We start from the raw sequence: 140,151 nt of genomic DNA on the forward strand, positions 1-140,151 counted from the left end.
CAGCTCCTCAGAACAGCAATATGGAACAGCAGAAGGCAAATATTTCTGATCTTCTCAAGCTGCTGTAACTGATCTACACGTGCACATGAAGGTGCAATGTCAAGTTGCTTTTCTTTTCCTGTTCCTCGTTTGTGGTTTAGCATCTCTGCTCAGCAAGCTGCAATGATGCAAGTTTCTATGCACACATGCACTGTTCTGCCCCCACTGTTTCTCCCTTCATTTAATTGCTTTGCTATAATGTTCAGAAGTGTTGTGATTCTGCATTTGACCCAGGAGAAAGTTGTGAACAGCTCACTCAGAGGAAAAATCCAGAAAATGGCTCAAGCATGGCTTGTGCTCCTTCCACACAGAAGTGGTTTAGAAACATTCATTTTTCTGACATCCTGATGCCCACAGGACCTCCTTTAGCCTATGTTTAACCTCCCTTCTCCTCCAGTTCTTGGCTAATTCTTCCCTCTGAACAATCTTTATGATGATCAGCCATATCTCTGCTTGTATGAAGCCTTCTGCAGCGCTGGAGTGTTGTGTTAGGGCTCCCCTATTTCTCTTCTCTGTGCTGCTCTGCTGCTTGATCCATCTGATACAGCCCAAGCAAAATAACTTTGCCTGACATGCACAGCATACCCTGGCACTGCTCTGAACACACCCCTTACACATGGTTGGGATTTTGGGGTGCTCAGAAACCCTTGGGAAAAATCCTCAAAGCCCACTGCTCTGCTTCCTGCTTGAAGTCATCTCCTACACATGATTTTTTCCTGATTATTAGGGAAAACAGAGACTGTGGTCCTGCAACGCTCCCCAATCTGCCTCTTTCCTGTGGCACTCACTTGCCACACAATCGCTATTTCTTCTCTGTCAGAGCAGTAATTTAATAACACATACCAGGATCCAGCCAGCATGTCCAATAAAGGAACAGAAGCAATTTAATGTGATTCATGATCAGTACTAATCATGACAGGACTAATTCTTTGGCATTCATTCCTCAGAGTAAAGAGTCAAGGAAAAAAATATATTCTTGATTAGATTCTAAGAAAGTAGAGAAGACTACAACCCCTTCACAGGCAGAAAGCAAGGGCAATGAATCCAGGACATAGTTTTTTTTTGTAAGTGACCCCAGGCACTGCTGGATGAGGAGGGAGAAAGGATTGTGTCAGAGAACTGTGGTGCTGCCACTTGCCTCCTTTAAACCATTCCTGCCACAGTGTAAAAAATTTCAGGAGACAAGGCTGGACATGACAGTAAAAGGTTCTTGAGGTACTGTGGTGTCTTGCTTGCTTCCCCTTGATATATCAACTACTAAGTAGGGTGAGATAGAAATGGGGCTTTGGATTCAGAAAGGTTGCATGGGGGCATCTGCTCTTCATTCTGGTGCAGAATGGTGGTGTCATTTGTGCTTGGCAGGTCCTGAGGATGAATGAGAGAAAACTAATGAGAACATCAGAAAGAAACCATTTAATAATGCTTCCCTTGCTAGGAAAATCCATCGTGTCAGTCTCCCGTTCCTTCTACCTTACTTACAACCCAGTGACACTGGGTGACATTTTTAGCTTAGTCATTTCATCAAGGCTGTGAGATAAATCACTGCCCAGTGCGGGAAATGAGCTCAGCAACATTTATAGCAGTGTGGGGTATCATGAAATCTTAATTTAATGACCTTTGAGTAAGAATAGAGGCAAATATACACCCCTGTCAGGTGACCACATCCTGGACTCAATCAAATCCTGCCATCTACTTCTCTGGCTGTTCTGATCCTGTGCTGCAAACCAGCCCAGGTCTCGGATGATCCTCTCCTCCAGTCTGATGGGAGTGCTCAGAGAGTTCATTTCTGCAGCCAAAGCTGCAGGCCAGAGGGATGAAACCCTTTCCCAGGATGCAGCAATGCTGATGAAAGAGCTGTCAGTCACCAGGACTGCCAGGCAGCTGATGGTTAATGCCATCTAAAGGCAGGCATGGAGGGAGCAGGAGAGGCTGCAGCCTTGCTCTTCTGAAGCCTGTCTGTGGCCATAGGAGCCACAATCAAGACCTGTTACAGCATTATCTTATCACATTCATCTGACAAAGCTGTCATTTTGCACTTTGGGCCTGGGGAAGCCCCATGATGGGCAGGATGGCAGCCAAGCCTCGATCTATGCACGATGTGAGAACCCTGCCACAGTGACTAGGGACCTCCTGTGGCATGTATGACCCTGTGGCTAATGGCATTCACCCGGGCAATAACAGTGAGGGGTCAGGACAATGTCCTGGGAACTGCACCCCAAAAGCTCAGTGATGGCAAGTCCACAGTGCAGCTGCACAGAGCTTTGGACCAGCAGGCAGCAAGACAAAGCACAGAGTGGGCTCCTGAGCAGGTGAGCTCAGACTGCCCAGGCTGTTACACTCCTCTAGCTGTCAGAGGACCAATGTTATGGTCCTTCATAGCACATCCCTTCAGTGCCTCTTTATCTGCCCATTTCTCTTTCTGTGGCCCAGCCTCTGTGCTCTTCTCTTCACATATATCTAAATAAAGGAAGAAATCAGAAGAAACAGTGGAGCAGCAGTGATGCCACTATTCCCATGATCATCATTATTTGTCATATCTACCATCAGTTGTGGTTTGTTTGTGCTGGGTTTTATCCAAAAGCATGGGAATAAGATATTCCTCACCAGAGGGAACACAGAGTGCAGTTTAGGATGTGATGCAACAGGTGGGGGTGTTTCAGGCTGGCAGGGACCATCTCTCCCTGTTTGGCTGTGTGGCAGATCTCTCTGGCCCTGGGCAGGAGGCAACCAGGGAGCCTCTCACCTGCAAGGAAGCAAAGAGAAAGCGTTTGGTGTCACCTTGGCCCGGTGACAGGGACAGGAGCACTCCTCAGAAGTGGAGGAGTGGCTTTGCCAGGAAGCTGAACTCCTGGGTGGTGGGACGTGGCTGTCAGGAAGCCCGGCCAAATGTCTCAGAGAGCTTGTGACGTGGCACTGCTTCTCCACCACACACACACCATCTGCCACCAGCCGTCCCCAAGCACAGCCTCGACGTGTGGCTGCTCTGCAAAGCAAGGCTGGAAATTAGCTCTGGGAGAAGGAGGCTGGTAGCAAATGCCACACCACACGGGGTCTGAAGTGAGGTGGGGACACTGCACGGTGTCCTGGCCACCAGTGTCTCCCATGGCTGAAGCCAAGGGCTGTTCAGTCTGCCCAGTTCACACAACCACCATGTTCATGGGGCAAAACGATTTCCTCGTCAGTGGCTTCCTCACAAAAGGCTGAAGAAACTTCTCTAAAGAGAGAGAGAGGAGACAGCTCACGGTGACAGGCTGACTCGGGGCTGTGTTGGGGTGGTGGAACACGTGCATGTGCAGCCCCTTGCACCTTGGTTTGTTTGAGTAGATTTGGAGCCCAACTCCCCAGCCAGCACAGGGTCCATCAAACTGCTGATTCCTCTGCAAACCTCATTCCTCTTCTGCAGCTCAGACACCCCTGAGATTTCCTCATGAGATGCTGCAGGGCTGAGTCTGCCTTCCATCCACAGCATGGTCATGGAATGCACACTGGTCCCTGCCATGGGTGCACAAAGATAGGCTGGAACTGGTGTTTGCTTTCTAGAGAGTCTGTTTCCCACATGTGATCCTTTGCCTTCTTTACTGGTAGAACTCCCCCTGGACTAGAAGAATTTGCCATTTTAAGTGGAAACAATTATTGATGAGAACTAGAGTGTCACAGATTTTACTGTTCTCTACCCTCTCCCTTTCCTTTCTTAATTTTCTTGCTGTTGGAGACAGCCATCTGCTCTGCCTACCCCAGGGCTCAGCCCTTGGGATTATAATATCTCCAGCAGTCCTCAGTACAGGAAAGCTATGAGCCAGTAGACTTTGTGAGCACCAGAGTGAGGAAACCTCATGGGAACAGAGTGAGAAAATAGCAGGCCCAGCCTAATCATCCCCTTGGAGCACTCCCTTCACTTGGGAAGCTCAGACCGGCGGTGGAGAGAAGCTGCTCCGTGTAATCACTGCTGCACATGGAAAACCTGTGCCAGGCATCTTTCTTGGTTCCCAGGCTGCTTGGCACCTGTCTGCCACCCAGCTCAAATCCAGAAACTTTGCAAAGAAAAAAATGCCAATCTTCTGAACTGCTTAGTAGTGAGTTCCTTCCCAAGAAGGAAAATGTGGCTTTCAATGCAGCTGGTGTTCTCCAGGGGTTTACGGTGATCAGCTGCAGCCTGACAGCACCGTGAGGACTCCCGCAAAGCCCAGATCTGTGCCACAGTCAGCAGAGGCTGGACAGAAAGAGCTGGAAGCTTAGGATTGCCCCTTGCTTGTCCTTCTGCAGACTGGGGCGCCAGTGCAGCTGCATGGGGCTGATAACCTGCTGCACTGCTTCATGGGCACATCACAGAGCTGGAGGGATTGTGTCCCAGGACTCTTCATCAAAAGGATGGAATATCAAGTCCAGCCTGGCCAGGAAAATCAATTCCTTCCTGCCCAAGGGCAGGGTGAGTTCAGCAGGCTGTGCAGTGGACAGCTAGCACTGACAAAGTTGTTTCTTGGAGAGTAGGGTTGAGCTCCACCACCCAGGACATTTTCCCTCCTCCCTCAGGAAACAGAATGTGCTCCACTTTTTCCTCTAAGAACTTTCTTTTCTCCCTGCAGTCTTTAGCTAACGAGACTTCCCCGCTCCAGAAACTCTGAAAAAAAAGTAAATTGTTGCCAACTTTCTTCAAGATTCCGTTACAAGGAGTCCAAAGAAGCACAGGAATAGATCTGATTTGCTAGAAAGTAGGACTTTTTTTTCCCTAGAGCTTGTTCCTATTGCCACAGAGAAAGCTCCAACACGGTGATCCACCTGCACCTGGGAGTGTGGTAGGAACAAGCCTAGAGGCAGGTGTGGATTCCTGGCTCAGCAGAGCTCCTGGGGTGCTGGCAAAGGGCTCCATGCTACTGCTCTGTTCACCTGGTGGGATTTTCAAGTAGGGCAGATGTGCATGAACTCCGTTTCTCTGACCCTCCTGTCAGGTATTAGCTGTATGTGCTGGAGATTGTGTCTGTAAAGGACTGATGTAAACAGAAAGGAAAGTTTATATCAAACAAGAAGAGGTGACAAGGAGTGAGCCACAAACAGCCTTCCAAAGAGGGAGCTGGGTGTCTGGGAGTTTTCAGATCCAGGCTGAGTGTTGTCCTACTGAAGAAATATGGAAAGTGCCACAGCTCCACACCTGTGCAGGTCACTGTGTCCAGCCCAGGAGGACCTAGAGCCTGCCTGGACTCCCTGGGGAGGGCATTTACATAATCCCATGTTTACAAAATGCCCACCTGGTCCTGGAGCCGGACACACTGGGATGAGTGCCTTTGCCAGGGAAATACACTCGCTCAGGGTGACAGGCTGCCTGCAGCCCTGCACAGGCGTGTAGGACAGGAAACCAAGGAGAACAAATATCCTGTTCAAACACTGGAAGAGAGCGTGTAATTACCTGAGCTGGAAGCTGGCCAGGACTCCAGGAGCCATAGTGCTGCAAGAGCAAAAGATGAAAAACGTGAGGGAGTGACGGCTGGGGGAGGTGGGCACCAGAGAACCAGGCACAGATTTTTACTCTCTGTAGGAAGGCAGCATCTCTGCACTGTGCCCATTGCTGGGGCTTTGATCCAGCAAGGATGGGGAGAGAGAGATGTGTGTGCCTGCTGCACCCTTCCCAGCCACTCCATTGCCCTGCAGAGCTGGGGATCTGCCCTGGGGATGCTCTGGCCCAGGCACCCCTTGTACCATCCCTCACTGCTGTGTCCCAGCCATAGCCTCTCACACAGAGCCCTCAGCAGCTCCACGGGACTCTGTGCACGGGGCATGCTATACCTTGTGCCAGGCCCGAGGTGAATCCACTCCTGGATGCTGCTGGAATGGCACATAAGCATTTCAGCCCAAAGCAATCCCAGAATCTGGTGAGGAAGATGCAGATGGGTTGGAGCAATGCGTCACAAAACACTTTAAGACAGAGCAGGGAGTCACAGCCTTCAGCTGAGGGTAGGAAATCCCTGTCACAGGCCTGTGGTGCTTGCAGAGACCAGCCCACAGTTCCCTCTGTGGAAGTGTCAGCCTCCACCATCTCTTCCTTCCCATCCACATCGCCACATATCCCATCACACTTTGCAAGAACCATTTTTCTCCTTAATCACCAGCCCCAAGTTTCAAAGTTAATTGGGGCTGGTGAGGTATAAATAGATGCTGGACCAGATGGAAACTCTGTCGTGATTTATAGCTCACTGAGCCATCACATGTTCCACTTGTACTCTGAGCAAGGGCACCATTAATTATGACACTGCCCAGGCAGATCACAGGGGAGGTTACAACAATGATTTTCAAGCTGAGGACTTAAATATAACCAGGTGGTGACGTTTTGCTGAGTGTGTGAGATGCAGACAGGACCTGCTTGTTGCAGTGGCACCGTTTCCAGAGCATTTCTCCACTGAGCCCCAGGGGAGCTCATGAAGCAGCTATTTTGGTGACTTTTGCATGGACAGAGCCAACATAGCCAGTCCTCTGCAGGGTCCTGCCTTTGTCCAGGCCAACTGCAATAAAGCTGAGGGATATTTTCTAAGCCCTGGGAAGGGAGAACTGTGCATTCCTGGCCTGAGGAAACCAGAAAAAGAAAGGAGATGTGGGCATCCCATGCTACAAGCTCTGTCCTCAGCTCCACTGCTCCAGCTGGATGTGGACCACCATGCATCACCCCCAGGGGCTGCAGCCCAGGCTGATGAGAGCAGTGGAGAGGGACATCTCAGCAGTGTGTCCAGGGGGATGCAAGGATCAAAGGACTTGCTGGAGGTCATCTGGGAGGGTTTGGTGATGCTCCAAGTCTCCTGAGTTTCAGGCCTCTTTTTATCACTGCCTGTTTCTCCTTGTAGCCCACGCTTAAAACTTCTATTCAGTTATCCATTGTGAATTGGGGTTTTGCTAATTACTGGAAGAAAGGGAAGCTCAGGGCAAAGGGGGTGACTAGTCCTGCCTTTCCCCAAACCCATTCTGCCTCAGGAACACGCTCCCCATCACTTGTTCAACAACAGTTTGCAGTTGTCCTGATTTTCCTGGGACCTGCTGCTCAGAGGTAAACTGAGAACACAAGCCACAGCCTCCTCTTGCTTTTCAAAAGTATGGACCTCTTGCATTCCCTCCACAGTGCAGCTTCAAAATACAGACACGTGTCACACCCTACTGCCAGATACAGAGAAATCTTTACAAAATCTTCCTTGGGAACTCTTTGCATGACAAACTGAATAAGATGTGCAATTACAGAGCCATGATTTAAGAACTTAAAACCCAGCTAAGCTCAATAGAAGGTATCAGACTTAAAAACAATACGTAGGGAGAATTTAATCTTGCAGGGACTGCAGTTATTTGAGGGGAGAGATTGTGTTTGGGATTAAGAGTCAAATTACTCCACAAGTTTTTATTAAACCTTTATATTTTCAGCTGTACCTTCTTACAGCTGTTTTGGGACAGGAGCTTGATTTTATGATGGGCATAAATCCCCCTGAAATAGTTTGGATTGTCTGAAACAGGCAAAACATGAACAAAATGGATTTGGACTTTATCTGGGCTGCTGATGACTTAGAGCCCACACACAAGCATTTCATTAAGGCATGCAATTTTCCAGAAAGCAAAAAGAGGTCTTAAAAATATCTAATTTCCCTAGTGTTCCTTAAAACCCCAAAGAAGCCTTGAGCACATACACACCCCTCGCTGGGAGCCCTCCTGTTCTGCATGCACACTCGTGCTGGGAAGTGCATCCCTGCTTTGAATGGATCCCAGCACTGCCACAGCACAGAAACATTCACCTGGGGAAGCAACCTCCTGATTATCCTAGAGCTCCAGGCAACACAGCCCAGCTCATCTGGGGGGATGCTGGGTGGGATTAATGCACTAGCAGGGCTCTGTCAGTGCCTGGATGCCACAGCCCTGGCTGCACACACGATGTGTTTGGGATACAGGGCGACCCCAGCATCTGGGAATGATTGGAGCCTGACTCCATTGCTTCAGAATACTGAACATTTGCTTTATTAAAACTATATTATATTACATTAATACTATATTATAATTATGCTATATTCAAGAGATTCTATACTATACTATACTATACAAAAGATACTAAAGAAAAACCCGTGACTGTCTCCAGACAGTCAGGACACGGCTTGGACCAACTGGCCAAGGAAACAAAACAATCCTCAGCAGAATCACTTCAGGTGAATATTTCACTGACAAATCACTTCAGGTAAACAATCTTCCTAAGGTGCATTCCACAGGTGCAAAAACAACAGGAGCAGAGAATAGAGAGAATTGTTTTCTCTTCTCTGAGGCTTCTCGCTGCCTTTCCCAGAAAATATCCTTGGGAAAAGTTGTTCCAGCTTGCTCTCTGTGAAGAGAGCTGTGGCTACAGATGTGGCTTTATGGTGGTGGGGGGCTGGGGGCTCAGGGGCTGCCAGGGGCACATGCCTGTGACTGTATCCACAAATTTCCATCTTCCACCTGACAAATTAATCCACAAACACAGACATCACGTCCTGGTGTGCAGTGGATGTATCTGTGCAAGACAAATGTTTGGTTTTGAGTGAACATCATTGCTGTAGCAGAGAGGGCAGGAGCTGGGACAAATGCTTTTCCCCATTGATGCCTCTGATTCAAAGCAGTTTCATTCAGATGACAGCCAACTCTGGGACTGGGAGCTGAGCTCAGAGCTGAATGGAGCTGGCTGTCCCCAGCTGCAGGATGGCATCCCTCTCCAGCTGTGTGACAGGAAATGTCATGCCATCAAAACATCCCTGCCTGCAAAAATACCTGGAAAAGAAAAAACGAGTGTCTCTGGCTTGATGCGGGCAGTGCTGGCCTGGAGGCCCCTGTGCAGCAGCTCCCTGCAGCTCATCCTTGGGGCCATCACCCAGCAGCAAGTGCTCTTCTTGCCAGGTGGTGTTGAACGAACCCACCCCTGTCTCTGCATCTCTGCAAGTGGGGTGACAAATGCAAAGTGCTTTAAGGCCCTCTGTGGGAAATAACTCACTGCTGTTGCCAGACCTGAGCATGTGAACATCATTTTATCTCCAGGGAGTGCAGGTGCATGCCAGGTGAACATGGGTATAGATCACATGTCAGTAAATGAACCACAGAGGCCGGGAGCTGGGAGAAGGAAGGAGCAGTCTGAGCCAGGGAGCAAAATACTGAAAACACACACACACACACTCTCTGAGGTGTTTGCAGGTCAGATCCATAGCACCAGAAGCCCTTCTCTGCTGTGTCTCTGCAGCGGATCTGTGCCACCTCCCCACAGGCAGGGCTCCCGTGCAGGCTGCCCAGACCCCGTGGGGCCAGGCCCTGTCACAGCTGACATAGCAGGAGGAGGAGTGCTCTGCTGCCTGTCCCCTCCTGCTCTGTCCCCTCGTGCTGCCATGCTGCTGGCTCACCCACTGCTCCATAATGGCTCCGTTTGCTGCTTTGCTCTTTCCAGCCCAGCTCAGCTGCTTTATTCCTGTGGGGATTCACAGGGTGTCCTAAATTATCTGAGTCTGGGCAATTCCAGCTTGCGCCTGGTCCCAAGGACCTTTTCACCTTTGCACTTTTCATTTGGAGAGGATGAGGCAAAGTGGGGCAGCATTGTGCAGCAGGGTACCTGAGGTGGGTACCAGGGAGCTGTACCTCTGAAAGCATCCTGGACACATGGACATGGCTATTAAATGTTATTTGAGGAGCAGTGTGGCAACACACTGCCATGAAATTGTCCTTGTCACCATGGCTGTGGTCATCTGCCATCACAGACTGATCCAGGCAAAGGCCCCTTTCTGTCCAACAGCTGTGCAAATGCTGGCTGCAATCCCTGGGCCAGCAGGGCTGGCCTGCAGCCTCCTCCCAGGGCAGCACCATCCTCCCTGCCCATGCCTGCTTTTCTGCTGGGCAGCAGAGAGGCAAAGGGCAGGGAAATATTCACCAGGGTCAGGGCTGGCTTCGTACAGCCCCGTTCTCTCAGCAGGATGAGCACTTCTAATTTATGGTGCCAGAGGGAGGTAATTTGATGTTTTCTGGTGGCTGCACTCTTCTATCAGCCTGACCCTAACCCCGTGGTGTGAAGCACTGGCTCTGTGGTGGCAGCTGGCAGGAAAGGAAGACAAGGGCTCTTCCTTCCAGCACCTTTGCCCAAGCAGCACCATCCCTGGTGCAGGGCTGCTTCCTCCTCCCCAAGCCACCAGCTCCTTCCCAGTGACCCTGGCTCACTCCCACTGCGGTTGCTGCCGTTCTGGGTGATTAATTCACTGTGAGTAATTTTGGAGCAGATGATCTCATTCACGTGGTTCCTGCTATTTCTCTGTCAGAGTGAAGGGGGAGAGGAGAGGAGAGGAGAGGAGAGGAGAGGAGAGGAGAGGAGAGGAGAGGAGAGGAGAGGAGAGGAGAGGAGAGGAGAGGAGAGGAGAGGAGAGGGAGAGGGAGAGGGAGAGGGAGAGGGAGAGGGAGAAGGAGAGGGAGAAGGAGAGGGAGAAGGAGAGGGAGAGGAGAAGGAGAGGAACATGATGTCCATGGGAGTTGTCCCTCTGTGCATGCTCAGGAAGCCCAGCACCAGTTTGATGACCACTTAGTGGTACAGTGCTACAGGCAGAGCGGAAGAAAATTTTCTGGCAAATTGGTTTCTCTCAATAGAGAGCAATTTGATCATTTAGCACGATAGGAGCTCAATTACGGCTTTGTAACAAGGCCAGCATTTGGGGCAGCAAGTGGCTCCTGTGGCTGAGGAGCAGCCTGGCTTGCTGGGCTCCTGGGGGGCTGGAGAGGGCCCCCAATGTGGGATGTGGCACTGAAAGTCTGGGCCCTTGGGGACTGCCAAGTTCTGCCCCTGCCAGGGGCTGGGGAAGCTTTGTGAGGAGCTGCAGGGACTCGCTGCAGTCCCCAGTTACCAGTAGGAAAGCCCAGTGGATTTAGAAGCCTCCAACTGCCTACTGACAGAGTGAGAGACATTAAAGAAACCTGTGAGGCCGTGTTTGGAGAGACAGGACCTGCACTGAGGTGGCTGCTCCAGACTGGCAGCATGGGTGATGGGAGAGCGAGGGCAGCAGCACTGCCCTGTCCCGGGATGCACCACGAGCAAACTGGAGTGAACCCTATGAAATGGGATGAGATTAACAAAGCAGCTGAATTATTCTAAGCTAATAAAGTACCAAGTCCAGATGGCTCCCACTATGAATACTATTAAAGAGAAAAACTCAGGGTAAATTAGGAGATTTGAAGTTAAGGCTTTTCTTGTACAGAAGATTCTCTGTGGGGTGGGCAGCAGTCTCCTCTCCCTGGCTACCTCCAGGGACAGAGATTTGGTGCTGTTTTTCAGCCCTGGAAAAAAAAAAGTATGTGCTCCGTTTCACTCAATTTCTGCTGTCTTTCCCTTGGAAACCATACTTGTTGCCTCCTGGCAGTGCCAGGCTTGGAGCCACGGGGGCATCTTCCTGCCACACACATGCCCCAGCTGCCTGGGATCCATGTGCAGAATTATTTCCCATCCCCAGGAGTGGTGTGAGCCCCCAGCCATTTCTGTGTTGGCCTCCTCTCGCTGTCTGATGGGATCCCACTCAAAGACTTTCTGCCAAGGGAGTAGAATACATGAGTTTGCTTCTGAATGTTGGTGCCTGAAATCAACAGCCTGAAATCCCTGTGCTGTGTTTGCCGTGGGAAGGGCTGGGCTCTATCCCTGCATGGAGGGGCTCAGCAGGAGGCTGCATTTAAGGGCCAGATCCAAACCACAGCATGCCAAGGGCTGTGTATCCATCCCTCAGCCTGGGAAGTGGGTCTGGAGGCAATAAGTGGCTGCAGAGCTGGGGCAGCCCCAACCCTGAGCTGCTGCAGGGAGTGAGGCAGTGCTTATCAGAGTTCAGAGCACCTGGCACATCTGTGCCATGCAGGAGGGAGTGACAGCTTGTGACACGGCGTTGGCACCACCAGAGCAGTTCAGGGCAGGGCAGCAGAGCAGGCAGGACCCAGTGGGTGCTTAGAGGCACAATATTTCCTGCCTGCTGTAGTGTCTGGCTGAGGATGGATGCTTTAGCACATCCTAGTTCCAAGAGAGAGGAGAAGAAACCGTGGCAGGGAGGGAAAGAGCTGGTTTTGCTCCATCCGCAGTGCCCGGGGCAATAGATGGCTGATGTGTTTAGATTCTGAATTACCCTGATGAGATGTATAAGCTTGTTATTTGTTTTAATTAATGAGAAGGAAACTGTTAGAATGCCAGAAAGTGTGAAGAGAGGGGGAGCAGAGAGGGGAGATGGGGACATTTGGAATTGAAGCATCCTATTAATATCTCTGCTGTTGAATGAAAGGTCATTAATGATCCAAAGAAAAATGAGCGTGGAGAGAAACAAGAGAACCAAATCCCTCTCTGCCTCCCATCACCCACGTTGTTAACATCTTCCAAGCCTTGCTGCAGTCCTGCTGCCCCTTGTTCTCTGCTTTTTTCTGCTGTCTTTAATCTGCCACCCTCCTGTTAGTGCTGGATGGGGTGGGAGGGTTTCAGGGAAGATGAGAGTTGGTACCTCACAACACTGACACAAAGCTCCTCAAAACTGCACCCTTCTGCTGAGATCCAGAGCAATGTCTCCTGCCTTTGTCCCAGGACCTCACCTGGACACAGCAAGTCTTGGTCTCTGCATTGAAATACCAGCCTTGGAGTGATGTTTGACAGGCAGAGGTGCTGCAACAGGCAGAAAAACCTTACTTGGTTTATTTCCCTGATTTTTTCTGCTCTTTTTGAGGTTTCCATGACCAGTGTGTGTTCCCAGCCCCGTGCTGAAGCTGTGCTTGCCCAGGAATTGGCTTGTCACGCCTGAGGTGGAAGCAAACACAGATTAAATTTAAGCTATTTGTTCAGTATCTCAGTTACGCAATTGGACATCACAGATTAGGGAAGGTGACCTCCTGTAGCACAGGGGGGATTTACTGAGATGTTTGAGCAAATATTACACTTCCTGGGACCCAGCACAGCTCAGGATAAAGGAGGAAAAGGTACTGGCTGGCTGCCTCCCTGCACAAGCGCCTAAACCCCAGTGATCTCTGTCTTCCCTCAGAGCCTCAGGCTGGAGGACCCAGGATCTTCAAAGCAGGGCCAGCCCTGGTTCCTCCTGCAAGGAAGAAAAGGAGAAAAGGAAAGAAAGACAACTGGAAGGAGAAGAGGGAAATGAGCCTTTGCAGGGTCTCAACTACCTGCTAAACATGACCAGCCCAGGAGATGCAGGATTTTGTTCCAGTTACCATCACCCTGACGGCTTCATGGTGTTGGTAAATCCAAGGCTTGAGGCTCTTGCTTGCTGCAGGGAGGCTCCCAGGGTCAGGGCTGGTCTGAGGGCTGTGGCAGTGGGTGGGGAGCAGGCAGAGGAGAGGACACAGCTCTAGGGACCACGGGAAGGTTCATTTGCTCAAGAGGCCAGCAATGGACCAGCAATTTAAAATTATAATCCGTGTGCTTAAAAAAGAACAGAAAGGAAAGGAGCCAGGCAGGATTGGTGGCTGCACTGCAAACTGTCAGTGTCTGTTTGTGAAAAGCCTTTTGACTGACAGCAGAGTTGTCAGAGGCATCTGACGTCAGAGCTGCACAGCGAGGTGTCGAGGTATCGGAGGGCACAACTTGCCAACGGCAACAGCAGCATCAGCTGCCTCTGGGTAGCTCTGAGCTCTCCTCCTCCTCCTCCTCCTTCTCCTCCTGGGCTCGATTCTGGAGCAGACAAGCAGGCTGCCCCAGCGCTGACGTGTCTGCTGTCTGCGGAGCTCCCAGGTGGAGGAGGGAAGGGGAGGTGCTCCCTGGAGGCCGCGTGGCTCCAGAGCCATGGATGCTTGAGATGAAGACATCCTGGCACAGGCAGGGCAGTGCCCAGTGCCACCTCCTTCTCCCTGAGCTCCAAGGGCTGGGACACGCTCAGCTCAGCCTGCACCTGGAAAGGGAGTGGGAAGGGGAGCTGGGATCTCACACAGCACCGTGCCACAACAGGGTCTGGCACACTTCCCACACCCCTCCCACTCTTCCAAACCTCACCCAGGGTTTCACCTATCCACAGTCCCTTCTCTGGCTCCAGAGAATTCCTGAATATGCCAAGTGCCAGAGTGTAACACTAACCCTGGGCCTTCCCACTCTCCTTGCTTGGTTCTGTGCCACCTCCCACACGACCTGGACGAAACCAGGGCTCTACCTGAACAAACCAGGCAAACCAGATGGAGACTAAACCTGTTCCTGCATGCTTTGGCACTGATAAAAATACAGTAGCTCTGGCCATGGCAAGAGCAGGGCAGAGCTGGGACAGAGGGGGAGGCTGGGGCGAAGGCAGCATGGATGGCTCATGTTTGCTCTCTTGATGTGAGGTCTTGAAAATGGAAATGATTCTCCAGGAGCATCTGTTCTTCAGGCAGGGGCTGTACCATTGCAGGCATCCTCCAGAGACATCACTGGCACGTTGTGCAGATAAATAAATCAATAAAAGCTGTGGCTACAGGAAGGGATTTGGCCTTCTTGTCTTGGAAACACCTGAGTTCCCCAGGATAATCACCCCATGGCCTTGGATGGGTGGGTTTTCAGAGCCCTGAGACACCTGCTTCCTGCTGAAGTGGTTTAGCCCATCTGTTTAATGCTGTGCTAGCTGCAAAATTGTTTCTCTGCTTTAGCTTTAAATGATGAATTGTTGCCTGAAAGATTATCCTTTGTTTATCTCTGTTCCAGTGACCCCCTTTGCTGCCTCTGCTCTCCCCTCTGCTGGGGCGTTGCAGCAGCGAGGGCAGAAGGAGCAGGAGATGTGATCATTCCCAGCCCTGAGTACCAGGCTGCTGATCTTTCCTCTAAGCCATCTCCATTTCCAGATAAAATTCTGCCTCTTGTCCAGTTCATGGTTTCTCCAGTTCACACAGCAGGGCCTGGCACTCCTGAGACTGGAAAGGAGTGCCTGAAAAATGGAATAGCTGGGAGGAGAAAGGTGGGGAGGAGAAGGGACCCTGGGCAGGCACTGCCTGTGTCACTCCAGCACCCCAAGTGCCAGCACTAAGGGCACCTCTGTGGCCCAGCTCAGATGATTTCCTGTTTTCCCTGTGTCCAACAGAATGGTCTCTAGAGCAGGAATTTGCCAGATTGATTTGCATTTTATATTAATTCCCTCAGAAAAATCCTTGGGCCGTAACTCTCTTAGAAGGGCCAAATGTTTTCCCTCTGGAATCTGGCATAGCTCGCTGCTCTGTCAATGCAGGTGTGAAACTGTCAAACACCCAAAGCCAGCTGGGTCCCTGACCCTAAACGGAAGGGAGCAGAAACCCCGAGTCCCAAAACCACCTGTGAGAGCTCCCACTTCATTTGTGTGCTCCTGAGAACTGCAGCCTGAATTCCTCTCGATTTCCTGACAACTTGGACCAGCTACTCGGGAACCAGGTTTTCATGCAAATAAATTCAGAGAAGAAACGGAGTCATTACAAGAAGGATTGAATCTCACTGAGGAAGATTCACGCAAGAATAAAGTGATGAAGTGACAGGATGGATTAGTCTTTAATTTGGTTAAAGCTGGAGTGGCAAATCTGCAGAAGGTCACAGTGACACTAAACAAGTGTCTTGTATTAAACCTAGCTCAAATTTTCATGTCTTGGTAAAAGAGCTGGAGCATCTATAACTAGTAACAGGTTATTTTTGGCATCCCAACCTATTTTGTAGCTCCCAGGAGGACAAAACTGCTTCTCTTTGACTTTGCAAAGCCTGGATTTCTTTTTGTGTCGGCAGGATGCTGGGATCTGCATTTAAATTCTTCTGACACTGCCTGTCTTAACAAAAACTCACAGGTCCAGGCAATTACTGCTCTTGCTTGCTTTGCTAGTCCAGTCTAGATGAGGGCTGTGTGTACAATAACAGCACAAAAGCTACGTTGAGTGACCAGCTCTGAGGGGATTTGAAAGACACGTAGCTGTGGTGTGTCTTGGGAGCACGGATTAGTGGTGGTCTGGGCAGTGCTGGGTTAAACTGGGCTCAATGATTTTAGAGGTCTCTTGCCACCTGAGTGAGTGTGTGATTCAATTAGAAGATGCCACAGCTCTAAAAAGCCTCAATCTTTGGTAGACACGGTGGTCCAGGAGGTTGTTGCCTCCTCACAGGTCACAGGGCTGTTCAGGAGCACAACATCACAGAATGATTATATGCAGGTGCTTTGATTGGAGACCTCTGGGTGTCAGGGCTACAGACCCAAATCTGACTCCAACGTGGGTTCAGGCTGAACATGTTTTATATTCTATCATTATATAACTTACATATTAATTATTAAACTTACATTGTTCTATTGTATACATTGATTTTTTTCTTTTGTATATATTGATTTTGTCCAAGGATTTCTTGTGATCCCCCTCAAATCCCTAACGTAGTTTCTCATGATTCTTCTTATGATTAAACAATTATTACATCTAATTATTAAGTAATCATCACATCTAACAACCATATCATTTATCACATGCTGATTACACAGGTGCAGCTTCACACGATGTAGCAAACACAAGGCCTAACATTTCCCAGGGCCTACTAAGACTTTCTTTCTTTCTAACTCCCCGAATTTTCCATGATTTTAAAATCTTTTACTATCAGACATTTGTTCAAGGTCACTTGGGAATCGGCAGCAGAGGCTGCTGCCAGAGCTGGGCCATCAGTGTGTTACTGGCCCCGTTATCAGACAGGTTTCCATGACTGTCCCCCTTCCTGTGCTGTCCCTCCCTGTGGCCCAGCTGCACCCACACCATGCTCCCACTCTTCCTGGGGCTGTTTGCCAGATGGGTGCCAGATCTCCAGCTCTGCAATGCACCGTGTGACATCTGCTCTGCCTTCCCTCCTGCTTCTCCCAAATGGGGGTAGCCAGAAAAACATTGAAGCCAGCATACACAGAACCATCAAAATCAAAGTAATTCACGAAATTTACTGTGTTTCACTGGGATTTTGTTTTGAAACAAAACAAACAAACAAAAAATCTGGCAGAATCAAAACGTCTTGTTTCAGTGTTTTCAGAAGAAAGAAAACCTTCCTGTTCTATTCGGAAAAGGCTTTTCACTGCTGAGAATGTTTCAGAAAATAGCTAAATCAAGCAGAAAGCAAATTAAAAAATCAAAGTCTCTTGGAGATGGATCCAATTTCCAGATTTTTGCCTAACTGGCAGCCAAGAGGAGCAGGGGCCCTTGGGCATCCCACAGGTGCTGGTACAGTACCACTCTCCTCTGGCTCCCTGTGTGTTCATGGAGGGGACAGGGAAGAGCAGGGATGTGACCCAGGGCTAAAACCTGGGAAAACCAGGCAAAATCAGGGAAACCCTACTGCTGGTGAGGAGCTTCCCCTCCTCTCATCAAGGACAAACCTCCAGAATAAAGTTGTGCACTGATGAGAGACAGAGAAGACTCAAGATGTGACAAGAGCAGATGTCCTAGAGGTGTTCAGACAGCTCCTGCCTCTCCTTGAGGAGGAACTGAGTGGATTTTCCATTGCACCAATGCACAAAACACCCACAGAATAGAGGTGGGGACAGGAGTGTTCCCACACTGAGTCCTGTGTCAGCAAGGTGGGGACAACAGAGCTGGTGCTGCAGCCCCCCAGCAGCCAGGGGATGGGAGCAGACCCTTCAGAGCTGGGGTACAGCTCAGGGCTGCTGCTGCAAAATCCATTATGGGAGAATTCGCATGGAATTCAGGGCTCTGGTTTAACCCTGGTTTTCAATTACCCAAACATCTCTTCCTATGCCAGTATTTCACATTTCCTTCAAATATTTGGATGTGTAGGCCCCTCTGACACTCGCTGGCACTTTGGAAAGCAGCCTTGTTAGGAAGCAGAGCCCCTGGCACAGGGAAGCTGGGCAGATGCCTGCAGAGCCATCAGCTGGAGATGGGGAAAGTGTGTATGGGGGGAGCACCTCCTGCTGTCTGTCCAGGCTCCTCACTGCGTGCATTTTGCCTTGAAAAACAAAAATCAGCATCTGCTCCAATAGCTGATTTGCCCAGGGCAGCAATGCATCTGCTGGAGCAAGAGCACATCTGTGCTCAAGGTAAAAGTGGAGCAGTCAGTGGAGCTGGGATGCTGCACAGGAACAGAGCACAGTCCCCGTGGCTCTGGGAAACAGGAGATCTCCTGGGGTTACACACCCAGGGTACAGCTCTGCAAGAACTGACACGTACTGGTTGAATTTGTCCCTTTGTTCAAGGAAAACAAAAGGGGATTCAAGCCCCTGGACCCCCCCAGTGAGGTGGTACAAATGCTGAGGAGTGTGTCATCAGCTCGTTAAGAGCTTGGGCAGGTGCTGCTGGATAAACAAAATCCTCATCTCCTTTGGTGATGTGAATTTTGGAGAGACAGGAGAAAAAGAAACTAACAAGGTGTTTACAAAATTAAAAAAAAACAAACCAAGCAAAACCAAAACTAAACCTGGACCTCCAAAGAAGGGATTGTGCTGTCCCCCAGTCCATCAGGGATCCAGCCAGGAGCTGGAACAATCTGTGCTGTTGCATTATGAGCAGTGAATCCCCCCTGCCCATATTTCTACATTCCCCACAGTTTTACTGATATAAACTAAAAGCAATCTCAGACCTTGTAAGACAAGGTAGTTATCTCTACAGCCAGCCAGCAGCAGATTTACTGACCTCCAGGATGCATTCAAACCATATTTGCTTTCATATGACAAGTGTCCTGTTTTATTGAAGCAGCTTTTCAGCAGTCCTGAATCACTGCTGCAACTCCATTTTGTCAGAGGCAAGCTGAAGATGTTTTCCACTAGAGTCAAGGCAACCCAGCACAATATCTTTGTGAAATGGGGGACATCAAACCACTGATGATAAGAATTGAAGTAAAAAGAAAGGGCAGATTTTCAGGCAATGATGATAAACACTTCAATAGCTGAATTCTAAAGTGAGGGAGTATTTTTGGCAGCAAAAGGAAAATATGGTAAACTGTTTTACAGTACTTTTACTAAGTATTTGAATGAGTAGGACTAATATTTTGAAGATTGGAAGCAATCTGAATGAACTTGAAAAATTTTCCTTGTGAAAAGTGTGAAACGCAGCCTGAATTGCATTAGGAATGCTGGCAACCATGCCCTCAAACAGACTGAAAAAAAGGTGAATGATTTGATGAGACTGCAAATGTAAAAAAGAGTTGAAATTAAATGTGAAGAGGGGAATAAAAACAAGACGGGTGAGATAAGAAATAGAGTGATATATTCCAGTACTTGGGGTGAAATATAGTGTCTGTAAAAACATGAAAACATTATCTGGATTTTCACTGGTACTACCAGTGTATCTTTATAGGCAGATGATAAGAAATATAATAACTCTGAGAGTACTAAAACAATCAATGTAAAAATATATTCCCAAGACATGCTTGTAGTGAATTTCATAGTGTGCTGCTTTAATTTTAAGCTTTCAGAAGATACACATTCTGCCCAGTACAGAATCCCCTACATTTCCTTCTATATTTCCTTCTATAGTTTTCTATACTTAGAGATTTAAGAGAGGAGTTACAACACTTGAAGGAGCAGTCTGTTGATGGCATATATAGATAAGGCATTTTGAAAGGTAGAACAATTTTTTCACTTTTTTTTTTTTTTTTTTGGGACTGTCAGAAGACAGAACGAAGTTGTGAAGCTAAATGTGAGCTTGCTGGTGATAACTACAACAGGTCATTAAGATCTCTGTTTATTTTCAAGCAGATGCACTGTTTTGGGGTATTATGATCAAACATGCGTTATCACTCGGTTGATCAGCACTGGCCTTGCTTTCAGTTTGTAGTTCCACAGTTTGAGTCACAGCTTTGAACTATTTGTCTTGTGTAGTGTTCTATAGACAATCTGTTAGGGGCTTCTTATGTAACATTATTCCTCTCAAGTTCAGCAAGAAATGCTGCATCGTGAAGAATGTGCATAATGTATAACAAATTTAGCCCCTCTGCTAACTGCAGACAAGTGAATCTTCCTTCCTTTGGGGACACAGTTACTGCAGCCTGGAGGAAGGAGGGAGGGAAAAGGCAAGGCAAAACAGGAGAAAGGGTTAAAGCAGCTTCTGTGGCAGAGCCAAAAACACGGAAACACATTTCACCAAACTGTTGTTAGCACTTGAGGCAAAGAAAAGGCATTTTCTCCCTTCTCCATTGGCTCCTAGTGCCTTGCCCAGCACTGTGGGGCACCAAAACCCTTTAGGCTGAGACCACCCCCAGCCCAGGCACAGGCACAAGATGGAAACACATCTGAAGTACCCTCAAGTGCTCGCAGGGATTTGTCCCCACAAGTTCCAGTTGTGCTGCACCTGCATCATCTCATTCCATAAATCTGCCAATGTCCATCCAATCCCAGAGCAAATCCATTTGTTACAACTTTTACAGGTATTAAAACCCAGCTGTAGGAAGCCTCACAGAGGATTATTTCTGTCCTCTTCTTATTAGACTCAGCAGACTTGTTTAAAAGAGATATTTCACAAACTGGTTGCCTCCCAGGCTGAGGGCTGTGTGCAAGGGGGCTGTAGTCCAAAAGCCACTGACTTCAGCAACATGGCCCTGGTGGCCTCTCCTGCAGGGGAGCAGAATTGTTGAGATGAGGCAGGTGGCAGCGAGGAGCATTTTGTCCACATGATGATATGTTCTGGCAACTGAAGGACCCAAATCCTAACATTAAAACAAAATTAAATTACCTTTCATTGGGCTGCTGAGAGGTCTCTGCTCTGGGGGACGTTTATGGCAGGGATTGCAGCAAAGTCAGCAGGTTGGGGGTGGTTCTCTCCCTCTGCTCTGGTGAGACCACACCTGCAGGGCTGCATCCTATTGTGTCAAGGCATCCCCAAACGGGTAATAATTAGCATAGGCTCCATGATTCACAGAAGGCTGACCAATAATAATCTTTATTGAGAAACCCGTTGCTCTTTTATAGACAGTTATGATACAGGTTGACCTAATTGGTCCTAAAATCCAAACACCATCACCATTGGCTAATTAAAAAAGCACCCTTTGGTAAATAAATCTCAGTAACATATTCCACATATTCACAATTCCAGGGGCAGCGAGTTAAGATAAGAATTGTTTCTCACTCTTTTCTCTGATCTTCTCACAGCCTTTCCCAGCACAATGCCTGGGAAAGTTGTGTTTCTCTCTGTGGCCAGAGAGCTGCTGCCACAGCATCCAGCTCTGGGGACCACAACAGGGCATGGAGCTGCTGGAGTGACACCAGAGAAGGTTCCAAAGATGCTCCAAGAGCTGGAGCCCCTTTGCTCTGGAGACAGGCTGGGAGAGTTGGGTCTAGTCAGCCTGGAGGAGAGAAGGCTCTGGGGAGCCCTTAAACCCCTTCCAGTGCCTAAAGGGGCTGCAGAGAGCTGGAGAGGGGCTTTGGAAAAGGATTTGCATGGACAGACAGGCCATGGAGAGATGGCTTCAAACAGCCAGAGGGCAGGATTAGACTAGACTTTAGGAAGAAAGTCTTACCTATGAGAGGGGTGACGCTCTGGCACAGGCTCCCCAAAGAAGCTGTGGCTGCCCCACCCCTGGAAATGTCCAAGGCCTGGTTGGAGGGGGCCCTGAGCAGCCTGGTCAAGTGGAAGTTGTCCCTGCCCACAGCAGGGGCTGGAACAAGATAGCCTTCAGGCTGCCTCCCCACCCAAACTATTCTGTAATTTCATAAAACCCAAACAAAACCAGCTCCAGGAGCACCTTGGGCACAGAGCTCATGTGCCCCCATTTGCTGGGTTTCTCCCAGTGAAGGTCTGAGCTGGTTTAGTGCTGGAGGGACTGTCCAGGGCATGGGCAGATCCCTGCTATGGAATGCTTCCCAGGGTGCCTGGGAGGTGTTCAGCTCTGAGGGCTTCTGAGTGCCAGGTGTGGCAGTAGCTCACGAATGCAGTCTCAGCTAAAAAGCTAAATTCACCAACTCAGAATACCAGAAAGATGAAATGTCTGTGACGTTACAATTCTATTTTCTGTATTCCTTCCAAGAAATGCTGCACAGGTAGTAGAACTTCCCAGTCTTGGCACTGAACATTGTTGCTACAACAGTATTTAAATATTTCCTCTCCTTTCCTCTGTGCCTGTGTGAGTGCACAGGGGAATCAGATAGAGACACAGCCCTTTGAATGTCAGTGAGAGAAGCAAGCCTGAGTCTCTCCAAGCCTGGCCTGGGATGGCTGCCATTCTATTAATATGTAATTTGGCTGGGTAGTTCTGAGCCATCCTAATTTTCCAGCCATGATTACTTTGCTTGGTTATCATTCATACATTTCTATGTGCTAGTTTGCTTGGAGGGAAGAGACTGGACATTTAGAGTGGATGAGTCTATATTTTTGGAATTGGAGCTAAATTACCCACCAGTTGAAGCATCATTGTGTTTTACAATAATTGCTGATTAAAATCCAAATGCACTAAATTCCACCTGTCATTCCCAGCATTGCCTCTGTTGTGACAATGCCAACACCATGAGCTGATATGAATGAAAGGACTGAAGGAAATGGTTTGTCTGCAGAATTCCATCCTTTCATTCTGCCACGATCTGCCAAACTCCTCTCCCAAACCCTTGGGAAATTTGCCACAAAATGTCTGCTCTGTTGGATGCTTCCTAGAATGAAACCCCCGTGGTTCAGGTTTCCAAAGCAGCCTCTGTGTTTTTACAGCCATGCAGGACAGACGCCCACCTGCCTGAGCTGCACCCCTCTCTCATGTGTGGTCAGTCAGCCAGGTGCTCTAAAACACTGATGCTCATGACTCTTGATGGAGTTTCCAGACGGGCTTCTCCCTTTTTGGAGGAGCTAGATGGGCTGTTTGTGTATGAGCTCCTACTTAGTGTCTCCTTTTCTCCCAGCCACAGGATGTGCCCAAGTCCATTTCTTCAGATCTCTTGAACTTGCCTCTGGCTGCGAAATTTTTCTGGACTGGCTAAACTCCCCAGTCCTTTCCTTCTCCTCTTGTGCCTCCCACACTTCTGCATTTTCGGCCTCCTTCTTGCTTTTGATCTTCCATTCTCTTTTTCCCAGATCTCAGGCTTTTCCTCACTGTGCCTAGCCATTTCCCAGCCTGGAGAGCCGGGGAATAGCACAGCCCCCAGGGAGAGGGTTTGTTTATTATAAATCAGGGAAGTGGATAAGCAAGTACTTGCTCTTAACAGCATTTTCTACATGCAGGTGCTTCCTCTTCCCTTTCACATGAGTGAATATTGCGACAGACAATGTGTCTACAAATCACCACTACCCTGCACTTCATCAGTCTGGGTCTGCATTTTAGTCATCAGAAGAGAATCAGCCTGATTTAACATCCTTTTACTCATCCTGGTTGGCTGAACCAAAAAAAGCCAGACCCAAACCCAGCATTGAGAAGGAGACAGTGAAGCAGAAGATGGTCTGCTGAGTTATACCCCATGGGAGTCTCCAGCCCATCCAAACTCCTGCTGTCAGGGTTGGAAGCCACTGAATGGGCTGAACCCATGCTGTTTTAGAAGACACCAACAGTAAAAACAGAGTAGAGCACGTGCTGTGAAGCCTTGAGTTCTCTTGACTCAGGAAAACCCTGGCTAGACAAATGTGAGAAGCAGCAGGGCTAGCAAGGGACCCAGGCTGACGGCTCAGCCTCTCATTACTCATCCTCTGGGCTCTGTCTCACTAGTCATTTAGCACCTTTGTGGGCTTGTTTTTGATAGCTAGAGAGGGCGTGAGAGAGATGTGACTAAAACAACAGGATCTCTGCTTTTAGATGGGGTGTCAGGTTTAAGTAAGTGCAGAGCATTGTGAAAGGCTCCACACAGGTAACAGCCTGGCTGCTCTTTAGGGCATTATGTGGTTCAGCTGTGCACAAACCAGAGCACTCCTGGCTTGCCTGGATCCCAGCCAACAAAGGATGTTGTAAAAACCTGTCTGGCTTATAATTTAATTTTGCTAAGGTTACAACATTGCTTCTATTAGTGAAAAGCAGAAGGTAGTTTTGAGATTATGGCAGGAAATCTACAGTCAGTTCCTAGCTCCAACAGAGACTCTCCTTATACAGTGTTGGGCAAGCCAACCAAAACTCACATGCTTTGTACCCTGAACTTGAATGAAAAAAATTATACTTCCTTCTGTTCTTTGTCTTGGCTTCTTGGACAGTGAGCACTTGGGGAAGAGAAAGGCTTTCACTCTGTATGTATACTGTGCCTGGTTCTTTGAGCCATCAGCCTGCAGTATTCCCTCTGCACACATAGCAAGAAAGAATAAATAATTTAAAATATGTATTGTATGTCAGTGTACAACAAACAAGCCCGGTGCAGCTGTGGTGGTGTTGTGTTGGGTGCCTGAGCCAGCACCTCTGAGCATCACCCTGCACTGATGCCATGCCATGGCACCACAGGCCCTTCTCTGGTGTTTAGTCCCAGGTTCTGGGTATCCATGTTCAGCACATCCCACCTCCTGCCCCCCGGCCTGCCCAGAAGGGCCAAGAGGAGCTTCTAAGTGGAATCAAGTAGAGCCCTGAAGAGCAGGGATGGTCAAGTCTGTATTTGTTTTTGGGTGCTGGAGAACATTGTGTGCTGCCAACCATGAGCTGCCTGGCTCCAGCATCAGCTTTGCTCAGGGCAGGGAAGGGGTAGCACGAGACAGGGAGGAGCCCAACCCTCCTCACCCTTAGGAATGCTGTATTTACTCTGAGCAGATTTATGCACGAGATGTGTTTCCACTAGCAGGGCTTGTTTCTGTGCTGCATTTGAGCTCCCAGCATGCGGACTATTTTTTGAGCAAGCAGTGGGCAGAGAGAGCAGAAAGAGCAAACATACACAAATCAGAGAGTTTGGTTTTATTTCCAAACAGGCATACACAGAACCATAGGGAGTACAAGAGAGAGAGAGAGCAGCATATCCTCTTGCTCCAGTATAAAAATGAACTTCCTAGGCTGACCCAGACACCTAAGAGTAAAGGCAAAAATATAAGCTACGTGACTAGTGGGAAGAGAAAGAGCCAGCAGGAAAAATCTATCAGAGCTTTCCATGGTTCAATCAGTCAGAGCCTGCTTCACTGGGGAAACAATCAATTAACCACTTCCACTAGGGCAGCCACAGACGTGCTCTTCTGGAGGTAGTAAATCTTTGAGTTCATTTGTTCTCGCCTGCACTCTCAGCTTATTTACAACGTAACAGGAATCTTCCTCCCTGTTTATCCTCACTTCTGCAAGTCCCTCCCAAGGATCTTTCTGTCCATGTCGATCAATGAAGAAGAACTCTTAGAGATCAACAATTTCCAGCTTCATTGCAAATCCCTATTTCCCTTCAACAGGCAGCCAAACCAAACAGTTTCCTCCAGGCATCCGGAGGGCATTACGCCTTTAACTGTCCGTCCCATTTCCAGCTGTCAATGCATTTTGGCTCACTTTGAGGCAGATGGTTTTGGTTTAGGATGTTTTGGCCCAGCCAATAATAAAAAAGCCCTGCAGGACACATTTTTGCCCTGGCCCTGAGGAGCAAAAATGCAGCAGTCAAATGAGAAGCAGATGACACCAAAGCTAAGGGATGATGTTTAGAGCACTCAGCCCAAGCCACTCTGTGGCAGATGGGAGCACGGAAGGGCTCAAGCATGGCTGTCCCACAGATATAGTAAAGAGGGAGGTGGAAGACAGCCTGGAAAAAATGCACAAAAGGAGCATTTAGAGAGTGTGACCAAGTGGTGCTGAGTTGTGCAGGTGCAAGGGGTTCAGACTGTGTCTCTGGAGGAAGCTGGCAGATGGATGAGCAAGGAGAAAGGGGCACTGAGGTGGGTGGGGATGATGATGGTCCTCCTCAGCCCTCAAAAGGAGGTCTGAAAGCACTAAAAGCAGAAGGGTCTTCAGTCCTAGTATGCTGGTGAAGAAAACAGAGGGGTGGAGATAGAGATTCACTCTCCAGGCCTGTGTCTGCCAACACTGTGCTTCCAAGATGTAGTGAAACGAGCAATTTAGATGGACACAGCATAAAGCTGAGATTAAACTTCTATTCCCCATTTAAAATTTTTATTACAGTCTTTAAATGAAAAAAAAAAAAACCCAAACCCAGTTGTCAGCACTTTTAGGTAACTTCTGTGCCTGGCAACCTGGAAGCAAATTTTGATTCACAGATGCCTCTTGCTCCTCTGATCAAATGTGCTGGCAGGACTGGTAGACAGGAGCTGTCTTAACAGTTTTAATGCACCTAAATTTGTGCCTGTAGCTGCTGTTAATGCCTTGATTGGTGCTATTGAAATATCTTCTTAAATATATGGTAATACATTCCTCACTGATTCCTTTGCCTTTCAAAACTCAGACCTGGAGATATCATTGTCTGTAATAAGTTCATTCTGTTCCTTCTGCTTTTACTGCCTGCCTAGCCTAGCTTTGATGAAGTAATTCATATAACTCACTAACTCCAGAGCAAGTTTTGATTAGTTTTTGAATTAAATAACATATTTTCTTTTAGGAAGTCCTACAAACTCATCTTAGCATCTGATATTCATATGACCTCTGCCATTCTGGATGCATCACCAGTAATGAAGAAACTGGATATCAGGGCTGAGTGCACTGATACCCAAAAACCTTCATTTTGGCCTCACATTTACCCTCTCTGTCAGGAGCTACATTTAACCTCCAAGCCTGGGGGCTTCTAGCTCTTGCCTGGGCTGTAGGTGAGTGGCTCAGACCTGTTCCTGAACTGATGTTTGGCTTTCCATGGATGACTTTGGAGCTGGTGTGTTGACAGGAGCCACCTCCTGCTCTTCCTCCCATGACAGGGAACTGTGCCTGGCCATAGGCTTGTCCCTGTCCTGTGCAGAGGCTGCTCCTGGCACCCCTTCCCTGGGAGCAGCCCTGCTCCTGCTGCTTTTTGGCACTGGCAGCCACAAATGCAATACAGCTCTGGTAGGACTTGAAGTAGACAGAAAACTTTCAAGGGATTGATGTATTAACTGTTTGAGAATGGGGAATACAGGCTGTTTGGCCACAGTTTTCCTAAGGGAGATATTGGACTCTTAATATGCATTTTTGGATTAGTACAAGCAGACCTGTCATTTCAGTGGGACGACTTTTAGTTATCAGGATGGGGGGACAGACCAAGCACAAGGAACATCTTCCTTTGTTCCCTGAGGGAACAGCAACCTTTCTGCACAGACCACGTCACTAGTGCAAAACACTCTGTCTGATACCATCCCAGGGTTTTGTTGCACTGAATAAATACGGCTATACTGCGTTTCCTTCCCCAAGGCAGGACTGGGAGATGCTGCGATGTCTCTGCCATAGGCAGCACCTGTGGACAGCTGGCAGTCTTAAGCCACTAATTCTCCATAAAGCCTGTCGGAAAAAAATGAGACTTGGGGCAGAATCTAAAATTTGGTCATTGCACAGAGCGCAGCAGCTCCTATCCCACGGTGTGCTGCAGAATGGGCTAAATGCTGAGCCACAACAGGCACCAGCCTTCCTACTTAATGTAACACACCAAGGAAAACCTCCCGGTTTGGGTGCTTTCTGCCTGGGAGCTTGTATACATTCAATAGTGGCTTTTACATTTTGGAAAGGGGGTTTTTGTGTGTCTAAAGAGAGATACGTGGGAGAAGGTTGGGAGCCGGGCTGCTCCTCCATTCACACCGGGGTCACTTATATCCCCTCTCTTTCGGAAGAAACCTTCAAGGTTCTACTCCTGAAAGCTTCAAGGTTGTTCTCTACCGTTGCACTCTGAGATCAAAGCCAGGACCACGCTCTTCCTCCTGCATCTCCTCCTCTGTCTATTTCACTTTCTCAGATCAATTCACAAGCAAACCTACACCTGCCTTATCCCTGTGCTCGGTGTGCCAAGCATCTCTTCCGGCCCGGGGAAGGCGATCACGCAGCGGGGTCTCGGGCGGGCCGGGCTCGGGGCCGGGCGGGGAAGGCGCAGCGCGGAGCCGGGCCCGCCGGGGCCGGGGGGAGCGCGGAGCCGCCGGGGCCGGCCCGTTCCGCCCCCGGGCCGCGATTGGCGGCGCCGCGGCGGCGGGGCGGGCGCAGGCCCGGGCGGCAGCAGGTGGCTGCGCTCCGCTCCGCGCCGCTCCGCGCTGCCGCCTGCCTCGCCCGCTTCGCCTCGCCTCGCCTCGCCTCTCTTCTCCTCTCCCCGCCGCCTCAGCGCGGCCCCGCCGCCGCCAAGACGCCGCGGGCCGTGCTCCGAGTGAAGAATGGGGCGGCCAAGCTCGCCAAGCCGCCCGCGGCCGCGGGCGAGACCCCCGGCGGCGCCCCCGGACCCGGGCTCTTCATGGAGCGGTCGCAGAGCCGCCTCAGCCTGTCCGCCTCCTTCGAGGCCCTGGCCATCTACTTCCCCTGCATGAACAGCTTCGACGAGGAGGACGCGGGTACGGGGGGTCGGGGAGCGCCGGGGGCGGCGGTTCCCGGGGCCGGGTGTCTGTCCGTCCGCCCTGGGCGGTGTGGGCAGGCGAGGGTGGGCGTGCGGCGTGTCAGCGCCATCCCGGCCCCGCCGGGGCTCTGGGGCGGGCGGTTCATCCCGACGGGCTGGGGGCTGGGGGCTGCTGGGTGCGTGTGCCTGTGGAGGTTAAAACTGGGATCGTGCTCCAGCGGTGAAACGCGCTCCGGCTGCCAATCGATAGGAAACACGGGTTATTTGCAAATGGAGCGGCTCACGCTCCATCCTCCTCTGTGAGAATGAAGGGCAGAGCTCAGGGAGCAGGCGTCCATTCTGCCGGATGGAGTGTCCACTCTGATTTATACACCATCAACTCTCGGGCTGATTGCTCCCAGGGGTTGTTAGCGCCGTACACCATGCTGCTTTTGGAGAGGGGAATAATGGGATTCCGTTTAAATGAGGGCAGAGTAAATCCCAAAATAAAAGCCCTTCAGAATGGATGATTTTTTTGCTGGCATCAGAAAGACCTTTCTGGCCTCAGACAGTTGGCGGCAGTCATAAAATGAGACCAAGCTTAAAAAACGAAGGGCACTGGTAGGGAAAAGTAGGAAAGGCATTGTGTTGAAGGGGCGAGGAAGGGTGGTGGGTGCTGGGGAAGGTGCTGGGAGTAGAGGGCAGCACAGCCGCTGCGTGGGTAGGGAGGGATGGAGGGCGGGCGCGGGAGTGGATGGAGAGCGGTCGGAGAGCCCTCTGTCCATTCCCGGTGGTTCCCTGGTAATTGAGGGGTGTTTTTCCCAGTGCACACTGCACCAGAGACTGAACCTGTGAGTCTTGTGAGTGGCAAATAAAAAAAGTTGGTAACTAAGGCGTATTTTAACACTGACTGTCATGGTTGCATCCCTCAAAATGCCGGCATGCTCCTTTGTCTAGTGGCTCATCCCAAGATGTGCAGATGCCAGCAGGAATACATCAGCCCGCCAGCTGCTACACCTGTAACGATGTTGTTTTTAAAGGAGTTGACGTAAGAATCAATTCATCATCTGTGTGATTAACCTAGACTTGTCATCAGCATCATGCAGGGGTGGCAGGCAGAGGATTGTCTCCTCCAACAGATGCAGTTTTTAAAATTTTTATCTAAAAATTTTGCTGATGATTTCTTTGCGCTTCAGATTTGGCTCGAATGCCGAGGAGCGTACAAGACAATAACGGGAGCTTTGGGAAGTCCCAGCGCTGTTGCTTCAGGAATGATTGATAGTGAGACATGCTCAAGTATGAGAACCCAACACAATGCCTGGGACAGCATTTCATTCCCTGGTGTCCATCCCCTCCTGCCCTGAGCAAGGTGATAGTTTAGGTGAATGCTTCCTCTTCCAGCACTTAAAAAAAATGCTTTTGTGATGAATTGTGTTTGTTCACACTTAGTGAATGTTCATGCATGAATGTTAATAAGCTGCTCTTAATACAACACAAGTACTTGTCTCTGAATTAAATAAATCTCCAATTAAGACCTCATCCTCCAGCAGCTTATGAGCAGGTCTTGCCTGTGTGAGTTGTCTCGTTAGTGAAGCTGCTCAGGGTGGATTCAGTGCGATGGGGATGTTGCAGTGTTGCTCCTGTATTTTGTGCCTGTGAGTGTGTGTTCAGACATGTATGAGCAACCAGCCAGGAGGAACGTGTGCTGCTTTTTATTTTTGGTGTTAAAGCTACAAGTGTATAATTTTCTCAAGCGAATAGATTACATGAAAGAGAAATTATAAGAGAAATGCTGAAATTGTGCCACATAAGATTCTATATTATTCATACCCATGAACGCTTCTGAAATAGTGAGAGATTCTGACCAGTTTGGGTTGCAGCATGATTTCTGTCAAAAAAATAGATCTCGATAGCTCATTCAGGGAGATGAATACTGCACTTGGCAAGATGTTCTCTATAGGAGGAGGCAGAAAAAAAATGAAATTGATCCCAGGGGCATTGACAAAGTAAACAATCCTATTTCAAACAGACACATCATCCATTTTGTCTGAAGCTGAGAACCACATCTTTAAGAGAATAGCTGTCCTACAGAAAAGGGAGAAGATCTGATAAATGGCCAAGCTTAAGGGAAATGTGATGTTTTCCTCTGAAAGGGGAAAACAGCCTAATGATTGTTTAAATCTACAAGCAAGAAAAATTTTTGAGGTGTTTCATTTAAGTTGCTATGGGTGGGTTATATCAAAGGAGCTGAAAAGGAAATTTACAGATGTGCTGAGAGCCGTGGCCTCATTTGGGCAGTGGTAACAATACCTCTGGCTTCCAGTGTTTCAGTCTGGAAAAATGACTCTGCTTCTGCAAAATACAGAATATACTTTAACTTATACAATATTTCCTTTTCTGCCATGGCTCTTGTGTTCTTCTTTGCTGTCTACCTTGTGGACATAAGGTGAGAAGATTCTCCTCATCTTGCACAATTCCTTTGCCTGGTAGACCTGCAGTGTGTCTGGATGGAGTTCTGAGCAGTGAACTGGGTGCAGATGATCTCTTCATGTGCAGAAGCAGGCAGCCAGTGGAGGCAGGAAAGCAACAGGGCTTGGAGCAAGAGACAGCATCACATTTGAGTGCTCCCAGAGCACGAGGGTGATGGAGTTTCAGATATTTCATGTCCATGTGTCTCTCCGAAGAGGCAGATGTAGACTTCAGAGTTCCAGTACCCTTTTTCTTCCTCAGCTGCATCTACAAAAGAAGATGCTCTGAGCAAATGCGGAGCTTTTTTGGCCAGGAAGTTGCAATGGGGCTTTGAAATAGCCAAAAAGCACTCAGCAGATCAAGGACTCGGGGTTAATAACTCTTTTGATCTCAGCATGGTAATGTTGCTGGCCTTCCTGCTGGCTGAGTGCCACTGTCTTTGCTCCACTGAGGTCCCCAGCAATGTCAGTGAAGTTTAAGGATTTTTAAACTGCAGTTATTATCAGAATAATTGTTGGTTTAACTTATGCAAATGTCTATCCTACATTTCAGTTATGGAGCAGTAGAGTAAGAAGAGGTAAAAGTCAGTCATGCACTTTTTGTGGGCACATTTCTAGAATGCCTGTTTCTGACACAAATCTTGCGAACACAACTCTGAGCTGTTCTGAGGATCTGCCATACGTTTGGTCTTGGCTGGAACCAGCTGTTTGGAATGCTGATACTCCTGTGGGAACATGTCAGAAGGAGCCAAACTGCTGAGGACTGAACTGCCAAGTGGCAAGTGTAGGTTGATAACAGGATCCATGATGACGGTAGGCACGTGCCTTTTGGGCAGCTTGTGGTGCACCTAGGTGCAGCTCATCGTGAAAGCTGAGGGAATGGGGTGTATGAAATCCCTCTTTGACTGATGGTGGCCTTAGCACAGCCCTCTCTAGTTCAGGGTGAAGGTCATCCTTAAGGCTAATGGTGTGGAGGAGAACCATCTTGCTCCTTGTGTGGGGCATGAAGTTTGGAAATGTGGCTAAAGCAGAGCAGAAAGTAAGGATTTTGTAGAGAGTACCAACAACTGACCTAAAGCTGCACATGCAGAACAAGCAGAACAAAGCTTTGAGCAGGAGAGAGGAGGTGGTTTGAGTAGCTGGGACAGTTGATGTGGCAGTGCTGGGAGTTGGGAAGTCAGAAGCAGTGCTCAGCTCTGGAGGGGTGAGAGCTTCCAGACCAGGACCCCGTGTACTACAGAGGACAACAACTACACCTAAAGAAAGACACGTAGGTAAATGCAAAAAACCACTGGGAGGGATGGGATTTCCTTTCCTGTGCCTAAACTGCAGGACCCAGAGGCATTTGTTGGGTCTGGGTGTGTGCTCCAGCTGTGCTGTGGCCCAAGTGGGTGAGACACTGCAGTGCGCCAGCTCCTTTCACCCTACACCCTGGTTTTCTTGGGAAGGACACCTGCTTGCACTGGCAGAAGACATCTGTAGCATGCCCTGACAGGGATGCAGATTTGGATGTGTGGAATTATAGCCATGGGTCACACTGCACATGCAGCTACCCTGGAATCCAGATCCAGCTTGAGCATTTACACCAGGTTCCTTACATGCACAAGTGTGAAGAGCAGGGCTGCTCTGGTCAGGAAGCAGGGGAAGGTACAGAGCAGCTCTGAGGGACTGGTAAGTGTCCCCTCCCTGGGCAGGACCTCAGCACAGGGACTGTCCAGCTTGGCAGACCCCCGTCCTTGCTGCAAGACAGGAGAATCAAATCATGTCTCAGCCAGCTGGAACCAAGTGTCTGGCAGAGAGAAAATGGTTTCCAAAGTCAAAATGTCTCCTAGATACTGACAGTAAGCCTTCCTTGTGTCAGCTGCTCATTCAGAAAAGAGTTGAATTAGAGATAAAATTCATCCCAGGCTGCTGCTTTCGCACATTATAAAGTACTGGCAGAGGCACTGTGTTACGATCAATTGCTTTGAAGAGAAACTATGTGAAATACTAATTTAATGGATTGATAAAAACCATTTAAACTTTTGGGCTATAAGAAGGGGCTGTGGACATTTAGGTTAGTTTAGGATATTCTTTTGTTTGGGTTTTGTGCATTGAAATTCCTCATAATTTTAAACGTCGACCTTCTCTATAATTTCAAACATTAAGTGTTACAAAGCTATTAAATAGAGAGAGTCCCCATGTGTGTTTTCATGTTGCCATGGATATATCACAGTTGCAGCACTGTATTGGGGTACATATGGTTTAAAAGAAAATTATGATTCAAGACTTAACTAGTCCATTTTTTACTTTTTTTTTTTTTTTAATATAGCCCAAGTGCGTTAAGTCCTTTTTGTGCTTACTTTGGTTTTGCTTCATCTAGAGTTAATTTTTGAAGCTCTGGAAGCCTCTAACCAGTTTTATTAGTTGTTTGTAAGGTAGGTAGCCATGCTCATGTGGCAGACATACAGGGAACAGGAGAAATTATTCATCCATCTGGAATGTTAGCTATTTTCTTAATCAGTCTTCTATAAATTAATGGATAGTTTATCCCTGCAAAGATGGCCCCTAGAGCTCACCTGGTCATACATTGCCCCAGGGGTGCCAGCTCTCTTGGTTGGTGCAGGTGGCAGTAAAATTCAGGGCTTTTCCCTCTTCTTGCACAGTAAGGAGTGTATCTTTGGCCGTAGGTTATCCTAGTGGTTGTAAGAAATGCCTCTCTCCCTTCTGGGCACATTCTAGCTCTAGGTAAACATGTTTGTTTCATAAATGGATTAAGTTGAAATAAAAAAAATGAGAACAGTTCTGAAGGAGCTGCTGTCAAATCAGTCTTCCATCAGAGGCAAGTGTATGAAAGGGACCAGCAGCCTGGAAGAAGAGGCTGTGGATAAGACCTGCAGAGGCTGGTGATCCCAGACCCGGTTGTGAGTTAATCCCGATCCTAAATACAGCGACTGATTCTTACACTGTGGGTGCACCTGGCCAGGCAGAGCTGAGCAATCCTTGCTGTCCCTTACCTGCCCTGTGCACTGGAGCAGCTTTCTGCTCTCGGGCCCTGCTGTGTGATCAGGGGACTGCAGGTACAGACAACAGGTTTTGTCTTTAGTGGCCATGGGAGACTGAGAATGAGTCAGCACGAGGAGCAAGCGATTCGAAACCTTGTCCTTGTTTGCGTTGCTCTTGGTGGTGTGGCTGCACGTGAGAGCCGTGGTCCTGGGCCAAGTTCACGCTGTGCCTGTAGAAAGGCAAAGCAAAATGTCAGCGTCAGTCCCAGGGCGCTCGTGGTCCGTGGCAGAACCCGGCAGATGGGGACGGTGGGACAGATGGGCGAGCACGGGGAAGAGTGACGTGGCATCGGTCACCGCTCAGCGTGCCAGGCCGCCTTCCTGGGCCACCAGCTGCTTCCCACTCCTGTCTGCCATGGGGCATCCTGCAGAGCCCTCCAGCACCCCCCAGCCAGCAGCATCCGCCTGTGCCGTGCTGGGAATTGTTAGAAACGCTGATCTAAGGTGGGAGGAAGGGCGGTAGCTGCTAGCCCAGGGATCTCAAGCACTGTGCCACAAAGTGCTGCATGGAAGTTTCCTTGGTGCTCATCTGGGTGTGGGTTTACAGGGGAGAGGGATGTGGATGGGGTCGTGGGCCATTATGGTGGCTCTGTGCTGTCCCTTGAGCTTTTGCAGCACACGCTTGCAGCCATGGAGAGCACAGTGTTGTGTCTCCTTCCCTGGAAGGTGGCCTGATGTACTTCCAGCTATTCAGAGGATGATGCCGAGTTCCAGCCGTGTGTGCAGGAGTTGTTGAGGGTGGGTTAGGTGTGACCTCTGCCAGCCACAGGGAAAGGATGTATCTTTCTCTTATTCTGCTGTCAGCTGGTTTCCAAGTAGAAGAATCTGTCCCTGGAAAGCTTTCTATCTAGGAGACACTGTTTTTTTTACTGCTTCTATTTCATGTGCAGTTAATTCTAATGCAACATTTATTAATTCAAAAGCACTCTGTTCTCCAGGCAAAAAAAAAAATTATCTTTGCTCTGTCAGATTCTTGCATCAGGACAAGTTGTGAAACGCTGTAACTACTTTGCTTCAACATTCCTGTTTGACAGAACGTCTGGATCTGCTTTGTGTAGGGAAGAATTAAGTTTGATTGGAGTAGTTGTCTTGAGGAATAATTTATCTGTGCAATTGTTTTCTGAAGCACTATTTACTTATATTTGAATGCCTTTGGTTAGATTAGAAATGTGAACAATTTAATTTAGGAAATGGTCTGTAAGTCATTGATGGTTTTGGTGGGGCAGTGAGACCTGACTCACTCAAGACTCTCAGCCCTGCTGTCTCCTCCTCTCTCCCACAGACATCTGTTGACAAGCACCATTAGCATATTTGAATAAGGATTTCTGCTCCTCTGCGGAAGTGTTGAACACATTTTGACTGTCCTATCTATCCAAATGATGTTCCCTTGGGGTTTGGTTTTATTTTCTGGGAGGATGCTAAACTGTATGGCAACACATGTCACGACTGGGGTTCTGCAACACAGTGATCCATCAGTTGTGCCATTGCTTAAGTCGTCTGCTGATGACACACAAATTAGGCACTCTCTGCTGTCTGTCAAACCATGCCTTGAAATCTGCATTTAAGTTTTATCTTTGGCTTTGCTTTTGCAAAACAGCACGCTTGTGAAGGCTGAGTAGCCCTGATACAGCCTCACCACTCAGGGGTGCAGCAAGCTCTGTACCCCTATCCTACTTTTTAGTCAGATCCAGCCACAGTTAAATCACTGAGATGGATAATGTTCTACCTTCGTGCCATCAGGGTGTTCTATCAGCTTTGTCCAAAACACAGAGCACTCATACAGCCTTGCAGAAACCAGTAAAATGTCTGAGTACTCAACAATTTGGAGAGTACACCGTGTACAGAGGTAAATGACACATTTTTCTCAAAGCTGTTTTATGACTAAGTGGAACTTAAGCTATTGTCTGTGTTCTTATTCTTGCAAATGTAGAAGTGGAGGGGTCACTTATATCTGTTCCCCAAGTAGCTAATCTGCTCCTAATCAGAAGGATAGTTTACCCTAAAATTTAGTTTAAATCTGAATAGAAATAACGAATTGCTATTGCATTGCTCCAAGCAACATGGCAAGCAATTGATCACTGCTCTTTAAAGCAACTCTTCACATCACAAAACTGTTCCTTCTTGTGCCAGTAATTCCAGGCCAGGAAATGGCTGTAATGACAGCCAGTGCTGCCTGGCATCCCTCTCCCTCCTTTTGCTGTTTGGACCAAAGAAACCTGATGGATGGTTTTCTTTTTGTCAGGTGTTTTGTTTTTTGTTGATCTTTTTTTGTTATTGTTGGTGGGGTTTTTTTTGTTTGTTTTTTTGGTTTTTTTTTTTTGCATAAAGCAGTTTTCCAAATGTCCTATTTGCCTTCTTGCTGGATTTGGAATTGTGCAAGAAGAGCAGTGAGGACAGTACCCTGGTTGCTGTCTGGCCCCTTGCAGTGAGGAGTATCTGTTTCCCACACTTTGTATGCAGTATTCCTGTAAATACACACTCTTGCTCCTGGCTAACACTCAGGGTATGATCCGTGCTATTTTCCAGATCATTCCCAGCATGAGTGCTGTTGGCTACTCATTCCCTTTCTGGCATTTGTATGTTAATTTTTTCAGTGCTCTGAAATGACTGGTTTTTACATGTGCCTTTAGTGATTTTCTTTGTGTTGATTTGGAGGGTTGAGCTATTTTATCCCATGGGTATTGGTCTGAATTCAGTATCTGTTGTTTAGTGAGACCCGTGCTTATGGGATATTTGTGGGATTGGGAGGTGGGGTTAATGTCTGTAATGAGATGCTTTATCCCTGGGCTCCAGGAATGCAGCAATGTTTGTGGATGAATTTGGGAGCTGGAGGATCCGTGGGTGAAATTCAGCCTCCTTTGCTTTTGGAGTGGCCTGTTTTGTCAGGCACCTTCTCATCACTTCATTCTGTGATGCTCAGGTCAAGGGACTGCCAGGCTGTCATTCACAGTTAGCAGCTGGAATGAGGATAATAGTGGTTCTTACTGTGCCTCACATTGGTGACATCTCATTGGAGAGGTTACAGTGTCTCTGCCCAAGGTGTGCGTGGTTGTGTCCCTCTCTGGAGCTGACCATCCTCTGAGGAGCAGCAGCTCAGCTGTTGGTGGGCTCAGACTTGCAGAATGACCCACCTTAGCAAGGAAGCAGCAGTGTCACCAAGGGACAGGAGTGTGGGGACAGGCTCAGCTCCCTGGGCAATATGGATGAGGCTGACATTTCCCAGTGGTGACAGTTTCCCAGTGGTGTGGGACTTTTGCCAGCTGCCCACCAGCAGTATGCATATTTACAGTTAGCAGGGAATGTATCCTGCCACGTGGATGGAAAACATGTTAATTGTGTTGCAGCCAAGATGTCTAAGAAGATTAAGATTTTTTTTTTCCTGTTGTAAATCCAGCTCCTTGTTTGGCACTTATCAGAATCCTGGGAGGATTGTGTGGGTGGGTTTTTCTTTTTTTCTTTTATTTTTACTATTTACCTTTCTTTTCTTGTATTTTATGCATGTTATCACAGCTCCAGTGAAAAGTTAGGAAGCCTTCACTCAAGATTGTAAGGCTTTATATCCATATTTGTGTTTTAATCAGATTGTCAGAAGAAAAGAGAAGGCTTTTCCTTTCTAATGCCTGTTGGATTTCCAGCTGCTGTAGTTGATTAATTCCTGAAAGTATCATGACTACTCAGACCCGGTAACTTTCCCTGTCCCTTACGTTCAGGTTGTGCTGCTGTCCCTCTGCTGAAGCTCTGCTACCTCCTGCCCTGAGACCTCTCCAGCAGCCTGTGGGATTAGAGCAACTGCTCTGCACCAATTCTGCACAGCCCTTCCACCTTTATAGCAGCTTGAATTAAATTCACAATAAGGGTAGACAGTGCTCCAGACTAACTTCTGAAACTTGTCAATATTCTGCTTTCCCCCAGATCCCTCCAAACCAGAAGGAATTGCAAGAATTGCTGTCACAACCCACTGTTGCATTTCAATAGTGAATTTGACACGTTTGCCAAAACCCCAGGTATTTTTGTGTGGGTTGGTCGCCACACATCTGCCTTTGTGGATCACATAGTCCACGGTACATCCCCTCCAGATAGGGGATTTTTATTGTCATGTAAGTAAAGAGGAAAGGCTTAGATCACATCATCTAATATACCTTGAGATAAAACCAAGCATTCTGCCATGAGCATAGTTTCTACAAGAGTCGGTACTTGTTTTAAATATTAAATATGCGAAGTTGGGTTTTTTCAAAAATTCCTATGAGTTTTGGTCTCTGGTATTTGTTGAAAGTGAACGGGGTTTGGAGCTGTGTCTGCTTTTGGCAGTTCAGATTACCCCACCGCTCTGTAAGTGTTGGGCTGAGGCTGCTGCCCTGGTTGTGCAAAGCCAGCTGGAGCAGAGGAGCGGACCCTCCCTGGGACCCTGCAGTTCAAGGAGTTGAACTTGGATGGAGGAATGTAGCATTCACATTCTCTGAAAAAATCCCTTCGCCCAGGATTTTTCTCCTGGGAAGCTGAGAAGCCTCAGAGAAAAGGAAAACAATTCTTATTTAATTTGCTTCTCCTGTGTTGTGCTCATGTGGAATGTGTTTGGAGGTTGTTTACCCACAGGTGATGGTTTATTGGATTCTGCTGTGAGTTGTTTTGACTCTTTGGCCAATCGGGGCCCGGCTGTGTCGAGACTCTGGAAAGAGTCACAAGTTTTCATTATTAGCTTTCTAGCATTGAGTAAGTATCCTTTCTGTATTCTTTAGCATAGTATAGTATTCTTTAATATAATATAGTATCATAAAGTAATAAATTAGCCTTCAGAGCACATGGAGTCAGATTCATCATTCCTTTTTCCCTTCGTCGGGACATTCCCAGCAGATACAATAGGGGAGCATTGGAAACACTGGGGTGGAAAGCAGGGCAGGCAGCGCCGAAAGTGGGCGTGCAGGCCGGCGCTCAGCCTGGCAGACAGCGCCTGTTAAATCAGGGTGATTTATGGAGCAGTTTCTGTTAAAAGCTTCCTCGTGCACTTTAGGAAGCGGAGCTGCCAGATTGGTCAAACTCCAATGCCCAGACAGTTTGAATTGGCTGCCGGCTGCAGTAACAAGCGTGGCGAAACTCGAACAGCCGTTTCCTCCTGCCTTTGCAGGCTGCCACATCGGTGCTGCTGCTCGCCAAACAGACAGTGTCAAAATGTTACGTGGTATGAGGACATTTCCATGGCAACGTTAGCATCCCATGACACCCCTTCTCCTACTGCGGTGTCAGCGCAGGCTGGCGTCGATGTACTTTCCTCCTCCATCTGGGGCCTTGGGGAGTGCTGGGGTACGGGATCACGTGGATTTCTTCAGTTGTGGGGCTGAGGGTGGAAGAGATGCTCTCAGTGGGCTTTTGGGTGTCTTAAGTAAGGCAATGTGTTGTATTTGTGAGGTGCCCTGTGGCAGGAAGGAAATGATGAATCTGACTCCATGTTCTTAGAAGGCAAATTTATTATTTTAAGATACTGTATTATATTAAAGAATACTAAACTAAACCATACTGACGAATAGAGAAAGGATACTTACAGACGTCTAGAAGATAATAAAGAAAACATGTGACTCCTTCCAGAGTCCTGACACAGCTGGACTGTGATTGGTCATTAAGTCAGAACAATTCACATGAAACCAATGAAACAACCACCTGTTGGTGAAGAATGTCCAAACACATTCCAAAGCAGCAAAACACAGGAGAAGCAAATCAGATAATTATTGTTTTCATTTTTCTCTGAGGTTTCTCAGCTTCCCAGGAGTAAAATTATGGGCAAGGGATTTTTCCAGAAAATATGATGATGACAGCAATGATTCCTTCTTCTAGCATAGCAACGCTCTCATGATCATGGTTGGGCTCAAAAGCACCTGGATTTGCTTTCTGCTGCCCTGAGGAAGCAGCTGTCCCTCCATCAGATGGTCGCTGCAGTAGCTGTGTCCTACCTGGCATCGGAGGCAGCCACACTCCTGTCAGGCAGCTCTGAGCTCACTCAGTTTGGGCAGACACTCTGCTCTTGCTTTGGGACAGTCCTTCCAGCCCAGAGAAAGCCTGTTGCTGATGTCCCGTCTGCAGCCTGCAGCTCCCTCCTGCCCTTCCTTAGCAGGAGCCATCAGCTGCCCCGGGCACAGCTTTCTGTGGGCTGGTTTTGGACAGCTGCCTCACACCTTTGGGTGGAGTTTCCTCCATGGCCACCTGGAGGTTTCATCGTGTCTTGATCAATGTTTTGGACTTGCCTAAACATATTTCAGTTTTTGCTGCTACCTCTGTGTCCCGCCAGGATTTTCAGTATTCCTCAAGGTTTATTTTCCCCTTGTCTTCCTATATTTCTGTATTTCTGCCAGGTAATGTATTCCAAAATTAGCATCATGTTTTTTTTCCACATGTGTTTATTGGCTCTTTTCCCTTGACATAGAAGCTGTTCTCAATATAAGCTAGAGCCTTGCAAGAAATAACAAAGGTGGAGATGTTTCCTGTATGGCATCCTGTAGACCTTCCACCAGTGAAGATTTCTGACTTCTGATTGGTATTTTATTAGAGCAGGAGAGAGATCTGGGGTTAGTTATTGTGCATGTGAAGATTCTGCAAATGGCAAGGACAGAGAGATATTTAACTAAGGATTTGCCTGGCCAGTGTGTACCAGCTGTGGATGTGCAATTCAAGGTATGTAGGTACACAGCAAAGCTGTTTTTCACACAGTGGTGTTACAGCATAACGGGATCATATATGATAAAACCCAGAGCTTGTGATCTTCACATCTGGTCTAAAGGGTCTGAGAGGGTAAATGTGAGGTGTGAGCTATGAGGAAGTACCTGTTGAGGCTAGGGGAAGAAACAGAGCTTGATTTTTCAATAATTTCTGTTTATCTGGACCCAGTTCTGAACTGTTTCACAACAGTAATTCTCAGCTCTCCCTTCTTGCCAGTGCTCTGCTTTGAGTCGTGCCAGAGTCCCAAGTTAATCGTTGTGTAAACTTGTTTTTCATCTGTTTCCACTGAATTCCTGGCATCTGCCTAGTAACAGGAGTAGGTCTGTTCCTGTGACCTGGCTGCTCAGTCTCTGCAGAAACACTTTTACTGCTCCTGCACAGGAGACACTGCTATGTCCTAAACTCAGTTTTTCCCAAGACCCAGTCCAAGCCAAGTGCCTCTAAACCTGGCATCGTGTGGGCCCTATTTCAATATTTTTCTATTTCTGTCTCAGTACTGCCTGGCTTACCTACTAAAACACTCTATGAAATATTGCATGGTCGGTTGAGGCAAAATCTGGCTTGTTGCTCTAGGAATAATACCAGGCAAATTATCCACAGTCCATTTTATTTGGTGAATTTGACTGTTTTCACAGCCTGTTCACTGCAGCTGTCTGCTGCAGAAAGGCAGCAAGCTTGTTGGACAGAGTGACTGTAAAAATCAGGAAGTCTTATTTCAGGCCATAATTTTGTTTAATTTCCTGAAATCTAGAAAGCTGTATATTTTCTAAAAAATCTTTGCTCTGGAGCTCTAAGGCTGGGTTTTCAGAGATTACCCATACAAGGTGCTACCTGCATGAAAAATGTGGGTGAGAGGGTTGAATCCTGAAGCAGGCACAACATGATGGTCTGAAAATGCTTCCCTGAGCAAAATATTAATAACTTCACAGGCTTGTGCCAGTTTTGTTGAGAATGTGCTTTTATATACAAGCTGATCAAGACAGGAGTGTTCTGTGAATGTCAGTTATGCGGATTAAAGCAGCGTTTGGCATCTGATACTCAGTTAATCTCAGTTAATGGTTTGAAAACTGGATTTTGCCTGCTTTAATGCTAAACTACTATGTCAGGAAAGATTATCAGCCTGTTATTTCAGTTTACAAAGAGGGGAAAAAAAAAGCTTAACATCTTGTTATAAGTACATTTTGGAGGGTTTAGAGATCATAAAGGGTTTGGTGACCTGTTCTTTTAACCTCTTATAGTCATCAAATTTGAGAGGAAATTGCAGTCAAAAGTGAACATTTTAAAACCTGCTGTTCTGAGTGGTCTAAGAGTCAACCTGCTTTTTCCTCTTGACATTCCTCTGCTTAGTTCTTCAGACCTGCAGGTGTTCAGTCCACTAAGGCTGCAGTGCAGAAAGGGGGAAAAGAGCTGCGGAACTAGGACAGACTTGGGGTATATTTAACGATGTTCTATTTCGATGTGACAACAGCTATCGAACACCTACAAGATTGCAAACTGTGATTCACTCGGAAGCTGATATAACTGATGTCACGTTGTATTAATAGCTACAGAATTGTAACTGCTTTTAGCAGTGAGATTCATTAACAGCCTCTACAAACGCTCTTGACAATCAGTTGAAAACCTGAAAATATTAGGTGTATGTAAAAATGGATTATGCCATAAAGGAACCTCCCTGTGCTGCCAAATGTGTTTACAGCAAGTTCTTGAGGGTGTTGTGCATAATGATTGCTCTTCATCACTTTCGGTAGGTCTTAGTGATAGCAAAAGGTGTTTGAGGACTGATCCACACTCTAAATTAATTAGGAGCTGCTGATCTAATGGGTTGCATGATGTGAGTGTATTTGGGGATTATGGTGTCCATGGCATTTTTCTTGGCACGTGGAAGCTGCACAACCTTCCTGCATAGTGCTGATGATGTCTTGGAAGGTATTTGTTCCTTCACCTGTTACAGCTGCACACTTGGGCTTCAATGGGTGTGGCAAACCACACCTAGGCAGAACTCTCCAAGGGGTACCAAGTGCAGGGAGTTCTGCTCCCCTCTGAGCCTTGCACGCTTTCCTCACTGTGGGCTGATGGCCATGTCTGAGGAGATGGGTGTGGAAGAGAAGGAAATGTTCAGTCCTTAAGATACTGAATTAGTAGCTAACAATGTTGGCATATAATGGCCCTCTCCAGCCTCTGTTGGCTCTCCTCTGGGCTGAATGAGTTGGCTGCTCTTCCAGGCTCTTTATAGACTCGTCTCTTCATTGCACACATGTGGTTTTAAGCTTTGCATCCGCAGCATGACAGGTCGGGACACGGTTGTAGAAGTGAAATGAAGACTGAGATGCAAGAGAGGAAGTGTTCAGGGTGACATTTGCTCTGTGTCAAGTTGTGTAGTCAAGCTTGTCACTGGAAGTGAATGTGTGGACGTGTAAAGCTGGGCTGACATTTCCAGTGCTCTGGGTGCTTCTGAGAGTTGCTCCATCATGATTGGCCACCTACTTCCCTCAGTTCCTTCTTTCCCATATATCACAGTGCTTCTCTTCCTTTTGGCCATGAATAATTCCCTTTTCTTTAAGCTTTCAGGTGATATCTGCTCTGTCTCATTCATCTGTCATCAGGTTTTGGCATCTCTCATTTGGATGTGATCTTACTTTTGGTGGCCTTGTGACTCCTGGGCTGTGGTGTGCTGACTTCTGGAGATGGAGTCTTCTGAGATTGGTAGGAAAGGTTGGCTCAGGACACAGCAAAATTGCAAATAACAGTGCTTTGAAAACAGTACTGTCTGCCAAGGAAGTAAAGCTCTGTATTTTGAGAAGATGGAAACCCTAAGTCCTTTTTTTTTGCTTTTTCATTGTTCTTTTTTACAAGATTGGATATCTTGGTTTTGAGTACATTGTTAAATGGTCATTTGCCCTTCCTCCCTAGAGTTACAGGCAGTTGTCCAGATAATTAAATACAATTGATCATCTTCCAGTAACACTGTTTATATTTTAAATATCTCAATAGCAAGGAATTCATTGGGCACACAAAACAGCAAGTGATCAAACCACATCTGGCTCAATGTGTCTGTTGAAGCAGCCTATGACAGTTAAGGAGTGTAATTAGCAAGATACATAGAATGGGATTGAAAAAAGATGTGAAAATAAGCAGAAGGATTTGAAAAGGATTAAGAATGTTAATGACAAACCAGTAGCTAAATGGTGCATGATGAATGACTGTAGAAGTAAAAGGTTGACTAAATATTGTGACTGTAATGGCTGCCCCAAAGTAGTAGAAAAATACTCTGCTCAAAAGAATCCAGACCTGGATTTATATTGACACATATGCTGACTCTGGATTTAGACCTGTTTCTTAGACTTAGTTTAGGTGAGCATCCCCCGAGATGCCTTTCATGGTTGGCTTGATGACCTGAGATTCCTCTTCCATCTTTAATGTTGATGATCAGGATCAAGGTATCACCATCCCACTGAAATGCTGAGTCCCCTTCTGAACTGTGGTGCAGGGGGACTGGACTGGCAGTTTGCAGTGTGTCAGTAAAGCTGTTCTGAGGAAAATCACTCTGTGCTCAGTAGCTCCCAGCTTACAGACTTTAGTTTTGTCTCTGAGCACTGTGTTGCTTTGATTTCAATAATTCATATCTCTCCAACTGCTTTATTGTCACTTGATTTATTAATGAGTTGGCTCAGACACTGTCCTAGAGCTTTCTCACAGCTAGGTGAAACCAAGGGTTGTGCTAAACACAGATTGTGTGAAAAACACACCATTTCCCTGGAGCTGGCCCCTGAGGGGCAGCATGGTTAGACTGATGTGCAAGAGCTGGAACTCCCAAACTATAACCTTGTTATCAGTAGCCCTTCCCAGCACTCATTCTCTCTCTCTCTCTTGTTGTAGAAGAACTTCAGATCATGCTTTCTTCTTTCTAGGAGTGGATTGTGATGGTTAATTAGATAATGTTTGTAGAGCAGTGTACAAAACCTGCCAAGGGTCACTGTCCTCACTGGTATTATTAGAGCTGGAGGAAGACTGCCAGAAGGTATTGATTACTTGGTAAAAATAAACCCTTCAAACTTCTTTGGGTTTCATTCATTGCTGCTTTTTATCTCGGCATCCTGCAAACATTTCAGAGGGTGGATTTGTTTGCCAGAAGATCAAAACAAAATGTTGACAACTACTGGTGCCAATTTGTAGCCTCCCGTGTGGGTGGCATCAGAGGAATTTGTGCAGTGCTCTGGAAAGTCTTTTGAGGCTCTGAATCCCCTTGGATCCTGGCACTGTTGTTTGAGCAAAGCTTCCGAGTGTCCAGGTGGGATAGCACATTGAGCACCAAGCACAAGAGGATCTCTTTGGGGCTTGTGAAACTGTATTGTGTAGAGAAGCTTGTATAAACTACCTGAAGTTGACATTTTGATTTCTTTAGTGAAGTCTGTCAATTAATTGAGTAAAGCTGAGTCTTGCAGGGTGCAGTGGATGCTGTTGAGAGCGCTGTGTCTGGCTGGTGGGAAGGGCTCAGTGCCCTCTGTGTTTTCTAGTTCATCTCTCAGCCATGGTTTACACTTCTCACACACCTCGCCGTGGAAAACAAAATGTCACACTTTGAATTCATTAAGCAGCTGTGACTGTTGGAAGGGAAAGCTGTTCCATATGACAGTAAAATACGGGGAGAAGTCACGTATGTGTAGCAGAAAATACATGGGAAAGACAAATATTGTGTAATGTTCAGAAGGGCCAAGTCATGCTTCATAAAGGGAAATTTCTAAGGAGAATGGATGCAACAGGAGGACAATTCAGTCAGGAATATGGCTTATGTGATGGGAAGAGGATGTGTAGTCATTCATGGATCCAGAGGAATAGAATTCAGTAGTGACTTCAAATCAAGTGTGGCCTTGTGGTTTCTCTGATGGATATGTGCAGTTGGAGCAGAAGCAAAATGTTACATCCTTCTCCAAAGCAGGCCAAGGACAAAGCACAGCCCTCCAAACATCTGCACGTGTTCTGACCTAAAAATTGCTTCAGCAGGGAGACTAAACCAGGCTTTGGTGGAGACTGCAAAGTGCTTTCTGTGCATGTGTCAGACTTGCAAATGGGTTCACTTTGATTATTGCCAGTCCCCTTCGTGTTCATTCTGAGCCATTAAGCTTCTTTGAATGAATATTTGGGTGAATGAGAAGTTTTTAAGTGGACTGACTGTCATCCAGCAATCTTAAGAACTGACTTGTCATGGAGCAAAGGGCAGAAATTGTCAAAGCTGACCAGTGGTGCTTGAAGGTCCAGTGCTGGCCTGGCCTGGCCTGGCCTGCCAACCTGCTTCCTCAGGCACAGAGCACCTGCTGGGGCTGCACTGACCAGTGATACTTTGGCAATCTTGAACAGGTACCAGCTGCTTTTCTTTTAAAACTCAGGACAATTCATGAGCAAAGGAAGGGCAAGAACCACCAGCAGATGCTGTCAACTGACTCCCTCAGTGCTAGTTGCTCAGATTTGTTCCAGAAGTAACAGCGATGTGAGCAAGTCTTCCAGGTGCCTGCTGCATAAAGTATGAGGGAAAATAGTTTAAAAAAAAAAAAAGCAGATGACAGAATTAATATCTAGCTGTTTAGGTACATGGCTGGTGAAAGGGAAGAACGGTGCTAGTGCTGAGAAGTGGCAAAGAGGTTTCTGTTATTGAGATTTCTGTTATTTCAGTATGTCACAACCCATCAGTAACTGAAGATGGAGAAAGAGCTGTGGGAAATGGGACAGTAAATACCTGCCAGCACAATTTTAATGCTCTTTCAGTTGAGCTGTTTAAATGTAGTTGCCTGTTTGAGGAAACCACTGAATATAGATTTTAATGCTTTTGCTGCTTGGTAGGTTCTCATGTGGGCATTGCAAAATCCTCCCTGATGGTCCAGACACCTGTGGAGTTAGACATGGGCATGGGAGGGGAGTGGCAGATATCTACAGGTAGGACAGGGCTTGCACAGACCACGCAGGGCACTCAGTTTGCACCAACTGCAGAGGAGAACCTGGAAGCAGCTTAGGAAATGGATGGGGAACTACTGCAGTCTGAGGATTGTCATCTCACGTCTCTGTTGTGGCAAAAGGGAAGGAGTAAGAGATCTTTGTGTCTCTTAAGGTATCTGGAGAAAGTCAGGCAAGGTTTCTTAGGATGCTCCTTTAGGATGCTGGCCCACCTTTCACTGATTCACGGCTTAGGGACTTTTCCTACTCGTGACTTTTTTCTTCATCGATTTAATCCAATTTCTTCTTGACCCCTCATAAATGTCCATGAGCACCCCAAAGTCCTGCAGTGAGGAGATAGCCAGCAGTGCCACTGTCCCTGTTGCCTCATGAGGATGTCTGCTAAAGTTGGCATGATGAGTTCTTGGCTGTGGGTTGCCACAGAGCTGTGGCAGGGCAGACCCTAATTATAGCACATTATGCTGGTTTAATGACAGTAATAGAAAGTCAATTTATAGGCAAGAGCAAATTGCCTTTTTATATGGGGAGGAGGATAATTCCTCCCATGTGTTGCATTATTAAATTTGTAATCTTCATTTCTAATGCTTTTCAAAAGTGAATAATAACAGAATCTAAAATGCAGCTCATAAATTTATAAGCTGCATTTTTCCCCAAACTCTTCAAGCTCAATAATTTGTCTTAAAAGGTGAACTTCAGCAAGGTTAGGTTTTTTTTTCTTTCTTTGCTTAACTTAATAAATGAAAATCCCTTACTTGCTAGCTACCTCTGGACAAGCTTAAAGGCTCCAAAGATACTGCATTTTAAATAGCAGTAATGGATATCTATTTCCATTCTTGCTGAGTGGAAAGTTCTGAATTCAGGCTTATTCCCTGGTGATGAAAGACACTGGAGAGAAAAAAAAATGACACGTTTTCACATGTCATTTGCTAGCAAGGAGGCTGTTATGATGCTCTTTTTTGTTGCCAGGGAAACAGAGCCCTGAACTCCTGTCTCTGCAGGAGGAGGAGGAAAGGATGTTATTTCACTCCTGAGCTCGATTTGTAATTGTGACTTGTGATCGGAGGCTGTGAATGGGTTGGGACTGAGGGTCTCACCTTCAAGCTCATTTTCAAAATTGTGTGTCCTGCCTCCTTCTGTTTGTTTCCCTGTTGAAATGAGTGTGAAGGGTGGAGCCTGCTGGGGTGGTGGCTGGCACAGGTCGCTGGCACAGTTGTTGTACAGCAGAGTGAAACAGAGCTCTGGGAGCCCAGGCAGTGATGGAAGGGGATTGTACTTCTCTGACCTTGCCAGTAACATCTTGAGAAATCCCAAGGCTTCCTTATGTCTGCCCAGTTGTTAAGTCTGAGAACAGAAACATGAAAGTTACCTGCAGGTATCAGAAGGGAGGAAGTGACAGTGATGCAGGTGCTTCGTAAGCACGGTGTCCTCTCCTGACCTTCTTCCATTACTGTTAAGCAGTCGTTGCCTGCACATTTTATAAAGAGATTCCCAGTAAACTTTTTTTTTGTGGTTACATTAAAACTATTTTTTCACTCACACGCTGCCCTTTAAGCGTATTTGATCTCACTGAACTGTCAGTGTTGCCTGCAAGGCTGATGCTGTCTGTGTCACAATTGCTTCTTCATCTGCTCTCTTTTCTGCTCTCGTAGTAGAGAGAGATTAGCAGGGCGCTCTAAAGCATTTTGTTCATCCTTGCTCCTTCTACAACATTTGTTCAGAAATATTTGGCACAGATCATGGGGTTTTGGTGAACTTTCTGCCAGGTACTTGTCATGGGGTAGCCATGCTGCAAACAGGCATTGCTTCTCAGGATGCTGTGCTGGTGTGTGGCTGTTGTTAACTGTGTGTGATTAATGCAAATTCCATTCAATATGATATTGAACACTGGTGTGTGCCTCTTCTTCACAAGGGACTGATTCTTACTGCATCTAGTTGCTGATAATTGAGAAAATGTGATTTTGGTGTTGTTCCTCAAGTGTATTAATCTCCTGTAATAATTAATCTGTATTAATCTGATGATTTTTTGCTTCCATCCTCAGTAGTCTACAGCCAGGCATGATATTTTGGTTGGTTTCCCACATTCTGCAGTATCTTTCAGCAGAGATGACCACATCATGTTTATTTTCCAGCTCTGGCCAAAAGGCTTTTTCTCCTCTATTGAAAGCTCAATATTCTGCATAGACAAATGGTGAATTGAATTTCCCAAAGGACTTCAAATAATCTGGGATGTTTTTCTATCTGAGTGCTGCTTTTTGTGCATGCAGCAGGCAGATGTAGGAGGCAGTTATGTGTCTGCCATGTTCGTCTGTGGGAGAGTGTGTCACTCGGATGAGAGCTTGCATGTGTCTCTTCAGGGTTTGGGCTGTGAAAATTTTGCTTGAATGTTTTTTCCTAAGTGTCTGCTAGTTAAATTCCAGAGCGCCTCTGTTTTTGGTACTGGATGGTGTTTTCCATGTGTAACGGCCTGATTTGTCCCCAGTTGAAGATATCTGTGATGGATGATTGGCAGGGCTGTTTGCAGTGATACAAACTCACTTTGATTTCTTAGTCACCGTGAATGCCTTAGCAGCGTAAGGAACCGTGGCTCCTGTCCTGCTTCTGGGCATTGAAGCCTGGCCTTCCCTTCCAGCTGTCATGAGGTATCTGCAGTGAAATTACTGCAGTCATGAAGGGCTGGGTGCTCTCCTTTCACTCCACCAAGCAGAACCCGGCACTTGATCCAGAACCTTGATCCTGAAAGGGATCTGTGTGAGAGAAACACTGAGCGCGCTGGATCCATGTGAAGGCTTTTGGGAAATGCGCTCACTCTCTGAGCTCTCCCTTCAGCACCACCGGTGTGCTGTAAACAGAGGGTTTTGTACAGTTCCTGGTACCATTTGGGAAGAAAAGGGTTCCCTTTAGTGCACCTGGGGTGGGCTGTGGTACTTGCCTGGCACAACAGACACTCCATAGCCGTGGACTTGTCATGTGAGTCAAAGCAATATGTAGAACTAGAGGGGAGGAACGTGCTGGCTTGCTCCTCTAGCATTTGCTACAGGTATTCCATGAAAGCACCTTTGGTAAAGCCTGACAAAGGTAGTTGTAACATCTGGTGAGATTGTCTGGAGTTAGGAACCTCAATGCCTGAAATTGTTTAACTTCCCTGGAAACCAGACCATCGACTCCCCCCTCTCTGCTTCCATAGTGGATCAAAAATTGCTTCCAAATGGACACAAGTTATTAAGCAGTATGTATAATTAAAGTTTCACTCCTTGTGAATTTGAGCATTCATTTCCTTAAGGAAAATATGATGAAGTAATTATAACCCAAGCTAAACACAAATCAAATGCTGTTCTAAACGCAATTCTGCACAAGGATTCTAGTTTATGAATGACTCCAGGGTTCTGCGTGGCTTTGTGCCTGTTAAGGAAATGGGGCTGTGTTTTTAATTGTATTTATAAAGAGTGAACAAAAGGTTGTATGACTCACGCATTGTGCCAAGACTGTTGCTCTCTGCACTCACACACACGTGGTCTTGACAAAGCTGCTCACTCCTGAAAGAGCATCAGTAGGACAGAAGAAAAGGGAAGAAATCTCATTAATAAATATGGCCTTGTCAACTGCTTCCTCTGAATTTTCTCTGTCAAAACTAAACTTTACCTGCTGTGTAGTAGCTGTGATTTTGAGGGAGGCAAGTAATTCTTCAATGCTTAAGCTGCTGTCTTGACTTTCTTCCCATCATTTCTGAGTAGCAGACACTTTCTAGTTTCAGCTGAATTTGGGGGAGATGTCCAAGATGTGCAGACTCTAAAAATGCTGCAAAAGATGGCTCTGGGTAGAGAGAGAGACATAAGCTAGTGCCCCTGGGAGAAAAGACCTGATACCTAATCTCAGTTTAAAATTCATTTTGTGGATGGAAGCAGACTGCTGGAGCTGAGCATCCAGTGGGACAGAAAGGTGTGTCAGCACCTCTGGGAGGTTTTGGTGGCTTCAGGAGGCTCATGACCCGAGTCCTGTTCTGCAGCAGGAAAGCACAGCTTGCAAACAGGCTGCTGAAGTTACTTTGCCCCTGCTTGCTTCCCAAAAGCGAAGAGCTGGATGCTGGGCTCTGCCAGGAGGGGCAGTTGGTGAGCAGGCAGGTCCAGCAGGCTCGGGAAGGGCACAGCAGCCTCATGCAAAGTTTTCTTGGCTCAGTGAAGTGTGGGCAGGGCAGCTCTTTCATCTCATGCCATCTTTCTCTACAATGGCTCATTCTAGTAGCTTTATTTTTGTGAATTCACCTCATTTTTGTGATCCTTTTCTAAATCAAGAGGTTTTCTGCTGCTCAGGCTCATTCATATTTCAGAACCTGGACTTAAGCAACATCCTCAGTTATTAATAGTGTGAGATGGATGGCAGAATTAGGACATCAGGGTGCTCTGGTTCAACTCTCTTATAATTAAGTAGAGAACCTCACCTGGCCTTCACAACTTAATGTTGGTTAGCTGGAGGACTTCCAGCCACGGGGACAAAAATTGGCTCAACCTCTAATTCTCCTTGAGAATTAACAAGAAAAAAGCCCTAGGATGGTACCAGCACACTAACCAGCCTCTCATCTTTCTACTTGGATGTTTTGCTGATACCCACATCTTGATAGCTGGCAAAGTTCCAAGAGTTTGGAACTGAGAACATGGAGAGCACTGCTGGTTGATGTTTCTATGTATGACACTTCCCTCAGCATTTTAGGGAGTAAATAATATCGTGGTGTAGTTTAAATAAGTCAGTTAAATTAATTGCCTGTGCCAAATGTCTGTGTTCTCTGAGCCCATCAGGTAAATTTTCCTTGACTTGGTACATACTTGGACTGCAGACCCCCTGAGGTTCCTGGATGGGCTGATGTCAGAGGGGAGCTTAACTCTTGGTGAGGCTTAAAATCCAAAATGTAAGAAGTGGAAAGATTGAATCCTTCAATTGCCAGGCAGTGAGAGAGTGCGTGTGTGTATGTGTGTGTATCTGTGGTTTATTGGACTCTAAGTATCATAGTAAGATTACATTTTGAAGTCATCACCCCTTGCCCAAGCACAAAAGCAGCAGATGAAGAAGGGCCTGGGATGTGGGATGTCTGTCCCAGACAAGTCCCAGATAACTGGTGCAGCATCAGCAGTTCTGTGCTTGTCTTTCCCTGGAGACCTGGGCTACAGACGGGGCAATCTTCAGGTTTCATTGCTAGGTTGTTGCAGAAATATTAGAGCAGTGAATTTTCTGGGTGGCTATGGACATTTCATTTAATCAGACTCTACTGCAAAGCCTGGCAGATTGGGAGAAGAGAAGGGGGCAGTGTGTTCCATTCTCTTATAAAAATAAAAATGCAAAAGCATCCATCAGATGAAGCTATTTGGATCCTGCTGCTGCAAACAAAATAGAGACATGGAAAGAATTCTGAAGAGCTGGGTCTAGCTTTAAAGTGGTTCCCATGAAATAATCTGAAAGAGCCAAACGTTTTTGTTAGTGTTATGGTACTGCAGCTTTTTTGTAGTGAAAAGTGAAACAATTTTTATGTTAGTCAAAAACTCCATTTGAAAGTCATTGACAGTGAAACATATGTGTTTACCTTTTTGGCTGTTGGCTTTCTCTCTTTTGACAGGGAAGGAGAAAATCTCCAAAGGATTTTCCTGGCTACATATTTGTTGCAGAACATTTTCTTTAGACAATTTTAAATGAAAATTTTGGCCATTAAATTTTTTTATATAGATGAATTATCAAAAAGGTCAAAATTAAAAATAGTCTCATGGGAACTATTTGGTTTTAAGCTCAAAAGGAGGAGAAAAAAATGTTTAAAATATGAAAATGGAGCTTCCGAAGAAAGGAAGAAAAATTGATGCTCTACCCATGCCCCAGACAAGATGATAACATCTACTGGGGTGGAGACTTGCTTAACTACAGGCACAGTTGGATTTAAACCAAACTGCAGCTTAGACCAGCGTGGAGGAAAAAATGCTGCTTTAAGTGCCTGAGGAGTTGGGGTTTGGACTGGGTTGTGGGGGAACTAGGGAAGGCAGCCTCAGAGGCTGGTCTTGAAAATAACCCTGTGAAGGATTTTCAGTTGTCTTCTCATGGTGATTATGGTCTTTGATCATATTTACACATGGTGTCAGCAAAGCAAGCCTTCCAATGCTGTGTGGACCACCTTTGGGAATGATTTTTGTCATCTTCTAACGGTGAGGGGGAAGAAGAGAAGCCTCTGGGTTCAGGAGGAGTTGGTTTGACATCCCCACACCTGCACATGGGTGGCAGCTCTGCCCGTTGGTGTGGGTGAGGACGGGCCAGGGTGAGCTCTGGGATGAGAGAAGGCTTTTCTGTGCTGAAATATCCTTGTGGATCAGGAGCAGTGGGATGTATTGGGACTGTGCTGCAGTGGGAATTTGGAGGTGTCTCACTGGCATCTCCAGAGGTTTCCCATGCAGGTGGGGTGTCCTGGCTCTGCATTCAGCTGGGATTGGTAGCTGTAACAGCAATGCAAATAGTTCCTAATGTTACTACTTTTCTGGCTCTCACAAGAAGAGTTGATTGAACTTTCCTAACCCTGTGAATGTGCCTAATCTCCACAGATTAGAATTAACATGTTGATTTTTTTTTTTCTATCCCATAAAGATTCTGTGCTTAATTTGGAAAGGAAGGGTGTGATTTTGTTGGTGTCTGAAACTAGGACAAGGGGAACGAAGCATACAGCCTGATTAGTGCCCCTGCTTATCCCCAGCCATTTTCTGTCATTCTGGTGGATTACTCAGGCTGTGATGATAGCCTGGCATGTTCTGGAGCACAGTACAAACTGCCTCTCTTTAGGTGCTCATAATTCACACTCCATTAGGATGTTGATGTAGGGAATGCTTGGCAGGATGTCAGGGCTTGCCAGGCATGATGAGATTGAGTTCATCTCGTTAAACTGCATTCTGAAGTGACAATCCAGTATTTATATTTTTTTCCCCTCAGCAGAAGCAGCCCCTTAGGAGAGCATCAGGGCTTGCTCTGAACAGAGATAGCCCTGTAGAGGGGCCTGTGCTGCCCACCCTGACAGCCAGCAGCTCAGTGTGTGCCAGGCTGTCACAGGTGTTGGGTATTCATGCAAGGTGGTGGGAAGGCTCTCTCCTTTGAAGCTGAACAATGGAATTTTTATTCATCTCAGAACTGATTCATGGCACACAAGTCTTAGTACGTGTCACAGGGAGTCAGCATCTGACTAAACAGAAGAATTTTTTTTTTTCAACAATTCAGGAGCAACAATGCAGTGACAAAGTTTCAAGTGGAGAAGTTAATGTGCTTTCTCAGAGTAGCTGAAAATAGGTAGGAGGTGAAATGGGCAGTGCTTTAGCAGTCTGATGGGGAGTGGACCTGAGACTCCCACTGGTGCATTTTGCCCACAGACATCCCAAAGACCAGTTGTTGGACTTGGGGACCTCCCTCACCTCAGCAGGTGATATTATCCAGATGGGTGCTTGATGTTTTCCCTTCGTTTTCAGCCCCAAACTGCTTCATCTTTTCTCAGGGACAGATCTTCATGGGGAAGAAAGCTAGGAAAAAACTCTTAGGGTCAAAACCAAAGAGGGAAGTGAGTGACTGCATAAAATGAAAGGACTGTGTTTGTGCCAAGGGTAGAGCCGGCAGATTCAGCATGAGCTGAAAGGAGATAGCTCCAGGCAAATCTCCTCTGCAGGCAGTCAGGTCCTGTCCTGGCTCTGCTTTCTACCTGATCTACAGCATGCTTGGAAGGCTTCCTTGACTCTGCCAGATGGGTTTTTCTGTGGTCCCTTGCTGGAGCTGTCAGTTCTTCATGCTTCATAAGCTCAGGTTTGTATTTTGGAGCAAAGCAGGTGATTCATGTGCTGAGGAACCCAGGTGTGAATCCAGGGAGCAGAGTCTGCCCAGGCTGATGCCCGGCAGCATGTTTGGATGGGAATTGTTTCACACTGCTGCACTCGGATAAGAGAAGCAGTGGAGATGCAGTCTCTTCGCTCAAGCTTGGACTGACTTTCTTGGAAAATACAGTGTTATATTTTCCAGAGCTTTGCAATAGGAACAAATTAAAGTAAGCATCCAAGTGATTTCCCTTCCTGATTTCCCCCCTGGCACCTCGAGCTGAAGTGTGGAAAGGATAACAGCTTCTCACGCTGTTTGGCTGGACCCTGGGTGTCTTGGGTGGCCTGTGTTGGTGCTGTGTATCCATGTGCTTTGGGTGCCTCTGTGCTTGGAAGCGGTTGGGTAATTTAGGAGCCAGGCTGATTGAGTTGAAAGTCAGTCAATGCCTAATCTCAGGGCTAAATCAATACCAATTAATTCTAAAGTACAGGAGGGTCTGTAGCACATGCATCATGCTGGGTTCTTTTTGTCTTGGTAGCAAGCCGCGATGGAGGAGAAAATTGAAAACAAAGTGGAAAACAGAAAGATTGTAACAATTACCTGGGTGGAGGAAAAAGGAAGTGACAAGAGATTAGACAGTGTAGGGATAACAGTGAGAGACACTTCTGTCTCTCAGAAGTGCCATCAATAAACATCTATCGTAGAGTAATTCTGTGTAGGAGTAATAATTATATAATCACGACCTTGTGATGAGTTATTGCAGGACTCACATAGATTTTTCAAGACTTGCTGGCCTCTAAGCATGGAGAGCCCTGTCAGTAGCAGAGAGGAAGAGCTTCAAAGAGTTGTGTGTGGGAGTGATGTAGAAGAGGACATGAGAAGTGGAAATTACTCTTGCCTTGGGGGAGAGAAGGGAGCAGCACCACTCTTATTTTTCCCACCCCATAATTTCAGGCAAATTTCAGTTCTTGGTGGCAGCTCTTCCATAGGAGTGGCACCATCCTTGAGAAGAGCTGCCTCTTGGTTGACAGCCGAAGGTTTAGTTAAGGGAGCTCCCCAGAAGGGACTCTGCTCTGCACGGTCACCTTGCTCCTCTCCATTTGTTACTGGGCTGTCTGGAAGGAACTTCTGGTTGGCTGGTCTGACATCACTCAAAGATGAGGGGAAACATGATAATGAGATCTGATTAATAATGAATAAAATGATGGAATATAATTAATATCAATCAAGAAGAATGTAGGGAAAGTGGGTCTTGTGAGAATTTTTTTTTTTGCCAAGTTTTAGAAGACACAGATAATGGGTAAATGTGGTAAGTATGTTAGGGTTTTGTCCTAGAACAACATGGCCCTAAAAATGTGATCATGACAAGTGGATTAAAACCTTGCTTCACATATCAAAAAGGAGTTGTCAAGGAAAAACCTCAAAGGCAGGAGGGCTCTCTTGGAGACCTGGGATGCTCAGTGTTTTCATTTGATTTGGAGCAAGCATGAGTTTAAACCTTACTTAATTCACAGGCAATGTGGACATTAGAAGGAGTGTAAATAATGTTGAGGGTGGGAGAGCTCTATAAAGCTGTCTGGGGTTTTGCTTGCTTTCTCGTAAAAAAAAAAAAAAATTGTTTTCTTACATTTTTTTAATTATAATGTTCTGCAAGGTTGTACCAGCAGGACAGGCAAGGGACTGCACAGCCTCCAGGTGAGGTGTGATGTGACCAGGAGCTTACTATGATCTTGGGAGATGCCAGCAGAAGTAGTGAAGATGAGAGCACAAGCTGATTTTTACCTCTGTATGTGTTTCTGCACTAAAATGCAGACTTCTGTTCTCAAAAGGGCATTTAAAACCTGGGGAGGTTGTTAGAAAGATTCAAGGCCAGGAGAAAAAAAATGCCAGAGCCAGGAGAAAAAAAATGCCAGAGCATGAGAGACATAGAGTTCTCAGTCTGTTTAACTTGTCAAAATAAGATTGAGAGATAACTCATCTGCATCTACAGAAAAGTCTGTATAGTGAGAACACAAAGCAGCTCTTGGGGTGGAGAAGGGCACTAAAAAAAACTGATGTGTGAAAGCTGAAACCAGGCAAACTTAAGCCACATCTCTAAATGTCAGGTAGTAAAATAAACTGTGCAGGCAAATGGCAGATTCTTCATCTCTCGATATCCTTTAAACCCAGAGTGGATAGTGATTTAGAAGATATTCTTTAGCCAAACATAAATTGTTTGGCTGAACAGAGCAAAATCAAAGCACCTGTCAACACTGAGAGCTTGGCAGAGTGACTCCTGGGCCCGTCTGGTTGTTGGCATCAGTGAGTGCTGTGTGTCTTCATCCTGGATATTTGACCAAAAAATTTCTTCTTCCCAAGGTCATCCTGAACTAAAATCCTCTCTTATTGAAGTGTTGCACTGCAGGCTTGACTGACTACTTAACCTCTGTTGTTTGCTGCTTAATTGGAAGAGATGCAGGGAATAAATCTGGTGACACTGCAGAAAATGTCGATGCTGCTCTTACTTGTTTCAGATACCACTGACAAATTAAGACAAATGATTATGCCAGGCAACACCCACATAAATGCATATCACTTACCTTCTGATTGGCAAAGGTGTCAAAGCACAAAGATTTCGGGAAGGGGAGGAGGCACAGCCCCTATGCCATGCTCCACACCGGCCAGAGAAGGTTGATGGTAGGTGACTGTTGCTTGTGAAAAGTTTCTGGCTCACAGAAGTGCAGTGTCATCCATATTTATTTCCTTTCCAGGTGTGCTATCCCTGATCTGTCCTCCTCTCCCAGCTGATGGGGATGGATAGTTTAGGAACCTGTACTTCCTTTTTGATGGCATCTCTGGTGCATATAGTGATCTCTTACCCTGTTTCAGTCATGCTTCTGGCTGCCGTGGTTTGGGAGCTTGCCTTTTTGACAAAACAAATTATTCCCCTTCTGTTCAAAGGAAACTTTCAGCAAAAAGAGGCTGTAGGGGGAAAGGTTTCTCCAGTCTTTCTCCAGAATAATGAGAGATCATTTGTAAGGTGCAGGAGTTGCTGTGCATCTCTGTCTGGAAGAATAAGGAGGAATCAGAGAATTTTTGTCCTTTATTCCCATTTTCTTGTTTTACAGAGATTCTCAATTAAACTTTTGCCTTTTTTTCTTTTTTTTTTTTTTTTTTCAATTTGCAAAAGCAATCAGGACTACTAGAAAATGACCCACCCACCAGTGGAAAGCTGTGCATGTGGTGCTCTACAGCTGAGCTTGCCCTGTGCCAGCTAAATCTCTGGGACAGTGCCCTGGAGTTCCCACAGTGCTGCGTTTCCTTGCCTTTGGGCCCTTCTGCTTTATTTCCCTGGCTTTCAATCAGGGGATAGTTGGTAGAATAGAGCAATCACCTTGTGTTGCTCCAAACCCTCGCTCTGTCCCAAGCCTCTCATTTTTTGCCAGCTGTGGATGAATAGTCTTTTAATTTCGGGTGTCTCCAGGCACATCTCATTAGATTGGGGAAAGAAGAGGGTTTTTTTAAGCAGATGTTGCATGGCTGGGCAATGGGGCATTTTTAATTTGTTTCCTACATTTGTGTCATTTGATGCTTTGACTCTGGCTGTCAGCAGAGCTCTTGTGAGGGGTAACCTCAGAGGGCGGGAGGGTGAGTGCTCTGAGTGCACACGTGGAGGAAGGATGGGCACTGGTGCATGTGGCTGACTCAGAGCTTGCTTGTGGAGGTGAATGCAAGACAAATGAAATGGACCATCAAGTCTGCCCACATGGCTGTGGGATGTGCCCTCAGAGGAACCTACAAACCGCATCAGAGGCTCCAGTGAGCTGCACAAGGCCAAAGAGGGTGGATCAAAGGGAGCTGCTCTGCACTGGTTGGGAGAATAAGCATGGCCATTTCACAGAGCTTCGCTTTTGTTGATGCCCATATTGATATTCTTGCCTGAAGGTTTGGGTTTTGAAAGCACATGAGAAATATGTTTTACATTTGTGTGACTTCCTGATTTATACGATGTGCTTCATGCATTGCTCGAGGCACACAAACAGTACAAACTGTAGTTAATGTTAACCCAGAATGTGCAAATTCGATCCCCTTAGCTCACAGGGACATGTGTACACAGGCTGCACCATATGTGGGGACAGCAGCTGGTACAGAGCCCTGGGGCCAGCACATTTACCCAGCTGGAAACCTCATGATCGTAGAGGAAAAGGTACTTTACAGCTGTATTGATAGGAGAATTTTTGTCTTTGCATTTCCATCTAGATATAATTGGCAAAGTGAGATAGGAAGCATTTCTGATATCTTACGGAATTTTTTTTCCAAAGTCCCTCTTCCCACCAAGATCTAAAGAAAAGTATTTTAGGTCAAGCAGCCTGCTACAAATAACAGTGTATTTTAGGCAGGTTATTACAGATACCCTCATATTTCCAAAGTAGTTCAGAAAGTGATTCACCAGAAGTTCCACCTGAATATGAGGAAGAACTTCTTCGGTGCGTGGGTGCACTAGAGCAGGTTGCCCAGAAAGTTGTAGAGTCTCCCTCACTGGAGATATTCAAGAACTGTCTTGACGCAATCCTGTGCAGTGTGCTTTAGGATGACCCTGTTCCAGCAGGGAGGATGCCTCAGATGACCCACTGTGGTCCCTTCCAACCTTACCCATCCTGTGATTCTTTGAAAGATTTGCTTTCTTTAATATTTGGCAATTCTGAGTTCTCCAGACTCAATAGCTGGGTCATTTCTCCTCTGGAGGTGGTACTCAAAAAAGTTGGAAGGTTTCTGAGAGTACTGTGGGTCAGAGGTTTGTTGCCTGAATCCAGGGTAATGACCGGGCATCTTTAGAGGATTTAGATAATTTTGCTTTGTTCGGAAAACTTGTAGCAGATGTGTTTCAGGATGAGTGCTCTATGTGGGATGAAATCTGGAGCTTCCTAACACCAGCTACAGCAATTAATAGTAATGGTATTCATTACATATTCATTACATAACATGGTTTGTTCTGAGAAACAGACTGCTTGAGATGGAGGATGAAAATAGCAGCTGTTAATTTCAGAGGGCTGAGCCTCTGAAGACTGCACCCAGGAGGAACCAGAACCTACTTAATTCCCTCTATGCTGTGGCTGAGGGCGTCTATCAAGGGGAATAGTCCTCTCCAGGGTTTTCCACTGCTGGTGTCTTTCTGGTGCCACCAGGGAACATTTTGGCTGTGCCCAACTATTCCCCTGTGGCAGGTCTGGGAGGGCTCCTGCTTTGACAGCACCTCTGGTGCTGCCTGGCCTTTTCCTCCCCTCTGCTCACTCAATGCCCACCAGGACCCACCACTCTTCGTGCTATTCCACACAACCTGAGGCAGCAACGTGGGATTTGGGAAAGGCTTGGAGGCATCAGGCTGTAGACCTCAGCTGTGCCTGTGGTTGCTGCTGCTGTGTTCCCTGACTAGGTAGCTCTGGGTGTAGCCAGGTGGTGTGGCTGCCTTCTCAATGGATAATTAATTGGTACAAATGGTTGGAGCAGGTAGGGAGGGTGTGCATGTTGTGAGTGTCTGCTGGGCCTGGCATGGTGGAGCAGTGAGCGTGTTCCAGTGGGGACTCGGGAGCTGCTGATGAAGCAGGGCTGGGTAAGGGAAATGTCATGTGACAGATGCCAGGCTGGTCTTCCAAAAGACCTCCTCTGCTTCTCCTTGGCTCTGTCAGTGCAGAAGGCTCTGGGAATAGAGGCTGACTGCCTTTTCTCCCCTTGTATTCCTAGATGGTGATGGTCGGAGACTGAAGGGAGCCATCCAGAGGAGCACAGAAACCGGCCTGGCTGTGGAAATGCCCAGCAGGACCGTCCGTCAGGCCAGCCACGAGTCCATCGAGGACAGCATGAACAGCTACGGATCAGAGGGAAAGTAAGTCATCAGAAGGGAGCTGGCTAATCACTCGTGGGATGCACTGTCCCTGTACCTATTAATTTTCCTCTGGCATGATGGATGATGTGTGTTTTCTGACTTGCCTGTGCTGCAGGTGTACTGCCCATACAATTAGAGCAGATCTCTCTGCATAGCTGGCACATACTCGACTGTTTATATACTTTTTTTAGTGTCCTCATTACTCTGAGCTGAAGCAGATACCCATTACTTTTAACCACTTTGCCTTTGGATGAGTAATTCAGGGTCAATAGCAGAGGCTCATTACTGCTCGTAAATTATAAGCCAGTAGTTTTTAATGTTGCACAATAGTTGTCCATTTCCTCTGTTTCAAAATAGCCCTTTGGTTTGGGGCAGGCAGAAGTTTCAAGGTGCTGAAAAGGGTGAAAGTAATAAAATACATGATAGCATAGCAAAATTCTGGTATCAAGATACATATTTTGGAGCCTGTGTGCACTTCAGTAAAAAACTTTATTTTGATTCATCTGAGTTACAGTGTCCTAAAAAAATGTGTTTTAGAGAAGATTTTTGACTCCAAGAGAAGTTATAGCACTCTTGCATTTAGACTTTATTACCAGAGTGCAAAGCAGGGGATATTTAGGCCAGAACTTTGGGACCTGACTTGTCTCCAATTCTGGTTTTTGTATTTCCATCACTTGAAGCCATATATAGAAATTTAATTATTTTACTAAGATGACTGTTCATGGGAATCTTTGGAAGCAAAAAACCCAGTGTTTAAAGAAGGCAGTACATACAATCCGATTTTGTGCTTTCTAGGTGTGTGGCCAAAATGTTTCTATACCTAGAAGGTGTTCTGTTTAGCCAAGGACTACACTTGGCATCACTCTATGCTCTCTCGAGTCCTGTGTGGTATTCCAAGTACACTGTACAGCTAAAATGCTGAGATAGTCCAAAGGCACTCTCAATTAATGTGATTCTGGTGTTAAATAAGTAACAAGCTGTAAATTAAGAGGGACTTTCTTTAGCTTTAGAAGTAGGCTAATCCTGGAAAGGCATCATAGATCTGTGCTGAAGGTTCAAAATAGTAATGAGGCACAGACTGCGATAGCAATCTTGTCACTCCAAAGCTGTGATGTACCTTATCTCTTCTGTGAGCTGCTGTCTCCAGGGAAATTTTCCTGCTACACCAGCACAGTCCTGTGGCTTGGAGTTCTGCCTCCGCTACTAGATGCAGAGGATTAGTGATTAAGTTCATTCCCTGGGCAATGAGGAGTAAGAATCTGCTTTCATGCGGGGCAAAATTCTTTCTTTTTTTATATTTACATAGCTTATCCTCCTGGGAAGGGATGTAGTTCCCTAAATGGTCTGTGTCTTCTCACTGCTTCCATCAGCTGCTTCGTTGGGCTTTTGTGAAGAGGGAGTATTTCTGCCAACAAAATACTGCACCCCTACAAGTGCTGTCTCACCCTGAAGGCAGGTGACATGTAGCTATCAGCTGGACAGAAAAAGGAAAAGCCTGTCTTGCAGTGCAGTTGTCTTTATTAGAACAAGCCTAATGTTTGGAGTTCCAGCCTTGAACCCTGCCAGATCATCCTCGCCAGTGCCTTGGCCAGGGATGGGGTGGTTTCTTCTCTTCTCTGAAAAGTGTGATTAAGTGGTTCCTGGATGCTTTGTTCCTGGGTGGGATAATTAATCTCTTCTGGGAACCCGGTGGGAATTGCAGCTATCTGTCTGAGCCACAAGTGATAAGCAAACAGGGCTGAGAGTACAAAGAGCTAAGAGGACTCAATTCTCTTGAAACATGGTGGGAGGGGAGTTTCTCTACTTGCTTTTCCTGCAGCAAAGAATGGAATTGTTTGGGGAATAGCTTTGGGGAACAGAAATGTGTTCTCCTAAATCAGATTTCTCTTGACCTCTCTCGTTTGCTGTAGCTGTCTTCCCAGAGAGGCAGAATGAGGATTCATATGTCTCTGTTAGCTGTGGCGAGTTGATTTTCTTTCTAATAAAAGCTGGGTTTGTGACTGGTGCAGATAGATTCTCCCAGGGCAGAGAGTTTTCAGCAGTGACTGTCAAACCCCTGGTTTTCAGCAAGGCAATGCTGTTCTAGTTCTTTCCACCCATGCATCCCTTTTGTGTATCCACACCTAGAAAAAGATGGATTCACAACCTCTCAATTTCCATGTGTTCTTATAATTTATTTTAATTTCCATGTGTTCTTATCAATTTAAGGACTGAGAGGACAACTTCCAAAGGTGCCACGCTGAAGTGATCAAAGATTTGGTGAAACTTTGCTGCAGCAGGCCTATATACCTGCCCTCAGCCATGCAAACTGCTTTTAGAAAGTGTTGCTCACTGACTGCTTTTTCATGTTTGTTGCAGGGAGCTGCTCTGTGCTAGTGCAAGGTATCACAGTTAAAGAATGTTTTGAAGTGCATGGTTTTGAGCAATGCTGCTTTCATGTGAGCACCGGAGTGCATAAAATCCAGATTTTTTTTCATGGAGAGGCTTATTATGTAGGGGTATACCTCTGAGGTATGCTAGGCCTTCTTTTGAATACTCCCTTTACCTGAAGATGGAGTATACTGGAGACTAGCTGGGCCAAATGATGCATCTCCTGCAATTAAAGCTCATACAGCATGCCAGGAAACGCTGACATTGTGAACATACTGCTTCGTGTACATTTTTGCCAGACAAGAAGTCCTACAACCTTCTTATCCAGATTTTCCATTGCACAGTGGTTGTGCACTAGTGTAGGAAATTAATAAAATAAAACTCAATGTGAGACTTTGTAGAAGGTGAAGTAGATATTTACCGTGAACAAAACTGTTTTCAGTCATTCCCATGTCCAGGTTTCATCCCCTCATGCTCTCACCACCCCATGTGGGTACCCAGCCTCATCAGTCCAGGTGCTGGAGCCAGGCTGGTTGTGTGCTGCAGGGAGGACATGGGACACCATCTGTTAAGCCCTTGCTGTGTCTGCTGAGTTGTTCTTCACAAGAGACTGGCTCTTAGACTGTGTTTTTCTTATACTTTCTAGGACTTACCTGCTATTTTGGAGTGATCTTTCACCTCAGGGTCTTGATCTTTTTCATCTCTGTAGATCTCAAGCAGCACTGCCACCTTTGTGTTCGCTTTTTTGGGGGATCTTTATGGCTAAAGTCTCAAACAGGGTATGGAAGTGATGTGCTCTCTAACCTTGTTGTCTGTTCTTCCCTTGTCATTGGAGAACAGATCTGCTGCAGCCAGGTTGGTTGTGCTTTCACATACGCAGATGTTTCCATTCATAATTCATCCAGAACAATCTTAGCACTGGTTACAAATCCTACAGCAGTGAATATTTTCTTCTATGTCTATTCTGAAAGATTCGCTTGAGAAAACAGTTGCCCACTGTAGTAAGTGCCTGTGGGGTAGTCTCAGGACACCAGGATTGCTGCAAGGATACAATTCCGAATATAGGAATAACTCACAAACAGCCCTGTGAGATTCAGCAGAATCTCAGCTCCATCCTGGCTCTTGCACCATCTACATCTTGTTTTGGCTGGGTTTTGCTGCAGCTGCACGAGACCATGTACAGCATTCAAAAAGCAGTAGATTCTGGACTTGCATGTAACTTGTTCCTGCCAAACACTTTTCTTCCTGAAAATGGAGCGGAAAGATAAAAATGGACCTGGAACAAAAGCCTCCTAGCTGCCATAGTGCCTAGTGAGTGGTACTCATAGGGTTTTTGTTCTTGCTGGCTACTGCTGAGATGATTAAGTTCTGGAGAGATCAGGTGATTTTTACCTTAGAAAAGCACAGCAGGTGGTGACTAACAAAGACTTGGGGGATTGTTCTCGTATTATCTGAGATGAGTGTGCAGGTCCAGCAAGGAAGCATCTTGTTGTTTGCCATCTCACCTCTCTTCTCCTTGGTGAGGGCACTGCTGCCTGAGCTCTGCCCTGTTGTGCCCCGGGCAGGAGCAGGGCACAGCCTGGCACAAGTGCCACTTCAAGGGCATCTCGCACCTCTTGGCTTCCTTCTGTCTTGGTACCAGCTCTCCCACTGGGCTAGTGTGAGCCGACACTGGGACTTAGGCTGGGGGAGCTGCTTGCCCTTGTCTGCTTCACTTTGGAACAAAAATTAACAGGAAGCAGGAGAAAATACTGGCCTGGGTTGTGACCACATGAAAATTCACTTCCCTTCACCAGAGATTATCCATCAACATTCAAGAATGACCGAAATACTTGATTCCTGAATGCACCATTCAGGAGATTCACATTGCAGCTATTCCCTGAATGTTTCTTGTTTGACTTCCAAAGCCAGGAGATTTCTAGACTCTTTTATAACAGATTATCTTTGGGCCTCTTTTTATCCGAGCCCATTAAAAAAATGTAATGAAACATGTTAATATCAGTTCAGGCTGTAAGAAATTGGTGTCTTTCAAGATAGAAATCAGGAAAGGCATGGAGATTATTTCTGTAATATATCAAGAAATTCCTTAGCCTGTTCAGCAACAGCACATCCTTTTGTGCAGGCAAAGCTTGACCAGCAAAGACTGGAAAGGATGTGACCTTGAGAGCTGTAGTTACAGCAGGAAATACAGTGAATCCCACCTTCAGCAACCTCTTGGGAGCAGACAGAATTGCTCACTGAAGACAGGTAGCTATCTTTTATTCAGTGCATCTAGATGACTAGTGATTGCTAAAAATGGAGCTAGCCTGGCAAGGTGGGGAAGGGAGTGGGGGAGGTCTTTGTGCAGAATTCACTGCATAGTTTTTATAGCACTGTTTCAGAGGCAGAATTCATACAGCAGAAGGAGCGGGATACGAGCGGAGTACAATGTGTTACAGCACATAAGACAGCACGTCACAGTGCTAAAAATGCTACAGAAAGTGGAGTGGCCCAGAGAGAAACAGAGCTTGTTGAGAGGCAGAGTTGGAGATCTTGCCTGGCAGAGGAGAGGTGTGCAGTTGGTGGGGTTAGGGTGGGTTTGGGTCCTGCAGGGATGGATTCTCATGGAAAACCTTCCCAGCCAAAGTGGAAGCTCCTGCAGCGTTCGCATCGACTTTGACAGGTTGAGGGGCTGTGTGCCCAGTCCCTGGACGGTGTAGCTGGATGCATATTCCTTGTGCACACCATAAATGTTTGAAAGATGGGGTAATGGCCGTTGGCAAGTTCTGCCTTCCTCCTTAGCTGATAGATTCTGCTTGGCTCCTGCCTGGGAGATGCGATTTAAAAGACGTTAACATGCAATATGGATGAGTGTGATTGTTACACAGAACATTACTGCTCCCTGAAATTGGAGTTCTGATGGGGTTTTTTTAATGCTCAAATAAAATAACTGTCAAATATGTTATCAGTCTCAGAGGAGACTTCCCTCTCCCCATTTCTTCTGGCTGAAGGAATCTGTTGCTGTCCCTGTTTTTTAAAGATAGAGCTGGAGAATTTAGCTCCATGTTAGATGTAGATGTGTGATGTATCTGTTAGCTCAGCTGTGCAAATCAAACCACTGAGATGCATGGCTGTGTTTAGGCAACTTGCTTATTAATTGCAAGTTTGTGCCATGAGAGGATAAAAAAAAAGAGGCTTTTTTAATTTACAAGAACAGAACAATAATTTCTGAACCCTGGGCCCAGACACATCCCATGCACATACCAGACACAGTGGAGCAGCTCTCTAAGAATGTATCACCTCTGCAGACTTGAGATGATGGCAAATAGGTGTTTGTGTGGATAGTGTAAATGAATCCATGAAAAGAACAATGCAAAATGTTATCTTCTGAAAATAGCTGCTGTCTGGGTGTGCCAGGGGGTGGCTGTGTTGAAGCTGTCTGGCCTCACCAGCTCGCTGAACCCACGGCAGTGGAGTTCCGTGGGAGTCAAGGTGTGCAACTTGTGAAACAGAGAGACAGGAATGGGGATTTGGTCCGAGGGGGAGGACACAAAATTCTCTTCTCCTGAGAAAGAATCTTCTCCTGAGAGAGCTCCTGGACAAAAGGGTGTTACACCCAGCCTGTGAAGAGAGATGAATGCCTCGCTCTGTGTTTCTTCTGCACAGGCACAGCAGCAAATGTGTGGCCATTACACGTTAGTACAATCAAGACCAGTCTCAAAGTCTTATAAGACTTATAGAAAGGTATAGTATCAAGAGGAAAAGAAATGGAATATGTGGTCTGTTTTCCAAACCGATAGTTCACAAAGGATGTTCAGGACTGATGTGTAAAGAGGAAAAACTGGGAAAATATTTGGAAGGAAAAAGTAAATTAATGCACAGGAATAAACTCTCTGGGAAGGATTTAATAACAGGTTAGAAAAGCAGTTGTCCTGGATGGTGTAAATAAGGCTGCTCTGGCCTTGGGACCTGGGTGTGGACTGGCTGACCTGTGGAGATGCGTTCTGACCATATTTCCTGTGAGTGTTACAAGATTTTGACAAGCTGATTTTGCAAATGCCCTCAACAGTATAATGGCATACCTGGCATACAGAGTCCCAGAAGCAATTCAAAAATAGATTTAGAAAAGAGGTCGGACACACTCTGCATGGACAGGAAAAGAAATTAATGATATATTTTCTCTAAATGTGTCTGCCTTTGCACACTCTGCATGCTAATCTGTAGCCACCAGCGGGCAGGAGTGCAGAAGGGACTGAGCAGAGCCACATGTGCTGTGTGAGAGGGATCAGCACAGCTGCTCTGCATTTTCTTCATAGCATTTTGCATTGAAATCAGTGTTGTTCATCTAGGCATTCAAATCCTGATCAGTTTACAAGCAAACTCTGAAAAGCTGGTTCTCCATCCAGTCATATGTAAGGAGCAGCTGCTGTGCCATGAAAGGAGTGACTGCAGGATTTGCCCACAGAGGGGAAGGACACAGATCTTTGCAAGGAGTAGGTCAGGAAATGCTGCTACCCTGAAAGAGCAGAGAAGCAAGCAACTGGCAAGGAACCTTTAAGCCACTCCTAAATTATTCTACAGAGGACAGATTTCATACACCCTGACCTACAGCATGCAGCACAAGAACACTGTCTTCAGAGGCTGCACAGATTTCATAAATAAGCAGGATTAGGAATGTTGTGTTTAAAAGAAGAAGGTCTGGGCAGTTTCAGCCCCAGTTAGAGCACACAGCTTCTAAGATCCATAGAATGTAGAATATGCTGAGTTGGAAGGGACCCACGAGGATCCTGAAGTCGAACTCCTGGCCCTGCACAGGACACCCCAGGAATCCCACGCTGTGCCTGAGAGCGGTGTCCAAACGCTTCTAGAACTCAGAAGGGCTTGGGGCTGTGACCACTGCCCTGGGGAGCCCATTCCAGTGCCCGGCCACCCTCTGGGTGAAAATCCTTATCTAATATCCAGCCTAACCCTGCCCTGACACAGCTCTATACCATTTCCTCAGGCCTGTCATGAGAGGGAGGTACATGCTCCTCTCATGAGAGGGAAGAGAGCAGTCATGACAGTGAAGAGATCGGTACCTGCCCCTCTGCTTCCTCTCATGGGGATGTTGAAGACCACAATGAAGTCTCCCCTCAGTCTCCTCCAGAATGAACAAACCACGTTACCTCCAGTGTTTCCCATAAGGTTTCCCCTCCAGTCCCATCACCATCCTCATGGCCTCCTTTGAACTCTCTCTAATAGCTCAATGTCTTTTTTTATATTGCTGTGCTAAAACTGCCCCCAGGACTTGAGGTGAGGCTGCACCAGTGCAGAGCAGGGCAGAACAATCCCCTCCCTTGCTGGCAGTGCCGTGTCTGATGCCCAGGGCAGGGTTGGCCCTCCTGGCTGCCAGGGCACTGCTGATCATCTTCAACTTGCCATCGACCAGCACCCCCGGGTCCCTTCCCAGAGTGCTGGTATCCAGCCTCTTGTTCCCCAGTCTGTACACAACCAGTCTTATTCTGTATATAAACGTGTCACAAGAAGACAGAAAGGGTTTATGGGCCGTGTTTGTGCCGCGGAGCCGGGCTGGTGCTTGGTGCCCGCTCTGCTCGGCGCCGCGGGCGTGCGGGAGCCGCGGGCTCGTGTCTCCCTCTCGCGGCTGTCCCGGGCTGTGTCCCTGCTGGCGCTAGGTGTGTCCCTGCTGGCGCTAGGTGTGTCCCGGGCTGTGTCCCTGCTGGCGCTAGGTGTGTCCCTGCTGGCGCTAGGTGTGTCCCGGGCTGTGTCCCTGCTGGCGCTAGCTGTGTCCCTGCTGGCGCTAGGTGTGTCCCGGGCTGTGTCCCTGCTGGCGCTAGCTGTGTCCCTGCTGGCGCTAGGTGTGTCCCGGGCTGTGTCCCTGCTGGCGCAAGGTGTGTCCCTGCTGCCGCTAGGTGTGTCCCGGGCTGTGTCCCTGCTGGCGCTAGGTGTGTCCCTGCTGCCGCTAGGTGTGTCCCTGCTGCCGCTAGGTGTGTCCCGGGCTGTGTCCCTGCTGGCGCTAGGTGTGTCCCGGGCTGTGTCCCTGCTGGCGCTAGGTGTGTCCCTGGCTGTGTCCCTGCTGGCGCTAGGTGTGTCCCCGCTGTGTCCCTGCTGGCGCTAGGTGTGTCCCCGCTGCCGTGCCTGCTGGCTCTTGGGCCGGGGACCGTTCGGGCTGTTTGGTGCTGAAATGGTGCTTGCAGCCTGTGCTGAGCCTCGGCGGGAGCTGGTGCCTGTGCAGCCAGAGTTAACCTTTATGCGGGTTTCTGCTGTGTTGGTGGGCTCAGAGATCCCAGGATCAATAATATCCAGTGTTATCTTTCTGCTGTCCCTGCTCTGCCTCCTTGCCTACAGCTAAAGACCATGGTCTGAGCATCCTTCAGCAAAATGTCCTTCATTTGTCCTTGACACACTGGAGGCATCGCTGACCTCCCTGTGCTCTCCCTCTGCCTTCTGGCCAATATCAGCATTGCATTCAATTTAGGACCAATTCCAGAGCAAACCCATAATCTTTAACTCCGTTAAAATCATCCCCGCTTGGCTGTGGCAAAGCAGAGCCCTTAAATCATGATTAGTGAAAGCAAAGGGCCAGAGAAGAGATAATTAATTTCGCTTTGCTGTTCAAAGGCTGCGCTGCCCTCGCTCAGTGGAGGATTTGTGCCCTTTAGACAAAAGGCTGACAAGTGTCACCTGTTAATCTTCTCTGTGTGCAGCTCTTTGCAGCGTGAGATGGTCCTGTCACAGGGCCCTGCTGGCTCTGGCAGCTGCTATTTGCAAGTCAGCTGCAAAGCGCTCCCTCTTTATTCCTCCGGCTATTTTTAACATTTCTGTTTAGATGCAATAAAAAAAAAGACATCTTGTATTGGTGATAACCAGGTTGTAGTGATTGTTTCCCTTAAGGGACAGACGTGTTGGGCAATGGGGGGGGAAGGGCTTTCCAGGATCGCTCCAGTGTGTGTGAAACATCTGCTGGCTGTCACCCAAGGTGGAGACACCACTGTCACCTGTGGCAGATCCCTTCAGGAGCCTGTCTCCAGCGCATCCAGTGTGTGGTGGTTCAGCTGGAGAGCTGGTTTCTGGATCAAGGGCAGGTCAGAACAGCTTGATATATGCAAAGGGGAGGCAGTAAAAGTCTGCTGAGCCTGCAGCATGTTCCAGAGTGGCAGGGAAGGGCTCTTGGGAGCATCAGGGCTGCATTTAAAGAGTTAAAAGAAGTCACAGTGCTCCCTGGAGCTCTTTTCCTCCCTGCTTTAACTGCAGGAAAAACAAGTGAGTGAATGGGGAGAGCCTGTCCCAGCAATCTCACCATACATGTCCCCCTCGCCTCACCATCTTCTCTCTGAGCATTTGACAGACAGCTCACTGAGCTGAATTTGAGCATCTGAAATTTAGCCTGTTCTACTAAATGGTTCCTGCTGTTTTTAATCCACATTCATACTAAATTTCTGCCATTTTATTTTTCCCTTCCCTCTCCCCTCAAGGGAGAAGCAGTAGCTTTCTTGGAGATAGCATATGATTTTTCCAGACAGAAATTGTTTCCATTCCAGGGTTATTGGCAATACCCAAATATATGTCCAGGAATTGGTCAAAGCCAAGATTTAGAGTTGCTGCTTCTAGTGTCTAATAAAGCAGGACTGCAAAAGATCAGCCTGTGTGCAACGCAGCAGCCAGTTCTACCAGCTAATGGCATAATCTATTATAGAAGTAATTCCTATGTCTTCCCTTCCCAGTCAAATGTAACAACAGTGGGGAACATTAACTGTCTAATTTAATACTGAGTTTCTTATAGTGCTAGTAAACCCATTAACTGGGGCTGTTATCCAGACTGATGGAGTCTTGACCTTGGCCTGTGTTTTCAAGTGAGCTTTGCCATTTCCCTTGGGATCAGCAGCTCCATTCAAGCAGCAGCTCTACTGCCCTCCTTGCAAGGCTCTGTGCTGGTGGCCCAGCCTGGGTGTCCCTGCAGCAGTGTCCTGCCCTCTTGCTGTAGTATGCACTGCAGAGCATTCGTTGTTTCAAGGTCATCCAGAGCTCTCTGACTTGGGAATTTATGGAGGATAACAGCAGCCTTTGCTTTGCTGTAAGCACTTCCAGTTGCCATTGGTTCACCTTTACCCCGACAGCTCTTGTTCTTGTGCTTTTTAACACTGTCCTTCATACTCTGCTGCTTTTTTCCTCTGTATCATCGGTGCAGGCTGCAGCATCAGCTGCTCTGCTAGCAGGTGCTTTTGCTTTCTCCTGAGCTGCCCCAGCTGCTGGGCAGAGCCTTTGCTAGCAGTATTCATAGTCAGCATCACATACCAGCTTGGAAGGGACCTTAAATAATCTTCTGGTTCCAGCCCTGCTGCCATGGGCAGGGACACCTCCTGCTAGACCAGAGGAGGGGTGGGCTGGTGTGAGAGCACAGGTGCCTTCTCTCCACGCAGGCATAGTGCAGAGCAGTACTTGGCATCAGCCTTTGATGTGATTCTCTCACTGGCAGGTAAGAGGAAACGGTTTATTAAATTGTTTTGAGTATTCAGAGGCCAGAGAGGTTTCTCTCTTTGCTGTCCTGCAGGGTTTCTGTGGGTGGTCTTCTCCCACCTTTGTGTATCCTCTGAAGTAACATGACTGGACTTCCCCCTAGAGAGAAATTGCTCCAAGACCTGGTCCTGGGTGTGCTGTGAACTCTCATAGCCCTCAGCTTCACTCAATCCTGGGCTTCCCCTCCTCTGTCCTGGTCCTTGGCATCTTGCTAATTAGCCCAAGCATCTGTTCTGAGCACAGCAGTGAATATTTCCCTGAACAGCTATGAGTTGTCTTGCCAGATTGTTATTTACGTGCTGGTTCAGGTCACACACTCCCCAGGGCAGGAGTGAGACCCGAGTTTGGCCCATTTGTCTTCCATGAGTTGAAGGGAATAAAGAAAACATTTACCTTCTGGCTGATGGTCCATTCATCTCCTGCTGAATCTTACATCTTTGTCTGTCAGATCTCCTTTTTCCTGCACTATTTTGAGTTCTTCAGGCTCTAGTTTTCATCCTTTTTTGACTCTCTGTGTGCAGCCCAAAATGCCTGAGCCAGCAGGGTCACAGAGTCTCGCTGGTCCTCGTGTGCACCAGGACTCACTTCTTCCCTCCTTGTATGGGCAAATCACGAGCCTGATAAAGCCTGTCTGGCTCTGGGCTCCCTCTTCCTCTGCTTCCCCCATCCCATGTCCCTGCAGATTTTCCAGCCTGGGGCTCTCTCTCTCTCTGTCTCTCTGGGTCTGTGCACAGTTTATCCTGGGGAGCCAGGCCACAAATCCAGCAACTCTGCCCTGGTCCCAGGGATGGCTGCCACGGTGGGACTGACAGATGCCAGGTGGGTGGTGGGGCAGGAATTGTGTGCCCATAAGGAGCAGAGTGGGGCCCTGGACATTGGGGATCCCCCTTGTGCTGCTGAGGAGTTGGTGACACAGGAAACTGGGAAAACTGTTAAGCCTTCTCTGCAACAAATGCTGTTTGTGTTGTATCACAAAATATCACCTGGAGTGTTGGTGCAAACAGTGGATGCAGGGTGAAAAAAACACTGAACTGAGGAAAATACACCCAAACAGAGCCCCTCCCAAGCCTGTCACCCAGGATGCCGAGACTCCCTCATCCCTTGGCACAAAGGTGACACTCGTAAAGAGCTCAAGGGCAGGTTTTTCCATGCTGATGGCTCAGCAGCTCTCCCTGTGTAGCAGCAATAACCAGGTTTCTCAAAGAGCCAGGTCAGTGTGCAGGGGAGGTGCAGTATTCCGTGGAAAAGTTGGGCCATTTAATGCAGTGCCCCTGTCACAGAGAGCTAAGCCACCCCATGAACCCATGCTAGGGCCGTGTCCTCTTCCGTGCCCACGTGTGGTGAGATGCTGAGGTGTGTGTGCTGGCATCCTCCTTCCCTGTCAGAATAAATAAATATTCCCATGGGGCTGAGAGCAGGGCTGAAAATAGGTAATGAGAGCTGAAATCCCAACCTGAAATTAACACGCCACTGGTTGAATGGGGTTGGAAAAGAATTTCTTTTCTTTTTAAATGTGACTGGCTAGCAGGGGGGCATCAGCAAGTCTTTGTGGCTGACTCAGCTGTGTGAGAGCCTGCGGTCCCCAGCCCACCCCGCAGGCAGGGCTCCTCTCTGCCGTCACTTGTACCCAACGTGCAGCCTCCTCACAGCCTCCTTTGTGACAAAGGGCTTTGGGGAACGGGGGCTGCATCGCTCCGTGGGTAATTGCCCCCCTTGAAGGAAGTTTGGAGAAGTGGAGGAGGTTTGTAATTGTGCCTGACTTTGGCACGCAGCAGGCAGAGAGCAGCACCCGGCACGGCAGCGTGGGTATCCCAGCACAGAGCTCCTGACGTGGCTCAGCAGCTGTGTCATGGCTTGGCAGATGCCTGTGGGACAAATGTAGGTGTCAAATGCTGGCCTCAAGCCTCCTCCTTACCATTTGCAGCAAGTTTTTCTACAACCTCCAAAACAGCTGCGTAAATGAGGGTACAACCGGGTAAATCTTCATTTGTATCATTGTACCACAGAATTTGACTCTTTTGTGTTGCTACACGCATGTCCCAGTGCAGTGACCAGCACCAGTAGCTTGCCATGGGCCAGCCTCAGTGCCTGGTGATGAGATTTGGAGGCTCTGTCCTCCCAACAGCTTTTGTTTTGCTGTGGTGACTGTGGCAGAGATGCTGCTGGTGTTTGAGGATGTTGTCCTACTAGCCACCCATATTCAGATCCTCTTTGTGGCTACAGTCATGGAAGCAGATGTGAAAACCACAGAGTGGATGCTTCTGGTGTTGAGCAGGAGGAAATTGGACCCTCTAATCAAAAAGGAGATGTATTGCTGAGTGTGTGTGATAAATGGATAGGAAACTGAGTCCCAAGGGTATTGATGCTTGCCCTGCTCATCTCACTTTTACCTACTGCTCTAGATGGATTATTTCCTCTGCAGAAATGAGGATTGGGAAGGGATGGCTACCAAGAGGCATCCTATAAGCTATGCTAGGAATCTGTTACCTGAAGAGGTGACAGCCACATATGAGCCTGAGATAGCAGAGATTTTTCTTAGAGGCAATTAGTTATAGCTAAACAAATATTGACCAGCTGGTGACTGTAGCCTTTATTAGGGTTTTTTGGATGAGGAAAGAGATTTTAATGGATTCCATGTAACTAGAAACCATTGAGTTTTGCTCAAAAAAAGGCTTCTGTAGATGTCATTCATTTCAAAGACATATTATATCTGGTTCTTTAGTTACTGAGTTGCCTTAAACTGCAGCTTAACCACTTGCCAAAATAATTTTCTTTTGCAGCTTGAATTTCAGTGGAGTCCATCTGGCATCTGCTGGGCAGTTTAGTGACTTCCTGGGGAGCATGGGCCCTGCACAGTTTGTTGGCCGTCAGACCTTGGCCACCACCTCGATGGGTAAGGAGCACAGAGGGGTTGGGTGGCTTTAACTGAGTCTTGAACAGACAGCTCCTACAAGCCACCTAATAATGTGTCCAGCGTCTGCTGACCTAACACTGTCCTGCTCCATTTCTCTGTTAAATCCTGTGAGCTTGGCTGAAAGGTTTTGCTGACTGCAACAAACATGGCATTAGGAGGAGAGCAGCAGCTTTATGCTTTTCTCCCTCAGCTCTGAAAGGCACAGACTGAGTAAAATGCAGCTAAAATCCTGAAAATGCATCCTGTGGGGTTTTTCTTTCTGTAAGACCCATCAGGCTCTGTAAGAATTTCGTTATGGCCCACCATAATTGCATTTTCCAAAGCAGCCTGCAGTCCTTGGTTCTTCCATTTGGGAGAGATGAGAAGCTTGCTGACACACAGAGCAGGAGACTGAGCCACTAAAGCTATTTTAGAGGGCTTCCAGTCAAGTTTGCTTTTGAAAATGTGGCCTGGAATCACTGTGGAGCTGCTCCAGAGTAATACAGGAGGGAATCAGGCACACACAGTTTGTTACAACTTGTGCAGGAGGGACATGAAGATTGTTTTTAAAGATTTTTGTAACCCAAGGATGTATTATTTTGAAAGTCTTCTATATATTTTGACATTTTGGTTTAGGGGACGTGGAAATTGGCTTGCAAGAGCGAAATGGGCAGCTTGAAGTGGATATCATTCAGGCTCGAGGACTGACACCGAAACCCGGCTCCAAAACACTGCCAGGTAGGATGCTTTGATCTCCTAAAGCACTTCCCTGAGCCCAGCTTCCCACAATGCTTGTGAACAGGGAAAACTTGAATTTTTGCTTGGCAGGACTAAGCAGCCTGTGCATGGTACTGAAAACAAGGCTGCTTGGGCAAATCTTTTCCCTTCTTTCTGTAACTGCCTTCTGAGACATGGCCCACTGTCTTTTCTAAAGTGAGCATGAAGATTTTCTTCGTATTTGACCATGTTCTTTGTTCCAGCTGCTTACATCAAAGCTTACCTGCTAGAGAATGGCGTGTGCATTGCCAAAAAGAAGACAAAAGTGGCTCGCAAGTCGTTAGACCCTTTGTACAATCAGGTGTTGCTGTTTGCTGAGAGTCCCCAGGGCAAAGTATTACAGGTAAGATGAGCAAGTCTCAGGTCTGCCCCTCTCTCTCTTCCACGTCTCATGGAAGATACTGAGTCCTGTCATGCTGGTTAATTAACATAGATGAGAAAAAGCCAGTGCTTGCATCGAACCAAATGCACTCGATCTGGACTTAACAAAGGGAAAGGAATCCCTCTTTCTTCATACTCAAGCTGATGGTTATTTGACACCATGCCATGTACCATGAGTGCCTACCAGGACAGGATTGATTTAAAATATTTTTTAGTTCTTTTTTTCCCACCCAGTTAGGAGATGGGTGGTGCCTATAGGTGCTAAAATGATCTTGCAGCATGGGTTGCCTTCCATGCTCATACACATTCAGGGCACTCTGCTTTGCCATCACCCAATTACATATCCTACCTTTTTCTACCTCTTTTCTGTTACTGCCATATGTTTTCTGCCATGCTCATATTTTCAACTCTACCTATGTTTCCAGAGCAAAGAGTGATTTGCATTGTTAAATCATATAAAAATAATTTCCATCCAATAAAGCCTGGCTAAAATCTGTTTGTACTACTAATGTAATTAATCATTGAGTTTCTAATCTTTACCTCCACTGGTGTCTAAATTGCCAGCTAACCTGCTGGACACTTTTCTTCAGTGACTTCTACCTCATTTACCTTGATTAGAAGCATTTTCCCCTGATGAAACAAACCTGCACATTTGTGACTGAAATGGAGTGGGACCTGGCTTGGTCTGCTCTTGCCTTGCGTGGGTTTCCTTACCTGCTGCTTTGCTGCCAGGAAAGGCACTTATTCCAAGAATAAATTGAGGAGCTTGGCTTTTTTGCTAATGGACATGTCACCAAACCCACTTTGTGCAGTGACTTGCTCCATCTCCTCCTGGCCTAGAGTGTGAACTTTTGGTTTTTGATTGACATTCATTGTCTCTCCTGCCTCATTTTACAGAAAACTGTGGTGTCGTGGTTGTTAGGATTAGCCAGAGATCACTAATTGTCATCATAACCCATCCTGCTCATGCTCTCCTCTTCAGAGCACGGACTCACTCTGCAGTCACCTTTGTCTTGAGCCATGCAGGGCCACCTGGCCACGTGCAGACTCCAGCATGCCTAAGCCCATGACCCTCACTGCATTTGTTCTTCCACCCACTGGTCTGCATCGTGTCGTAAGTGTGACTCAGTTTTCCCTGCTGCTCTGCCAGCTCTTTCATTGGCCCTTCCTCTGTGTCTGTGAGCCATTCTCGGCCGTCTGCTGCTTGCCCTGCATGTCACTCACGTGTGCCCCTCACGTCATGTCCCTGGCTCCTGCCCTTCTTCCAGGTGAGTGGCCGTGCCTCATCTCCATCTGCCCCGTGGCATGAGCTCCGTGTGCAGAAGTTGAAACATGCTCTTCTCCTCAAACTGTTGAATTTTGGCCCAAGTTGTTGCCCAGCCTTTTTTTTTTGTTGGTTTATTTTTCCAGATCAGGAACTCCTCCTGCCCTTCCCCCCCCAGGCCACCTTTTGGTGCCCAAGGCCTGTTATATGCCAGGACCAGATTTTACCTGCAGGTGTTGGACTGCAGCCCTAAGGATACTTGGTGGAGATGCTGCCCCTGCCCAGCAGAATGGTGTCTTGTCCACATGCACATTCACCTCTGTTCCATGGGAGAAAAAAAAATTGATAGCATTATGATTTGTAAACATGTGCTTAAAATAAAAAAGTAATATCATCAGGCAGAGCTTCACGTCGCCTCTCGGTAGAGTAAATATTTCTGGTCTTCTCAGGCTGTAGCAAAGCTCCAGAAAGTTGGATGAGTAGAAGGATTGGTCAGACTTGTGCTTCCCAAGGAAGTGTGAAAGTTGGAGGATTAACTGTGCTCCCCCTTCTTGTCCCTAAGGTGATAGTCTGGGGAAACTATGGACGCATGGAGCGCAAGCACTTCATGGGAGTCGCCAGGGTTCTCCTGGAAGAACTGGATTTGTCAACTTTAGCAATCGGCTGGTACAAGCTCTTCCCAACTTCCTCCATGGTAGATCCCACCACAGGCCCGCTCCTGCGTCAGTCCTCACAGCTTTCCCTGGAGAGCACAGTGGGACCCTGCTGTGACAGGTCTTAGTGAGTAAGGAAGGGGGAACTGCTTTTGTTTTTTAAACATGCTGTCAAGGTTTTGTTTGCTGGAACTCTGACCTCAAGCGCAATGCATGTTCAATCAGTTCTTGTGGAGCTGGAAGAGGAGGATAACCCAGTGACCTTAGACAGAAGACGAGGGGGAGGGCACTGTGCCCTCTCCGTCCGAGGAGGAGGTGCCATGGGGCATGAGTCCTAGTTGTCAAATTAGACATACACCTCTTGTTTCACTTCTCTCGCTGTCATTCTTGGACCCTTGTTTCAGATCAATATTAACCCTGGAAAGTTGCAGCATTCGAAAGAATTTGGGGGAGTAAGGAATTAATTTCTCTTAGCTGTGTGTGTAAGAAATTTCTAATATGAATTCTTCTCAAGAAAGTACCTGAAAAATTTAGAGGTCATCGTCTGGCCTAAAAAGAGCAGGGACGGAAAGTTTAAGAGGAAGCATTAGGTCTTTTTATAATGTCTTTCTGAGAGGAAGAAGAAGAAGAAAGAAACCTGCAACTCTTTCTTTAGAATCAGTTCCCTGTCACTGAGTCATGTTAGCTGTAACACTGTCGTTGCTGTGTTTTCAAACTGTGCCAAATTACCAGCAAGTGTCTTTACTGCATTACGTGTCTAACACTGCTGATGAAGCATACTTGGTGGGAGAACAAGTAGCGCCTACTTAGAGCAGACAGTTTAAACAGAGTTCGAGTTTAGCAGGCTAATTAACCACAATTTTGCTCAGAAAAAAACCCCAAAACACTAGAAGTGGGAGCTGAACATCATACTTGCAGCTTGAGGTGTTTTGTATTGTCAGATAATGCATTCTGCAGTTTGCTGACTCCTTACTTGTTGTGCATCCTTCAGTCATGATGTCTTTTATCTCCTGCTTTTTTCCTTCATCTCCTTGGTACTGGTACATATCTGCTGGAGATACTGCCCTTCCTTCCCAGACCTGAAACAGGCCTGTTTTATTCTGCCATGGGAGAGGAAATGGGGAGTTCTGGGGGTGCACAAGAAAGAAATCTCAGTTTGCCATCTGAGAAGAAGGTGATGGAGAGCCCATAACCTTCCCTGTGGAGAGGGGGGAGCTTTAGGCAGCCTTGGTACTACACAGGCATTGTCAAGTGTCCTGTGAGAGGAGATGTGATCCCCAAAGTACAGAGAGAGAGTGAGTGAGGAATGTGGTGACACAGTGGTCACAGCACGTGTGTTCTGCTCATTAAATGAGTAAAGCACATTTGCTGAGCTGTAGCAGCTGCTGCCAGCAGAGCCATGTGCTGGAGGAAGTGCTCTGGATCCTTCAGACAATTAAATTATCCAGAATCACAGAGAATCTCCAAAGATTTTCTGTTGATAGCTCTGTTTTGGCTAGGTTTTGTCTTAGTTCCTAAATGAGGATTTGATGACTACTGTCCCAGAAGAAACTTTTAGAGATGTTTTACTTTGTGGTTTAAAGGTGAAGGTCCCATGTCCCGTGTAGGAATGAGCAGATTCTTGGCCTGTCATAGAGAAATACTGAGCATTTATTTCTGCATGTGGACCTCAGCTTTTTTAGAGTAAAAGCATGAGTGTTGAGTGGATGGTAAAAGCAGTTGCTTTTGGTCCTAGCTTGTCTATGGCATTTTAAATTATTTTGAGATAAATTACAGGATAGATGCAAAAATTATATAGGCCTTACAATAATCTGTAAAAAATTATACAATATAAAGGAGAGGGAAGGAGGACAAGGGACATAGAATGACTAATTTTTTGAGTCTTCAGTGGCAAAAAGCCTCAACATTTCAGATAAATCTCTTAATTTCCTTGATCAAATATGTCTCTGGCCTCTCACTAATTATTTTTTCTAATGTATTAGACAATTTCTATATATTAGCTGAAGAAAGTTTGTTGCATGCTGGTCAAACTATGTTGTGGCGCTCTCTCTTTTATTTTTATTTTTGAAAAAGAAGCACATTTACTGTAAGTCAGCATCTTTTCCTCTTGGTATGTAGTGAGTACTAGGCAATATTGTACAATATGTGTATGAACTAGAATAGATTAGGTAGATTTAGTGGTTTGTAGCACTGGATCTTTTAATAACTATGACTTTAAAGGACTGTGGGGAGCTCCAGGTACATGCCAGACCTGGCAACAGGGCTTCTGTCTTAAGTTATGCCAAAAGCTATGTATTGGTACTTATTTTGGACATTATCTACCAGTAAGAGCTACGTTAATCCTGAGTTTCCTGTGCCCAGTAAGAGGAATGCAGCATTTTTGCAGTTTTTAATGGGGAGTAGGAAACTATATATGCCAAAAATATTTCCCCAGAAAACTTTGTTTAACGACTGTCTGTCGAAAAGCTCAGTTCCTGTGTGCCTGGCAGATGCAACTTGTCTCTGTTTCCTGCCCCTCTGAGAGCTCTGCAGGCTCAGTGATGATCAATTTAGTTACCACAGGACTCCTTAACACCGAGGACTATCTTCCGTCTGGTTTTAATCATGCTGAAGGGTCACTGTCAGGGTGAAATAAAGAAGTTACGGTTCTGGTTGTGTTATTTTTGTTAACATCTCCAATTCTGTCATTTGGAAGCGGTTTCACAGTCTGCTCTGTCCGATTTTCTTCTGCATTTTTTACGTGGTTGATTGTGGTCCAGTGCTTCTCGCTTTTGTTTTACTCACTCCAAGTCCTGTTTCTCCCCAGTACGTGAGCCCTGCAATCCCTGGCTGCCAAGCACAGCACGGTCACATGCTCTGGCCATCACAGGTGGCCTTCCTTCACAAAGCAGACTCACAGGAGCCCTTCTGCAAGTGCCCATGGCACACAGAGCGAGGCTGGGGGAGTTGCATGGTACCCTGCAGTTTAAATTCTTGCTTCACTCATAGGCATGATTCCTGCACTGGCCATGGTGTATTGTAGTCAGAAAAGATCTCTGCTAGTTGCCCATCTATTTAAGACTCCCAGTGTGGCATCCAAGACAAGTCCCAGGCTTGGAATAGCCTATTTTTATAAAGCCTGAGCCACTTTTCCCCAGAAAATTTGGCTGGCCAGTTTCTGTCTAAGGTGATGTGGTGTGAGAGTTGGGATTACCAGTGTGGTCGTGTATAAAGCAGCATTTTGCCACAGTGATGAGCAGCTGAAAACTGAACTTTTGTCCCCTTTGCAATTCTTGGCTGAGTCTTTTCCTGTGCCTGAGTCTTGCTGTTGGTTACAGTCAGGGAGGGAGAGAGGAAGAGCAGGAGACTTAACTAAAAGAACAGAAAGGTGTCACAGTATTTTTGGTTGGTGAATGATTATGAAGGATGAGACTGAGGAGAGATAAATACCTGCCCAACTCAGGATTGATTCTCTGTTCCTTGTGCATGAACTGCTACATTGTAAAGGTAATGGGAGCATTACTGGCCAAAAAACCCATGGAGAGCCAATCCCTAAATGTTACCTGCATTGTGGAAAACAAAGAAATCTTGATGCTGAAAGCAGAATGATTTCTTCCCAGTGGGAATCCCCTGCACACAGGGAGAGCAGCCTCGCATGTGGCTTTGTCCTCTTTGTCCTCTGAGCAAAAAGCAGCCATGACCATGGTCCTGGTTTGTTCAGGAAAAAAATGTGATATTTTCCCAGTCTCCTGGTGTTTCTTTCCCTTTGCCCCAACACAGCTGGGGTGGCCAAGGCCCTCACTCTGCAATTCAATCCATGGGTCCTCATCCTGCAGCTGGAGCATCCCTTTGCACTGCAGGCACTGTGGGCAGGGTAAGGGCCAGCATTTCTTGGCCATGGATTGTTTCAAAGGACATCGCAGAATTATTTGCTTTGAGTGAAAATATATATTTATTGTTCCTAGCTACCAAATCCTTTATCATTGTACTGTTCTAAATTTGCAGGTCTTCTGGAGTATGAATATCACAAGTTCCTGTAAAGGAGCTGTTTTTAAGATGTTGAGGCAGTTAACAGAATCTCAACCTAAGCATGTTTAGTAATGTTTAGACAGCAAGACAACTTTTTTATGAAACTCATTTTAAGTTAGTTTATTACATGCTGTTGGTAATATTTTAAAACAGGAAAAATATTTTTCTTTAAAGACAAAATGATATGTATGTTTTTTAACAGGTAACATAATTTAGTGTTTTCAAAAAGGTTTGATGTTCTTGGTATGAAGTTTACTCATTCTTTTGATTTCTATGTTCCTTGTTATATTTTATCAACTTTTTTCCAAAAGAAAAGAGGCATATGTAAATAAACACCAGAAAAGAGTCCTATAAGAAATTCTGTTCAAACTGGCCATAAAATTATTAGTAAATATTTGTTATTGTTCATTAACTCTCAGCTACTTTGTTGAAAGAATAGATGTTGTATTTTCAAGATGAGAACTACTTAGCTAGTTTTGTCATAATCCTGTACTCTGTATAAAAATCTTTTTATAAACAAAGTCTAATAGGCTACCAAGCAATAATATATTCCATTGGGTGTGCACAGATTGTGACTTGCAGGCTGTAGTACATATTGTTGATACAATTTATAATTGTCTTCAATCTGAACAACATCACTTTTGAAAAAGGTCCATATTAACTTTGTAAAAAACAAAGACTGGGCTGTTGCCTTGTGAGATATATTCATTCTATAGACTTTTCTGTGAGTGTCTGTGCCCATCGACATGAGATCTCTCTTAGGTGAAGAAAGAAACAGCTGTAGGTGACTTCATGCTACAGAAGTAAAAAATAGTTTCAGTATAAACTTCATGACTGTTTCAATCTCCTGTTTTTCTTAGGCTATCTAGTATTTGTAACTCGACGAGAATGGTTCCCACTGCCATTGTAGCCCTGACAAAGCAAAAAAGCCTTTGCACTCTGGGGCCACTTGAGTTCTGCCTGACAGCTGCCTATTGTCCTCAAGACACCTGGGGCAGGCTAAAGGGAGGGGTTTTTTTCAGAGCAGCAGATTGGGCTGCCCTTCTTTAAAGGCTCTGTGGGTTATTTTGTCCATTTCATAGGTGGTATTTGTCCATTTTGTTAGGAAATTCCACCCAAGGCAGAGAGGCTGCACCTTGCAGGGGATCACGAGGGACCAAGGTGTAAAACAGGCACAGGCTGTTCTGTGCCTTGCTTCAGAAATTTGCTAGTCTGGGCTCTCTGATTTTTCCAAAGTGGCAGGATCAGGATTCTGGATTTTAAGTCAGCTCCATCATTAATGCAGTGATAGAATAAAAGAGCTTCAAAACAGCATCCCAGTCCATTGCCTGTGGATTCCTCCCAGCATTTCCCACAGGACAAGTGTCCATGTTCTCAACATTGCCAGGCTGCTGGCTTGCAGGCAGCAGGTCCCAGTGGTGCTGGGAGCCCCAAGGAATGCTGGAAGAATTCCTGGTTTTTGTGAAATGCTTTGAAGAGAGAGAGAGAGAGATGTGTGAATGCAAAGTGCCATCAGTAGAGGAGTCCAGGGTCTATTGTGACCTGGAGGGAGCATCTAAAATGAAATTGCAGCTGCCGGATTTGAGCCAAGCATTTAGAAAAGAGGATGATCAGTGACAAGAGAATGATCAGTGAAAGGCTTTTTGTGTTTACCCCATGCACACCAGCTGAGGTGTGTGTCTGTGAGCACGGTAATTCCACAGGGAGTTTGCAAGTGATTAGGTGTTCTCAAAATGTGGCTTCAGCTCTCACTGCCAGACTCCTCTGCTCAGTGGCCACGTCCCAGTCACCGGGCAGCCTCACGTCCATCCCCAGCTGCTCACCCACGACAGCAGCATCACGCTCACCCCTGGGATACCTCCAGCTCTTCCCACAGTGTAGGCACCCTCTGCCCTCCCTTTCCCTGGTAGCTGTGTTTGTCCTGGTGGAAGAGAGGAGCCGAGGAGAGTTTCTTTGTAGCATTTGGTTCTTTGCACTTTAGTGGCTGAAACAGAAGGACTTTGCACCAGCCCTTTCCAGAGCACCAGCAAACAGAGGCAATGATCCAAGGACTTTCCCTTTGTGGCTTTCCAGTAGCTAAAGTGGCAACCAAAGCAGTCCAGCATGGCCAGGTCCATGGACAGCCTTGGCGTTTACTCTGGGCGTGTGACGTGGGCTGAGCCCCCTGTGTCGGGGCAGGGCAGGGCTGTGTCTGGCAGAGAGGCCGTGTGGGCACACACAGTGTCCAGGCAGCTGTGAGCTCCACTCACTGAGCCATGGTGGGAGCAGAACCAACCAAGAGAATGATTGAGGCACACCTTGCTGAAGCCATCCCACAAGCTTTGCAGGAGCTGGTTTTTGTAGTTGCTTGGGCACCAAATGTTAGGATATCTGCCCACGGGGACTCCAGGTCCCACTAAATGCCAGCCTGGAGCTTCAAATCCTTCAGCAGTTTTTTTCCTTTGGGGCTGTTGCTTCTGACCCAGTGCTGCATGCTGGTCTCTACTTTGGTCTTCTTGACCTGCAGCTGGTTTTGGCTTTGGAGCTGGGGAAAGTGAGGTTTGGAGGGTGAATCTTAAGGCATGTTCCCCGTGCCTCACCACACTGGGATTGCCGTCCTCCCGCTCCCTGCACGCTGCTCCCTGCAAGGTGAAAGGGCATCCTGGGGATGCAGTGCCTCCCCTGAGACCCCCTCACACAGCACTGCCACGGCCTGCCACCACCAGGGATGCCAGTGTCCTGCCATCGTTTTGTAGCAGTTCAAACTGCTTCCTTTCCCATCCTTGGAAGGAGCCAGGGGTCTCCTGCAGGGGCTCGGCAGCCCAGGCAGGCGGGATGTGCCATCACGGACAGCCGGGAGGGGACAGGGAGCTGCCTCGGGGCTGGGAGAAGGGGAGCTCCCAGCGAGCTTTCTTTGCTTTCCCCAGCACCCTCTGCTCCCTCCATGGTCCCCACCTCCCTCTCGACACGAGGCCTTATTCCAGCCCGAGGGGACTGAGGCTGCCCGCGGCATCTCTCTGCACTGACATCCATCCCCGGCTGCCCGCCGGGAGCCCGGGCGGTGCGGCAGAGCTGGCCTCTGCTCGGGGATGGGGCCACCCCTGCCCCACCCCACTCTGCCACCGTGCTGGAGCTCTGCCTTGCTCCCCACTGCCAGGGCCCGGCCACTGTAGGGAAATTGCTTTCACAGGTTAAACTTTGTACTTCATTAATTGCTCCACAAAACCCGGTAACTTTGCAGGCGCACTGCAACACTCCTCTTGCTTTTCCCTAGGAGTGGGGGCAGCTGAGATCTGCTCTTTTTGGCCTCTGTAACCCTCTCCAAAACTTTCTGGAGGTTTTTAACATCATTTGGTAAGATGTAATCTCTGTGGAGCCAGAGGGAACACAGGCAATGGAGCTGGGCAGCCTGCTTGCCCAGGTGGCGAGTGGCTTGCGAGGGGCCTGGGCTGCCTTGGGTGGAAGGTGGGACACTGGCCACTCGTCTGTAGTCAGGAGAGGATTCTGCTATACTTTTTTCCTGTCTGTAGGTTTTATTCAGACAATATGTAATGAATAAGTGATTTACAATTCAGTGTTAAGCTAATGAAAATGTTGATAATGGTGATAATAAAACCTTTTTTTTTTCCTACGGTGTGTTGGAGATTTTCTGTGGAGTGTGTTTGCCCTCTCTGTTGTCACCACTGTTATGTTCAACCTAGGATTTCAGATGGACCCTTCTTTCTCCTTCTGCCTGTAGGGAATGAGAGCAGCTCAGCCTGGTGTGTCCAGTGCTCTGTGGAAGGGCTGTCACTCCAGCTCCCTCAATCAGCCCCAGCTTCAAACCTGCATTTCCCTGAGCCACTTCTGGATGTAATATGGCCATGGGCATCTACAGGCACAGAGCTAAGCTTGCTCCCACTTGTGCTCTGCTCACCACCCCAGTCTAAAGCTCCTGCAGTTTCCTTTCCAAGACCCTTTGTGGTCAGCCCTGGCCATTCAAGGGTGATTTTGAAACCCTGGAGGTGAAGACTCTGCTGGCAAAAAAAAAAACAAACCACCCTGGCCCAGGCTGTTGGGAACATCCAGTGTGTGTGCAGGGGAGCCCCAGGGAAGGAGACCCTCAGATGTTACTGGGTATGCAGCTGCTGCCTGGATGACCTGGAGTTGGGAGCCCTTGGGTGGGAAATGTGTGGGGGATCCTGCTGGAGGGGTCTGTGGGAGGAGGTGGTGGTGCTGAGAATAGGCACCATTCTCTGGGGAGCTACTGCAAGTCCTTTTCCTGTGGGAATGAGGAATCACAAAGTCATAGTTCACTAAGAATTTCCTGAAAGGTGTTTGTCATGCCTCCAAACCCCTCTGCAGGTCATCAGGGTGAGACCAAGGGACAGCTTCCCACCTGCCCCAGCTACAGCCCCTGGGGGAGCAGTGGGGGGGGGGGGGGGGAGGAGGAGGAGGAGCAGGAGCAGGAGCAGGAGCAGGAGGAGCAGGAGGCTCAGGCTGTCACTGAGCAGCCAAGCAATGCTGCCTGGAAGCTCAGGACACGTGGAAGGAGCAGCCACCAGGCAGCTACTGTCACCTCACCACCAGCACTGCCCTCCGGGGTGACTGCCACCCCTGCTGCCTCTGCTGGGCTGTGCCTTTGCGAGGCTGCATCATGGGCTCTGGGACACAACCACGAAGCCACTGAGCTTGGGCAGTGCCCTGCTGAATCCAGAGGGAGAGAGCAAGGCTGGCTCAGCCTCTGGGTTCAGGTTTTCTCCTGCTTCCAGCTCCACCAGAGGTGGATCTCATCAGGGCAATACCACGCAGGTCTGCCTTGAGCAGGAATTAAGGACCTGCTTCTTTCCACAATGGTGGATGAGGGTGAGAGGTGCAACTCCATCTTGGCCGCTGGGAGGATGTCCAAGGCTCAACGTGGAAAGAGGGAGAGATTTCCATCTGCTCAGCTCTGATGGCAAAGGGCAGCACAGCAACAGCCAAACCTTGGGCTGAAATCCAGGGGGAGGGTGGGGGAGATGGGACAGGGCAACAAAAGGGCTGAGCTGGTGGGGTCAGCATGAAGTGACACGCTGAGGAGCTGAGAAGCCAATGAAAGCCTCGTTTTTAAGCCTGTTTTCCACACTCACAGTTTGCTTTGTTCCCCCCTCCTCCCCCTTTCTCCTTAAATCGAGGCTCACCCGGCTGGTGCAGCTCTGGCCCACTGCTGCAAAGCGAGGCAGCTGCTGGAGCTCGGCCCCTGGAATGTCACCCACCCCAAAGGACCTGGGAGCACCCAGGTGAAGGTGTCACAAACCAGCCCCTGGTGGCAGCCCAGCAGCACCTGCATCCTGCTCTCTGCCTGAGTGCCCACAGGGAGCCAGCCTGGTGTCTGGGGCTTGGACACATCCCTCTGCTCATCCTTGTGACAAATAATCAACCACCACCTGATGGATTCACCTTTTATTCAGCTGCCACCCAGAACAAAAGGAGGAGAGAGCAAAGCCTGCCCTGAGACCTTCACAATGCTGGCAACTCTGCATGCCTTCCCCATCAGGAAAAGGGGCTATTTATCCACAAAAACCCCCTCAGAGGGTATTTTAAATAGAACTGAGAGTTTAAATGTCCATTATTGGAGAAAAAAAAATCAATAGAGCTCCTACTACTGTCAGAGCCCTGCTTTCATGCAGATGAGAGAGGATGGACAAAGGCCACGCTGGGGTCACCAGCTGGAAAGAGCTGCCCAGGTGTGGCTGTGCAGGTACCACATCCCACAGGGGGATGAACGTGGAGATGGGACCACCCCCACCTCAGATAACCCCAGCAGCAACAAGCACAAGCCCATGGGCTCACAGGGACTGGAAGGAGGTGAGGAGCCAGCACAGCTGCTGGGCTGCCAGCTGGAGGAAAGGTGGGGAAGGAAGGGGTGATTTTAGCTAAGAAAAAAACAAACAAACTGCTTAGGACCAAGCCGTTTGCAGGTGACTGTAGTTCAGGAGGCTCTCCCTGGGGCTGCCCTTAGTACAGTCTGGGCTCAGCACAGAGGAGAGCTGGGCTGGGCTGGGCTGGACTGGAGGAGTTCAGCTTCCCCTGGGAATGGGGCGCAGTGTCCCTCCAGCCATTTCAGCAAGGAGGACCTACCCTTGGAGGGGAGGTATGAGAGACAAGGTGTGCTGAAGGGCAAGTGGGTGAGTGCATGGGCCTCCAGCTTCCAAAAGCACTGAGCCAGCCACAAGCCTGAGCTCACACCCAGAGGGCTGCTCACAGGAGATGAAGCTGTCCCCATGTGCTGAGCTTCAGGACTGCAGCCCGTTCCCTCCTGCCCACCTCTCCCTGCCCACCCACCAGCTGCAAACCTACTGTGTGGCACTGACTTACCTGCACCTGGTGCCAGGGGACAACTTAGTAGTCCCCAGCCTTGCAAGGCTTGCTCACACCCACTTTGCTTTTGACAATCTCAGCAAATGCAACCCAGCCCATGGGGCAAGAGTCATGAGCTGGCAGCAGCCACAGCCAAGGCTCAGCAGGGTGGGAGGGCAGCAAAGCAGCCTTTGGGGAGCAGGGAGGTGGGAGAGCAAACCTACTGCTCACTGGGCTTCACATCGGGGTGGGAGGGGGGGCTCTTGCCAGTCCCAAACGTTTGAACCTGCTTGGGAGGAAAAAAGCAAAGAAAAACTAACGATGTCATTCAGTGCCTGCAAAAAAGGAATCATTATTCCCCAACAGGATTTAGAGGCTCCTGCTGCGGGGAGGGAGAGGAACAGAAGAAATGAGTAAGAAGAACCTGACATCTCTGTTCTTAATTTATCACCATAGTAAGACTCGAGTGCCGAGTACGGCTCGGCACGCGCTCCTAGATGGATCTCCTCCGCAGCCGGGGGTGCTGCCGGCAGCGAGGGCTGCTGGAAGACAAAGTGCTCCCCGGGGAAGAGCCGGTCTGACCCCGCGTGCTCAGGGACACCTCGTCGATTTTGTAGGAAATGGAGTTGTAATACACGGGGTTGGTGTGGCAGCTCAGGGTCTCGGGGTGGGAGGGCGCCGGGCTGCCACACACCCGGGGTCTGTAGCACAGGCACGTGCAGAAGGACGGCACCTCGGCCGCCGAGATGGCCGACTGGCGCCGCTGCCTCTCCGCGTCCTCCTGCACCAGCGGGATCAGGTTCATCTGGCTCGTCCTGTCCTCCGCAGGGAGAAAAATGGCGTTGCTGCTGCGGCTGTCCTCTTTTGGCTTGAGGTGGATGTTGTTGCGGGCTCTCCTCAGCGAGGCTCGCTCTTCGGCGTCGCGCCGCTCGTCCTCCGAGTTCATGGTGAGGAACCGCAGCACCACCAGGTTGAGGAAGGCGCCGATGACGGTCAGGCCCACCAGGATGTACATGAAGCTGAAAGCCACGTACGGGGGCTTCTTCTGCAAAGCCTCGTTCTTCTGCAGAGCCACAAAGTCTCCAAAGCCAATAGTGGTCAAGGTTATGAAGCAGTAGTAATAGGCATGGAAGAACGTCCAGCCCTCGAAATAAGAGAAGGCTGCGGCGCCGATGCACAGGGTGCCCATGCAGGACAGAAAGCCCACCAGGACCATGTTCTCCATGGAGACATGGGTCGTCCTCATGCCCAGACACTTCTTGATCTTCTTGAGCAGAAGCCGCACGACGGTGTTCATGCGCTCCCCCAGGCTCTGGAACATGACCAGCGTCAGGGGGATGCCCAGGATGGCGTAGAACATGCAGAAGACTTTGCCAGCATCTGTGCCTGGAGCAGCGTGCCCATAACCTGTGAAGGACACAGGGAAGAGGAAAGGCGGTGTCAGGCCCTCACTGAGGTTTCCAGCAAGGCTGCCCTGTGACCAAGAGGAGCAGTAGAAAAATGGGGGGAAGAATGGAACTCCATAACAGATCTGTAGGCTATGCTAATGGGGCCATGGGATGTCCTTTGGCATAATTCGTGTAGGCAGCAGCAGCACCTCATTTGACCCCTAAAGAGAGAAGGTACCCTCCTGATAGCCCCCAATGTCACAGAGGCCAAGAGGAGGGCTAGAGCTGGACTGGGGTCTGCAAGCCTCCTGCAGCTCACGAATAATTCAAGCTCAGAGGCCATGATGCTGTGCCAGGTGTGCAGAGTAACCTGAACCCCACTGCAGGGAGGAACAGAGGCTCTGCAAGATGCTGAGACCAACAGCGTCAGATCACCCTGTGGGGAGGAACACACTCAGCCAGGACCATCCACAGCTGCTCCTGCAGGGGCATTGCCACCTCCCCTGTCACCTGCTCCTCCCTGCAACCCTGTGCTATAGGGACAGTTCCCACAGGAGCAGCTAAATCTGGAAGGACTTCTGCAGACCCACTCCAGATTTACTCCAGTGTCAGGAACACTCAGACCTAAAGCACCACTGGCCTGTTGGGGAGGAAGGGCTGGGCTGGTTTAGATTCAGGGTAGGGAGCATTTATGCCACCACAGCCCTGTCAGCCCTTTTCCTGGGGACAAGGAGCTCCAGGACAACAAGGTTCTCCTTGAACGCCTTCTGAGATTTAATTTCTCCACCTTGGCCCAAGTTTCAGAGCTGTGACTCAAGGACACACACGTTACACTCTGAGGCACAGTGAGGTATTCACTGCAATCCTCCGGGCTCCAGCGATTCCGTGCCCACCTCAATTACAGCGGCTTAGCAGAAATTGGTGGCCCCTGACCCCAGAGGATGAGTAACGAAATCAGTGCCAGGGAGTCACGTGGAGTAACGGCATCCAAAGGCATCCAAAGGTATCCAAAGGCATCTGAGCCTTTCTTTTGAGTTGCTTCTACAAGAAACTACCAAGGCCTGAAACTTCCCTTCTGGAAGTGCCTGCAGAACAGTGCCAGCTCCTTCCTGCGCTGCTGCCAGGCCTTTCACAAACAGCTATTTGTATTTTCACTTTCTGCAGGAATTTGTGTGACTTCTGCATGGACAACATGGGGGAAAACACCCTCTTGTTACCCCACAGTCTTGTTTGAAGTGGTGACTTGGCTTCACCTCAGTCCTTGCTGCCCATGGATTTCCAGGACACTTGGGGAAGGTGCTGCACCCACTGATGGAAGGACCAGAGGAGAATAACCATGTTATCCTGGGCTCCCGAGCACACCTCCTGCTCCAGGAAACTCCTGCGTGGGACGGGGCTGAGGGGCTGAGGACAGCACTGTCCTTCACCATGCTGTGCTCAGAACTGCCAGCAGGCAGCAAGGGACCAGCTTCTAATTGCTCTCTCTGTTCACAAATTCACACAACAAAAAATGATGAATTTAATGCCTGCATGCCACATTTCATGAAATAGAGAGCAGACAGGAGACTGCAGTGGCAAAACCTCCCTGTCAGATCCAAGCTGAATAACTGAGTGCAATCACCAGATCCCAGGCTACAAGATAATACAATGACAGCAATGAGGATATAAAGATAATGATCCACAAGAGCAGAGAGTGGAAAAACAATTTTTATACGCTGAGAGACTGTTGAAGGAGTGCTTGACTGATGGTTTTGAAATGACAAAGGGAATTAGAAAGAGTAAACACAGCTACAATAACATTAAAACTGAGATTTGGAGCACAGCCCAATATAAAGAGATCTAACATGTCAGCGTTTGAGAAATACGGCACCTGGGTTGAAATTATTTATCACACAGGGTGTGTGATAAGCACAGCCATTGTTTGTCACAGCCAACAGGAAAATCATGCAAATGAAGCTATAACCTGTCAGGTGATGATGGGGATTTTTGCTGAAGCCATTCATCTTTCCCTCCTGCTGGGGTCTGACCTGAGCCATGCCCTGAGCCCACCGTGGTTTGCTGACCATGTGTGTTCCCAGCTGCACAAGCCCCACACCACATCCCATGGGAGCACAGGGAGACCCCAGGCAAGGCCTGCAAAATGCCTGTCCCTCTTCCACCTCTCGTCCTCTGGTAACACAGTGCAGCTGATCCCACCAACCCTTGCCTGAGGGATGATGCTTCCAGCTACCAGAGGTATTTCAACCATCCCAAGCCCTTTGGGAAGGCTGAAGTTCTGTCCTGAAAAACAGGGGGAGGCTGCTGCCTGTGCCAGGGCAGGATTTGGCCTCAGGATTCCTGCCTCCAAAACACATCTGCTGACTGAAATCCCAGCACAAGCAGTGACACAAGCACAGGATCCCTGTCTACCCTCATGGGATGCCAAGGGTGCGTGAATTAATCAAAGTGGATTCATTAAACAATGCTCAACTCCCATGTGGCTAATCTCACCTAAATTAAAGCAACCCTCATTCAGTTTTGTTTCATTCTCTTGCAATATTGAAGCGGACAAACCAAGGCACTGGGGTCTAGTGTGGATAAGTGGGTCTACAGGGGAGTTTAATGTGGTTCAATCACTCCCCTCCAAGCTGACACCCATGTCTCTGCAGGTTTCTGTGCAGGCAGAGCAGCAGGCAGTGGCTCGTGGCACTCTTGGCTCCGTGAAGCAGGTCTCGCACAGCCAAACACCCAGAGCTTTGAGCCAGCAAAGAAGCCAACAATTCTTGCCCAGCTGTTCACCCAGCTCACTGGCTAGAGCCAGCACAGGGGACAGAGGACCTCTGCCCTTGCACACCGCTGCCAACTTTGGCAGCTGCCTGCTCCCAAGGTTCCCGCAGGAGCTCCACAAGCCGCTGCCTCCCTGGGACAATGCCGTGTCTTCGGCCCCAGCCACAGCAGCACCCCCAGCACAGGGTGGCCCCAGCCTGCCCGTGGGTCGCCTCGCCCACCACTGGCCACTGGGGTCCCACAGGGTCAGCTCGGGGCTGGCCTGAAGAGATGTCCCAGCCTTGCAAGGGTGACACCTGCCTCTGCCGTGCGGGCACCCCCGGACTGCCCTGGAGCTCCCGGGGGCACTGCAGGTGCGGGGCTGGAGAAGGATGGGGCGCAGGGACATGGAGGGACATGAGATGCAGAGGCGTGGGGATGGAGGGACACAGGAGGCAGCGATGGAGGGACACGGGAGGCAGCGATGGAGGGACACGGCGTGCGGAGGTTCGGGGATGGAGGGGCACGGCGTGCGGAGGTTCGGGGATGGAGGGACGGAGGGATAAAGGGATGGAGGGATGCCGGGCGCGCCGGCCGGGCTGCCCGCACTCACCGATGGTGGTGATGACCGTGATGGCGAAGTAGAAGGAGCCGGCGAACTTCCACTGGCGACCGGCGCGGTGCGGCTCGGCCTGCAGCACCAGCCGCTCCAGCTCCCGGTAATCGTCGGCGGAGAAGCGGTACTTCCTCCGCAGCTCGCCGCGCTTCTGCTCCAGCAGCCGCTTGCGGCCGCTCTCCGCCTCCGACTCCAGCGCATCGAAGACCGCGGCGCCCACCAGCAGGTAGGAGAAGATGCAGAGGATGAGCGCGGCCGTGCGCAGGTTCTGCCGCTTCATGGCGAGGGGCGGCCGCCGCGCTCAGCCCGGGCTCCGCATGGCCCCGCCGCCGCCCCCTGCCCGCCCCCCGCGCACCCCCGCGACCGCGCACCGCCCCCCGCACCTCCCGGCACCGCGCACGGCTCACCCCGCACCGCCCCCCCTCACCGCCCGGCACCGCGCACCGCCCCCCGCACCGCCCGGCACCGCGCAGCGCGCACGGCTCACCCCGCACCGCGCACCGCCCGGCACCGCGCAGCGCCTCCTGCCTGCCCCGGGCACCGGCTCCTGTAGGCTCCGGGCACCGGCTGCTGCTGCCCGGGCACCGGCTCCAGCTCGCATGCACACCTAGGCTGGCTCTGGTGTGCCCCAAGCCCTCCCAGCCCGGCAGCCCCAGGCAGCGCCCGGCTGCAGGTGAGCCCTAGCGAGGTTCATTCTCGTGCCAGTGACAGCAGCAACATCCCTGTTTTCCAAAGCTGCCCCGGGATGCTCCCAGGCTGGAGGAGTTTCCTGTGCCTGCACCCTCTTTGCCTGCCCTCCCGAAAGCAAGGGTCTTTGGGGCTGTGTGGCTGTCCCGAAGTACCCTGTGGTATCATCCCTGTGGTATCATCCCTGCAGCATCACCCCTGCACGAGCAGCCCTGGCTCCTGCTGCTCTGCCCAGCTCTGGGCCACTTCACACCCAGGGCACTGAGGAACACTGAGGCGTTACCTGTGTAATCCATTTGAGTTACCTGTGCAATCTATCTGGGTTATCAATCTGGGCTATCTGTGTTGCCTATCTGTGTTATCTGTGTTGTCTATCTGTGTTATCTATCTGTGTTATCAGTGTTATCTGTGTTATCTGTCTGCTTTATCTGTGTCATCCTTTTCCAGCTGGTTACCAGAGCAGAGTCTGGCCTGTTGTGCCCAGTGCTGTTTTAAGAGGGCAGAAAGGAAGAAAAACAGATTCAATGTTTCTGCCTCTCTCTTTGGCACATCGGTGAGAGGCTGCAGGCACAGGGGATGTGGGGCCTGTCCACCCTGTGCTGGTGTGGGGAGCAGTGAGCTCAGCCTCTCTGCGCTGATGTGCTGTGGACAGCCCAGGTCAGCCCCGAGGAGCAGCGAAATTAGCTGTGGTAGGAGGCAGAGCCCACAGATTGAAGACCCTGTTTCTCATTCCTGGTTACCATAGCTTTTATGTAACTCCTATACTTCACTTTTAAAAATAGAAAGATACTTCTGAGTTGTGTGTTGCAGGCGATAGTATCTCTTTCAGGAGAATAAACTCTTCTTCTCTTGGCTGGGAATAAAACACACAAGTGAAAAAAACAACAAGGCTTACATCCTTCTCCATCCATCTTGCTTCTCTCTCTGGAGAGGAGATGCTTTGGGATCTAGTTCCACCAATGAAGGTTTGAACTGGACACAAGAAAAACTTTTTAACCATGAAGGCAGTGAAACACTGGAACAGACTGCTGGGGGAGATTGTGGCACCCTGTCACTTGCGGAGTTTAAAAATAAGATAAGCAGATGTCTGGGTGTCTGCTGAAAATGCTCTGGGTGCAGTGGGTGCTCTCCTGAAGGAGGGGGTGACTCACTGCTCTCCTAGAGCCCCTTCCATCCCTGTCCCCAGCATTCCCATGGCCAGCACAAGGGACACAGTGGCCTTTCCTACTGTAATTGTGAACTCTTTTTCACCCTGGCCACTTGCCACTTCCCTCCTCCTTGCTGAGCCTCCGTGCCAGCACCATTAGTGAAAGTTGTTATTGGAGAAAAAATAGACTCCAGCATCCATCAGGAGCAGCACAAGCTGTCGGCGTGCTGCTCGACATCGCAGGGCTTGCAGCCTCCTAAATCATGAGGCAGAGCCTCTGCTGGAGGAATGGGTCTGCTTTGTGTCTCTGTGGTGTGTCTGCAGCCCTGCTAACAGGGCCTGGGATGCTGTCATACCTCCAGCCCCAGACACGTGTAGGGGCCTCCTGCTCACGAAGATGCTCTTCACCTGGTGCTGGTCATTTTTTCCACTGGTCAGCAATGACTTCCCACCAGGAGACAGGAGCCAGAGCTGCTAACTGAGCTTCTGCTGCTTCCATTACAGAGGAGGGAGATCTTACGATGATTGCATCTCTGGGTGCCTGTCACACATCTTTTAGGAGGGGTTCTGGGGCCTCCAGTGCCTTGCAGATCAAATTCTGGGGTCCCTGGGTGACATTTGATGCCGCAGCCTGTTATTGCAAGGCAGCTGCTCTGAGCAGATGTTGGGCCAACGTGCCACTGGAGGTTGCAGCATGGAAACCCCTGGGAGATGTTCTCCCCTGGGTGGGTGACAGTAGGCACAAGACGCTTGCCCAGTTTCTTTAGGAGCAGCATCAGTCTCAGCTGATCATGAACTAAATCCTGCACAGCTTGTTTCCAAACCTGTCTTTGTGATGGGAGCCAGCAGTGCTCAGGCAGAGATGGTACAGAGCCAGAGATGGCTTTCCCAAGGTGCTGCCTACACAGAGAGGGGTCTGTGGGTGACATTTCCCCCTCTGTGGGGCTGGGGACACTGGGGACAGGAGGAGCATCTCTGCTGCCATAGCATGGGCAGCTCTCAGTGCTCCCTTCTGCTAGCCCTGTCCTCTTTGTGGCTTGTGGTGGGCTGACCTTGGCTACCTTCAAGGTCTTCTCTGGCCCCAGAAGAAATCTTTACCTTGCAGTGCCTTGGGACATGGGTCTTCCCTCAGCGTGGCCTTTCCCTGCTGCCCTGGGAGTTATAAAGATTGGGATGTCACTGATTTCTCCTTTTGGGGCTTGCTTTGACCTCTTGCAGGTCAGAGGCCCCTGTAGAACAAATGCTGCTCAGCAGGAGAAAGAGTAGCAGGATCCATCTCCTGTTGAGAACCCCCCGGTAAGAAGCCAGGACTGTGTTTGGAGTGGGACTGAAGGCTTCAGAATTCAGGCTGGATTCAGCCTGCTCTGCCTCTCACACACTGGTTTTTCCTGCCTGCAGTGATTGCAGGGATGAGTGACACCAAACTGTGTCAGATGGCTGTTGTGGAGGGCCATCCTGTCCTGTGCTCCTGAGACACAGGAAAGTGTCACACTTTCCTGCTGGGAAACCTTAAGTTCATCCTTTGTGTTTCCCTGGACTTCACTCTGCTTGAGGAAGGTCAAGCTGGAGCCGTGGGTTCAGGGCAGGCAAGATAATGTACTTTATCATTGATTTTCAGTTAGAAGTTGCATTATGAGATTAAATGTCTCATTTTTATTGCATGGGGAGGCAAAGAAAAAAGCAGGATCTCTGAAAATAAAGCTTAAGTCCAAGTGCTGTGTTTGTGTGGGGAGGTGCTTGTGACTGGGAGTGAACGTGCCTTTTTTCCAATCCTTGGGAGGAGAACTTAGAGGAGCTGCTTCCTCTGAGGCTGGTAAACAAAGTCAAACCTCATCTGTGTTTAAACCAGTGCCTAATTAACGTGTCTAATTGGCCCACATCTACTAATTCCAGGCTGGCAGGGAGTTTATTAAAAAGCTTTTCTAGTTCTAATGGATTGAAATAAGCAAAGCTGCTTAGCAGTCTCAGATGAAAAGCACTAAACAGGAACCAGTTGTGTAGGTCTGCTTGAGTCAATCCCAAATCCCACCAGGTGTCAGCCCCTTTCCTGGTTTCACCTGCAAGGTGCTCCAGCTCTCTGAGGGCTTGGGGAGCATCCTGATGTACTCTACTTCTTTTGGTTATTTTTAAACACCAAATTGATGTTTTTGTTTGCTTTAGTAAAAGCATCAGCTATTCTAGCTGTAATGCCATTAATACTGAGATTATAGATAGCCTGGCAAAGCCGCAGGGTATTTCTAAAGCAACGGAGTAGTTAATTTCCAAAAAGTATCAGGTGTCAAAGTATGATTAACAACCAGCTGCAGCTGCCCAGGTGATGTCCTTATGCCACAGCAGACTCCAGGCTCTGCTGGGCTGCCCCCAGCCAGGCAGCACCATGAGCTGGGCACAGGGAGAGGTCCCTCCTCTCTGCATGCAGGGCCATGGCAATGCCTTCCTCTGCAGAAACAGCCCCCCTGATTGGATCCAGGCTGGATGTGGTGTTTGCTTCTGTCCCATGACTGCACAAATCAGCCTGTAAAACATCCTCCTGCGTGCTGGAGCTGCCTCAGAGCTGTCCTTTGGTCATGCTCAGAGTTACTGCAGGCTCAGGCACCTCACAGCTTTCCCTGGGCTCTGAGAATTCCTGCTGCCTCCCTCCTGGGCTCTTTGTTGCTTGGATGGCTGCAGGCACTGTGCTCAGCAAGGGAACTAAGGAAGCACTGGACATACACTGGTGGTAAATGCAGATTGCCTCCACGTGCTCTCCCATGGATGTGACTTCCAGGTTCCAACCCCAGAGCAGCTGGACACAGTTCCACCTGTGACTGTCTTCAACCACCTTACCCACTACCAGCCATGCTAAAGCTCATCATGCCACCTCCCAATAGGCCAGAACTCATCGGGAAGCCTTTCCCAACTACCTTTCCTGCCCAAAATGGGTTCTGTGAGGGGACACACAGCCCCATCCTCCCACCCTGCCTCCCCCAGCAGCCTGATCTGCCAGTGGTTGTACACAAAGCAGACCTGGGCTGGAAATGCTGACAGTATTCTTGAGAGTTTATGGTCACAAACTCTATTTTCAGCCTAATAAGTTTTTTATATGCTTGGAAAGCTGTCAGTTGAACATCAGCCAGGCACAAAGTACCTGCCATAAAGCGCCTGGACCGCAACCAAACGTGAAAGGTGCTGCTCTGCTTTAGCAAGTTCTTGATCTTAGATGCTTTAGTTCTGCTCATTAATTTTGTTGGAGGATCTCGGCTTTAATTATAAAATAATAAGATAAAATCGTAATGTCTCTACTTAAAAATCTGTGGAAATATTTGCTGAGAGCCCGTTAAATCAAAGCTGCCTGCCAGTTGGGATTGGGTTTTGGGGCTGGGAGGTTCTGCGGTGCTGAGAGGACCAGTCACTGCCAGGAGACCCTGGGTCCCTGGCATGAAGGAGAGAGGCTTTGGGAGTGTGTCTGGAGAAAGGTCCTGCTTCTGGGCGAGGTGAGTCTGGACCCGAGCTGCCGTGGCCCCCAGCACAGCCTCACCACAGGAGCACGGCCCCAGGGAGAGCAAGGCCGGAGCCCGGGCGTGCCTCTGCTCCCACCGGGCGGCAGCATCACGGTGCTATAAATGACCGCCCTGCATCACAGCCTGTGGCACTGCCAGGAAGGTCAGGGACAGGGGGGACAAAGGGTCTGGGAAGGAATTACAAATATGTGAGGCTCCTTCAGAGGGTTCCCCTGTGTCGGCTTTGCTCTGTCCTACGAGGCACGGTAGCACGGCTCTGCAGGGATGGGAAGGGTCCTGGAGAGCTGCAGGGATCCTGTGGGACACCCCAGGGGAGGGATGGGCTCTGCCAGGCTGGTGTGAGCGCTGGGTGCCCGCAGTGCAGAGGTGTGTGCCCCATGTGCTGGCTGCACCCCACGGCACCGCCCTTCCCCGGGGGGCAGGTGGGGCAGGAGACAGCGCCGTGCCCCTGCCAGGTGGGGCAGGAGACAGTGCTGTGCCCCTGGCAGGTGGGGCAGGGGGGCAGGAGGCAGTACTGTGCCCCTGGCTGTGTGTGGGCAGGGCCGGAGCAGGGTCGGTGGGTCCGTGGGTCGGTGTGTTGGTGGATCGTTGGATCCGTGGGTCAGTGGGTCCGTGGGTCCGTGGGTCGCTGGGTCCATGGGTCAGTGTGTTGGTGGGTCCGTGGATCGGTGGGTCAGTGTGTTGGTAGGTCGGTGGGTCAGTGGGTCTGTGGGTCCGTGGGTCCGTGGGTCCGTGGGTCCGTGGGTCGGTGGGTCAGTGGATCCGTGGATCCGTGGGTCGCTGGGTCCGTGGGTCACTGGGTCTGTGGGTCCGTGGGTCCGTGGGTCACTGGGTCAGTGGGTCTGTGGGTCAGTGGGTCCGTGGGTCGGTGGGTCTGTGGGTCTGTGGGTCTGTGGGTCCGTGGGTCCCTGGGTCCGTGGGTCGGTGGGTCCGTGGGTCCGTGGGTCGGTGGAGCCAGGCCCTGCACTGCCGCAGTCCCAGCCACGGCCCCCGAGCTCCGCTCCCCGGGCAGACAGTTTACAGCAAATGGCTCCTTTCGGTGCTAAAAATAACCCGCTGGAAAACAAATCTGCCCCACGACTTCAACCGGAGAAAAGTGCATTTATCAGTAAAACTCAAGATGTCCTTTCCTGTTTTTCTCTGAAGAACCGGTGCTGAGAGGCTGATTGAGCTTCCCAGCCAGGCACCGGCTTGTTTCAATGCAGGGTTTGATTCCTCCAAGATTCATTTTTCTTCCCCTGCTAGCGACGCTCCATGGTTGGTCCCACACTCCACTGGCCAGAACAGCTCTGGGTTTGGGGCCACAAGCGATTTCCCAGCCCAGGGAGCTGTAAATGCCCTGTGAAAGTGTTCCTGCTGCCCATGCCTGACAGCACAGCAGGTTCCCAGTGGGGAATGAACAGAACAAAATGAAATATCTGTTTTCTCTTGCAGTGTAAGCACCATTTTAGGGACTTGTTTCTTCCTCCACCTTAAAACTGCAGATTTTACTAAGTCTTGTTTATATACAAAGAGTTTCCAGCTGTTTCTCTCCAGGCTTTTCTCTGGAAGGACTAATTGGGGAGATAAGACAGATCCTCTCAGAATTGCAAATGCAAAAACATCCCTGTGTTTGCTTGGCCCAGCTGCTTGTCCCCTGCTCCAGCCCTGGCCCTTTCTTTCCAGCCATGCTCAGGGGCTGTGTGGTGTCCCTGGGACACAGCAAATGGTGGCACAGGAATCACAGCTGTCCCAGGCACTGGGACACCAGATCTGCCCTGAATCAGTTAGAGGGAATTAAATTAACAATAGGCTTTTTTTGGAGGCAGGCAAACCACCTGAGATAAATGGAGAAATAAACCAGAAGCTTTTCAGTGATCTGAAACCTTTAACTGACTTTTAGGTCCTCTGTGTGAGTGTCTCTTGAGGCGGGAGCTGAGGCGCTGGGCAGTGACAGGAGGTGATGCTCTGGGTATCCCTTGGGCAGCTCCACACAGGCTCAGGGCACGGCCATTTGGGGCTTTCTGGCTTGAGAACCACATGTGAACAGCTCCCTTTACGGAGGCAACGAGAACCTCCCCTGGGCTGGGACTGGCAGGTGTGGCTGCAAGTCCAGCACTCATCCCTGTGCTTTTGGGGGAGGATGTGTCCTGTGCTCCCAGCTGAATCTGCTGCTTTGTCCATGAGCCACTCTGCTTCTTCATGCCCCACTGGAAAGGACAATAAGGTTTCAGCTCGTGAAGCCCCTCTGCCTCACTGTGCCCCTTGTGCTGCTGCTGTCTGTGCCGGGGCACCCTGCCAGAGCTTTTCCCACATCCCAGCTCCATGCAGTGGGATGGTGGCTGCAGGGATGGATCTGTTGTTTCAGCTTTGCACACAGAAAGTTTCCTTCCTCCTGCAGCCTGGAGGAAGCTGCAGCATCTCATGGTGGGTAGTGCAGACCTGCTGGGGCCTTGGATAGCCCCAGGCTCATGGATGAGCTGCATCCCAAAGGAACTGCACCCCAATCTCCTCTGGACTCTCAGCACAGCACTGTGTGCCCAGCACTACACACTTTCAAAGGGGGGTTTGTGCCTCCAAACCAAGTAACACTTCATTCAGTGAGGATGCCTGGCTCTTGGCACCCCCCCCAGTGAACCTGTCCCCGAGCTCTCCTCTGTGCCAGCAGCTCCCCATTGCCATGGGGCTGTCTCTCCACTGCCTGGACTGGAGACACAGAGGCTCTGCAGGGTGGGCTGTGCTGGTAGGAGCAGACTGGGAGCTGTGGTGGGGGGCTCTCCCCCCCCTTGCTGAGCACAGAGGTGCACCTCTGCACCTCCACACGTGAGCAAAGGCAGCCAGGACAGAGTTAATCTGTCTCCTGTCCTTGGATGTCCTGAGCACAGCACGGAAGCAGCCCCTCCAAGGAGGAGCTGTGGTGCCTTTGGAAAGCCTGGGAGCTCTCTGATGCTCCTTAGGGTAAAGTTTTTTGCCCGTAAGCCCAAACAAGCAGAAGAATTTCACGCCGGCTGGACTGTGCGTTGGCACGAAGGGCTCTTCAGGGAGCCAGACTGGATCAGAGTGTCTCCTGTTCATGACAGAACGGAGGTGTTGGGCAAAATTCAAATGATAGCTTCCTCCCAGGACGCTGAGCAGGCAGCACAGGTCGTGGTGCACTGAGCATCTCCCGGGGCTTTCTCACTGCCCCGCTCCTGGGCTGGCGCCTGCCTCGAGCAGCGACCCGGGGCAAGGAGCTCTTGCTGCGGGGGGGGGGTATTTAAAGGAACGGCGTAAAAAATGCCACAACTCTTTTAAACCTGGGCTCGGCGAGTCCTCCAGGACACGCGGGTGGCCGCAGGGTGCAGCCGCAGCCGCTGTGCAGTGCACATACCAATGCGCGCCGGGGCGGGAGCCGCCGTGCGCCGCTCGCTGTGCCGCTGCCCCGCAGCACGGCATCGCCTATTTATAACTGCACGCACTGCAGGAGCAGCACTGGACCGATGGCTTCACACAGGCACGCTAAGTGTTGTTCTATTTCTGTGATTTGCTCTCTTCTGCACAAGCTGTTGGTCCCTCGGATGCCAAAGCGCTCCATGTAGTATAGACAAAGACTCAGCTTTTTCTCTTTTATTAAAATATTCCCCAACAGCACCCCAGTGGCAGGTGCATTTACCATTTTCCCCAGTTCACCCGGATAATTGCATCTACTATTCCTTTGCAGTCTGATCGATACCCTTGGTAAATAAGATAACCTGTCAGGTCTGTTGTCACTGCAGCCAAAGGTACTTTAGCAATGAAATTGTTTTGCTGAAGAAATAAACGGCTCTCACAGAATCTGAGGATGCTGTGACCTTTCATTAGTGACCTGGGTGACTCATCCCTTTTTGTGTGCACACTGCAGCCTCCCACCGTGCTGTAAAAGATGCTCCACCAAAGTCCTGCTGCTGGATGCCTGGAGCAATGGGGAGCCCAGTCCTGCGGGAGTCCTCCTGCTCTGGCTGCTTCTCCTCCAGCTTCACACGTGCTCTGGGCTGAGGGCTCTCACATTATGGCCATGGCCTGTTTGTCCAACAGGGGCCTGTGCACCACCCCAGGGCCACAATGGTGTCCCCAGCACCCCCAGCCCTGTGAGCAGCAGCTCCCCTCCGCCGGGCTGTGGAGGTCTCTGACACAAAGGCATGAGCCCCCATTCTCAGCACGGGGCAGCCAACCCACACTTGTTCAGCAGTCAGGGCTCCAGTGGCCATACCAACACCCCTGAACTGAGCCAGAGCCGGATTTTAGCTAATGTGTGCACAATGAAATAAAGAATTGATCAGAGTCAAGTTCTATGCATTTGGATGTTGCTGATAGCAATATTTTCTTCTTGTAGAGTGCTTTGCATGCCAAAAAAAACCACCCCACAGTTCTGCATTTTGGAGGAAAAGAGTGGTTGTACATCTGTGCATCTGTACGTGTGCCTGTTATTTCTGCCTGACTGGCTTCCCTGGGCTGTCAGCTCAAAAGTTCTCTGTAACATAACAAACCTTGACTGCGTTTGCAACATATCCTCAACCAAGAGCCGTTTATTTAATGAGGCAAGAAATGCTGCCAAATTTCCAGGCTTGATCCTGATCCCATTAGTGTCAGGAGGAGAATTCCCACCATGTTTGATTTATTGGTTGGGTCTAATCTTGATAAAGGAGCTAAAAATCTGCTTTCAGCTTGATTTTGCAGACAAGACCATTGCTCCATGCTGCTGCACCAGAGAGGCTGTGGGAAAGCAGAATGTGCAGGTGAGATTCCTCTCGCTTGCTTTTAGACATCTTCAGAGTCTGGCAACAGATAGCCAAGGGAGGGAAAGGGGAATGTTCAGCTGGTCATAAGGCAGGAGCCCAAAAGGGGGGATGATTCAGGAGGTAACCACGGCACAGCTTCTCCAGTGACTCCAGGCCCTTCCTGCCAGCAGCAAATGCTTGTGCGTGGCCCTGCCAATGGCTGGCAGAGTGCTGGGAGAAGGTGAAGGAGGATTATGATAGCTCCCTGCCTTCCCTGCCCATTTACTCCCTCCCAAAAGTTCTTCCCATGCCACAGGCGGGACGTGGGACAGGCTGGGTGCTGCCCTGGTTGCTCCAGGCACAATCCCACCCTCTGGTTCCAGGGGATAGAGAGCCCTGGGAGGTTTTGAGAGGGGAGCTGTGCCCACACGTTTTGAGCAGGATCCCTGCAGTGATCACACACCTCCACGTCCCACAGAGAGCAGCAGCTGCTCTCTGGGAGGGAAGGAACCTCCCTGGCAGTGAGGGCAGGAAGGGGGATGGAGGAGGGAATGCTGGAGGAAAGAGGATAGTTTTGTTGCCCCATCACCAGCTGTGAAGAGGCTCATGTGCCAGGGGTTGAGCCTTAATTACACACACACCTAATAAAGGGAAAGAGCTCATTGCCCCCAGTTCACTTGGGAAGCAGCGCTGTCTGAGATTCAAGGGGACTGTGAAGTTATAGATTAAAAAAGAATTAAAAATCCCACCCCAAATACCTCAGACATCAGCCCAACACACAGATCCTTACTGGCTTTTGCTGCTTTGACAGATACAGAACACAGAAAAATGTGCAGCTTTATACCTGCAGCTGGCCCTGAGGCTCAGAGATGCTTCTTAGGACACAGATCTTTAAATCATTATTAAAAGTGAAGGGAGGGGACACTGGAGAAGACAAGAAGACACGTCTGGGCACAAGGATGCAGGGGTGAGAGCCGAGGTGCAGGGTTTGCAGTGCTCCCTCCCCAGAGGTGGTGGTGCTTTCCTTTGACCAATGCTGCCCAAAGGGGGGCAGTGACAGGGTGTCACAGCTGCTGTGGGAGCCAAGGCTGGTCCTCTGGGGAGCTGGAGCATCTTAGACAGGATCCATGTGTGAAGATGGAAGAGCTGGACAGCTTTCAGAGGCGTGGGTGTTTTTGAGGGAAGGAGAAGAGTTCAGAGCTCTGGAGAAGCCCAGATCTGGAGCATGTGTGCGAGGAACAGGGATCAGGTCTGATCCTAATGTCTCAATCTTCCTGCTACAGAGAGAGAAGACCTCATTGGTGAATTTATGCTTCATCTCTGGTTTTCCTCTGGATGAGGTGGGAGCTAGACATTTCAGACTCACACCCCTGAGTGGTGCTGAGCAGACTCCTCAGTGTGTGCCTGTCACACATCACTCCCCACTGGCTGCCTGCAGCCTCCCAGCAGTTTTCTGTCTGCGGAGCACTGGGAAGATCATCACCTCTCCCTGAGCAGGCAGGCCCCTGCTCCAACCCGCAGGCCAGCTGGCTCCCAGGTTCCCATAAAGCTTTAAAAGAAGCCAGACGGCTCACAAGTGAAAGCATGAGGTGTTTATTTGCACTGCAGACATATTAACTGCCCTGAAAGCCAGCTGTGCTCCCTCCCCTGCCCAGCTAAGGTGGGTCTGTGTGAGGAACAGCTGACAGAGATAAATGACATGAAAAGAGCACAACATCCGTCCTTGGGCCAGTGCTTTCCCAGAAAGGGCTGATTTTAACTCACAGTCCACTTCCTTCAGCTGGCCTCCAAAAGCTGCTGCTGCTGCAAATCACATTATTGAATTGAAATGCTCGAGATGTTTGTAGTGGGTAACACCAAGATCAAAAACGAAAATACTGCTTGGGAGCCTCTGCTCACCTTAAAAGCAGAGATCTGTCACCCCGGGTGATGACAGACCTCGCCATCACATCCTGCCTTCACAAGCCTTCATGCCAGCGCTGCTTCTCTTTTTATTTGCACATCTAATTTTTACAAGTCATATCTCATGGCCTCTCAAGGCTGGATGCAAGATGCAAGCACCCACCTGAAGATTTGCAAACTCTCCTGGCATTTTCCTGCTGAAAGCAGGAGTTCACCTTCCAAAATAAAACCCCAACCAATAGCCTCCAAAAACTTTAAAATGCCCATGTGTTAGTTCTGCTATGTGCTCTTCCAAAAGAGAGGGAGTAATGCCAAAAATGTCTTTTTCTTCTGCAAAGGACGTGGGCAGTAGAGGATCCCACAGATCCTGAAACAGCTCAATCACCCAGGAACTGGCACAGCTTAGTAATGTACTTAAAACCTGATTTTTAAATTAATATTTCCATTTCCAAAGCTCTTCCTCCGCTGCAAAAATTTGCCCTCTCAGCTGTTCTGCAATGCAGGACCTCTCCATAGGTGAAAGAGGGAATGCTGTCTCAAAGCCATGTACAGTAGAGCAGAGAGGATGCAGTAGAGGGACAAGGTGTCACTCCCTCCCATCCCTCAGTCACAGAGGAGCTGGGAAGCAAGGGGATGTTAACCAGCTCAGCCTGCTGCAGCAGAGGCTGGAGGGAAATTCTTTGGACTGGAGCAAACGTGATCATCTCTTTCCATCTCCAGGCGTGCTGTAGGCAAAATGGTTGCGTTGAGTAGTTTTGCTTTTGAAATCCGGTCCCAGTTTTCTCTCTGATGCTGACAATCCTGCCTGTCCCTTGTGTGCACAGGGCCCGTGATGCTGCTGTCACCATCTCTGCAAAGCAGGTGTCAAGGTGGGGGCTGCCCCCAGGGAGGTGCCAAGCACAAGCTGATGTGGCAGAAGCAGGGGTGTCAGGTACCTCAGAGCTCGTTAGAAGCCTCTCCCTTACAAAGAATGTCGTTCCTCTTCTTCTCAGCTGCCTGGCAAGAGGTTTTGCTCCGGAAGGGTGGCCTCAGACACTGTCTGGCTCTTTGGCGGATGGTCCTCACTCGTGACCTCCAGTCTTTGCTGGTAATCACATAGAGCAGGGGGTTGAGGGCACTGTTGAGGCTGGCCAGGCCCCGAGTCACCTGGTAGGAAACGTAGACGTCCCTTGAAGCCTGTGTGCAGGACCCTTGTGGCCGCCAGCGAAAAAACAAGTTGAGGTTTCTGAAGATGTGGTAGGGGAGGAAGCAGATGGAAAAGAGAACCATGACGAGAATCACCAGTCCGATGCTTCTCCTCCTGAGGCTGGGGTCCACGCTGTCATTCCTGCAGAGCACGAACACTACGTGGCAGTAGCACCCGATGATGATGAGGAACGGGATGACAAACCCAGTCACGGTGACGGCAAAGGTGTAGGGCAAGTAAACGTCCAGGTGCTCCTGTCCCGTCGTGTCGTGGCACTGCGTCCTGTTGCCGTCTGCCTTGCTGAAGGCAAGATCAGGAGCTATCTGCGCGATGACCCACACCCAGACCGCGACGCTGAGCCACACGGAGGAGGCTGCGCCCTGGCACCTGCCCCGCGCCTTCAGCGGGTGCACGATGCCCAGGTAGCGGTGGATGCTGATGCAGGTGAGGAAGCCGATGCTGGCGTAGAGGTTGAGGTGGAAGAGGCTGCGGGTGAGGCGGCACCAGGGCTGCCCGAAGATCCACACTCTGCCTCGCCGGTAGTAGCTGACGAGGAAGGGCAGGGTGCTGACGTAGAGCAGGTCCGCCAGCCCCAGGTTGCCCACCAGCAGGCTGAGGGGCTGGCGGCCGCCGTCGCGGGGCCCCGTGCAGAGGTGCCACAGCCCCAGCCCGTTGCCCAGCAGCCCCAGGGGGATCACGGTCAGGTACACGGCGGGCAGGAAGCGCTGGGCGAAGGCGGAATCCACGGGGCAAGGAGCCCGAGTGCCATTGCCGGGCCACCACGTGGAGAGAGCGTCCGCGGCCATGGGGCGCTGCTGCAGCCCTGCAGGGTGGCAGCTGCTGGCGCAGCTCGGAGGCACCGGCAGCTCCGTGTGCTCTGCACAGGCTGCGGCTCCCCTCCCCTCTCCGCTCCGGCTGAGCCCGGCCTGGGACTCGAAGGAGCCGGACTTTCCCCGGGACGGGGGAGGATGTGCCGACAGCAGCCTCAGCCGAGCGGCTTCCGCCCCTCCCCCGGCGCCTCCCCCCAGCCCCCTCGGAGCCAGGGTCACGCAGCCCCCTGGCTATTTTGGGTGCTGGGAGTGCCTGGAGGGAGCTGGGAGGCGGCAGAGGGATGCCTGAGGAGGAGAGCCAAAGCTTTCAGCTTGTTTCTGTTTTGTCCCACTCGCGGTCAGGAGAAACCCCCCAGTTTTCCACACCGGGGGCTGGAAGCTTGCACCCCATGAGCCGCCCTCGCTGCCACTCCTGACAGCCTTTTCCCGGCTGTGACGCTCAGAAATACCGGGAGCAGAGGCAAGGAGGACACTGGCAGTGTTGCGTGGGGCTCACGCTGCCATCGCCGGTGCCAGTGCCAGCGGGCAGGGATGCGCCAGGCTGTCTGCCCCCAGCACAGGCATAGTGAGCCCTGCGCAAGAGCCGCCTACTTCTATGTCCGTGCCCAAGCACAAAAACCCTTTCCCCGTTCCTCCTTGGAGCGGTCCAGAGCCGCGCAGGGAGGACGTGAGATGGGGCTGTGCCCTTCCTCTCCTGTCACAGCGACCGAGAGGCAGGAGACACCCAGATACTGCGAAACTGGGGCAAGAGCCAAAAGCAGCGACCCCAAAGCAGACCCCGAGGAAGGGCAGCCCCGACCGCACTGCTGAGCAGCTGCTGAGCATAAACGGGGCCAGAAGTCGCTTGGCTCTGCGGGCGCGGAAGTTAACGGGGGAATCAGCAGGGAGAATCAGCAATCAGCAGGGAGAGAGGTTTACCCTGATAAGCCATTTCGACCTTGGGGAAACGACTTGAGGTGAAAGGCTAGGCTCTGGAAAGACCACGTCCGCTTGCTTTCCGGGAATTGAATCCGGGCAGGGGCGGGAGGAGGCTGGTATCTCATCAGCCAGTGGGGAGGAGGAGGAGGAGGGAGGGTGAGGGTGAGGGTGAGTCCTAGTCCTGCCCAGCCGTCCCGACTGCGCGTCCATCCCTCCCCGGGAGCGGCTGAGCATCTCCGCTGGACCACGCTCGGGGACGCGGTGGGCAAGCCCAAGCCGCAGGTGGGGTGGGGGTTAGCTGCCAGTTGAGGGTAGCTGTGTGTTTGTTATTTTTGTTATCTTCAGAAAGCGCTTGCCGGAGCAGATAAGCGATGGGAGACTTTGTGTGTTATTTCCTGCCCGTGTAATAAAATCTCGCCGCTGTGGGTGTGCCGCTGAAAAGGTGAAGTGTGGAAGCTGTTTCCCCGTGGCGAAGCTACGGCTTTTCTGCGGCTTGCAGAGGCTCTGGTGGGTCTGTGCGCCCGGAGTTACAGCAGCGGGGGGGAAGGGGAGGTCCATGGGGGTGCATCCCTCAGGGAAGTGACCCCATCCTGCCCGGCTCCTGCCCCCTTTGTCTGTGTGCACTTCAGCTGCTCCTGCAGCCCGGGCTTGGGGTGGCACTTGCAGAGCAGCTTCATGGAGGTGTGGAAAGGCAGCAAGAGGAGAGGAACAGTCTGGGAGCAGGTCCCTTTGTCCCAGAGCGTCAGCCAGTGGGGAAACTGAGGCAGAGACAGCAGCTGGCTGGGAGGGCTTCTGTGATCATGGGAAGGCTCATGAGCTCTCTCAGCAATGAAGGCAAAGCATTCCCTGCCCCCAGAATGAAAGCTTGGAGCTGGTGCCTCCCGCCATGGGAAGAGAGGGGCAAGGCAGGGCATGGGGAGCACTGCCCATGAACGGCTGGAGCCCCATGCCCTCCACATCTCCTGGACCCTTTGGAGGCACAGTCACAGAGCTTTTCTCTTGTGCCTGCCTCCTGTGCGTTTTAGGTGTTCACTTGACCCATGGTTTCACCCACAATACAGGTGCTGCTGCCAGCTCTGCCCAAATACCCTGCATGAGGATGCTCCCCTCAGGCTCCTGGCTCTGGCAGGCAACAGCACGGCTGATGTCAGGTGAGAACACAGGGCCAAGACAGCTCCTGCAAGCACATAACCTGAATCATGTGTTTCCAGGAAAAAGAATTTTGATCTACTTGATTTTATTTTTTTTTTTTCAGTTGAGCACTGCATTCCTGTGCTCAGTTTCTGAAAATGTTTCACTGTAACAAGGGGCTCATCCAGCCCTCTCTCACCCAACTCTGTGCATTTAAAAATCATCAATCCTGAGAATGGCTCGGAAAAGCAATTCTGATGCATGTTGTTTACTCATCCAGCAGGACAGTTTTCCTTCAGCTGCTGCGTGTGCTTGCACAGAAATGAGCCATGCTCTGCTGCTCCTCACTGCCTTGGGAGTGTGGTTGGCAGATCCCAGGCTGTGTGCAGATGTGGCCTTGTGCCTTGAGGACAGGAGTGAATTTTCTTCCAGTTTGGGGATTTTTATCTTTGCACATCACCTGTGGATGGGGTGGAATATTCCTCTGTTGCCCCACTTGAGCAGGCAAAGCCAGGACCCTGCGTCAGAGCCTCAAATAACCACGTTTCCAGGGTAGCAAGGCTTTAGAAGGAAATATTGTGAGACTAGCAATCAAACTGCAAGAGTTGATTTCCCTGTATTCATAGGGAAAAATAACTCTGATTTATTTGGAATCATTAATTCATTATTTAGATGCTAAGTGAATCAGGGAGACATTCTGCAGGGAAAAAAAAAAGATAATTACAGCAGAGGTGTGTTGAGTCATTTGTTTGAGATGAGAATTGCAGGTTTCTGCCTAAAAAGTGACCTTCTGATTTTTACCATCACCCAGAGGTGGCTAGGCAGGATCTGGGAGTGTGTGACAGCCCTGGCAGCTCACCCAGCCTTGGTGGCCGAGTCCCAACATGCTTGAACAAGAACTGGCTTAAAACCAGGGTTTTCAGTACCCACAACATGTTTTATCCATGTCAGTCGAGGAACGTGGTAGTTTTGAAGTCTACATGAGCTTCGGGTCACCACTTGTTTGGCATGGCCACCAGAGAACTAAAGAAGTCAACCAAAGCTGTTTGTTCTGAGATTTGCTGCCTGCTGGGGGTTCACCAGTGCCCCGTATCAAACAGAATTCATGATTTGTATTCAGGCTGAGCACCAGATGATTGCAGTAAATAATTCTCTTTGTAGGCAATGTTTTACTGCAAGAACAGTGAGGTTTCTTTTTTTCTTTCTCTTTTTGTTTTTTTTTTTTTTTACCCCCAAGAGGTGGCTGAACTGCATCCTTGACTTTCATTTTCTTTTCAGTTCTTGCAGGGCCTGAGGGAACGAGTGAGTTGCCTTGGCCCTGCTGCTGTTTCTGCTGCTGCAGGGGAGGCTTTTCCTTGGGCTGGAGAGAGGAGCCCCCCCTGCCATTCAGCCCTTTCCCCCTTCACCCCCGCAGCTGCCCTGGCCAGGAGCACAGGCAGCGGGTGATGGTTGCACCATGCTGGGGAAATCCCAGCCCAGGGGAGCTGCAGGAAGCGTGGGCCTAGCAGTAGGAGGGATGAGCTACAGGGCAGTTTGGGCATTGATTTTTGGGAGCTCAGAGGCTGTTGCTGTGGCTGCAGACGCAGCAGCAGTGCAGGCAGTGCCATTCTGCCCTGCTCTCCTGCACATCCCAACACTGGAGACCTGGGCCCTGCTACGGCCAGGGCTGGTGCCATCAGCAGAGCTTATGGCTGGGTAAGAGTGAAGGATTTAACCCAAGATATAATAAATTATAATAATGTGTTCAGTGCTTTGATTCACTTTTTTTTTTTCTTTTTCCTTCTCTTACTCTAAGCAGCCTGAATTGAGGTGCCTCCAAGCTGCCCCACACTGCACCCACCGAGCTGGCCCTGAGCAGCATGGCTGGCCTCGCTCTCCACAGACAAGCTCCACACCTGGATGAGCACATCTTTATTTTTAGTTCCAGAAATACCCATCTGAGAAGTCCATCTGTCACCTGGACACATCACCCAAACCGCTGCTCCTTCCAGCCGCCCTTCCCGAGGCGGAACGCGCGTTCCCTCTGCACGTTTGTGCGAGGCCGTTAGAGGGCATTTGGGTTTCATCTTCCATCACCCACAAGGACTTTATACCGGGAGAAAGTACAGCCAGAGCAGCCGAGCAGCTCTCCTGCACGGCTGGAGCAGCTCCAGCCCATCGGGAGACGGCCCCGACTCATCTTTGAGATTTGTTTTCCCTTTTCCCTGCTTTTCCCTGGCCCCGGCTCGCGGGGAATGTGCTTGGATGGCAGGCGGGGAATGTCTGGTGCTGCGGAGGCTGAGCTGAGCTGTCTGAGCTCCTCGCTTGCCGAAGCCCTGCCAAACCACCAGCGCTTTGGAGGGGAGGAGGCCAGGCAGAGCGGGAAGGCTCGTGTTTATTCTGGAGGGACGAGGGGAAGGTGAGTTGGAGCTGCCATCAGGAGGACCCTGCCCATGCCCGGGAAGGCAGGGTGGGTACCACGGGCTGGCTGAGCTCCTGCATGGCTGAGCAGCTCAGCCTGGTGTGGCAGTGACTTGTGGGGTGCAGCTTGATGACCTGCTCCCTCCCCGGGGGGCCAGGACATGAACGTTCCCTCCAGGGATTTTGGCTTCCAGGTGCTGGAGATGGTCTCTCCTGAAGTCCCTGCAAAGCAGAGCTGCATGATGTGGCGGAGAAGCAGCATCGTCTCTTCAGAAGCCCCACTGGTCCAGGAAAGGAACAATTCCTGGTTTCTTGGGTGGGTTTATGCTTGGAGCAGGATTTCCCCATTTCCCATTCCATTCAGCCTAAGGAACTCAGAATGCTGCCCAGTAACCCTGCCTGGGGCAGCGGGGTGTACAGAGGAGGCAGGTGATGGGTGACACGGGGATCTTGTTCTCTGTTTCCAGCCTCCTTTGCAGCCAAAGTCCATCATTTCTTCTCTGTTTTCCCAGTGGAAACACCCTCCATCTTCACCGTAACCACAGGGCCATGGATTTGTGCCAGACTCTTTGCCGGGATGAGGCGTTGGCTCCAGGGTGAATCCGGGGCGGGCACAGCTACAAACGACCTCCTCTTCCCCTCTGGAAAGGCAGAATGCAGATCAGCGGGGACATGGAGAGGGGTGGTGGTGTGTCCCCCGCAGCTGGGGAGCATGTAGCATGGCAGGGCAGGAGGAAAGAAGCGGTCAGGAAGTGCCACCTGCCCACCAGAAAGGCAGATTAGCACTGTGTCCACACTGGGGTTGTGCCAGGCCAATACAGGCGTGGCAGAAGCTCCTCCCGGCTGTGCCCAGGGAGCCAGGCAGGAGCTGCAAACCCATCTCTGGCCATAGGGGCAGGCCGAGCTCACCTGTGTGGGATCCACAGTGCTCCTGGATTCAGACATCCAGAGACCCCACAATTCAGGTCTGCACCTGCCATCGGCTGTTTTCCGAGCAAAGTTTCAGGAGATGGCTCATGCGTCCCTGAGACACGGGCAGGGCTGATGGGGGGCCCACAGGTAAGTGTCGCTGGCACTTCCCTTTGTCAGTCTAGCGTGTGCCCGGGGGCAGCAGCTCCCCAGCCCTCACTCACCGCCGGGAGCGCCGCGGGCAGCGCCGGGCAGGGTCGGGCCGTGCAGAGCCGCCGCTGGGTCTCCAGCCGGCAGTAGCGGTTCTGGTTGGACACGCGGCTGGCAAAGCCCAGCCCGCAGGTGGCCGAGCAGGCGCTCCACTCCGTGCCCCACTGCGGGCAGGGGTACCGCAGCGCTGGGGACACTGCCCCGGGGGCTGCAAGACACGACATGGGGAAAGGGGGGTTGGAGGCACCCTGCGCTGCTGCAGGCATAGCCTGCGCGGCAGAAAAACCCCTGAGGTGTCTCCTGCTGATGCTTCACGGCCTGGGGTGAAGGGGCCACCCCCAGAGATGTGCGTGGGCCCCTCCCTGGAGCTGCCCTGCATCTCACCTGCCCTGGCATCCCGGGGGAGGTGCTGGTCCTGGGCTTCACAGATCCACTCCGGGCAGCACTTCCCTGGCATCTCCACGCGCCGGGGGAAGGGGCAGTCCGGGGTGGGCAGCCGCACATCCTCCTGGCACAGCGGGATGCAGTTGAAGCCCCCGTCCAAGCAATGGCACTGGATTTTGCAGCTGGGCTGGAAAACCTCCCCGTCTCGATAGAGCCGGCCGTTCACCTCGCAGCCCTCCTCATCGTCTTCAACTGCAAGGGACAGCCGGGGAGCCCGTTAGGGACAGAGGGACAGAGAGATGGGCATGGCAGGGGGCAGCGCTGCGGGTAACTGTGGGGCTGGACAAGGAGATTGAAGTGGGGGTTCCACAGAATTGGCCGAGCGGTGTGCCGGGCAGACGTGGGTGTGCAGCCGCGTGTTCATCACTCAGTCTCCTCCCCTTCCCTGCCTTCCCTCCTCATCTCTCTGCTTTTTCAAAGCAACAGCTCACAAGCTGTGAGAACCTCCCTGCCCTTTGGCTCTGACCCTGCCTTCAGGATTTCCAGGCTAGGAAAAGTTTCTCTGAGATTTCTCTGCAAGGCCCCCGGGCTCCAGCCTTGGCTGGGTGAGTGCAGCATCCCTGGGACCCCCCTGTCCATTCTCACTGAAACCACCCTGAATTCTCGGTCAGAAAGCAGCACAGGAGCTGGCAGGAGATGGGGCACAGCCCCACGGCCAAGCTGCCTGCATCATCCTCAGGAAAGCTGCTCTGCTAGCCTCAGCCTCTCCCCTGGCGGTGCTGCGGGATGCCGGTAGCCGTGTGAGGCCACGGCTGGAGCTGGGCTGAGGGCTGGGCTGGAGTGTGGGGGTGTCCCCGGGGAAAGTGGGCACCCCTGTGCTCACAGTTGCAGGTGCCTCCCGTCCCCGCAGATGCTGAGCTGTAGTCACAGACGAGGCCCTGGCTCTGGTCACAGACGTGCAGGAAGTCGCAGGGCTCTCCCAGGCGCCGAGCACAGACCTTGCAGCAGCCACAGCCATCCAGGACCAGGGGGGACCCGCGGGGGCAGCGGGGTGGCACCCAGGGGCAGTAGCATGGTGTCCGGCACAGCTGGGCACAAACCTGGGGAGGCAAAGCTGAATCCATACAGGTGTTTTTTGGCTAGCAGCTGCTTTGTCACTGGGACAGCCAGGTAACTTTGTCTCAACCATGGGGGCAGATTTTTGGTGGAGGGAAGCCTTTGGTGCGGGGAGGATCCAAATCCATGGGAATATCTCAAAGCATCCTGGAAAGCTACTGTCCCCTGTGAAGGGCACCTATGGAAAACCATGGAGAATCAAGGATGCTCAGAGGCTCAGCACTCTGAAAGATGGGGATTGTGATGAGCCACTGCTCTGAACACACAGGAGGATGGAGCTACAAGGTGAACATCCCAGGCAGTGGTGGTTATTTAATGAGGTCAGCAGCCCCAAACAGCCCAGGGGGAGAGAGGAAGGGAGGGAGATAATCCAGCCCACCTCCATGCCTGCCCCTAAGGCAGCAGGCTGTGCCCAGCCCAGGAGAGCAGCTTTGCAGGGACTGAATTCACGTGGGCAGTGCACAGCACCTCACTCCTTACAGTCTTGAGGGCTCTCATTCATGCCAAGAAACAGGACATTGCATCAGCAGTGGGGATCTGAAGCCAGCCGCTGCATTCCTCACTGGTCCAGCTGCATCCTCTGCTTGTCCCTGGCTGCAGCATCCTCACCTGGCCTGGCCCACTGGGCAAAGAGCCCGGAGACAGGCACCTTTTCAAGGCCTGGGAGCTGTTTTCCCTCGTGGCTAGACTGAGTAAGCACTTTGGCAGGGCTGTGCACTGCAGTCCTTTGCCTGCTCAGCCAATTGTCTGCCAGGGAGGTGCCCAGGGGAGTTCACCTGGGCAGGTGGATGTTTATACCCTTGGCTCATCCTGCTTGCACAACCACCCTGACCCCAACAGCTCTTTTGGGCAGCTCTTGGGCTCCCATCATGTCACACGTGACAGAGCTATTGCATATAGAGCCCGAAGCCACGAGAGCTGGCTCTGCAGTTTGGAAGTGAATCCTTTGCCTGTGCTGGCCTGACAGTGGTGTGAGCCCCCTGGCAGCCCTGCTGCTCAGCTCCATGCACATGCTGCTGGATGCAGGGCAGCACAGCAAAACGTTCATCCCTGCCCTGGTCCAGGTACTGGTGTGACTGCTGAGTCTGCCAGGAGAGCGATGGGCTCAGCCAGACCATGTAGGTTTTTACCATTTTTCTTTTTCTTTCAGTTTCTCCCAGTGGCATCAGGTCTGACAGGATGAGTCAGACAGAGAAGGTAGCTCCTGGTGCTCTATCTGCTCCCCATTTGCAGCTGTTCAGATGCTTTTCATGGGGCTGTAGGAGTGTCAGTGCCAATAACTGGAGTTAAAATATGGATTGGGATATCTGGGTCTTCTTCTAGTTCTGCCAGGGAGCAGCATTATTAATGTGACAGAGACTGAGGGACTGGCTGTGGTGGCCAGGTGTGGGCTGGCAGCACGATAGTGCTTGGTGATTCTCCAGGCACTCGAGAGCACCAGGGGCAAGAATCACTGCTCTGTTACAGCTTACCCAGGCAGCCAAGGGCATTTTTCATCTTTCAGGAGGTTGTTATTACAAATCAATGTTTTAGAAAGATTAGCCAAGCCATAAATCCATTTCCCCCTGCTCCTTGCAATTTACTTGTCTTTAGATGACAATGTGGCTTCTGTCAGAGATCTGAACTCTGGGAAAAGAGTCAAATAGGCACAGCATTGCCACGACATCCCTGCTTGGGGATTCAAGCAGCAATTAAATCTTGGAGCTGACATGCCCCGAATTTTTCAACATTCCTGTTCTTTGCACAGGCAAATATTTTCACACAGAGTCCAAGAGAAAAAAAAAATAATAAAACCTCTACAACAACCCAAATCCCATTGGAGGCACTGGCTTGGCGTGAGCATTCCAAGAAGTGGGGAGAGCTGAGTAATGCCAGCGCTGGTGCTCGTGGCTTGGCCCCTGCCTCGGGAGCCTGGGCGGGGATGGAGGAGCCTGGAGGAGCCTGGAGGAGCCGCTACCGCCCAGCTGCTGCTCGCTGGCTGGCGGGGAGCGAGCGCAGCCCAGCCCGGAGAGCGGCACGGGGCGCGCAGCGCAGTGCTGGCAGTCCTGTGCGCCCCAGGGACTCGGCGAGCCTCGGGCCCAGGAACGCTCGGACCCTGCTGCTTCATCCCAAGCACCCCTCCGAGCACAGCTCTGCCCCCTGCATCGGCACAGCCTGGCTGCCGGCCGGCGACAGCCACCGGGCTCACGGTGACACCCCAGTCCCTCCTGCTGCCCACCCTGCCAGAGCCGGGACTCCGCGGCTAAAGCTGCCCCCGTGCCCCAGCTCCCTTACCTTGGAGAGAACGCAGAGGAGCGAGAGGAAGAGGAGCTGCTTCTCCAGCTGGAGCCTCATGCTGCTCTCCCCTGTGCCACTTCAGCACATCACCCCCCAGGCAGTTTGGAGGCAGTGTTCGCAGGTTTTAAAGCCCAGAGTAGGTCCTGCTGGTGTTTATACTCTCCCTGCTCTGATGTCACTCACAGGCTCCAATATAAACATGAGTAGGTTTGGACAAGCCTCAAGATTTTCTTTTTTTTCCTTTCTTTCTTTTTTTTTTTTTTTCCAGCCCACATTCCAGCTGCCATTTCCACTCTTCTCAAGGTGAGAATATGCTGTCCACTGGGACAAGGAGTGAAGGGAAGGGATGCTGTGCTGTCCCTGGGGAGCAGGGGAGAGAGGCTGGGGAGCCAGGCTGGGGTGATCCAGCTCTCTTCCCCTAGCCTGGGAGGGAAGATTCATGCCCTATCCTTCTGATCAAAGCCTGCCCAGGCAGAGCTGGGACCTTCCTCCTGGGATTTGAAGGAATTGGCAGGACTGTCCCTGCTGCTGCCGTGGGACAATGCAGTGAGCAGGCAGCAACAGGGCATCCGCCCCTGTATTTAATGGTGCACCCAGTGCATGGCAGGCTGTGGAAGAGGGGTCACCCAAAGGAGCTGGGAATGGATTTGCCATGGTGGTGGTGCTGCTGCTGCCACATCATCCCCATCCTGAGATCCTGAGAGTGACTGTGCCACCTGCCACCTGGGGAGCCTGTGAGTTGGCTGGATGCACATCGAGTTGCATTGTCTTGGGTACCTGATGCAGAGAGGGCTGCTGTCTGACCCTGCTGATTTCAAGCCCTGTAAATGCAAACTCGGCCCCTGAAGTATTATGATCATCTAAATCAATTGTAAGAATTAGAAATCCAAGTTTGGGGATGAAAAGCAGGTGCTCAGCCTTTGCCTCCCAATGCTTTCTCAGTATGCCCTATGCAAACTTTTGTCCCCTGTGATTGAGGATGTGAGGCTGGCTCTTAGGATGACAAACCTAAGCACCTCAAGTCTTACACTAGACAGAGCCACTTCCCCATATTCCCATTTCCCAGATCTTATCACAATATATGAGATGACAATTTGTGAGCCCAGAGCTCAAAGGAGAGGCCTAAGGATGCAGGGTGTCCTGCAGCTCTCCCTGGCTCCTCTCCTGCACCCCTGCCCTTGCCTGCAGGATGTGTCTGGGGCCAGGACTGCTGCTCCTGTGCTGGCCGAGGGATGATCCTGGTGGCTGTGCACAGACACGATGAGAACTGCTGCTAGATGTCAGGTGTGTGATGGCCAACACACAGCAGGTGCTGGCTGCTGAAAGCAGAATGCCAAAACCACACAACTAAGGGTGATGCCCCCTCTGTCCCTCTGGCATTTCCCCCCTGTTTTGCTTTTGTGAAACAGGTTCTCAGTCACCTGAGCAGCAATCCTGAGCTCAGCTCCATGCTTTCCAGAGCCTGGAAGCCAGGCCATGGAGCAGGGTGGGCACAGCCCAGCAGGGAGGAGGGCAGGCTGAACTCTCACAATACCACCCCAAATCTCTGCTGTGCTTCATTAGCTGCAGTCAGGCTGTTAACGAGGCCGTGGCAGCTTGTGGGAGCACCAGGACACTTTCCAGAGGCTGCTGTCCCTTATGCAAGCAGCGGAGCCTCTGCTCTGTGTGTTGGAGCCCCAGCTCTGTGCATCACCCAGGCCATGCCTGGAGGTCAGGATCTGCTCTGGCAGCCCTGCCTGTGGCAGGGGAGGCAGGAGGAGGGCACATTGCTTTGAACTCACCGGCAGGGGGGTGGTTCAGGACCCACTGACAGGTGCTCACAAGCCAGAAGGTTTGATACCCAAAGCTGCAGACACCTCTCGAATTCCACTTTCTCCTCCACAGCTGGTGCCCTCCCCCTGGCTACAGCTCAGCCAAACATCCTGGGAGTGGCTTGGGAGAGCCAAAATACCAATCCAGCCTTGTGTTTATTAGGGATTCCTGATTAATGGCCACGAGTTCATTTCCCAGGTAGAAATCAGTGCTGGTAACAGAAATAAGAACCTCTCATTTCCCACACTGAGGCACCCTTGGAGCAGCTGACAGACCCGTGTGTGAGGTCTCAGGGGGCAGCAGGGCACCCCTGGGGGAGGCTGAGGCTCAGGGCAGCCCGGGGCAGCCAGCTGGACATTGAACCCTGTCACCTGATGTGTCCTGGCTACAGGGTCAGCTCCTTTCTCTACTCCTTCCTCAGCTCTGAGCAAGAGGGGACCTTGCTTCCCCCCACACCTGATGCCACTGAGATTTGGGTGTAGTGACATCACTGCAAGGGTTTGACATCACCAGGAAGCTATCAGAGCTCAGGCAGTGACAGAGAGCCTGGATCAAGCCTGAGTCAAGTCAACACCTCCAAGCCAAGCAGTCAGGTGGGGCCAAACCCAGCATCCCATGCCTGGCAAGCTGCCCACACTTCTGATGGCATTGGCAATCCTCACTGCTACCAGGCTGGGTTTTGGAGGTGCCCAGTAGAGCTGGCTGGAGGGGTGCCCACAAAGTCTCCCATGATCTGGGTTCCATGATTTTGAATTCCCAAAGAGGATTCTCCATGGATGGCTTGGGCTTTAGCTTCCCTTCTCCCAGCTCTGGGTCCCACATCCCCACCCAGGTCACCGTGCTGGCGCTGCAGGCAGAGCCTGGCACAGGAATTCAGCCCCTGCAACTGTTTTGATGTGCAAAGCTGCACCAGAACAGCACATTAGCAGTTCATTTTATAAATGCTGTTATAGCCCTTCCCCTCTGGAGCACGTAACCTGTAAGTGTTCTGTACCATACGTGTGATTTCAGAGCTAGTAATTAAGTCCATATGTCTACTCCACAGTTTCCATGGTATTATTGTCAGGTTTTTTGGGGGGGTTATAATTTTTTTTCCTTTTTTGTGGTCAGTTTGTGCAAGAAAATAGTTGATACAGGGATCTGAATACATCTCCTTTGAGTTAGCCGCTGGCAAGCTTTGCTGTTTCTATAGAAATGAAGGAACTGCCCCAGTGAATTTACATTTTAGAGAGCTGAGCTTTTCATGTGTTTGCTGTTCTAACGTGCCATCGTGAACAACACAGAAAAGCTCTCATTTGCACACCCTGCTCAGCTGAAATTGCATCCATCTGGGATGGATATTGAGCATATTCTCCCTTCTTGCCTTGCCTTTGCTGGAGACTCCCCTTCTTTACATCATGTGTTAAGCACCCTCCCTAGAGCTGGGGGAAGTCAGAGCAGGGTCTGTCCTGTCTGTCGTGCTCTGTGAGGCTGTCCTGGGTCCTGGCTGTGAAAATGTGGGGGAGCCCAGCTCCATGGCTTAGTGGGGAGAGCATTCCCTTTGCTCCTGGGCACTCCTGGCCCATATCCCCTCTGCACAGGAGCAGGGCTGCCCATGGAGGGTGGACAGCACTGGTGGAAAGCTGGACATACATCCAGCTTGGACAAACCAAGAGGCCTGAGCTGAAATGGAGATGCCTCAGGTCTCCTTTGGCTGTTGGACACTTTGGGGTGGCTGCTGGATGGTATTCATGAGACTTCTGGAAAACACCATGGCTTTGGGAAATTTTGAAATATCTCTGCTTTTGGCAAGATGGGAGAATTGTTTCCTACCCAGAATGAATCTGGCTCCGGTTTCAAACAGCCAGAGCAGAGAGAGGTGGTGATGGCTATTTCCACCCCTGTCTGGGCATTTTTATTCCCTCTGGTTCTCACACCTTAACTGGACAGCAGAGCCAGGCTGAGAGGACTGGCCACCCTGAGGGACCAGGGATGGGCCAGGCAGTCTTTTACCTTGAGGTCACTGCTTCCACCCCGGGCCTGGGATGCAGGGACTGAAAGAATTTACCAGCTGGTGCCTGGCCAAGTGACTTGTGAGAAAAGAATTCAGGGCTGCAGTCCAGGTTCTGATGGTCAGGCAACTGCCTCAGGAACCTTGGCTACAGCTGGGACCAGCTGAGCCCTCCAAGCTCCCAGCCACGGTGGCAAGGCCAGCAGGGCAGCAGCTGGGCACTGCCCCTGCCAAGGGAGAGACAGGAACCACGCCTGGCGGTGGGAGCACTGGATCCTTCACCATTTCCCGGGCGTTTTTAGGTAGGTTTCACTAAAAAGAAGCACTGCTAAATGGGGCTTGGGGCTGGTTCTGCTCTCAAAGTCTGACATTGCCAAGAGGAAGGAGCTGAGTGATTACACGAGGAGCAAATGGACTATCACAACCAAGAAAAGGCTCGGCTTAGCCAAAACTATAGTGAGAGCTCATCCTTCAGACTGAGGGGCTTCTCTTTAGCACAGAACAGCACAGCCTTGTACCAGCTGTTGTGAAGGGACAACAGAGAAAGATCAAACCCTGGGCAATACTTCTGTGAGATTTTTTTCCCCTGCAGTCCAGACAAGGGCAATTCATAATTGTCCCACTAAGTTAAACATTCAGATAACTCAAAGAATAAGACTTCTGTAAAACAAAGCTTGGAAACTTCAGCCAGATGAGGTTTTCCATTGTTATCTGGAGAACAGTGTCAGAAATCATCACATATTCAATATTGTAATCCTCTGGGAGTTCATTTTTTTTATTGAGTATCAAACATAATCAAACATCAACTTCTTTTAAAAATATCAGTAGAAGTTTTATCTTTCAGACAGGATATAATCCCCAGATCCTGACCTTGTATGGTTACTGACAGACCCTTTGTATTTTCCATGGAGCTGGATGGCTTGCTCATGTTTCCTGATCAAATTGCTCATTCTTTTGGCTATCTCTATTTTTCTCGTGTCTTCAGGCTAAAATAGACATTGTTTTTCCTTCAGTTCTTGTCTTGCTCGAGGGTGCTGCATGTTCTCACACAGCTGCCATGTCTCCTGCAGCATCAAAGGGGCTGCAAAGGGGGGCACCCACCAATGTGCAGGCAGTGGTGCTTGTAGGTGTCCCCAAACTCACCCTGTAATTGTGCCAGCTCTGCTTCAGGAGGGGTTTGGGGATGGCTGTGCTCCCTCCCAGCCCTGCTTTCTGTGCCCCTGGGAAGGCTTTCGAGGAGGCAAGGGCTGCAGGCATGAGGCAGCTGGTGCTGTGCCTGGGAGGTGTGTGGTGCTGGAGGAGCTTTGGTGACACAGGCTGTGCCTGTTCCCAAATGTCACAGCCCTTCACATCCCCAGGAGAAGCTCAGGATGCTGGTGAATCCAGGATTCTGGGACAGGGCAGTGCTGGGGAGGGGACAGTGACCTGGGGCAAAGACAGCCCTCCTCAGCCTGCACACCTCCAGGGGATGCTCTGCAAACCCCTGGCTGTGGCTGGGGCCTTCCCAAAGGCAGGGAAGAGGGCATTCCTCAGTGTCCTTGATGACTGGAAGGAGCCTGGCTCCTGCAGGGGCTTTCAGCATAAGCCTTGGGCACCTTGGGAAGCTGGGCTGGGGGGAACGGTGAGCTGCCAGTTCACCCTTCACACCCAGCACCTGAAAACCCCAAATGACTGGTCACCACCCAGCCAGCTGGCAGGGGGACCTGCTGCTTCCCCCCAGGACTCATGCCAAAGGATTTCCAGGTGAGTCCCACTTCCAAATTCCACCCCAGGGAACAAAGCAATGGCTGGGCTTGCTCTCCATCTTCTGAGCAAGACTGGAAGAGCTGAAGCAAGTGATGCCTCCATGTGCCAAGGAATCCCAGGCTCCCAGCCCTTCCCTATGCCCCCTCCTGATGCCAGAGACATCTGGAGACATTTCCCAAGCATGAACTTCACAGAAACCACCTCCTCTTGTCCCCTTCCCCAGCCAAATCAACAAAGACACGACTGAAACCTTTAGGGCGTGTGTGGGATCCAGCTGAGACAAACAAACCTCCGGGTCTCACTCTGGTTATGGAAGCAGCGATGTCGCCTGGAAACTATGTACCAGGGAGCAGAGAGCAGAGGGGAGAGCAGAGGAGCTGGGCAGCAGCTCAAACATGACTCAAAATCATGGGAAATTATTTCTGATTAATGTAATTACTTCGGCTCCAGCCCTGATCAATACGAGGAGCTAAAATGCTCATAAACCGGCCGAGAATGTGAACTATGCAGAATGATTTGTAAAAGGTGTTTGGCTGGGTGTTCTCTCCCTGCCTGTTGGGCTGGGTGACCTGGTGCTGTGGGAGGTGGGAGAGCAGTGATCTGCTCATTGCAAACTGGTGACCCCCAAATGAGAATCCCCCCCAAGGAACAGGGAGGGGACTGCCTCATCCAGGCCCTGAGCCCAAACAAAAGCAACCAGCCTGCTTGGCTGGCCTTCTTCCGTGCTCTGAGCACAAAGCAACAGCCAGGATTGGCCTTTTAGAGGCTTATGGTGCCCCCACAGTGTGGGGAGGTTCTGGTGGGCTGGCACCCAGCACAGCCCAGGCAGGGGCTCTGTGTGGGCACTGAGGAGACCTGCAGGAGCATGGGGACACAGCTGGAGAGGACAGTGTCCTCAGACCTCCTGCTGCGTCACTCTGCACGGGAGAGGTGCCTCCTGCCCAGGGGCAGGGCTGTGCCTGAGGGAGCTGCACCCACAGCAGCAGATCAGGAGGAGGAGCCTGGGACATCCCTGGAGATCAAGGCCAGGTTAGATGGGGCTTTGAGAAACTTTGACTGGTGAAAGATGTCCCTGGTCCTGGCAGGTGATTAGGAACTGGATGGTCTTCAAGAGCCCTTTCATCTCAAGCCATCTGTGAGTCAAAGATGCCCTGCAGCAGGTCTCCATGAATGGTGCCTGTGGCCATATGAAGGTGGTAGGAATATCCCCCTGTGAGAGCAAGCTGAGGCTGGGGAAAAGGTGCCCTGGGGCATGGGGGTCTCCCATGAACTGGTGGTTTCTCTGACATGGGGGGGAAGGGAAGAATGTCGTTACAATCTCATTTTTGTCCTGCTGTTCCCCAGGAAGATGGGCTGGGCTGGGCTGGGAATTGCAAGGCATTCCTCCTGTACTTTCAAATCAGAGTTTTGAGGAGAGAAATAGAGAGTGTTTGACTGTCTGCACCCGGTTACCCAAGGCTGGTGATGGCAGCCTGGCTATGGCTGGGCTTGTCTCAGGAGCTGCTCCCAGCCAGTTTAGAGTCAGCCAGAGCCCCAGAGGAGCATCTTACAAGGCAGCTCCTCTATGAACCAAGCTCCAGGAAGGAAAATGTAGCCTGGAACTGCTGTCACCAGGCAGCAATTGGAGTGTGGGGAGCAGTGTGTGTGTGGGGCAGCCAGGCTGCTCCTCTGCCCTCCCTACTGGCCCAGGCTGCAGAGAATGTTTGGAGGTGATTTTGCTGCTGTGTATGCTGTCCATGATACTTTTCCAACATTATCTCCATGTTCTTCCTGGGGCAGAGAGCTCCCTAGGCCCCATGGAGAAATGCTGGTCTGTGATTTTGCTGCAAACCACACGCAGCACAGCGTGGCTGGGGTTAGGAGAGCCCTTTCCCCAGCATTTGGCTGCCCTCTCTCCCCACTGCCAGAAGCTGACCGCATTCAAATCCCAGTTTTCCTCGCATTCCGTGCTCCTGCTGAGCTGTGGTCTGCCACCCGTGCATCCTGCTGGCCTGCTGCTCTGGGTCACCTGTGGCAGGATCAAACGCAAACCCTTGGCAAGCTGCAGTCCTCGAGTGCGAGGCGATGGGCCCAGGAGCAAAGGAAGATCCTCTGAGCTGTGCAGGAGAGGCCAAGCCAGCCTGGACAAGGGGACAAGGGACAAGTGCAGGGGCTCTTATTGGAAAAGCAATGCGACCCCAAATCTGGGAGAAATGATGCATCTGACTCCATTGATATCAGAAGGCTAATGAATTACTTTATTATACTACATTATTCTATTCTATATTACACTGCATCTAAACTGAAACTGCACAAGCACTCAATCAAATATCGTGACTGTCTCCTGACTGACAGGACACAGCTTGCAGAGACTGGTCAAGAAAACAAAGCACTCACACCAGAATCCAATTACCAATTCCCTTCAGGTAAACAATCTTCCACACTGTACTCCACTTGTGCACAACAAGAGGAGCAGCAATTGAGATAAGAATTGTTTTATCTTTCTCTGAGGTGCCTTGCTGTGATTCCCAGAAATATCCTTGGGAAGTTGTGCCTTGCTTTTCTCTGTGAAGAGAAATGTGGCCACAGGCTCTGTCTGCAGGGGACACCAGCCACTCCCTACATGCAGCCCCAGCTCTGAGATCTCACTTTGCTGCTGCCACGGTTCACCACAGACTCGTGGTGCAACTTCTGCAGAGCATTCCCTTCTCCAGCAGCTTGGTGCAGGGATGCTCTGCTCAGCCCAGGGTCCCTGCAGTGAAGCAGAGCTGTGCCTCCAGCCTTGGCTGCTGCATCCTCCCTCTGTAACCCGACCTTACAGCGCTGCTGTGCCCTGCCCTGCGTTACACCAAAGGTGCCACAGCCCACAGAGGGGCAGCTCGAAGGTCCTGCATTGTCACACAGCTTCTGCTTGGACCTGCACACATCCTCCACAGCCTGATTGTCCTCCTTGTCCCCATGCAGGACCACAGGCACCTGCTTAGAGCCAAATTTCGTCTCCCAGGACTTGTCTGCAGGGTGAGAGCCCAGCCTTGCTCCTCCTGCCTCTGAACCCTGGCCCCTGGAAACATCTGCAAGGAAATAGCTGAAGGTATTGAAAGGGGAGGCAGGAAACGCTCTGAATATTTTTTTTCCTAAATATAATGATACTAGTGTTGTTTGCAGTGCTAAAAATAGAAGTGAAGAGAACCTGCCTTTTTCCTGTTTGCTTTCAGCTCTCACTTTCCTGCCTGTCTCTGCATTCTGGGAATCTGCATGAAAATAAACCCAAGAAAGATCTCAGCAGTGTGCAAAGCAAAGCCAGATGAGTTTGGCCTTGGCTCCAGCTTCCCCAAGTGGGGCCATGCTCCTGTGTGGAGCACAGGGAGCCTCAGGCTGTGCCCTCCCCACCTCCAGCCCCCGGCCCTGCAGGCTCTGCCAGCTGCAGTGGGACCAGCCCTGACCCCGCTGCTGCAGACCTGGCCACTCTCACTGGGAGCATGGCCACCTGCTGCACCCTGTGTCCTGGCTCTGGTCACTCTCCCGGCTTTCCCAAGTGGATCAGTGGGCTCTGAGCAGGGCTGCTGCTCTTCCTCCCACGGCTGACAGAGCTGTGCTCCTGCCCCAGGCTGGATCTGCCAGGGTGCTACCACAGAAGCCCTGGGCAAAATCTCCCTGCTCCCACCTTTTCTGCTGGAGATATTTCTCCAGATGCCTGTGGCACATCCCTCCAGCATGCACTGCATGTACCCACTCCCAGGTCTCCCTCCCAGCCTCCTTCCACTGGGAGGATTTTCCTGCCAATCTCTCACCAGCTCATTACAGAGCAGTGGTCATCACTGAATTCAGAGGCTGATGGATTCAAATTCAGCTTTGAGCCAGTCCAGGATTCCCAGAACCTGCAGGATCAGGCGTGGGAGCCAAATCCCAGTCCTGAGCACAGCGAAGTGGGCACAGTTTCACAGTGTCTGAACAGCAACGTGCCTCTGATTTGGGAGGTGATACCACACCCCGGGTCAGCACGGCTGCCTGGTGGCTGCAGGTGCTCAGATAAAAAGCTCAGCTCTCATTTCTCAGCAGAGCAACCCAGGGAATGCGTGTCTTGGATGGAGGCTGCTGCCTGATTTATTACAGACTCAGCTCGAGGTGCCTCGGGAGAGTGAGGCCTGGCAGAGGATGAGAGGCAGGCGTGGGGAGGCTGGATTGCAGCACACAGAATGCTGGGCTCTAGTGAGGCTGCCTGGAATGCACCGGGAGCGGGAGGATGAATGAGCCCTCTGGCCTGGTTTACATTCCTCTGCCATCCCCAGTTTCTTTCTTGAGCTGGTGAATGGGGAGGGTGGGCAGCCTTGGGCTTTTGGTCTGTCTTGGAAATCCATGAGGCAGCCAAGCACTGGCTGGGAGTGCTGCTGGCACTGTCCTGGCCACATGAGCACGCTGGCAGTGCCAGAGGACCGGCTCCACCATGTCCAGGTGCAACATCCCTCCAAAGGCTGACTTCTGCAAGGAATGCTTTGTTCACAACGTGGCAGCTTACAGGGTTGACCTCAGGTTGTTCTTAGTTAGCTGGAAATCAGGTGTTTAAAATGTCACTGGGCTATTGTGAGTCACTGTCTGGGCCACTTTTGTGTCAGGAGCCAGTTCTTTTGCATGCCACTGTCACGTCTCTGCTTGAACCTGGCAGGATGTGATTTTCAAAACATCCAGAAGCTTCCCCATGTTTCCCTCCCCTCCAGTAGCTGCTTTCCTGGCCCTGGCATAATTCTGGCCCCTGGTAGTGCACACATTTTGCAGTTTTTCAGCTGCCTCTCCCAACCAGGCATGTCTGAAGCTGCCAGTGCCCAGTCTCTGCTGGCAGCGAGGGCTCAGGTTTTTCAGCAGTGTTGTGTCAGCAGTATCCCAAGGGACCATTCATTCACAGAGTGTGACAATGATGGGCTTCACTGGGGGTTTCCTGACTGTGCTTTTGGGGCCCACTTGAGCACCAAACCTGTGGTAGGACTGGGATTCTGACCCTACCTGGTGCAATCTGTCATGGTGTTAACTGGGGCTGAGCCAGAACTATTGACACAGGGTGGACACTGGGGACTGACAGCCCACCCCATGAGCTCCTGCCCTGCTTAATGCATCTGTCTGTCAGTCCCTCTGTAATGCACAGTGGGGTGATTGCCCTGGATTTACAGATGGGATCTCTACCACAGGGATTGCCCAGGTGTTCCTCTGGTCCTGCTGCTGGCCTGCAAGGTGTCCCACCAACCCCCCACACCTTCAGTGTGAGCTGGGAATGACACAAAGCCTTGGCATCCAAGGAGGAGAAAACAGCCCATGGGAAGGATTTAGCCATAACCTGTGTGTTCAGGTGCCCGGCTTCTTCACCTGGCCAGGCCGAGCAGACAAACTGAGGGTTCCCAGGGTGGAGGGCAGGGGACTGAGCCTGTGGTGGGGCAGGTGGTAGTGGCCCCCCAACCTTGGTTCCATAGCCCCAATCCTCCAGCCCCGGTCCCGCAGCCCTAATCCCTTACCCCCAATCCTTTATCCCTGACCCCTTATCCCTGGCCCCTTACCCCCGATTGCTTATGCCCAATCCCTTATCCCAAATCCCTCATCCCTGATCCCTTATCCCAAATCCCTTACCTCTGATCCCTTATCCCAATCCCTTACCCCCGGCCCCTTATCCCTAGTCCCTTATCCCCAACCCCTTATGCCCAATCTCTTATCCCCAATCCCTTATCCCTAATCCCTTACCCTGCTCCCTTATCCCCCATCCCTTACCCCCCATCCCTTATGCCCTGTCCCTTATCCCTGATCCCTTACCCCCAATCCCTTATCCCCCATCCCTTATCCCAATCCCTTATCCCGGATCCCTTATCCCCCATCCTTTACCCCCAATCCCGTATCCCGGTCCCGTATCCCAATCCCGTATCCCGGTCCCGTATCCCAATCCCGTATCCCGGTCCCGTATCCCGGTCCCGCATCCCCGGTCCCGCAGCGCGCGGGCTCTGCCTCCCTCTCGTGGCCGCGGTGCTGTGCTGGGCTGGCCGGGAGCTGCGGAATTCCCGCCTGGCCCGGGCTCCCCGTGCCCCTCGCTGGGCTCATCCCAGCCGGAGCCGGCGGTGCTGGAGGTGCGAGCGGGGCCAGAACCGCTCCTGGACATTCACCTCTTGCTTTAAACAAATCCTTTCTGCTGCCACTGGGGGAAAAAACTCCTTCCTAAGCAGTCTTGTATCACACCTGGCTGGAAATGAAGCCAACCTGACCAGAGTCAGCGGCCTAAAAGTTGAAGCTGTTTTATTCCCAATAATCTGTTTTCAATTCTCCTGCCCTTGAAGCCAAGAGCTGAACGAAACAAGAGCTCCAGGGGATCCTATAGAATATTAATTGGGTCAGGGCCCTGGATTGGATGAATTAAAACGTCTCATGCTCATGAAAATTCCAGCTCAAAACAGTGAAGACAGGTTGCTTTTCAAACATTTTTTGCTGAAGCAGAGGCTGTGACCAGTTTATCCTGGGGCTTGCAGCCACCTTTGCCATGACAGAGCTCCAGTACAGGCCAGTAGTTCCAGTCCTGCCAGGAGCCAGCACTGGGCAGATATGTGGGAACACCTGGTTATTCCCCTTGTCCTCTGCTTCTTCTCCCCTTCACCTGCCTTTCTGCACCTGCAGTAGCTCCTGCTGTTGATGTTTCTGGTGGGGCTCAGCAAGCCCTGTCTGAGGAGTCAACAACTCATATGAGTGCTCAGTTTGGGATCCTCAGTTTGGATCCTCAGTTTGGGATCCTCAGCCAGACCCTCACTGGCATTTCAGGATGAGTGATCTGGACATCCTGGCATGGCAGCTTTGAGCTGGGATCAGGGAGGACAATTTAAGTTACATTTCTGCTCTTCATATCCTAAATCTGGGCAGAACAGCTCCTGTACCAAAACCACCTACAGGCAGAGTGGAGCAGCAGCAGGGATGGACCAATGCCAGGACCAAACCCTGCTGTCTGCCAGGTTTAAGGGCTCTACAGGGTCAGGGTGATGGAAGAGTGGGGACAATCCCCCCAGCTGCGCTTTGCTTTGCTTTGCAGGATGTGACCTGCAAATGTCAGAGCTCTGAAAACACTCATGGGCCTTGTAGCCCTGGCCAGCCTCACCTGCCCCACGCCCATGGACCCAGGAGCTGTGTTTAAACTCAGCTTAAAGAGAGCTGCAGACTCTTCCTGGCTGTGCTGGGGCAATGCTGGGATCTAGTACAGCCACAGTGGTGCCTGGCCTTGGGTCCTTTTGTCCTGACTTCCACCTGCTGACTGTTTTCCTGGCTCAGTGTCATCCCTGCACCATTGCTATGCACCTGCTGGTGCTCCTGGACCTGATCCTGGCCCTGAGGGTCAGACTGACTTCCTGGCTTGGCCTAGGACCTGTCCCTTGTGTGATGTTGCCTCATTATCTGTGCTCTTGGTTGGATTTGGCTGCCACCTCTGGGTCTGTGCTGCTCCCTTTTCTGGCCCAACATCTGGGTTTGGGCACAGCCTCGAAGATCTGGCCTGGCCTGGGCTGGAGATGAAGCTCTGGGGCAGCGATGGCCCCTTTAGCCCTGGTGTGTGAGTGCTGCTGAGATCAGGGACCCCCTTCAGCTCTGGCCCTGCGGTGTTACAGCCTGAGCAGGATGGCTTGGGCAGAGCCTGTATCCGTGGAACAATCCAGTGTTAAATCCCTGGTGTGCTGGGGGTTTGAGTGGATGGAATGCCCTCCTTTCCCCAGCTCTGAGGACTCCACAGAGAGCACCTCCCCACGTGTGAGCAGTGTCTCCAGCTGGCCAGCCCTGCTCCCAGCCCCCTAGTCCCACCCAAAAGGAGTGTGTGATGGAGGGCTGAGAGCTCAGCTAAAATCCATGAGGAAGCACAAAGCTGATCCTGTGGATCCCTGGGGTGTGTGGGAATCCACAGCCCCACAAACCAGGCTGCAGAGTGTGCTGTCTGGGCACCCTGTGGGGGGGTGAGAAGCGGCATCTGGTTCAACTGGAAGCTCCCAAATTCCCCTGGGCAGGGGATGTGCTGTGCTTTTAGCCGGGGAGACCTGGGGTTTCCTGCTGTGACAGCAGCCCGGGCTGAGGCTGTGATATTAGAACGACTCTGAGGGGGGCAATGTTACGCTGATCATTTGTGTTTCCTGGTGCAACATCCCATCCAAACTGTCTCTAAGAAGGTCAGATTTGGCAAAAGCATTCTCCCTTTCTTTTTCTTTGTGCCATTCCAGTGAGGATGGTGCTGACCCGTGGCACCACAGTCCTGAGAAACGCTGTCCTCAGCTCCTCTCTGTCCTTCAGTGGCCCGGGTGGCAGCGTCTGGTGTGTGCTGATAATCTAATTACCTGCTTACCCTGAGGGCTGGAGAGCAGCTCAGCCCTCCACAGTGTCACATGTGCTGTAAAAGCCCAGCCATCAGTCTCTTCAGGGGACAGAGAAGCTTGTCCTGCTGGTCACAGCTGCTGGGTGTGCAGACAGCACCCTGGCCAGAGGTTTCCTTCGGGATCCCTGTCACTCTGCCCAGTGACTCTGCGACTCCCAGGCAGCACCCGGCCATGGAACGTGGTGTGACATCTGATCTAGCTCCTTCGCTGGATGTAGCTGTGAGTTGCCTGTGAGGATGGAGACCTGCTCCTCGTTCAGCTCTGGATAATGGGGGGAAGAGCTCGGGAGCACTGTGGGTTTGGGGCTGGGGAGCTTTGCATACATGAAAAACTGCAAAAGCCTTGGCTCCCCTGGGCCTGCCCTGCAGAGATAAAATCAGAGGTGTCAGCCCGTGTGTCTCTTGGTCGCCATTCAAAAAGTGGACTTGAATAGAGACATGTGTTCCCTGGCCACAGCTGGGCTTGTGCTCAGCCTGGGAGCTGCATCTCTATTGCCCTGTTCAGTGACCCTTTGCTGGAGCAGGGTGTCCTTCTCCCGTGGAATTCCCTGGAGAGAAGTGCTGCAGGAAGGGGTGGGGGGGGAAATGTGTTCTGGATGGGGCCTGGAACGCTTCCCTCCACCCCTCCCCAACAGCTCCCAGAGCAACAGGCTGTGCTGTGGGCTCGGGGCGCTCAGGGCCAGGCCCAGAAGGGCTCTTCCAGCTCTGTGGAAGAGGGCAGGAAGGTCAGAGTGGGGCCCTGGGGTCATGTTCCAACCACAGCTTGCACACAGCAGTGCTGCTCCTGTGGAGGTTTTGGTTTGCAGGTGAGCTGAACCTTTTGAGATGGTGCTAAAAACCCTTAGGAGGAGCTTGTTGCACCAGACTAGGGTGAATCTGGGTGCAAATCTTGTCTCTGCTGGTGTGTGGTGGCAGAGCTGCATTGCTGAGTCACGGCTCTGCTACACCCAGCTGTGATCAGGACGTGCTTATTCTTCTAAGAAACACAAAAGAGGAACATGTCTCCACGTCCTGATTGCTGGAAATCAGACTGAGCTGCACTGAGACCTGCCCAGCATGGTGGGGGAACCCACTGGGATAAGCTGGAACATGCCTGGCTCACGTGCTGCTCTCATCTCTGGGCTTCTCTTTGTGAAAACTGGGCTCAGGACAGGGAGGGACTGGTGTGTACCTGGGCTGGAGCCCCACGGTGTGCAGGCACCACAAGGGTCCCCTGTCCTGCACGGTGGGGTCTCTGGGCACTGACCCAGGCAGGAGGAGTTACCATCCCACCATAAGTAAGGTGGTTCCAATGTTGTTAGCAGCAGCAGGCTCAGTAATTCCCCGCAGCAAAGCCTCTCCCCAGAACCTGAGGCATCATCCACTGCGGTGAAGGTGATGGGTGCACTCGGCCAGGGCAGCCTTGTACCCACCCTTATCTCCTGTCTCCTCAGGATAATCTTGGCATGAAATGATGTTGGTCTGTCCTTGGCAGAGATCACACCCTGGTGAGGTTTTTGTCTTAGCTGCTGTGGCTGGTTCAGCTTTCTTTCAGTTCCTCTTGGCAGCACTGGCACGAGAGGAATGGGGCCACATCTTTCCAGAGGGTGGAGGTGGCTCCTTATCTTTACCCACAGGGTGGAGGTGGCTTCTTGTCTCTACCCACAGGGTTGAGATTGCTCCTTGTCTTTACCCACAAGAGAAATCCAAGGGCAGCCAGAGCTCAAGAGCCCAGGAGGGGCTGAGCTATCTGATAAGGTGAACCCTGCTGCCGGTGATAAGGCCTTGTTCTTGAAGTTGAACACTGGATTTGAGCAGTGACAAAGGCTGACAAAGCAGGCAGAGCAGAGGGAAGGGTGGTGCCCCTGCTGAGGTGAGGCTGCTCTGCACTGCAGGACTGTGTGCTCCTCTCACCTGGGACGCAAACTGGTGTGTGAGAGTGGGGCTGCCTTTATCCTTAGACATCCCACAGCTTCCAGGGTGGGCCTTTCTAGGGAGGCATTTCCAAATCTGAAACACTGCCAGACTTAGACCACTGCTCTTTCCCACAGCCCAAAGCCCTGACTGTGTTTCTCTGCCTTCTCTCTGCTTTCCCACTTTCAAAGCTGTGCTATATACCAGCCCTGGGGGGTGCATTCTTTGCCAGTGGGATTTGGAGAAATCCAACTCCCTCCTAGCTCATTTCAGGTAGCCTTATTGTCCAGGAGATGCTCGGAATAGGTTGAAATACACGATGCTGGGTGCAAATTGGCCTCTGTGCCACAGCCCTAATCTGGTTAGGGGATCAGTGCAGCAGGCTTGCAGCAGCCCACGTGGCTCTGCCAGTGGCTGCATCCTGGGCTGTGCCCACGCTGGGCATGTCATCAGCTGGGTGTGAATTTCTGTGCTGCTCAAAAATGCCCCAAGATGGGAAAATGCAACCTGTTTAACCCGCATCTGTTCCCTGGGGTGTGTCTCAGGGGGTTTCTACTGTGGAGGTTCTTTCTGTTTCCAGGCTGGTGTTGTTTTAGGGCTGTGAGGGTTGTGGTTTCCTTGTCAGCAGTGCCTGACAGGAGCCCCCCAGAGGGGTCTGCCCACTGGAGCCTCTGAAGTGTCACCAGCCCTCCGAGGAGCTGCTTGGTGGCCCTCTCTGCTTTCTCTGACACTCTTGGCCCTGCAGTTGCAATTCCCTTAGGAAAAGCCCAGCACTCACTCCCTGCTGGTGGAGAGCTGGGGGAGAGTCTGCCTGAGACCAGGGGTAGAGCAGGATCTGCTTCTGCTCTTGGAGGCCATGGTTGGGTGTGCTTGCAGCTCCTTTGAGAGCAGAGGGGAAATGAAGTCCCTTTGGGGAGCAGGGTGGATCCTCAGCAGGGTTTTGCCCTTCCCATTGACCACAGATCCCATGGTCCCCAGCAGGAGCCAAATGGGACACAGCTGAGTTCCCACCAGTGACTCCAGTGGTGGCTCACCCTGGGGCAGAGGTTCTCCCTGCCCTGCAGGGAAGCTGCAGAAATTAAATGGGAATTGCTGAGATAAGTTAAGGCTTTGTTTCAAAAACAAAAATTTTGCATGAGCAATGGATGTTTGGGCTGAGAATGTCTTATCTGGCAAAGTTGACCAGTACAGCATTCTGTCATATTTATACGTGACACTGGCATTTATACTGATAGAATTAATGAAACTAAACACATTTTCTTCCATTAGCCACTTGGAATGGGCTGTAGTGAGATACTGGTATCTGATTTAAAAAAAAAAAAAAAAGAAAACAAACCTAAAACAAAAAAACAACCCAACAAAAATCAAAAATCCCCAAACCAAAATAGAAAAGTGCCTTTTTTAAGATCTAAGCCCAGCATAAACACACTTCTTATTATTTTTGGAAAGCTGCTTGCAGGTGTCAGCAGCCCTGACACACAGCTGGTATTAACTACTGGGGGCAAGAGAAAGGGAACAGGTTTAAATATAGCTCCTGGGAAATAAGCATTGGAATAACTTCCAAGATCAGTTTTACCCCTACTGTGCTGCCTGGAATTTTCCCTAAAAATACGAAAGATAAACAGTTAACCTCAGGGACCAGACACGTACAGAGGAGCAGTTGCTTTCCTCCAGGATGGCCCCAGAGCATCCTTGTGCTTGTCCAGACAGGGCCCTCTTTGTGCCTCTCTGGTTTCCAAAGTGGGAATTCACCATTAAAAGACAGATTTGAGGCTTCTGGCTGCAGAGAGATGTGGTGTTCTCACAGGGAAACACAGATTTAATACCAACAGCCCAGCAGCTATTGCAACCACCCAATTAAGCCAGTGGTAAAGATGGATAAAGTGGATCAGGGTCAGGTCAATTAAAATCAGCCCAAGCCGTGTTTCTAAGGCTCTGCCACACACTTGTGTCCAATGAATGCACTGTGCTGACACTCCTGGAAAGAGCTGAGCCTGCAGCACACGTGTATTTGCTAAGCAGGAAAAAACCCATCAAAAACCCCTTACTGCACCATTCCCAGTCCATGAGGCCAGTTCAGCTCCATTTGCCTCTCTCTGACCTTTGCTATCAACTCTCCTCCCAGCAGAAAATTACCCGCAGGCTATTTTTTTTTACCTTGTAATTGCCTCTAATCTCAAATAAATGCTTTAATTGACCTCTGTCCTCCCAGTGTACATGGCACACCGAGCAAGGCTGTGCCCACAAAAGATCCCTGTAAAGCACTGTCTATTTCCACCATTGTTTATTTATTGTTGTAATTAAATACAATAAATTGCCATTTATTGTGTTTATTTATTGTTGTAATTGCTTTGAACCAGAAGTCAGACGTCAAATACGTGATGCTGTGAGTCATTATCTAGGCAAAATAGATGTTTTTCAGGTGCCTGATAAAAAAAGCCCGCAACATGCAGGTGAAATGGTCCATGGGAGCCAGAGCTCTCCTTGCCCAGGGGCAGTCTCACATCCAGTGCCTAATTTGTACCCTGCCTGGACCATTTCGTTTGTGCCCAAACCATCTATGCACACCCAGAGAGGGGAGGGGTGTGTTTTCCAAATTCAGCTCTTTCAAAGCTTTGGGAGCTTGAAACGATTTTAAAATATATGCTGTTTATTCCTGCTCATTTTCCATAAGCCTGGTCAGTGCTGCTCCATCCCACAGCCGCCTGGAAGGCTGAGTGCTGCTGGCCCCACACTTGGCAGCAGCCAATGATTACTTTCCCCTGCCAGTCACTATTTGTAAAGAATATTTTTGCCTGTTAGCTGTGACTAATGTGCTTTGTCTGTGCAGCATGGATGCAGTCAGGGCATCCCTGAAAGGTTGTATTTAATAAAGGAGAACATGGTGATGAACCTTCCACATCAGCCAAGCCCTGGGCTATTCCCACAGGCAGTGCACATACCCAAATAACCTTGGGATTTGAGCTGAAAAACTACTGTTTTCTCAATGCCTGCTTGGCTTTGGGGCAGAAATTCCATCACTGCTCTCATGGCAAAGCTGGGGAGGAGTGACAAGGGAGGCTGGTGACATTTCCCTGTGGAGCAGTGAGCCTGTGCCATGTCCTGCTCTCACTAAGCAGTGCCAGCACCAGCTTGCAGCCCCTGCTCTCAGGCCCCTCGTTGTCACCTGGCTGTGACAGCACAGGGCTGGAGGAGCACCCAGCCTTCCCCATCCCCACAAGCAGAGCTCTGCGTGGCTAATCCCCTGCTGCCAGCTTCCACAAACAGTGTCCATCTGGAGTAAAAACAGCTGGGGAAGGAGACGAGGAAACTTCATTTTGCAACCATTTGTGGTAGTGTTCACAACCACGGCCCCAAGTGCTTTCTCTGCTTACGCACCAGAGCAAGTAACAATAGTATTTTTCATGGATATAGTGACTTTTGTCTCCAAGTCTCCCTGCAGACCCGGTCTGTGGTCTGGGGATGGCCTCACCTGGGCAGGTGAACTCCTCTTGTGAAGAACTGAACTGTGCTGCTTGTCTCTGCAGTGATTTTGGAAATACCAGCTGCCTGCTCGGTGCCTCCTGGGAATCTTAGACCTCATCTCACCCAGGGCAGCACATGGGTCCCGGGGGTGTTCCCCAGGGTCAATCTAGGGAAGGTTCCATTTGGAAAATTTACCTTTGGCTAGATGGGGACGCTAGGTCTGAAGTGACTGAAACTCTGCTCTTCCCAGAATCAGACAACCCATGCAGAGAGGAGGAAGCATAATTACTCTGAAAGTGTCTTTTTCTGGAGATACCCAAAACCAACCTGGACATGACCCTGTGCAACCTACTCTAGGTGAAACTGCATTAGCAGGGGGCTGGACTGAATGAACTCCAGAGGTTCCCAACCATTCTGTGATTCTGTGGCTTTCTGCCTCACTGTCTTCAAAGATGTGGGCTGCCATGTGCATCACCCATGGGAGAGGAAAGCAGGAGGCAGAGGAGCAGCATAAAACATGGCCAGGTCACTGAAAATAGGAAATGGAAAGCTAAGTGTGAGTTTGCAGGAGCTGCAAGTAGATGTGGTGGACCAAAAGCCATCAGACAAAATAAAGTGAGTCACTAAGCAGCAGGTTTGAGAACAGGAAAGGTTAAAACAAACATTGTTGAATTGGCTTAAAACTGAAATCAAAGCTGCAGATTGCTTTCCTGTCCTTCAGGCCAAGCTATGATTTTTTTCCAGCTCCATTTTCTGCCATTGTTATCGTTGGAGGAGCAGGTCCACCCGGGCCCTCAGCTCCTGAAGGAAACCAAAGCGGGACTGCAGGAAGGGTGGGTTTACTTTAAATGTGAGGGAGAAACTCTTCCCTGTGAGAATGGTGAGGGCGGCACAGCTTGCCCTGAGAACCTGCGGCTGCCCCTGGATCCCCGGCAGTGTCCGAGGCCAGGCTGGGATAGCGGCAGGTGTCCCTGCCCACGGCAGGGGATGCAGGGGATGCACTGCAGCGTCTCCGCAGCGCCGGAGCGCTCTGAGGCGGCGTGCCTGCCCCGGGCCCGGCGTGCGCGGGGCGGGCCGGGGCGGGGCCGGGAGAGCGGGGCCGGGGCGGGCGCGGAGCGGCGGCGGCAGAGCGGCGGCAACGGCGGCGGCAGCGGCAGCATGGAGCGGGCGCAGAGAATCTTCGGGGGACCCAAGGTGGGCTGGCGGCGCTGGGCCGTGCACCGGCACCGAGGTGCTGCGCACGGCAGCGGCGAACGTGGCGCGCCCGGTTCGGAGGCGCCGTGCCCGGGGCTGGGGTGCCGGGTTCGGAGGCGCCGTGCCCTTTTCGAGGGTGCCGTGCCCGGGGGCGGGGTTGCCGTGCCCGGTTCGGAGGTGCCATGCCCGGTTCGGAGGTGCCCGGGGCTGAGGCGCCGTGCCCGGGGCTGGGGTGCCCGGTTCGGAGGTGCCGTGCCCGGGGCGGAGGTGCCGCGCTCCGGTCGTGCCCCGGAGCCGGGCGGCCGCAGCTGCTCTCCGCACCCGGGGCTGCAGCCGGCCGGGAGCTGTGGCTCGCTGGGTCCGTGCCCCCGGGAGGGACAGCGCTCGGTGCGCGTTGTCACCCCGCGGTCCCAGGCTGGCGCTGCGCTGCCCCGGCCCGGTGTCCCCGCAGGGACGGGCAGGGCTGTCCCGGGTGTCCCGCACATCGCACCGCCGGGGCCATGCGGGTCAGGCTCATCCAGCGCCCGCCCGGGGACGCGGCTCAGCCGGGCTGGGGATGCACAGGTGGCCTGGCTGGGGAAGGGGAGGCTCTGAAGGGTCCTGCATCCCAACCTCTATCGTAGTCTGCTAAAACAGGTGTTTTCACTTGTGTCTTTGATTTTGTTTTGGGGGTTGATTTGGGTGGGTTGTTTTTTTTTTTTTTTTGTTTGTTTTGTTTTTTGTTTTTGTTTTTTTTTTCACATTTAGTTCAGTTATTCCTCAGATACCCATGACACCACTTTGGAGCACTCTCTGACAGCAGGCACCAGCCCTTCACTCTCTCCATACCCTGGATACTACATCTCTAGTAGGATCAAATGGTTAAGTGTTTGTTATTTAGATTGTAACCTAGAGGAGGAAGAAGATGAAACAGCTGTGGTTAGCAATAGTCCTGTATCTGATGAAGAACACTGCCTGTGCTGTAGGATGGCTCATCTCTCACACTGTGGTCTGGGTAAGGTGCTGTACAGGGAGCAGGTCTGCCAGGTTGGGCTCTTGTGGGAAAGTAGGAGTCAAGGCAGAGGAGACCAAGAAAAGTGGTGTGAGAGTTGTGGTGCTGCTCTGGGAGAGTGTGAGTGGTGGCAACTGCTTGTGGCTTTTCCAGAGAAGCAGATTGTCTCCAAAACCACAAAAGGCCTGGGGGGTTTTGCTGCTGTTTGCATCCTCTCCCACTCCCAAACCGTGTTTATCTCTCAGTTGAGTTTGTACCAGGAAAGTCTCACATAGTTGGAAAGGGCAGCGGTCTGATTCATGTTTCATTCCATCACTATGGTTCCCTTTCTAGGAAGTTGATCCATGCAGTAGCAGGCAAACCTTGATACCAAAATCCAAGGAGCATTGGCAGCTGCTGATGGTTAAAGTCTTTTTAAGTGCACTTCAGTTTTGGGAGATGGTGGTGCTTCATCAGCTCCCCTAAGAAAAAAGGCTGTTGGTTCATCCTGGTGATTTTAAACTTCTGGTCAAGAGAAGCAAGTTCTTTTTTCATTTGTTCTTCCACTTTCCCAGTGCATGGGAGACTGGGATACCAAAGAGGAAAAGTTACCTAGGAAAAACTGCAGGGTTTGACTGCTAAGATCAGGCTTCTGTTGTCTGGCTATTGGCAGTTATGGGACTGGTTTTCCTGACTCAGGCAGTCCCTTTCAGTCCTGTGAACCTGCTAAGTCAGGCTTGGGGGAAAAAAATGGGCCTGAAGTCAGTTAATGAGCCCTATTCATTCCTCTGGATCCTCTGCCATTGGGAACGATCAGTTTTGTGTTTTAGCGATGTTTCTGGCAACTGGAGCAGCTTCTGCCCCAGCTGAATGTGGGGCTGGGGCTGCCTCTGCGTTTTTCAGGAACTCTCTGACTCCCAGTGACTGCAGTGATGAACAGGGAGTTGTGGCAGGACAACTTTGAACCCTGCTTATCTCAGGCCATAAAAGAACAGAGAAGTTTGATGTTCCTGTGATGTCAACCATCACCCTTTCTGTTCCACAGCCAAAGCAGAGACTGTGTCCTTGCTACTGCCCTCTTATAGGCCAGCCAAGCTTGGGGGCTTCAGGACATGTGGCTGTCTTCTCCTGCAGCTCCACGTGCCATGTTGTGGACAGCAGAATGAGAATAGGGGTTTCTAGCACTCTCTCCAGCGACTGGTGTAGCTCATTTGCAAAATAATCATCAGGTGGAATAGAGGAGGTGTTCTGTGAGGCACTCCGTGTGTGTCAGCCCCTCAGAGAAGAGTGGCTGCTGGCCCAGCCTGGGTGGTACCAAAGTGCCTGTGCTGGCTGTACCCAGGGGGTTTGGTGGATGTCCTGCAGCACTGCAGACTCTCCCTGCCTATCATGGGGACTGCAGGAGCACAATGGTGTGCTGAGGATGATGCTGGATTCGGCTCGTCCACTTCTCGTGCCCAGCCTGACCCCTGGCTTGGCATGGTCAGAGCCTGGTGCTGCTGAGACTGCACTGAGCTCGAGCCGTGCCTTACACAGTGGTACCTTGTGTGCTCAGTTCTTTACAGCGTGGTACAGGGATGCTCTTGGATAACCTTCCCAGATGCAGGTGGCAGTAAGAGGATGTCTTGGTGCTGCACAAAGTGCCAGGACTCTGGTTACTGCCCTGAAGCGGTGCCTTGCTCCAGCCAGGGGTGGGTGAGAGCTCTGTGGTGGGTTGGTGGGCACATGGCCCTGCCACCCCATGGGAACCACACCTGTGATGACACACAGCCACCACCACCTGTTAATGTCACCAGCAGTCTCACACTGAGGTCAGTGGTGTAGTTGGTGCCAGGAGGGGGGGGCTCAGCACTGGAGCATCCTCTTCTTCCTCAGCCACCAAAGCCATGAATCATTGTCCAGATGTGTAGAAAGCAAAATGTTTCCTGCAGTGGAGCTCTGTGGGGCTTGTAGTCTCCCATGCTCCTCTTTTAAAGGCTCACCTCTTACAGCATGTTACAGGTACATCTCTCAGGTGCATTTGGGGTGTCCTCAGGTTTGAGGATAATGCTGTGCTGCTTCCACTTCACAGCTCTCTTGAGCCACTCTCACCTCCTGCTTCCAAATGAGCATTTGATATGAACTTAGGATGAGGAACTCTTTGTTCCTAAAAGCACATTTCCTCAAAACCAGACTTAGGAGAACATAGTTAATTGGTTTTTCCCAGTGATTTGCCACGCTTATCAAATAATTGACAAATTACAGCTGTAATTAACCTGGTTTTCAGCCATTGAGATTAATAGAATGAGCCTAAATCATCATCTTTCAAGAGGCTGATAAATAATCCTGGGCAAAGTCACTGTTAGGGGTTTTAAAATGATGCAACTCTATCAGCTGGCTGATTATCTATTAATGTCTGCTGGAAACCTCACAATAAAAGGGTGGGACTGACTTTGGTCATTGTATATCTTTTTTTAAAAAGACCCTAACACCACCTAATACAGAAAACCCTTCAAGTGCCTTAGCTTGAATGGCTCTTTTTATGCCACATAATGGGCAAGCTGAGCAGGTAACTGCTCTGCCATGGTCCACTGATCAAACCATAATAGAGAAATTGTGTTGGGTCGACTGTGGATGAAAATACTTTGAGTGTTTGGTTAACTTTTTCCCCTTAATTTCACTAAAATGAAAATAATCAGACTTGATCTTGGAATGGAACATACTTGTTTGAGTACCTTCATTTTGTGTTTGAATTTATTTTTGAGGCTTATTACGTCTCAAAGAAAACATTACAATACTTTTCAGAGAAGTCAAGCCAGAGCCCTTAAAACTTCTCCTTTTTTAAAAAATCGGAACCAACTTGCTGATATCTGCACTAATGAGTCACGTGCCATGGTTGAGCTAAAACTTTTTTTGCATGAAAGTGGAAATGGCTGGGTTTGCTGTGATGGCCTTGCTGGGAGCTGTCTGTGCTGAGGACACACAATTTACAGCCTTTTCAGCGTTCTTTGAACCCATCCTCTGGCTTTCAACAAGTCTGGAGTGAAACTAAAAGGTTTATTGCATTACACTCTGGGTTTTTGATGAGCTAGTGGGAGGTCAGTGGAGGTGCAGGAGGGACTGAAGGGTTCCTGCACAAAGCTGGTCCTGAGGTCCTCACTGTACCTGGGAGAAGAACAAAGCTCCTTCCTCAGGACAGCACTGGAGAGTTCTGCTGCTTTCTGTGCTTCATCAGAGCAGGTGGTGCCACATCCAGCTGGGCTGTGAGAAGGGAAGTCATCAGTCTGGTCTAGTGGGTGGCATCGCTGCCCACGGCAAGGGGGGTTGGAGCTAAATGACCTTTAAGTTCCTTTCCAGCCCAAACCTTTCTGTGATTCTATGATCAGTGGTGCTGGGATGGCTGAAGGCTCCTGTCCAGTGCTGGTGCAGCCTGTGGTGCTGTTCAGATCCTTCACCATCTGTTGAGATCCCAA

The 140,151-nt window shown here is 50.1% G+C and overlaps 4 protein-coding genes across 5 annotated transcripts; 1 reads left to right on the forward strand and 3 right to left on the reverse strand.

The window, feature by feature from the left end:
* Nucleotides 1-27,923: 27,923 nt before the first annotated feature.
* Nucleotides 27,924-84,534, forward strand: RIMS4 (regulating synaptic membrane exocytosis 4). Its single transcript, XM_038158978.1, has 6 exons — nucleotides 27,924-28,266; nucleotides 59,944-60,085; nucleotides 73,729-73,841; nucleotides 74,478-74,579; nucleotides 74,822-74,961; nucleotides 76,826-84,534. The coding sequence occupies exons 1-6, from the start codon at nucleotides 28,170-28,172 to the stop codon at nucleotides 77,042-77,044; spliced, it is 813 nt and encodes a 270-aa protein (XP_038014906.1). The 5' UTR covers nucleotides 27,924-28,169; the 3' UTR covers nucleotides 77,045-84,534.
* Nucleotides 84,535-86,309: 1,775 nt separating this feature from the next.
* KCNK15 (potassium two pore domain channel subfamily K member 15) lies at nucleotides 86,310-92,301 on the reverse strand. The gene is made up of 2 exons (XM_038159421.1): nucleotides 91,968-92,301; nucleotides 86,310-88,628 (listed from the first exon to the last, which is right to left on the reverse strand). Exons 1-2 carry the CDS (start codon nucleotides 92,248-92,250, stop codon nucleotides 87,715-87,717), a joined length of 1,197 nt encoding a protein of 398 aa, XP_038015349.1. The 5' UTR covers nucleotides 92,251-92,301; the 3' UTR covers nucleotides 86,310-87,714.
* Nucleotides 92,302-103,596: 11,295 nt separating this feature from the next.
* Nucleotides 103,597-106,059, reverse strand: LOC119710335 (P2Y purinoceptor 1-like). The gene has a single exon (XM_038159301.1). It carries the CDS (start codon nucleotides 105,911-105,913, stop codon nucleotides 104,858-104,860), a length of 1,056 nt encoding a protein of 351 aa, XP_038015229.1. The 5' UTR covers nucleotides 105,914-106,059; the 3' UTR covers nucleotides 103,597-104,857.
* Nucleotides 106,060-109,791: 3,732 nt separating this feature from the next.
* On the reverse strand, nucleotides 109,792-115,495 carry CCN5 (cellular communication network factor 5). Of its 2 annotated transcripts, XM_038159302.1 has the most exons (5): nucleotides 115,280-115,495; nucleotides 112,773-112,989; nucleotides 111,890-112,141; nucleotides 111,520-111,713; nucleotides 109,793-111,027 (listed from the first exon to the last, which is right to left on the reverse strand). In XM_038159302.1, exons 1-5 carry the CDS (start codon nucleotides 115,337-115,339, stop codon nucleotides 111,004-111,006), a joined length of 747 nt encoding a protein of 248 aa, XP_038015230.1. In that variant the 5' UTR covers nucleotides 115,340-115,495; the 3' UTR covers nucleotides 109,793-111,003. The 2 variants fall into 2 exon arrangements, with proteins under 2 accessions (XP_038015231.1, XP_038015230.1); XM_038159303.1 differs by lacking the exon at nucleotides 111,520-111,713 and having other exon boundaries at nucleotides 109,792-111,027.
* Nucleotides 115,496-140,151: the final 24,656 nt, after the last annotated feature.

This window comes from Motacilla alba, chromosome 20 (assembly GCF_015832195.1).
Source record: "Motacilla alba alba isolate MOTALB_02 chromosome 20, Motacilla_alba_V1.0_pri, whole genome shotgun sequence".
Taxonomy (NCBI): Eukaryota; Metazoa; Chordata; class Aves; order Passeriformes; family Motacillidae; genus Motacilla; species Motacilla alba.

What these genes read in the sequence shown, in the direction of transcription:
- RIMS4 (XM_038158978.1), top strand. Translation starts at nt 28,170, where the DNA reads ATGGAGCGGTCGCAGAGCCGCCTCAGCCTGTCCGCCTCCTTCGAGGCC. An exon ending in CTTGGCCACCACCTCGATGG is followed by an intron (nt 73,842 to 74,477) that starts GTAAGGAGCACA and finishes ATTTTGGTTTAG; the next exon opens with GGGACGTGGAAATTGGCTTG. An exon ending in CGGCTCCAAAACACTGCCAG is followed by an intron (nt 74,580 to 74,821) that starts GTAGGATGCTTT and finishes TCTTTGTTCCAG; the next exon opens with CTGCTTACATCAAAGCTTAC.
- KCNK15 (XM_038159421.1), bottom strand. Translation starts at nt 92,250, where the DNA reads ATGAAGCGGCAGAACCTGCGCACGGCCGCGCTCATCCTCTGCATCTTC. An exon ending in CACGGTCATCACCACCATCG is followed by an intron (nt 88,629 to 91,967) that starts GTGAGTGCGGGC and finishes TGTCCTTCACAG; the next exon opens with GTTATGGGCACGCTGCTCCA.
- LOC119710335 (XM_038159301.1), bottom strand. Translation starts at nt 105,913, where the DNA reads ATGGCCGCGGACGCTCTCTCCACGTGGTGGCCCGGCAATGGCACTCGG.
- CCN5 (XM_038159302.1), bottom strand. Translation starts at nt 115,339, where the DNA reads ATGAGGCTCCAGCTGGAGAAGCAGCTCCTCTTCCTCTCGCTCCTCTGC. An exon ending in TCCTCTGCGTTCTCTCCAAG is followed by an intron (nt 112,990 to 115,279) that starts GTAAGGGAGCTG and finishes TTGCCTCCCCAG; the next exon opens with GTTTGTGCCCAGCTGTGCCG. An exon ending in CCCCCGGGATGCCAGGGCAG is followed by an intron (nt 111,714 to 111,889) that starts GTGAGATGCAGG and finishes CGTGTCTTGCAG; the next exon opens with CCCCCGGGGCAGTGTCCCCA.